Genomic DNA, 144,179 nt, shown 5'->3' with positions numbered 1-144,179 from the left:
ACGCCAAGTGACAATCAGGTTCACACAGCAAGTCAGTGTCAGAGCTGGGGACAGAACAAGGAGTGAGGGCCAAGATTTAGCAGGATTTTAGATACCTGTCTCAAGACGCAGTAAAAGGGCCTGATTTTCAGAAGTGGGCTGTAGCCCACGAAACCTTATGCTCTAATAAATTTGTTAGTCTCTAAGGGTATGTCTACACTACGAGAGTAGTTCGATTTTACTTAAATCGAATATGTGGAATCGATATTGCAAAGTCGAACGTGTGTGTCCACACTAAGGACAGTAATTCGACTTTGTGAGTCCACACTAACGGGGAAAGCGTCGACATTGGAAGCGGTGCACTGTGGGCAGCTATCCCACAGTTCCCGCAGTCCCCGCTGCCCATTGGAATTCTGGGTCCAGCCCCCAATGCCTTCTGGGGAAAAAAATGTGTCGAGGGTGGTTTTGGGTAACTGTCGTCATCCATCCGTCACTCCCGCCCTCCCTCCCTGAAAGCGCCGGCGGGAAATCAGTTCGCGCACTTTTCTGGTCAGTGACAGCGCGGACGCCACAGCACTGCGAGCATGGAGCCCGCTGCGACCATCGCTGCGACCATCGCTGCAGTTGTGGCCGTTGTCAACGCCTCGCAGCTTATCATCCACCTTTCCCAGAGGCAGATGCAGATAAATCAGGCGAGGAGGCTACGGCACCGCGGTGAGGGCCTGAAGTCTGAGAGTAGAACAGACCTGTCAGAAAGCACGGAACCCAGCGCCGAGGACATCACGGTGGCAATGGGTCATGTGGATGTTGTGGAACGGCGATTCTGGGCACGGGAAACAAGCACGGACTGGTGGGACCGCATAGTGCTGCAGGTCTGGGATGAATCCCAGTGGCTGCGAAACTTTCGCATGCGGAAGGGGACTTTCCTTGAACTTTGTGAGTTGCTGTCCCCTGCCCTGAAGCGTAATGACACCCGGATGCGAGCAGCCCTGACTGTCCAGAAGCGAGTGGCCATAGCCCTCTGGAAGCTTGCAACGCCAGACAGCTACCGGTCAGTCGCGAACCACTTTGGCGTGGGCAAATCTACCGTGGGGGTTGTTGTGATGCAAGTAGCCAACGCAATCGTTGAGGTACTGCTCTCAAAGGTAGTGACCCTGGGAAATGCGCAGGCCATCATAGATGGCTTCGCCGCGATGGGATTCCCAAACTGCGGTGGGGCTATAGATGGAACTCACATCCCTATCCTGGGACCGGACCACCAGGCCAGCCAGTACATCAACCGAAAGGGCTACTTTTCAATGGTGCTGCAAGCACTGGTGGACCATAGGGGACGTTTTACAAACATCAACGTCGGATGGCCGGGCAAGGTTCATGACGCTCGTGTTTTCAGGAACTCAGGTCTGTTTAGTTGGCTGCAGGAAGGTATTTACTTCCCGGACCACAAAATAACTCTTGGGGATGTGGAGATGCCTATAGTCATCCTCGGGGACCCAGCCTACCCGCTAATGCCCTGGCTCATGAAGCCCTATACAGGCGCCCTGGACACTGAAAAAGAACTCTTCAACTACCGGCTGAGCAAGTGCAGAATGGTGGTGGAGTGTGCTTTTGGCCGTCTCAAGGGGAGATGGAGAAGCTTACTGACTCGCTGTGATCTCAGTGAAACCAATATCCCCATTGTTATTGCAGCTTGCTGTGTGCTCCACAATCTCTGTGAGAGCAAGGGGGAGACCTTTATGGCAGGGTGGGAGGTTGAGGCAAGTAGCCTGGCTTCTGATTATGCCCAGCCAGACAGCCGGGCGATTAGAAGAGCCCAGCGGGACGCGCTGTGCATCCGGGAGGCTTTGAAAGCTAGGTTCCTGAGTGAGCAGGGTAACCAGTGACTTTTCAGTTTGTGTACAGAGAAGCTGAACCTGCCCCCATTTCTTTACCCACTAAATGTTCAGTATCCTCTCCAGTTACATACCCCGTTCCCCCCCTTCCAACACACGTTCAAAAATAAAATCACTTGAATTTTGTTAATGAACACCGTTTTCTTTATTACTGTTTTCGTGGGAAAGTGTTGAACCTGGGACGCAGACTGTGGTGGGGAGCGGGTGTAGTGTAGTGATGCAAATGACGCTTCCAAACTCCAGGAATGACAGGCTCCTCAGTGGTGGACTGGTGGTTTCAAGGGACCCTGCCACCCCTCCTGTTCGGGACTCTGTGTGTGGGGGGGCTATGTGACTTTGTGGCAGGGGGAGGACGGTTACAGATCCCCTGCTGCGTGGCTCTGTGATCCAGGATAAGGACCGCCGCATAAGATCTGTAACTGCCCTCCCCCGCCACAAAGTCACAGAGCACCCCCCACCCCCCACAGAACACTAAAACCACCTCCCAGACTGACCAGGGTAACTAGTGACTGCAATGTGTGTGTGCCCTGCTGCTGAACCTGCCCCCGCCTCTGTACTCTGGTAAAGGTGACTGTCCTGTCCAATTACCAACCCCCTTCCCCCCCTTCAGACAGACTCTCCTCTAAAGAACATGATGGAAACAGTAATTAACAGAAACGTATTTTTTATTAGCAACTACACATGAAACTGGGGGGTGAAACTTGGACGGGGGCTTGGGTGAGGCGGAAAGGAAAGGACTTGTCAAATTTTGGGGAATGAGAGCCTTCTAGTAGTAGAGCAGTCTGCAGGGGTGGAGTGAGAGTTTTCACGGACTCTGCCGCCCCTCCTTCTTTGGACTTTGGGTGAGGGGGGTATGGGACTTGGTGGCGGGGGAGGGCGGTTACAGATAGACTGCAGCGGGGCTCTGTCCTCCTGCCTCCGGTCCTGCAGAACATCCACAAGGCGCCGGAGCATGTCCGTTTGCTCCCTCATTAGTCCAAGCAGCGTTTGAGTCGCCTGTTGGTCTTCCTGCCGCCACCTCTCCTCCCGTTCCATGTGTGAACGGTGCATTTGGGACAAGTTCTCCCTCCACTGGGTCTGCTGTGCTGCCTGGGCTCGGGAGCAGCCCATAAGTTCCGAGAACATGTCCTCCCGTGTCCTCTTCTTCCTATGCCTAATCTGCGCTAGCCTCTGGGAGTGTGATGCCAGGCTACGTTGGGAGACAGTCGCAGCTGTGGGAATGGGAAAAAGGGAGTGAATTCCTCAGAAAGATAAATTTAGTTGTGAACAAAGAACATAGTCTTTCTCTGTAAAGAAGACCATGCACAGCACCTATCACATGCGCACTCAGGACAAGGTCGAATTTTCGGCCTTCGCATTCAGTGCCTGGGGTCTTGCAGTGCAGATCAGAGAAGCGGGACAGGACACCGGAATTTGTGTAGCAGGCCGACATGGTAAGCCGTAGACTTGTGGCTGCTTAAAACTTTAATAGTTGCACTGGCCTCCTTTCACATTGAAAGCAATGCCAGTCCCTGCTGCCAGCAATCCGGCAAGCATGAACTCTGCCCCTGTCCCACCCCCTCGCGGCTGTCCCAGGGAAAGATCCCTGTATGCTGCCCCTCTCCCGCCTCCACCGCGTGGCTGTAAACCGCCGGTTACAGTTCTGTAAAGGAACGTGCAAGCAGTCCCAATAGTAACATTCCCCTACCTAATTCAAAGCAGGTCACCATGAGCGACATCACTCTGATGAGGATTTCAGAGACGGAAAAAGAAAGAATGCTTCGGGAAAGCCTGCAAAGACCAGGGCCGTATGCCGCCATGCTCTGCAGGGCAATGATCCCGGAGTACTTGCTTGTCTCCTGGCGCAGAAATGTCTGCTATTACGGAGGACCCAATAAGGCCGCTCTCCCCAGGAACCTGATGCAAAGGCTTTCCAATTACCTCCAGGAGAGCTTCGTGGAGATGTCCATTGAGGATTTCAGCTCTATCCCCGGACATATAGACCGCATTTTACTGTAGCTGCACTGGCAGGGACTAAACAGTAGAGCGGCTTGGGCAGAACAATCATGCAAAACCGGACATTGTTAGATTTTTTTTCAATAGTTGCACTGCCCAGGACTGAAACGTTAAGCGCCTAGGGCACACTAATCATGAGAAACCCATTGTTGTTATTGTTAATATTCCTGTTCTGTTAAAAATAAATGTTTAGATGTTTAAAACACTTACTGGCTGATCCTTCCCCTGATTCTGTGTCCGGGTTAACGGCTGGGGACGGTTGGTAGGGGATCTCTGTAAGGGTGATGAAGAGATCCTGGCTGTCGGGGAAATCAGCGTTGTAAGCGCTGTCGACTGCCTCGTCCTCCTCATCTCCTTCCTCATCTTCCCCGTCCGCTAACATGTCCGAGGAACCAGCCGTTGACAATATTCCATCCTCAGAGTCCACGGTCAGTGGTGGGGTAGTGGTGGCAGCCGCACCTAGGATGGAATGCAGTGCCTCATAGAAACGGGATGTCTGTGGCTGGGATCCGGAGCGTCCGTTTGCCACTTTGGTCTTCTGGTAGCCTTGTCTCAGCTCCTTGATTTTCACGCGGCACTGCGTTGCATCCCGGCTGTATCCTCTCTCTGCCATGGCTTTAGAGATCTTCTCGTAGATCTTTGCATTCTGTCTTTTGGAGCGCAGCTCGGAAAGCACGGACTCATCGCCCCACACAGCGATCAGATCCAAGACTTCCCGATCAGTCCATGCTGGGGCCCTCTTTCTATTCTGAGATTGCATGGCCATCTCTGCTGGAGAGCTCTGCATCGTTGCCAGTGCTGCTGAGCTCGCCACGATGTCCAAACAGGAAATGAGATTCAAACTGCCCAGACAGGAAAAGGAATTCAAATTTTCCCGGGGCTTTTCCTGTGTGGCTGGTCAGAGCATCCGAGCTCGGACTGCTGTCCAGAGCGTCAACAGAGTGGTGCACTGTGGGATAGCTCCCGGAGCTATTAGCGTCGATTTCCATCCACACCTAGCCTAATTCGACATGGCCATGTCGAATTTAGCGCTACTCCCCTCGTTGGGGAGGAGTACAGAAGTCGAATTTAAGAGACCTCTATGTCGAACTAAATAGCTTCGTGGTGTGGACGGGTGCAGGGTTAATTCGATGTAACGGCGCTAAATTCGACATAAACGCCTAGTGTAGACCAGGCCTAAGGTGCCACAAGTACTCCTGTTCTTTTTAGAGGGAAAATACTCACTCTGTCTGAAAATCAAGCCCTTTTGCAGTGTCTCAAATAGTACACCCAAATCACTAGTTACTTTGGATATTCTTGACCAATGACTCTGATTCTGCTCTATCCGGTAACAATGCTGCCTCCCAGTTGCTGATGTAACAGCTGAGAATTATGTATGGAATATATAGCAGCACATAATGTAGAAAGTCTATTAGTGCTTGTTTAAAACCAGAGCCATTTTAATGTGCTATCCCAATGATAGCACTAACATGTTACTCATCTGGAAGATAAACAGAAATCTTCTCCAACAGAAACATCCTAACCTCATATTATTAAAAAAACAAACCATCAGTATGCAAGAATATAATACCATCTAACATCTGGTAAAAATAACCACTTGAGCTCTTCTATTGCAGTGTCCGATGTTCCCACAACCCAGCAGTCTCCCACCACACCAGGCACAAGGATCCAATCCTGAAACCTTTAGTCACATGAGTAACCCAGGGAAGCACACAGGGCTGCTCATGTGAGCCAGGGTGGCAGGATCAGGCCCCAAAATAGCAGACACGGACAAAGTTCAAACGGTCCTTTTGAAGCAATTTTCTGCCTGAGCACTACTGCTAACAGCTGTAGATCATCCCCCACCAACCTATCCTGTGTCCTTTTAGGACTATATAATATCTCAGCAGCCAGGCAAATGATCAGCTAGAAAAAATATCACAGGAGTGGTTTTTTTTCAAAAGTTTAGTGATGTACAATGGCAAAACACACTTAAGCAACTGAGAGGACATTGCCTATGTATAGAAGGAGCATGTACTGTAGCATCATATAGTAATCTTCTTTTTAGTTTTGGCTTTGCAACCAGCCATGAATAAGCAAGGAGGAGTGATCACTTAGGGAAATGATTTAGTGTTCCTGGTGTGCTGTATAATTTCAGTTCCTCTATAGTAATAGCAGCATGACATCCTCAGCTCCCGTCCTGCATATCTGACTGATGCAAGTGAAAGAAGTCTGTAATGGAACTGCCATTAGAGGGCTATAAATCAAAGAAAAGATATACTCATGCATACATATATATGTGGCAGATGATTAAAACATATATTTCACACATATATATTCTTTTCAACCACTTCTCCAGTGTGATACTATCTTCACTAGAATCACAGTTTTATGTTATGAATACTAATGTTATTTCAAAGTAGGGGGGTGGATTTTACCTCTCCACATTTTATAAATTTACATTTTTCCATTTTCTGGAAAGGCAGAAAATCTTAGACAGTTACTAATTGATAATCCCTGGCACTGTAATGGTTTTAACAGCCAAGGTTCAGCCTCTAATTCCATGTTGCCCCTGACAGTGTGTATATGGGCAATGGCCATTAACTTGGTCATCAGAGATTGAATGTCAGACCTCTAGGCCTAGACCCTGTAGTGCAGGTATTGCACTGTGCCTATATAGAGCCCCACTGAAGTCAATGGAGCATTGTGCAGATGCAAAGATTCACCTGCATATATCTCATTGCAAAATCAGGGCCTAAATCACAGGTGCAAGAGCTGCAGCAGACATATCCTCTTTGGATTACATGCAGAGCAGGGGAAGGGCCACAACACTGAATAAAACAACAAGGAGTCCTTGTGGCACCTTAGAGACTAACAAATTTATTTGGGCATAAGCTTTCATGGGCTATAACCCACTTCATCAGATGCACGGAGTGGAAAATACAGTAAGCAGGTATAAATATATAGCACATGAAAAGATGGGAGTTGCCTTACCAAGTGGGGGGTCAGTGCTAACGAGGCCAATTCAATTAGGGTGGATGTGGTCCATTCTCAACGTTGACAAGAAGGTGTTCCTTCAACAGAAAGAAAATATTTTTTTGTAGTGACCCAGCCACTCCCAGTCTTTATTCAGGCCTAATTTGATGGTGTCAAGTTTGCAAATTAATTCCAGTTCTGCAGTTTCTCGTTGACGTCTGTTTCTGAAGTTAGGCCTGAATAAAGTCTGGGAGTGGCTGGGTCACTACAAAAAATAATTTCCCCATCTTTTCATGTGCTGTATATTTATATCTGCTTACTGTATTTTCAAACACTTTGAACTGAGAATTTTGCCATTTTCCTGAAAAAAATATTTTTGCTTTTCAACCTGCTCTACTTAGTGGTGTGTGTGTATGTAATCTAATCTATCTATCTATCTATCTATCAAATCACCAATAAAGTTTATAAAGTGTCACATTAAAAGGAACAGCTTTTCATAAGGTGTGCCAGTATTCAATGAAGCATATGCAACACAATATGCATGACACATAGGGCCTGTTTCTCTATTCTGTTACTTCATGTTTACAGTGTTGGAACCATTGATTTCAATTGCGTTAGCTGTGTAAAACTGGGGAGAGGGTGGAGAATTAGAGTGTCAACAGATCCCACTAATGCACTAATTGATCGGATGCTTTTTTCGAAACTTACTGCATTACATACAGAGATGCAGAAAAATGCCATCGAGCTGAGGTTTGCTTCGCTCAGCCAATAATGAGCAGGGCCTGAAGAAGAATGTGGTCATGCTCTAGTCACAATCTTCACTGCCCACACTTACAGCTTCCCACCCTTCCATGACCACCACATCCAGTACCCCAGTCACCATGTCCACATTCCCAGGATTCCAGGATGAGCCTGTAACTAATCTAATGTGTTTATCCACTGATGAAGAAAAGCCCCTACAATATAGGCCAGGCTATGGGCCAGATTGAAAGCCCAATGAGGTCAATTAGGATGAGGCCCAGTGAGAGAAGTGCCTCAGACTTCCATTGAAAGCTTTTTTATTTTAAGAAATAAAACTGTTCTCAGACTACTACTGCTGAGGCTGATTGGAGTCCAATTGGATTTACATTCCCCCTCAGTGTAAATCCAGAGTCATTCTATTAACACAAATGGATTTGCTCTCCATTTACACTTGTGTAATTTGGCCTCATTTGAATTTGCATCTGTGTCTGTGATGCATTGCCTCCCCACACTGCCATCCTTTGGAGCAGGTAGGGGATTAAAATCTCGCTTTTTTCTGTATGCTCCAAACATCCTGCCTGCTCAGAAGAACAGAGCAGACAGGCAGAACAAAACCCAAGCAGAAATTGCACATCTGCAGACTCATGGGGAAACTCCGTTCCCTGGCTTTGTTATTCTTGTGGTTGTGGTTGCCCGGCCAAGTAATTTCTATATTAATATCTGGCTGCAGTGAAGTTACAGCATATTTTCAGAGCTCAGGAAAACAATGGGAATAAATGTTCTCTGTTTAATAAAATGTTCAAGGTCCAAGTTCAACGGAGGCAGTGCAGCCTAGTAGATAGAACTGGAGTCTCTAGTCTAGTGCACTATTCCTGATTCTGCCACTGACCTACCATATGACCTTGGGCTTCCCTACTCTATGCTTCTGTTTTCCTTCACCCACCCTTAGTCTGTCTTGTCTGTTTAGATTGTAAACTCTTCACGGCAGGGACTGGTGAGTTTGTAGGATGCCTAGCACAACGAGACCCAATCTCTGTTGGGGCTTTTGGGCTTTCCAGAAATACAAACAATTAACTCACAAAATTAGAGAAATTAAAAATTGAGGTTTCCACTGTCAACACACCCAATTGTGTTGGTGCGTATAATACAGCTCACACCGATCACAGACTCCTGTAAAGCTAGCCCCTGATTCTTGGCTGGTGTAAGTCAGTGCAGATTCAGTGAATGCAGAGCTATGTCAATTTGCACCAAAGGTACAAAAAAGGGTGTGCGAAGAATGCAACCACAGCCTCGACTCTGAGTGTCTTTACTCTTTTGGATTTAAGTCCGTTACATGAACATTGCTTTACACTGATAAGGGTCCCGTGGGCCTGATCCTCCTCAGGCTGTAAACAGTGGATTAACTCTAGTGTAGACACAGTGTAAATGAGGGTAGAATCTGGCCCACTCTGTTCATTTTACAGTAACATTTTTCTTTGTATAAGTCCATGAAGGAAAAGAAGCTCTGTTTCTCCTTTCAGGTCAAATTGGTTAAATAGGAGATAAATGGGATCAGTTTAGTTGATAGTCTTCTGGTGTCATCTGGTGGTTAAATGTAAGTACTACATACAAATAAGAGAAATGTCTTATTTACAAATCTTTTGATCGTGAATAGTGAATTTCATGTTTTCTCATTTTATGCCTTCAGTTGCTCCCAGAAAACATTATCACTTCTCCAGTTGTTCTCACTCCACCAGTGAACCCTTTTTTGCTACAACACCCATCCTGCAATCCACATACCACCAGCCACTGTACTATGGGCCGCGAGTACAGGTCTGTCGCATCGTATGCGCATTTAACATGCGCGAATTCAGCTTTACGCGGTCAGCAAAAACAAACAACAACAACAAAAGAGAAAAAAACCAATTTAAATACTGTTCTTGTAGTGCGGGCGATTCCGCCCGCCATTACACTCAATGTAATTTTGACTATATGCGGTTTTCGATTTACGCGCTGACTGCGGAACGTAACCCCAGCATAAGATGAGACAGACCTGTACCTAATGACTGTGGGTAGAGAGGCCTGGCCTTAGGGCACTAGGTAGTGCTGGGTTGGCAAATACTGGTTGACAGTGGGGCTTACGAAGTAAGTGGGCATTTAGGTTGCTGTGTGCTGGTATTATGAGCAGGGATGGTTGTAGTAGGTATGTTGGGGTTTACTGCTGTTGCACTGAATTCTATAACAAAGATATAATCCTGTGGTGAATTCTATGGGATGGTTCAAAAAGCTATAATTTGCTATTAAATTCTATGGGTTTTTTAGAGGGGTAGTTATAAATGTTTCATTTACAGTCATTTCAAGTCTCAATATACAAGTTTTTCATTTTCTCCCTAATTGGTATGTGGGCCTATCAAAGACTATTGGTCTTTCCCAACATACTTCTTTACCCTGGCTAGATGGAGCCCTTTAAGAAGTTTTCATAACTTCATGCATAAAAAGCAGTTACTACTTTACTAGGCATTATTAATCCTTATAGATTTTAATCCCAGAAGGGACAATTATGCTTATCTAATCTAACCCCCTCCACCTGCATAGTAGAAGCGAAAGAACCTAATCCAGTGTTTTCTGTATCCAGCTCATAACTTCTGTTTGAGCTAGAGCATCTTTGTGAAACACATATCCAGTCCTGACTTGGACTGCCAGCAATGGAGCATTGAACACACCTCTAGGCAAATTGTTCTAATGGACCCTTCAAAAGGCATCTGGGTGGTGTCTCAGCACACGCACTACTTGGAGTAGATTCTAGTATGTTAAATGACTTCTCTTCATGGCTGAACGGTAAGATCCTTGGGGCAGGGATGCTTAGTATATGTTTTTACAGCACCAAGCACAACAGGGTCTTAATCTCAGTTGGGGCCTCTAGGGTGTCATTGTAATACAAATTAATAATAGGCAAGAGGATGTAGATGGTATAGACAATATGAACTTCTCTATAAATTTTAAAACAAGTATAATCCTTGATAAAATGTGGACGGCCACCTTTAAACAATAGCAACAAAGAAAACTCTAATACCTTAAAATGGTTTGTCTTGGAACTGCCACAAGGAGGAATTCCATCAAGCTGCAGACCAGATTTACTTTTGCCTTCAGAGATGTTGAGAAATGCTTCATTGGGTTTTTTGGGGATATGTAGTAAGGCCAACACTGGGGTACTCTTCCAAGCATCAAACCAGCCACTGAAGTTTGTTTCAGTTGGTATATTAGTCAGACTCTTCTGCACCTCTCCAGCTAGGACATGGCTGTTTCAGAGGAGCCTGCATGGTCTTTTTCGTCTAGATGCCATGTCCGTTTCTCAGGCTTCCAACAGTCATTTTGTTTCTCTAAAGAGCTTCCTAATTGTTTCATTGTAATGATCCCTAAATGTGTCCATTCCCACTGACTCCCCTTCTGCTGTCCATGTATGCTTGTCACCTGGGCTCAATCACTGAACATAGTATCGGTTCAGCCGTCGACTTCAATGGGAGCTGGATCAAGCCTTATGTCTCTTGCATAGCAACAGCACCACCTGGAAAGGACTCCTTTGGCAGTGATTTCCTACTTGAAAGTGAAATAGGATAGTAGCTCTGAGCCATTGTGCCTGCCTTGCATATCAAGGAAACCATCTGCCAAGTGACTGGTGGTATGTAGGTGAATGCCGACAGAGACAGTCTTCGCCCTATGCTGCTATGTTCGCAGCCCAGGATGTTGCCCAGAGGTGCAAGGAGCTGGGCATCACTGCCCTTCACATCAAGCTGCAAGCTACAGGTGGAAATAGGACCAAAACTCCTGGACCTGGTGCCCAGTCAGCCCTCAGAGCTCTAGCTCATTCTGGAATGAAGATTGGGTGCATTGAGGATGTCACCCCCATCCCCTCTGACAGCACTCACAGAAAGGGTGGTCACCGGGGTCATCATCTGTAAATAGTGGCTGGCTTTTGTTTCATCATCAAACCTCTCAAAGAAACAAAAATCACAGAAGGAAAGCAGGAAAGTTTGACTCTGCATAGTCACTAGTTTGCACTGACCTTCATTTGGAGGCAGAGAGATGGATAGCAGTAACTTCAGCAGTCTTACTGAACCACAGAAGAGCTGAAAACATAACCACCACCACCACCACCCGCCTTCTGTGAACAGTCTCCTCTCTAGCAGGAAGAGGGAGGGAACTATCTACATCTGAAGTGATTAATCTGGCAATGATTAAGGGAAGAAGTGGACCCAGAAGGAGGACTGATTTCCAGTCACCCTGCAAACTCCCAGAGCCTCATTTCAATTAATCTGTTTTATTGCTCGATTCACCTCTGCTGTAGGTTTAGCGATGTGCCTTTCAAGGATCAGTAGAGAGTATTTCCTTCCACTCCTGGACAGAGCAGCCTGTGTGATTGTGCAGCTGAGGATTTCTGTTCCCTCTTGTCTAATACACTGATTCTACCCGTGTAGCAGCAGCATTATTGTCAGATATTTACAGAGCTCGCCTTTCAGATACTGGCTCCAACTCCTAGCCTTCCCCAAAGGCAGGAGGAGCAAGTTGTTTTGCTTCTACCACATAAGTTTTGTGACAGTTATTTTAAAAGGATTAAAATTTAATCCTTTCCTTCACTTTGTTTTCCTTCTTAACCTGCGCTCGATCCTCTTTTATTCTGCTCTACCTTTACATTTTCTTTGATCAGTTTCTCAGTTGCATTTTTTTTTTAACCCAGGAGGCTGCAAGTTTATCTGTTTGTACCTAGCACACTTATTACATAAAGCCACAAAGTCCAAGAGCCTGATTCGCCATTGCATTGCTCCAGTTTCATACCACTGCAACTCCCTTGATTTGAGTGGAGTTACACCAGGATAAAATTGGAGTAGTGCAGCAGTGGATCAGGCCCCAATGTACAGATCTGGATCTGGAAATGAATTTCCTTAAAGCATTCGGATTCCTGCTGAAGGTTCAGTCCATTCTAGATTGGTTTCTGAATCATGAAGTTTGGATCCAGACTGGAACTTCTCTGAATCTGGGAGAATGATTTGGATCTCCCATTCTGGACCAATCCTTAACAAACATATGGAACCAATATTATTTGGTCTTAAGTCCATGTAAATTTGTCACCTGTTTCAATGGGTGTGGGATCAGGCCGCTAGTTAGGTACCATTATGTGCCTATATCATTTGAAGTTTGTGGTGGTCTGAGACCTAACTATACAGTAACATCAGGGGGCTCTATATGCTTGTTCTTCCTCAAATGTGTTCAGTTTTCAGAGAAAAGAATGTTTTCTTCTTGTAACTCCTACTACTGCAAACTCATCCTAAGATCTGAAAGTTGAGCTTTCTCCCTGTTGCCTCTCTCTTCCAGAATCGAAGATCCAGCAGTTGGAACTTTGCTGGCAATATTGTTGTCAGTGCATGAGGACAAGCAGAACTCAACTCACTTTTCCAGAGCTGTCCTGTCTCTACGACAACAGTCATAAAAACTAGTTTCTCAGGGTATGTCTACACTATGAAATTAGGTCGAATTTATGGAAGTCGTTTTTTTAGAAATCATTTTTATACAGTCGATTGTGTGTGTCCCCACACAAAATGCTCTAAGTGCGTTAACTCGGCGGACTGCGTCCACAGTACCGAGGCTAGCGTCGACTTCCAGAGCGTTGCACTGTGGGTAGCTGTGGGTAGCTATCCCACAGTTCCCGCAGTCTCCGCCGCCCATTGGAATTCTGGGTTGAGATCCCAATGCCTGATGGGGCAAAAACAGTGTTGCGGGGGGTTCTGGGTACATGTCATCAGGCCTCCCTCTCCCTCCCTCCCTCCGTGAAAGCAACGGCAGACAATCGTTTTGCGCCTTTTTTCCTGGGTTACCCGTGCAGACGCCATACCACGGCAAGCATGGAGCTGGCTCAGCTCACCGTCACCGTACGTCTCCTGGGTGCTGGCAGACGTGGGACTGCATTGCTACACAGCAGCAGCTCATTGCCTTTTGGCAGCAGACGGTGCATTACGACTGGTAGCCATTGTCATCATACTCCTGGGTGCTCTTTTAGCCGACCTCGGTGAGGTCGGTCAGGGGCGCCTGGGCAGACATGGGAGTGACTCAGCCAGGTCATTCCCATCTTCTGCCGAGCAGCCAGGAGATGACAATGGCTAGCAGTTGTAATGCAGCGTCTTCTGCCGAGCACCCAGGAGATGCCGATGGCTAGCAGTCGTACTGCACCATCTGCTGCCAGCCTGAGATGTAAAAGATAGATGGAGGAGAGACTTGAAACGAGGTCTTCCCATCCCTTCCTCCCTCCATGAAATCAACGGCCAGCTAAACCCAGGGTTTTGAGTTCAATCCTTGAGGGGGCCATTCTGTGTGACAGTTGTTTGTGTTTCTCCTTGATGCAAAGCCACCCCCTTTGCTGATTTTAATTCCCTGTAAACCATGTCGTCAGTCACCCCTCCCTCCGTCAGAGCAATGGCAGACAATCGTCTCGTGCCTTTTTTCAGCGCAGACGCCATAGCACTGGGAACATGGAGCCCGCTCAGATCACTGCAGCAATTATGAGCACTGTAAACACCACGCACATTATCCTGGAGTATATGCAGAACCAGAACCTGCAAAAGCAAAACCAGGTGAGGAGGCGACGGCAGTGCGGTGACGAGAGTGATGAGGACATAGACATGAACATAGACTTCTCACAAAGTATGGGCCCTGGCAATGTGCACATCATGGTGTTAATGGGGCAGACTCACGCCGTGGAACACCGATTCTGGGTCCGGGAAACAAGCACAGACTGGTGGGACCGCATAATGTTGCAGGTCTGGGACAATTCCCAGTGGCTGCGAAACTTTTGCATGTGTAAGGGCCCTTTCATGGAACTTTGTTACTTGCTTTCCCCTGCCCTGAAGCGCCAGAATACCAAGATGAGAGCAGCCCTCACAGTTGAGACGCGAGTGGTGATAGCCCTGTGGAAGCTTGCAATGCCAGACAGCTACCAGTCAGTCGGGCATGAATTTGGAGTGGGCAAATCTACTGTGGGGGCTGCTGTGATCCAAGTAGCCAATGCAATCAAAGAGCTGCTGAAAATGTGGGAAATGTGCAGGTCATAGTGGATGGCTTTGCTGCAATGGGATTCCCTAACTGTGGTGGGGTGATAGACGGAACCCATATCCCTATCTTGGCACTGGAGCACCAAGCCAGCAAGTACATAAACCGAAAGGGGTACTTTTCAATGGTGCTGCAAGCACTGGTGATCACAAGGGACGTTTCACCAACATCAACGTGGAATGGCCGGGAAAGGTACATGATGCTCGCGTCTTCAGGAACTCTGGTCTGTTTCAAAAGCTGCAGGAAGGGACTTTCTTCCCAGACCAGAAAATAACTGTTGGGAATGTTGAAATGCCTATAGTTATCCTTGGGGACCCAGCCTACCCCTTAATGCCATGGCTCATGAAGCCATACACAGGCAGCCTGGACAGTAGTAAGGAGCTGTTCAACTATAGGCTGAGCAAGTGCAGAATGGTGGTAGAATGTGCATTTGGATGTTTAAAAGTGCGCTGGCGCAGTTTACTGACTCGGATAGTCCTCAGTGAAACCAACAGTCCCATTGTTATTACTGCTTGCTGTGCACTCCACAATATCTGTGAGAGTAAGGGGGAGACGTTTATGGCAGTGTGGGAGGTTGAGGCAAATCACCTGGCCGCCGATTATGCGCAGCTAGACACCAGGGCAGTTAGAAGAGTACAGGAGGGCACGGTGCGCATCAGAGAAGCTTTAAACACCAGTTTCATGACTGGACAGGCTACGGTGTGAAAGTTCTGTTTGTTTCTCCTTGATGACACCCCCCACCCCTTGGTTCACTCTACTTCCCTGTAAGCTGACCACCCTCCCCTCCCACCTTCGATCACCACTTGCAGAGGCAATAAAGTCATTGTTGCTTCACATTCATGCATTCTTTATTAATTCATCACACAACTAGAGGGATAACTGCCAAGGTAGGCTGGGAGGGGTGGGGGAGGAGGGAAGCACCGGGTGGGATGGGGGAGGAGGGAAGGACAAAGCCACACTGCACTTTAAAACTTTAAAACTTAAAAACTTTAAAACTTATTGAATGACAGCCTTCTGTTGCTTGGGCAATCCTCTGGGGTGGAGTGGCTGGGTGGCCGGAGGCCCCCCCACCACATTCTTGGGCGTCTGGGTGAGGAGGCTATGGAACTTGGGGAGGAGGGCGGTTGGTTACACAGGGGATGTAGCGGCGGTCTGTGCTCCTGCTGCCTTTCCTGCAGCTCAACCATACGCTGGAGCATATGAGTTTGATGATCCAGCAGCCTAAGCATTGACTCCTGCCTTCTATCAGCAAGCTGACGCCACCTATCATCTTCAGCCCGCCACTTACTCTCTTCAGCCCACCACCTCTCCTTGCATTCATATTGTGCTTTCCTGCACTCTGACATTGTCTGCCTCCATGCATTTTGCTGTGCTCTGTCAGTGTGGGAGGACAGCATGAGCTCAGAGAACATTTCATCCTGAGTGCGTTTTTTTCGCCTTCTAATCTTCGCTAGCCTCTAGGAAGGAGAAACATATGCAGATGGTGGAGGGAAAAAAAGGGAGAGTGGTAGTTAAAAAGACACATTTTATAGAACAACGGGTACACTCTTTCACGGTAAACCTTGCTGTTAACATTACATAGCACATGTGCTTTCGTTACAAGGTCGCATTTTGATGGCTTCCGTGGAGGACGGAATAAGGCTGCCCTCCCCAGAAACCTTTTGCAAAGGCTTTGGGAGTACATCCAGGAGAGCTTTATGGAGATGTCCCTGGAGGATTTCCATTCCATCCCCAGACATGTTAACAGACTTTTCCAGTAGCTGTACTGGCCGCGAATGCCAGGGCAAATTAATCATTAAACATGCTTGCTTTTAAACCATGTCTAATATTTACAAAGGTACACTCACCAGAGGTCCCTTCTCTGCCTGGCGGGTCCAGGAGGCAGCCTTGGGTCGGTTTGGGGGTTACTGGCTCCAGGTCCAGGGTGAGAAACAGATCCTGGCTGTTGGGGAAACCGGTTTCTCCGCTTCCTTGTTGTGAGCTATCTTCAACCTCCTCCTCATCGTCTTCCTCGTCCCCAAAACCCGCTTCCATGTTGCATCCTACTCCATTGACGGAGTCAAAGCACAGGGTTGGGGTACTGGTGGCTGCACCCCCTAGAATGGCATGCAGCTCATCATAGAAGCGGCATGTTTGGGGCTGTCACCCGGAGCGGCCATTTGCCTCTTTGGTTTTTTGGTAGGCTTGCCTGAGCTCCTTAATTTTCACGCAGCACTGCCACGAGTTCCTGTTATAGCCTCTGTCCTTCATGCCCTTGGAGACTTTTTCAAATGTTTTGGCATTTTGTTTACTGGAACAGAATTCAGCTAGCATGGATTCATCTCCCCATACAGCGATGAGATCCCGTACCTCCCGTTCAGTCTATGCTGCAGCTCTTTTGTGATTCTGGGACTCCATCATGGTCACCTCTGCTGATGAGCTCTGCATGGTCACCTGTGCTTATCAGCTCGCCACCCTGGCCAAACAGGAAATGAAATTCAAAAGTTCGCGGGCCTTTTCCTGTCTACTTGGCCAGTGCATCTGAGTTGAGAGCGCTGTCCAGAGCAGTCACAATGGAGCACTCTGGGATAGCTCCCGGAGGCCAATACCGTCGAATTGCGTCCACACTACCTCAAATTCGACCCAGCAAGGCCAATTTCAGCGCTAATCCCCTTGTGGGAGGTGGAGTAAATAAATCGATTTAAAGAGTCCTTTAAGTCGAAAAAAAGGGCTTCGTTGTGTGGACGGGTCCAGGGTTAAATCGAGGTAATGCTGCTAAATTCGACCTAAAATCGTAGTGTAGACCAGGCTTCAGTCAATTCAGCAAATATGGGGAGCAGACAGCTAGAACAAGGAAGGAGTCACTGTGATCCTGTGGACCAGACACAGGCCTGGAAATCAGAAACCTGGGTTCTAGTCCTATCTCTGCCAATAGCTTTCTCTGAGACCTTTGACAATTCACTGTAACTCTGTGCCTCAGACTCAATAAAAAATAAGAGAGTTGCCCTCCTTGATATACTGTTTCAAGATAGAGGGCTGAAGAGTGCTACAGTAAGAGCTGAATATAATTACTTATAGTCACTTTTCAGACTACAGCCACACTAAGAGTCTCAATCTATAATCTGTTCCTGAATTCAGGAAAGAGTGAGACCGAAGGAACAAATATTCATTCTGAACATGTTTACCATGCTGACCATATATAATTCCACGGAGATGTGTCATCTTTGCTTTGAAATATTGAAGAGGGTGTGATAAAAAAATTTCTATTTCACATTGGATTGCGATCACACAGCAAAATAAAATGAAAATTTAAAGTTTCATACATTTTTAACTTGTTTTCAATGTTAAGGTCATGATGCCTTGTTCTCCCATACAACAGAAATGGATCTGTGCTTCTGAGTTAATGCACCAAAGCTGCTCGAGATGTGGATACTCTGAGTGGAAGATTTAAGTGGGTAAATGTTTGCTATCAGATGAACTTGTTCAAACACATATGAAGGTACTAATCATGCAGGTAGCATCCTAGCTAATAGATATGTAAGCAGAGTCTGAATGAGCTCTCCCCTGACATCTAGTGATGAACTGGGGGAAAAGACCTCAGGAGTTGACTGTATTTTCATAGACACACTTACTCTGCTTGGGGATCAGTCGATAGACCTGCATTGCCAAAGTGATCAGTTTTGGCTGTTTTAGATTAAGACTCATTTTAATATGAGAAGCGCAGTCAGGAATGTAACTGAAATACTTTCCTCATGGATCGTATTTTCTAAATGGTGAACCTACCCTAAATTCTCAATTACTGAGGGACAATCTTCACTCATTGATATATTTTGCTTTCCACAATCAAATCTCTGTACAACTTTTCATGAGTGATGTACCGGAATACTTGGATGCTAATATATAAACTATATTCTTAAATGTATTCACCTAAATATGGGTTATTACTGATTATATACTATATGTATCATATAACTTTTAAAAACAAACTCTGTATTTGTGGATAATCTAAGCACTATACCCAGATGTACAGACACTGTTGTCTCAATCTATGTATTATATAATTTTTTAAACATTCGTTTTAATAACGGTTTTAAATGTATTGAATGCAAGGGTAATGAAGTGTTGTTATCCTTATTGTATGAGTAAAGGGCAGCACAACTGTACTGACCCAACCCTAATTCAGGGGGTCACCCTAACTTGAACATCACTCGCTAAACAGGGGGTAGTGATACCAAATGCAAATAAGAGTTAAAAAGGAGAGGAGCTGGGGGTCTGAAGCTGTTGAATGGGTCTTTGAAGCTATTTGCAAGAACACATCTATGGGGCCAGTTCATTGTGGCTATCATTGTTGTCAACTGCAAGCCTCCCATTGACTTCACTGAGAGAAGTATTGGGCCTAGTACCTGTGTTGTTTAAAAAGTGATAGAGAATGAAATGAATGAATCTGCTAAGGGGAAAATAGTCCAAAGGAGAAAAGCAATTGGAAGGAAGATGAGTGAGTAGTAGCTACTGTAAAACTGATCAGCAGAAGCTAGCATATCTTCTTTATTTTATATAAGTAAAATCTCTGCGGCTGAGACTTTATCCTTGCAATGCAAGTATTCACACGCTCCCAAGCACAAACTCTGGAGGGTAGAGGAAGGCTAATAAATATAACTAATGAAAAACCTAGGAGTGAAATTAAAATCAGAAAGTCATTGGCCAGGTTGATTTTTATCATTACACAAAGTTCCTCTTATAGCACCACAGGCCAAATCAGCAGCATTCCTGCTTCTGCAGGTTGTGAGAGGCTCTGTTGGAAGAAATGTACTAATACAATTTAACGTTTGCTTGTAGTGCCAGAGGTGTGCATGGCACTTTACAGATAGAATACAGAAATGGGGCAACATTTTCAGACGTGCTAAAGCGACTTGGGCACCTAAGTCTCATTGGCAGCTGTGATAAATGAAAGCAGGGGGTAGCTCCCTTCTATGGACACCCAACCAGCCAGTTAGCTATAAAGTCCCTCTTGGTAGTTGTTCTCTGCTTGCTTTACTTGTAAAGAGTTAAAAAGTCTCCCTGGCTAAGTAAAAGAAAGGGAGCGGGCACCTGACCAAAAGAGCCAATGGGATGGCTAAAACTTTTTAAAATTGAAACAAGACTCCCCCTTTGTCTGTTGTTGTTCTCCAGGGAAGAGGGGAACAGGGCAGCAGTTTGAGAAGCTTTAAGCCAGGTATGAAAAATCATCAGATCATACCTAGAGCTACTTATTTGAAACCCCCAGATGTGTAAGTAGATCAGGAATGTTTAGAAAGATGCGATTAGGTTTATTTCTGTTTATTTCTTATGGCTACTGGACTCCTCTGTGCTAACTCAAATGCTTTTGTTTTACTTGTAACCTTTAAGCTGGACCTCAAGAAGGTTATTCTTTATGTTTAATTTTTGTAAGTGGTATTTTTAAATCTAGCAAAAGCCTAAGATCCAGATGTATTTTCTTTCTTTTTGTTTTTAATAAAATTTACCTTTTTTAAGAACAGGATTGGATTTTTGGTTTCCTAAGAGGTTTGTGCACATGTTGTTTAAGTAGCTGGTGGCAACAGCTGATTTCCTTTGTTTTCTTTCTCAGCTCTTCCCAGGGTGTGTGTGTGAGAAAGGGCTTGAGGGTACCCCACAGGAAGGAATTCCCAAGTGTGCCTTCCTGGGTCCAAGGGGGGTTTTTTTGCACTTGAGTGGTGGCAGCATCTACCCATCCAAGGTCAGAGAAAAGCTGTAACCTTGGGAGTTTAATACAAGCCTGGAGTGGCCAGTATTAATTTTTAGAATCCTTGCAGGCCCCCACCTTCTGCACTCGAAGTGCCAGAGTGGGGAATCAGCGTTGACAGCAACCAATGGGAACTATGTTCCTAAATCACTAAGTGCTAATCCACAAAGGGTCTTAGGCACTAAAGTGGCCGTTAGGCACTTAAGTCCAACAATTAGGAGCCAATGAGATTCCCCCAAACCCATACTCAGCTGCCGCTTATCCCCATAGGTACCTAAATTCCGTAGGCACTTGTTTCCACCAGTAAAGTCCTGTAGGTGCCAATGTTTCTGCCATTAGGCATGTGCAAAACTGCCAAGCTGTTTGGCACCCTAGCTCATGCCTAGATTCACAAACGAGGCGATTCGCCACCTATTTCACCTGCATGACCTAAGCCACACAAAAGATGTATGTGTATTTACATCCAATAGCCAGGGCACTCCTCTGAGAGACCCAGGATCAAGCCCCTGCTCCAAATCAGACTCAGCAAGGATTCAGACCTGGGTCTCCTACCGTCCAGGCAAGCGCCTTGGGTATTCTGGCCTGGGTCTCTCTCACTCTTTCCTGTTGAAGCTGTTCCACTCTGTATAAATAATTCACTAATCATTAGGGCAGAGAGAGAATGTCTGTACAGCCCCTGGGATGGGAAGACCTCGTTTCAAGTCCCTCCTCCAAATCAGGCAGAGCTTGGATTTGAAAACAGGTCTTCTCCATCCCAGTTGAGTGTCCTCACTCTAAGGTTGTGGGGCCTCTCTCTTTTTTTGAGGGGGTGGGAAGAAAGGACTGACCTGACTTAGTCTCCTAATTCCAGGAGAGGGTTTATAGCTGTGAACCCCAAGTGGAAGGACGTGCCTCCCTTCACCCCAGAGTTAGGCACCAACTACCTTTGAGGAGCGGGCCTTAGCCCTGCTCCTTTCCTTGGTATTTCCTATTGGCTAACTCAGCTTGCGGTCTTCAGAGAATCCGAATCTTAGGCACCTAATTCTCCTATGGGAGCCTGGGCATCTTCCTTGGGACTGTGGATTCCACTAGGCAGCAGGGCACCTAAGCACTAGGTGTTGCAATAAGTCTACATCCTGTGTGCAGATCGAGCCCTGCCCCAAGGAGCTTATAACCTAGGTTGTAAATACATCAGGAAAGGGATATGGAGTGAAAAAATCTGCATGTAATAAAAAAAGTCACAAGTTGCTTCAGTGCCTTCTGTTGGACAGGTACAAAATGGGAGGTGGGTGGCTCAAATTTGGTTGAGGGAGGGTAGGAGTATGCGTCCCCTATGTTTCATTTCCTGCTGTCCTATTGATACAATCTCTATACATCTCCTTTAATTCATCCATAAAGCATGTAACAATAACCTATCTCCCAGAGGACGTGTCGGGTTTAATTAATGGGCTCTTTAGGATAATACTTGGCACTTACATTGCTTTACATTTTCAAAGTAAATTTAATCTTCACAACACTCCTGGGAGATGGATAGTGCAAATACTTGCCTTTTTATACACAGGGATACAGGGCTAGCTGCTGATCCTGACTGCAGGTGAATGGTAGTACATTACTCCGTAAGTTGCCCCCAGAAGTAAATGGAACTACTTCAGAAACTACAATTCAGACATAGACAACAAAAACAAACTCACAGTCTCTTCAGCTGACTTGTTTGCTACGGTAGAATTAACCTTCCAGGCTCCCAAAACAACCTCTTGTCTCCACACCCAGCAGCTGATAGAGGGTATGTCTACAATGCAATTAGACACCCAGGACTGGCCTGTGCCAGCTGACTCAGGCTTGCAGGGCTCAGTTTAGGGGCTGTTTAAATGCAGTGTAGACATACCTTTACTCTTCTCTTACTTAATTGGCCTCTCAGAGTTGGTAAGACAACTCCCACCTGTTCATGCTCTCTGTATGTGTGTATATATATCTCCTCAATATATGTTCCGCTCTATATGCATCCGAAGAAGTGGGCTGTAGCCCACGAAAGCTTATGCTCTAATAAATTTGTTAGTCTCTAAGGTGCCACAAGTACTCCTGTTCTTTCTTCCTTAATAGGTTGCAGGCAGGCTAGCCAGCTTCAGCGGTTTCCCAGGCTTTTCTATTAACCTTGGCCTTTCTGTGGACGAATGCATCTTGCTTTAGTCACCATCACCATCACCAGTTTAGCTCTGGAACTCTAATGGGTGGTCTCACACTCCATCAGAAAGCCCCCAGAGAGCAAAGATTCCTGAACTTTATTCAGAGTAAATTAATACAATAACATGCTCACAGCCACAACCTCTACCAGAGATTAAACTAGAAACTCTGCAGCCACTGCAAAGGAAAATTGCAGACTTATAATTAATTAATTGTCTATGACTAGGCTCTTAGGTGCTACTGCAATACAAATAAACAAATAATAGAATTAACCAGAAGTGGTTTTATTTGTACCAGGGACAACTGTACCATGCCAATGTCACCAGACTGAATGATCCCAGCTAAGAGATTATCTGTGTCCTGCATTTTAACAGACAGCAGGTTTTTTGGCCTTCAAACTACTCAAGTTGGAAAAAAATAAAGGAAAAAAAAGTCATTCTGCCTCCACCCCCATGCTTCACTAACAAATTAGAATAGCTGGTAGAGTTTGGTAACAGGTTCTCTGCTAGATCACAGGTGGAGAAGAAATATTAACTTCCCTCATTCTTGTGCCAGTTCCACCTATCCAAATTATCTGTTTGGTTTCACATATGAACTCTATAATCCTGAGTGTAATATATCACACTTTTGCACTTACATAACACCTTCTGCTTACCAACCTCAAAGTGCAAGACAAATATTATTGAATTAAACTCATAATGCCCCTGTGGTCTACTTATTTTGTTTATTCAGACTTGGTCACTGCACCTGTCTATGGCTCTAGGCGCATTACAAAATTTGATATAAAACAGCTTCAATGCAATATTAGCACAGGGCCCCCAAACAGGCCTGTAGATCATTTGAGAAAACACACAGACCTAACAACCCCCAGCAACATCCACAATCCGGCTTCTCCTCTATCAAATTACCCCACTTTACATGATCTGGAATTGTTTGGCTAGACCAGGGGTGGGCAAACTTTTTGGCCAGAGGGCCACATCTGGGTGGGGAAATTGCATGCAGGGCCATGAATGTAGGGCTGGGGCAGGGGGTTGGGGTGTGGGAGGGAGTGCAGGGTGTGGGAGGGGGTGCGGTGTGCAGGAAGGGGCTCAGGGCAAGGGGGTGGGGTGCAGGAGGGGTACGGGGTGTGGGAGGAGGCTCAGGGCAGTGGGTTGGGGTGCAAGAGGGAGTGCAGAATGTGGGATTGGAGGCTTTCCACGCGGCTCCCGGAAGCAGCGGCCTGTCCCCGCTCTGGCTCCTATGCGTAGGGGCAGCCAGAGGGCTCCACACACTGCCCCTGCACCAAGTGCCGCCCCCCAGAGCTCCCATTGGCTGAGGTTCCTGGCCAATGGGAGCTGCAGGGGGCGGCGCTTGGGGTGTGGGCAGTGTGCGAAGCCCTCTGGCCGCCAGTACGCATCCGCTTAAGAGCTGGAGGGGGGGCGCCTGTGGACAGGATAGCATGTAGAGCCGCCTTGCCACGCCTCCATGTAGGAGCTGGAGGGGGGAACATGCCGCTGCTTCCAGGAGCAGCTTGAGGTAAGCATCGCTCAGAGCCTGCACCCGACTCCCCCCCTGCGCTCCAACCCCCTGCCCCAGCCCTGACCCCCCTCCCGCCCTCTGAACCCCTCGGTCTCAGCCCAGAGCACCCTCCTCCACTCCAAACCCCTCATCCCCAGCCCCACCCCAGAGCCCTCAACCCCAGCCTGAGCTCCCAACCCCCAATTTCGTGAGCATTCGTGGCCTGCCATACACTTTCTATACCCAGATGTGGCCCTCAGGCCAAAAAGTTTGCCCACCCCTGGGCTAGGGACACCATCCCTGCCCATCCTGGCTAATAGCCATTGATGGACCTATCCTCCAGGAATTTATCTAGAGGCAGAAATGAAGCCTGTCAGAGTGGATGGACAGACATAAACAAGTGGGATGTGAGCGAACAGGTAGAAGGAGGGGCAGTGGGGTATGTAAAAAGAGGGAACTGGAGAAAGAGCCCCTCGGCCACGCTAGCATCCCCAAACCCCATTCAGATCATCTTCTCCCTCTCCCGCATGTCTGTCTCCCGGCTTCTTTTCAATTCGCAAGAGGCAGAAGCTGCAAAGTCTGGCTCAGGATCCGGATCTTCCCAGGGCCTTTGACTCGGGGAGGGGCTGATCTGAGCCCGTCTCTAACCGAAACACGTTGCAAATTCCTGCTCCCTTAAGAGGTCGGAGACGTGGGGAGCTGCCTCCCAGGGCAGGCGCCTCTGCCACGCAGCGAGAGTTGGCGGGGCCCGGGCTGGGTTCAGGGAGGCGCCGTAGTCCGGAATCTCCCGTCCCTGCCTGCGGGAGCGAACCGGACTTCGCCCCGGCGCGGAGCGGGCTGGGGACAAGCGGCAGCGCCCAGTTTAGGGCCGGATCGCCGGGCAGCGCAGAGCAGCCCGACCGGGCCAGCATGTGGACCGCGCTCCGGAGCGGCGCCGAGCGGACCTCGCCGCGGGGCAGCAGGGGTCGCGTTTGTGCCCTGAGCCTGGGGGTAGCCTCGCTGCTCCTGCTCGGCTTCCTCATCGGTACTGTGCAGCGAGCTTGGGGCCAGGCTTTGGGGCGGGGAGGCGAGGAGGGCTCTGGCTGGGATAAAGGGGGTGGGGGCTTCCTTACAGGCCCACATAGGGAGTGAGCCCCTTTAGGTCAGGCGAGGTTTGTTCGCCCTTCTCCAGGTCAGTGGGTTTTCAAACTTATTTTTCTGGCGACCCAGTTGAAGAAAATTTTTGATGCCCGCTGGGGATGAGAGGTCTGGGGTGTGGAAGGGGCTGGAGGGGGGGGGGAGGGGTTGGGGTGAGGGCTGGGGGGGGGGCGGGAATGAGGGATTCAGGGTGTGGGAGAGGGCTTGGCTGGGCAGAGTGTTGGGGTGCGGGAGGGGGTCAGGGCTCTGGGCTGGGGGTGCAGGCTCTGGGGTGGAGCCAGGGATTTGGGGTGCAGGAGGGAGCTCTGGGTTTAGGGGGACTCTGGGCTGGGGATTGGAGCGTGGGAGGGGTCAGGGCTCTGGGCTGGGGGTGCAGGTTTTGGGGTGAGGCTGGGGATGAGGGGTTTGGGATGCAGGAGGGGGCCCTGGGTTTGAGGGGGGCTCATGGCTGGGACAGGGGATTGGGGCACAGGGTTGGGGTGCGGGCTTATCTCCGGTGGCTCCCAGTCAGTGGCGCAGCCTGGGAGCAGAGGCAGGCTTCCCGCCTGTCCTGGCGCTGCGGACCGTGCTGCGCCCCGGAAGCAGCCAGCAGCAGGTCCGGCTCCTAGGTGGAGGCGTATATGCGGCTCTGCACAGCTCTCGCCCACAGGCACTGCCCCCACAGCTGCCATTGACCGATTCCTGGCCAGTGGGAGTGCGGAGCCGGTGCTCAGGGCGGGGGCAGCGCGCAGAGCCCCGTGGCCCTCCTGCCTAGGAGCCGTACCTGCTGCTGGCCGTTTCTGGGGCGCAGCGCGGTGTCAGAACTGGTAGGGACTAGCCTGCCTTAGCCGGGCAGCACCGCCATCGGGACTTTTAACGGCCCAGTTGGCAGTGCTGACTAGAGCCGCCGCGACCCAGTGCCTTACATTCCGCGACCCAGTACTGGGTCTCGACCCGCAGTTTGAAAACCACTGCTCCAGGAGATCAAGCCCGCTCCACTTTGCAGTCACTCACTGCAGGGTAAAGCGCCCCATGCAACACCTCGGACTATGGCAGCCAGATCAGCCCCTGATTTGCAGCAACTGAGCTCACAAGCAAGCGCGCGGCCGTGGGGGAGAGGGGGAATTGGTGTTTTAGGTGTGATTGTTTCACACAGTTTGTTAGGGAGAGGAATAGCAGAGACAGGGCCAGAACAAAAGGCAGAAGAGAGACGCACACTGAAAGAATGAAACAAACACACTGAAACAAAGAGCCCCAGATGAATAGCCACAGACTGGCTGGTAGAGAGCATACACTTTTTCCTTTGGAGGGAGGTTTTTCTTTTAACTCCTCATCTTCCCCACCACTGAACTGAGCATTTTCCATAGGAGACTTCCATTTTCCCCCAATTCCACAGGTTAAAAGGGAGCAGTAATGGAAAAAGGTATAAGAAAAGGACCAAAAAGTCCTATCTTTAATCTTGGGGGTTTCTTTGCCATTTATTCATGGTTTGTATCGCTAGAAAGCCTTAACTGAATTATTTTCTGTTCAGAGAGATGGTCATATGTATTAGGTTGTGCTAGTCACCCTCTCTATCACTGCAGGGTTTTTCCCTGTTGTATATTCCCCTTTCTACATTTTGAAGTTACCGATGTAATCTCTGCCGTATTCACACAGAAAACTGTGTGTGTGGGGGGGAGCTCTTTTAAAAAATGGAACTCAGAACTACTGGAATTCTAGTTTCTATAACCAGATGTCCCTGGTGGAGCACATCCTTTGTCTTTACTGTTCTAACTGATTTTTTTTAAAATAATTATTTAGGACGTTTGAATAAGTTTACAAATCCTTGCCCTTTAAATATCAGAAACAAAACAATCATTACAACAGTTAACTTTTGTTTAAGGAGACGTTATAATAACCAATGTTTCATAGGAGAAAAGTCCGGAGTATGCAGAGCCCAAAGTCACAGAGATTTACATGTCACTCCATGAACTTGCAACCCACGTCCTTCTTTGTTTCTGTGCATCTTTCTAAAGATGCTGTCTTTCTGCTGAGATGAATTGAACCAAGGTGATTAGTCATTTGGTGGCCTGGTGCTTATGGGACAGTAGATGGAACTCTTCAAAATCCACAGTCAAGTAGGGTTGCACTGATGAATAGGGATAATATTTCCTTTTTTCCCATTCCATCTGTCTTATCTATCCAGGCTATAAGCTCTCTTACTTTGTGTTGGTTCAATGTCTCGCACATCAGACTTTGATCTTGGTTGGGTCCTCTAAACACTAGTGTAATAAATCCAATAATAAAAGGCATGATAAAATCTTGAACTGATACTGAAGGATATTGTCATGGGCCATAGAAATAATGTTTTCCTAGTGCGCTTATCGTTGTATTTTGCAGGCTGGTTTACAAAACCAACTGATGAGGTAACAGCCACTATTTCTCATGAGAAGGTGAAGAAGGCATTTATGGCTGAAATGAAAGCTGAAAACATTAAGCAGTTTCTATAGTAAGTGAAGTCTGTACTTATCTATCCACAACATTCATCTGTGATCAACTAGTACAATGACTAGGTTTGTGAACAGACTTTGGGTTATAGCCTCTGTCTAAAATACCCATGTGAGTCATGTTTGACAGTGGAGCCCATCACAGCTCCTCCTGTTGCTTCGTAACTTTTGTGGGAAACAGTGGTCCCTCTATAGGTCCAATGATTTCAGTGTGGTCAGACCCCACTCTGTGCTTCTCTGGGGTGGTGAACAGTATCAGAGGACTCAGAGGTCAAGGCTGCCACCCCATCACATCCCCACTGCAGCCAGGTTCCATTTGCAGGGGAGTGTTTACCCTGCATCAATTTTCAGGCAATACTCTGACTTCAAAGGGAGATATAAGTGGATCGGGGACCTAAATCAGGAGTGACTCCACTGAAGTTAGCGGAGTTACACCAGTGTAAATGGGAGGAGAACCAGGCAGCAGGTCCTTGCCTTCCAGACTATTTGCAGGTTAGCCCCTCCTACCTGTCTGCTCTTGTCTTCTACTCACATTTGCTATGTCCAAGTCACATGTCCTTTTCATTTTCGTCTGCCACTCTTACTCTGGCAATTCCTTCCATGTGGACCCTATGTCTGGAATCTCCTCTCTGACATGCCTCTAAGCTCTACTCCTTTGTGATGAGAATAATTGATGTGGGCATCTGGAGATGGGGTAGATACCAGCTGGTCAATTTAAAATCTGACCAATTACCACAAAATAAATCTGTGGTTCTCACACCTTCAAGTTCCTTCTTAAGGATACATTTAATCCAAAAGGCTTATTCCACTCACCCATCCCAAGGCATGTTAACTAGGAGGGTAGGCCCAGATTGTGGTATTTAGTCACCTCGCTCTCACTGATTTTGGATTTGAGGATCTGGTCCATAATGTTTTAAATAATCTTGTCCTTGTGTTAAAGCCTGGCTGGAAGGCTGTTAGCATCTCCTGAAAATTCAGACAATGGTACAAGGGATGGGGGGGAGCATAGATTAAAAACAACAACACCCGATAATAGTCCTTAATTTCCATAATTTATTCTAGAAACTTTAATTAGGGAAAAGTTGAGACACATTTAGTAACTTATATGACATGGTTGGGTAAATTTATTAGTAGTCTCTTAATGGAGTCCAGCATTTGTTAGAAGTTATTATTAATTCCAGTCAGGTACAGACCAGAGACCTCTGTTTATTGCTAGTACTTAACTTTCAGTGTAAGAAGTATCAGTGATTTAGGGATTCTGCCTTACATATAACTCCCAACCTTTTAAAAAACACATGGTTGGGCCTAGGTTTAAATGTTCTTAGAAAACCAATCTCACTTGATGAGATCATGGCAATTCCACTGATTTAATGTTAAATGCATTTGCCTCAAACCATTGCAATTATTAAATTACCCTGGACTAAATAAGCTCAGGCTAAATGCCCAGGATTGTATAGGAAATAAAATTTTAAACCAGGATTTGGTTATTACCGAAGTAAGATGGTTGCTAAACATTCTTGCGGTAGGATTGCTTTATGCCATCAGAACTCCCTCTCTCTATGCCCACAGCAAACATTGCTGCCTCAGCTTTCAAAACGCAGGCAGCTCTGAGGTAGAATGTGGCAGTTACACAACAGTAATACTGAACAGCAGATTGGTGCAGGAAATGAACACCACATCCAATTAAAACAGCAAAGGGAATATAAGGATGGAGAATTCAATTACTTGAAATGGACCTTAGCCAAGATCCTGGGAGTTAAATGAAAACTCTAATGAAAAATGTGACTGGCTCTTTAATGACCACAAATGGTCAGGGCCTCAGTTCTACATATCACCCAGGAGTTGACACCTCTACTAGAACAGTTGCCACAACACCATGTTAGAACATGGGCTTAATATTAACTCAGGGAATGTTGGGTTATCCACAAACATTCTTTGTAAAAGTAGAGGAACACGGGTCTTCCAGAGTGCTCAGTTTGCCAACTCTGTTCTCATTGATCTAGGGAGCAAGGGTCAAAGTTGTTCTCAATCATATCTCTGCAGTTCACATAATATTGCATTACTGACTAATATAGTGACTCTAGGGCTTGGCTAGTAACTGCTCTCTGTAAAAGTTGCATTGCCTGAGCTTCACCAGAGTACTAGAGTATCAGGAATTCTCCCCCGGTTAGGGCTCAGATGTCACTGTACACAAGGGTACCCTAAATGTGGCAGATGGCATGTATTTAAAAGTACATAATTAGTATTTTCAAAAAGCAATATCAGTGTAATTAAAAAAGTAAGTATTTAAGTAAGTAATGTAAAACAAAGGAAGCACTAGATCAGGAATCGGCAACCTTTAGCACGCGTCCCACCAGGTTTGTTTGTTTACCTGCCATGTCCGCAGGTTCGGCCAATTGCGGCTCCCACTGGCCGCAGTTCGCCGTTCCAGGCCAATGGGAGCTGTGAGAAGCCACGGCCAGCACATCCCTCAGCCCGCGCTGCTTCCTGCAGTCCCCATTGGTTTGGAACGGCGAACCGCAGCCAGTGGGAGCTGCGATCGGCCGAACCTATGGATGCAGCAGGTAAACAAACTGGCCCGGCCCGCCAGGGGGCTTACGCTGGCGGGCCGCGGGCCGAAGGTTGCCGATCCCTGCACTAGATACTGTGACAGGGTCAGGCCAGATGGCTACAGGAGAGCGATCCTATTGGGATCCAGGAAGTGGGCGGGCAAAGCCCGCCCACTGCTAAAGGATCCCCCCACCCCCCAGCCTAAGGACCTGGAAACCAAAAAATTACAGGGGACAACTAATAAAAGAACAGGGACAGGAGTGAGGTCAAAGGGTCAAACGAAGTGAACCAGACGGGGACACCGAGCAGAGAACCCCGTGATCCTATTGGGATCCAGGAAGTGGGCGGGTGAAGCCCGCCCACTGCTAAAGGATCCCCCCCCCCCAGCCTAAGGGGGGGTCCACAGGACCTGGAAACCAAAAAATTACAGGGGATAACTAATAAAAGAACAGGGACAGGAGTGAGGTCAAAGGGTCAAACGAAGTGAACCAGACGGGGACACCGAGCAGAGAACCCCGTGATAGAAGGCAGATATATTAGCCCCAGATTAAGCAAGTCCCTTTTCCCTTAGTAAGATAATGGGCTGTTCCAGAACAATCAGGAAGTTGCTGGAACCAATTAAGGCAGGCTAATTAGGACATCTGGAGCCAATTAAGAAGCTACCAGAATCAGTTAGGACAGGCAGGCTAATCGGGGCACCTGGTTTTAAAAAGGACCTCACTTCAGTTAGCAAGGCGCGTGTGAGGAGCTGGGAGCAAGAGGCGCAAGGGATCTGAGAGGGAGTAGGCGTACTGCTGGAGGACTGCGAAGTACAAGCGTTGCCAGACATCAAGAGGGAAGGTCCTGTGGTGACGATAAAGAAGGTGTTGGGAGGAGGCCATGGGGAAGTAGCCCAGAGAGTTGTAGCTGTCACACAGCTGTTACAAGAGACACTGTAGACAATTGCAATCCACAGGGCCCTATTTGAGACAAGAGGAGGTGACCTGGACTGTGGGTCCCACCAGAGGGGAAGATTTTTTGGACAAATAATCATTTGTGCCAAAATTCATGAAGACTTGGGAAGACCATCATGAATATTGCATATCATATGGCCCCATGAACAGTAGCAAATCAAATTTAGAGATCAGATTTTGAGTAAATTTGTAAATCAGGTTCTTCAGTGTTTGTTCGGCTGTAGTACAGGGGAATAATAATATCTAGTTCTTATCAGTAGATCTCAAAGTGCTTTACAAAGGAGGTCAGTATCATTATCCCTGTTTTAGAGATGGAGAAACTGAGTCACAGAGCGGTGAAGGCCTCATCCAACAGTAGAGGTGGGAATAGAACCCAGGTCTCCTGATTTTCAATGCAGTGATCTATGCACAAGGCAACACTGCTTTCTAGAAGGGGAAAGTAGTGATAGTTGGGGGGAAACTGAAGTCTTTGATTTCTACGTTTATAAAACTGACTTAAAACCATAAGTACAGGGATGACAGGGTAGCTGGTTTATTCTGGGCAGTTCTGATGGCTTTTTATATGTTTTAAAATGTACTTGTTTCCAGTTAAATCAAGAAGCTCACTTCTAATTACAAAGTCCAGTTCCTAGTATTGACTGCTAATAAATGCCCATTCCTTTCCCTAGTAATTTTACACAGCGTCCTCACCTCGCAGGCACAGCTGAGAACCTGCGCCTTGCACAGCAAATCCAAGCCCAGTGGAAGGAATTTGGATTGGATTCGGTTGAGCTGGTTCACTATGACGTCCTGTTGTCCTACCCTAATGAAACGAATCCCAACTACATCTCAATTATTGATGAGCATGGAAATGAGGTAAAGAAGACATCAGGTTTTGCATCTCAGGGTTTGTCTACACAGGGAAGTTAATTTGGATTAGAGTAGGATGTGAATTTAAAGTGGAATAGTTAATCCTTATTAACTCACTCTGTGGATGCTCTTATTCTGGATTAGGAATGCCTTAATTTGAATTATTGTAGTCCACTGAAGGATTAAGATAATTCAGAATAAGCGTGTCCACATAGATAATTTAATCAGGATTAGCTCCCCACGTAGACAAGCCCTAAGAGGGAAAAACTCACTTTCATGTACCTTGGGATAAGAAACTGTGGGTGCAGGGAGGGGAAATCTATCCTCCACTCTGCTAATATTTTACTGTATGAAAATCACGTTAGGCCCAATCCAAAGATCATTGAAGTCAGTGGTAAGAGACTGTCACTGACAGGCTTTGGACCAAAACTGAGACCTTAATCTTTTTGTACCTTAATTTTCCCTACTGTATATAGCTCAGTGGTTTGAGCATTGGCCTGCTAAACCCAGGGTTGTGGGTTCAATCCTTGAAGGAGCCACTTAGGGATGTGGGGCAAAAATCAGTACTTGGTCCTGCTAGTGAAGGCAGGGGGCTAGACTCAATGACTTTTCAAGGTCCCTTCCAGCTCTATGAGATAGGTATATCTCCATTTATTATTAATACTTGCCCATATTTGTAGAATGTATTGAGGTCTATGGATGGAAGAAGCACTACATGAATGCTGCTTATTACTGTGTTATTTTTAAACTGCCACTCCAAATATAAGGAGAAAAGCTGTGTTCAGCTTCATTAGTCACATACTTACAGTGGAGGTAATTGTGCTGTGTTCAAACTTAGCAGTTGTAAGGGTGGCCGTGTGTGTCTAGGGCTAGAGCGTGGGACTAAGGCTGTATATACACAAGCAAAAACTGGATGTGTAGTTCATCACCAGGGCAGCTCCTTTGCTGGTAGAAGCTGTGGTGTATACAAAACTTCGATCTTTTTACCACTGTGTCTAACCTTGGGTTGCATATTGTGCAGAGAGCGCCATATGGGTGGGCCACTGTGCCCATGCATATTTTATTGGGGCTCCATGCTGGTGCGGGGTCTCCCTACTTAGTTCTCTTTGCAAGATCAGGGCTTAAGCCTGCAACCTGAAGCGCATGCCCAATAGCTGGGCAGGAGGAACCCTGGGTTAGACAGCAGAACTAAATTGATCTAAACCACAACCATCTGAGAAATATGCCCATTTGGACTGTGCCTCTTTCTAATATTATGTCTTTTTCTTCTTTCAAACTAGATCTTCAATACATCATTATTTGAGCCTCCCCCTCCAGGATATGAGACTGTTACAGATGTTGTGCCACCATACAGTGCCTTCTCAGCCCAAGGGGTACCAGAGGTAAAGAGGTTAGAATTCTCAAATTCCAGGCTCCCCGCCCTATGTTAGGGCTGCCAGTTTTGGCTGGACGTATTCCTGGAGGTTTCATGACATGACATAATCTTAAAAGATTAATCTTTAATTCTTGAAGACTCCTGGACAATTCTGGAGGGTTGGCAACCCTACCCTACACTCATACCATGAGACCACATCATCCCTAGAAAGTGTTAGCCCTTGTGTAGTGGGAAAATTTTGAATTAGGCAATTATATTTGCCTGCTTAAATTTCGCCCTCTAGCTTCAGTTGAAGATGTTCCTTTTTTGACTCTCTTCCTAAAAAAAAGATGTTTAGTGTTGTTGGCTGCTATATTCTACCCCAGTGATCACTGTAAACTTAATTTAATATTTTCAATCTTGGGTAAAAAGTCAGGATCCTAAATCCATATTTAGGTATCTAAATAAATAACATTGTTTTCAAAGGTGTTGTGCACCCACAGCTTCCATTGACATCAATAGAAATTCTGAGCTTCAATATCTCAGAAGATGGCCATATAAATGTGCCATATGAAACATAAGGGATCCTGGCCCCATTGAAGTCAATGGGAATTTACCATTGACTTCAGTGGGGACAGGATTTTGTCCAAGGAGAAACTTTGTAACTTATGGGCTTATCTATTTTGGGAAAATACGTCATGTTAGAAATTGTTAACTGACATGTTTTAATTAGCACAGTGTTAAACGCGACTTTGTCCTTAGTGTAGACAAGGACAGCCATATTTCAAAACAAGCTAGCTTAACCAGCAAACACAGCTGACTAATACTTATTAAAATACCATGTGCTAGCTCGCACTGTTAAAATACATATTTCTCCTAAGGTAGACATGGAGGTAGATATTCAGAAGGTCAAAGGGCACATAAGCACTTTATTGAATTTCAATGGGAATTAAGCACCTAAGTGTCCTTTATGCCTCTAAAAATCTACCCCACGGCCTCTCAGGGCAAATTTTTTTTTTTTACCATCATGTTAGCTAAACAATATGAGTTTAATAACTTTTCTAACATGATGCATTTTACCAGTATAGACAAGCCCTATTATGAGCAACGAATATTTAACCCGTACCCCAGCTCCTTCAAAAGACACTTGTATGAAACATTAGCTGGTGATGAAATGCTCGGAGCTCATGGGTATCTGCATGGTTATACTTTAATCAGCCACACAATCTATGGAGTAATGGTGGGTGCCTTATTGCTGTGTTGCTTCTGAAAGTACCAGTGTTTCTGTGAATGCTGCCACAGTGCCAACCTGGCAATATCTTGTGCCAATGTCACTGCCGTGTCTTTCTTAGAAAGCACCACATTTCCAGGAATGATGAGAAATCATATGGCCCTCATCATGGGCTGGATCCTTCATTTCCTATGCACCCAGAACTTCCATTGACGGTGGCTGGAGTATAAGGAATGCAGGATCAGACCCCCATGTGGTGTGGAAAGTTTTGGTTACAAAAAATTCTAGGCAAGCTACCCTTGTCTTAGGGTGAGTGGTTCCTTGAGGGCACTGACTATACCAAATGGATCTGGAAATAATTTTGTATGAGGGGGAATGTGCATACAGCACCACCTCTTAGGATAGTGTCCTGCTGCCCTCTGCATCCAGTCAGTTGTGCTGCCCACTGCAGAAGAGGAGTTAGGGAAAGCTTTTTGTGTCTTTCCCCCGCCCGGCACATATGGGCAAGAATCAGGTACAATCTGGCTCTTGTTAAATCCCAATGCTCTTATGTTAACAGACATTTGCACTTTAGAACATTCCGTGGAGTATTATTTTTGGTACCTCCTGTTTTGCAGAGGGTTCCAAAGGACAGAGGCTTCCTTGTAAAACTAGTCTGTAGAGCAGGAGCTTTCCTGTGTTATGTCCTTGCTGCTCATTAGTGGATTTAGTCAGCGATTTGTAAGATTAGAAAAGATTTATTTGTGCACAATACCTTTCTTGACTATTTAATTCAGGCTGTTAATTACTATTTTTTTTGGAGTTTAGTAATAGGCTGCTCAAGTCCAGAAAATTAAAGGTATCCTGCTCACAGTTTGGTTTAATATTCAGAGGTAGCTGGAAAATCAGACCAGATAAACTCTATTCACCAGGGAATTTTCAGTTAATGAGATTTTGTAGAACTGCAGCAGGACATTTGGAGCATGGTGTATAGGAACACTCATGGATTATGACCGCCTGTCATAAAATAGTATCCTGAGAAAAACGCTATGACTGTGTCATTTTATTTGGTCTCTAGTGAGCCACAATAAGTGATAGAAAGTAGGGGAACAATACCAATAGATCTGAGAGGCTGAAGCTGCCTTTTCGAAAAACTAATTAAAATTAAATACATGAATGTTATCTGAGAAAAAAATGATGCCTGAGATACACCAGACTTTCTCTTCAAAGAATTGGATGCTAATTGTTCCTTCCTTGTGGTCACAGAGTTGGCAAAATCTTCATACATCGAGCTAGTGCTATCAACAATAAAGTATTCCAATGGGCTGCTCCATTACATATCAGAAAATTCTAGATGATGGGTTTTCTTTTTATACTAACTATATGCTTTTACCCCTACCCCCCATACAATTAGTTTTAGTGCTTGTGAGAAGTTCCAAGTCAGCAGACCTGGCAGCTTCAAGTCTTTAGTTTCTCCATACAACAGATACAGTACGGTCTACATCAGTGCCAACTGCCTCCCCTGTTATTTATTATTTGTATAATTGTAGGACGTAGGGGCCCCAAACACTATCAGGGCTCTCTTGTGCCAGGCACATAGTAAGAGACAGTCCCTGTCCCAACAACCTTACAATCTAAGCAAACAAGGCAAACAGAGGGTGGGAGAAAGTATTATCCCCATTCATAGGTGGGGAACTGATACACAGAGGGGACTGACTTGCCTGAGGGCCCACAGGAAGTGTCGCTGTCAAGAATTAAAATCCAGGTTTGGTGAGTCCCAGTCCAGTGCCCAAGCCACAAGACCATCCTTGCCTAGGCACAGTGGCCTTCCCATTAGTCTGAATACTATCGCTAATAGTTTCTGTATCAATCATGGAACATTACATGGGCTCCTTTAGGAGAGGCAACATAAGATATGATTGGTTCAACTGCACAAGATGCGGAGCCCCTTTTCACTTGTGAGTTATGTTTTAGCCAGGGATGCCCACTCCATTATCAGCTCATTGTATTTATGGGCCAAATCCTGCTTGCTGTGCTTCCCTGGCATGCTCTTGGGAGCGTGTTCAAATAATGTTACTGAACTGAAGGCAGACTTGGGGTGACTGCCTTGTTTCTGATAGAATTCTCCCTTCTTTGGATACAGTACGGCCACCCCATCAGGGTTGCTGCATACCTACGGTACATAAAAATATTTTTGATGAGCACATTTATGCTACCTATGAATTTGGTCCCATGCACACAGCTGAAGAAGAAGATGGCAACTTGCTCTTTGCAGCTATAAATGGGACCTCCACCAGGAAGCAAAAGCTCATGCAGCTTGGAGCAGCACTCCCCCAGCCAACAAACAGAGACAAGAACACATCATAGCTAGGGCCCTACCAAATTCATGGTCCATGTTGGTCAATTTCACAGTCATAGGGTTTTAAAAATCGTAAATTTCATGATTTCAGCTATTTAAATCTGAAATTTCAAGGTGTTGTAACTGTAGGGGTCCTGATCCAAAAAGGAGTTTTTTGGGGGGTCGCAAGGTTATTGTAGGGGAGGTTGTGGTTCTACTACCCTTACTTCTGCACTGCTGCTGGTGGCGACGCTGCCTTCAGAGCTGGGCAGCGTGAGAGCGGCGGCTGTTGGCTGGGAGCCCAGCCGTGAAGGCAGCGCCACCGCCAGCAGCAGCGCAGAAGTAAGGGTGGCATGGTATGGTATTGCCACCCTTCCTTCTCTGCTGCTGCTGGCGGGGTGCTGCCTTCAGAGCTGGGTGCCTGGCCAAGAGTTGCCAATCTCCTGCCACCCAGCTCTGAAGGCAGCACGGCTGAAGGCTGCCTTACAACGACCGCCCTAAAATAACCTTGTGGCCCCACCCCGCATCTCCCTATTGGGTCAGGACCCCCAATTTGAGAGAGGCTGATCTCCCCCTTGAAATCTGTATAGTATAGGGTAAATGCACACAAAAGACCAGATTTCACAGGGGGACACCAGATTTCTCAGTCCGTGACACGTTTTTCATGCCCGTGAATTTGGTAGGGCCCTAATCCTAGCACTGTGCTGAGAGCTCCACTGCCAGCCTATCTGTTACGGGAGTGACTAAGATCCTGGTCCACAAGGCACATAACAGGATGAGTGCAAGCTGCCTCAAAGACCACCATTCATGACCTTTAAGACAGCTGTGCTTTACAGGGACACTACAACTAGATGGGCACAGAATAAGGCTCTTGTGTACAGACAAAGCGGAGTTCAGTATCAAGACTGCAGCTGTGGAACAGAGGAGACCATAGGAATTGCCATATGCGATCAGACCTATGTATCCTGTCTCTGACAGTAGCCAGTGCTAGATCCTTCTGAGGAAGGTGCAAGAACCCTTCAGTAAGCAGATGTGGGGTAATCTGCCCCCATGTAAATCTCATCCTGCTTTTGAATAGTTAGAGATTGGCTTAAACTCCAAAGCATGAGGTTTAATAGCCTTTCCAAAATGTTTGTTATTAATCATAACTCTGGGTATATTTGTTATCCATATAAATATCCAATTCCCTTTTAAAATCTTCTTAAATGCTTTATCTCAGTGACTTCCTGTGGCAATGCGTTCCACAGTTTAATCACACATTTTGTGTAAAATTATTTCTTGAGTTTCCCACCTTTTAATTTAATTAAATGTCCCCTTGTTCTTCTGTTCCAAGACAAGGGCAGAAGTTCCCGATCTCTCTTCTCCAGGCCATTCATTATTTTATTTACTTTTATCATGGTTCCCTCTTATTTGTCTCCTTTCTAAGGTAAATAATTGCAATCTGTTAGCTGTCTTCACAAGAGTTTTTCCAGACCTTTGATCATTCTTATCACTCATCTCTGAACCCCCTCCAGTTCTTCAATACCCTTTTTCCATGTGGATGATCAGTACTGTATACAGTATTCCAGATGAGGTCACACCATTGATTTATATAAAGTCATTATAATATTCTCCATATTATTCATCATTCTATTCTTTATGCAGCCTAACATCATCTTAGTTTTTCTGACCATGTTCAGGTCTAGATGCAAGAACGACCTCTTAGAAAAGGCCTTCTCTGAGGCTTGGTCTACACTACAGAGTTAAGTCGATATAAGGCATCTTACATCAATCTAACTCTGTAAGTGTCTACACCGGGGTCGGCAACCTTCGGCACGCGGCCCACCAGGCTAAGGCCCCCGGCGGGCCGGACCGGTTTGTTTACCTGCCACGTCCACTGGTTTGGCCAATCGTGGCTCCCACTGGCCACGGTTTGCCGTTCCAGGCCAATGGGGGTTGCGAGAAGCCACGGTCAGCACATCCCTTGGCCCGCGCCGCTTCCCACAGCCCCCATTGGCCTGGAACAGCAAACCGTGGCCAGTGGGAGCCACAATCGACCAGACTTGTGGACGCGGCAGGTAAACAAACTGGCCCAGCCCGCCATGGGGCTTACCCTGGCGGGCCGCATGCTGAAGGTTGCCGATCCCTGGTCTACACTAAAATGTAGCTCCTACCAATGTAACTCGCCCACTACACCGACTTAATAATGCCACCTCTGCAAGAGGTGTAGCGGTTAAGTTGATGTAGTTAGGTCAAGACAGTGTCAGTGTAGGCACTGCATTGCTTACATTGACTTTCAGAAACCGTCTCGCAGTGCTCAACACTGGCAGTTAAATCGGTGCAAGCGCTCCTGGTGAGGAGGTTCACCACCCACACAAGGAGTGTAGTGTGGACATATAATTGAATCGGTTTTACTGCAGTGTCTGCACATCAACATAAATTAGGTCGACTTAATTTTGTAGTGTAGACTTGCCTTCAGTAACAGCATCCTCCATCTTATGAAATCTGAAGAGAGGAAGTACTATAGAAGACAAGAAAACAAAAAGAAAAGAAAATACTGAAGTATATAGAATGGGCCTAAGGAAAGGGTGAGAATTGCCGTTATCTGTTCTGGGAAAATGAGTAGTGTTTTTAAATGTGTTACATTTCTAAGCATCACTTAGCGCCATGACCAGCCACATTTTTAAACATGGCTGTCTTTCTCTGCACTAGGTTCTGAGTGGTGTTAACAGGGTGGCCAATCAAGCTGGGTGAAGATTTTGGAGGAATAGAAATTCTGCTGAAAAATCCATTTTGGAGTCTGAAATTCTTAGTGAGTTTGGGTCAAATTCAACAAATAGCTTCTGGGGGGGAAAATCTAAAAAGTAGAAATGAAATATTTTGAATATTTTAAAACATTTCATTTTGGTTTTTTTATTTCAAAATGTTTCAATTCTATGAAAATTTAAAAAAAAATCATTTTGGTTCAAATCAAACCAGATCAATTATTCACTCAGCTCTAATTACCAACAGCAAAGGAGTCAGGTGGCAAAAGAAAATATGAGATTGGTTTAAAAAGCGTAAGATTTTTTTTTAAATTGGGATTATTTTTATTTGGATTCTGGTTTTCAGCCTTTTGAATGCACTCAGGTCACATTCTCCAGCTTTTCTCCATAATCATGAGGGCCAAAAACTTATTTTTTTAAAAAAAATGAAAGCTGTTTTTGTGTGTGTTTTTTTTCATAATCACTTATCTCTGGGAGGTGGTGCATTAAGTAACACACCAACTATCCCAAGAACCAAGATAAAATTACAAGAGCTGGCAACATTAGTTAAATATATGGGTTTGATGCTGGAACCACTTGGTGAAGTCCTATGGCTGTATTGTGCAGGAGTTCAGACGAGATGATGCAGTGGCCCTCTTCTGGCCTTGAAATGAATAACTCCATAAATATATTAGTTAGCACATTTTAAAATACCACTTACTTTTCCAGCATAGACAAACCTTTTGTTTGCAAACACATCATGCTGTCTCTAATTGCTAGGGCTTAGATTCCACAGTGACAGACACCATAGAAAAACCTATAAAGATCTGATAGGTGATAATTGTCTACAAACATTTGAAAGGGTGTAAAACTGATCACTTGGGAGAGGTTATGCAGGGTGCTACAAAGGGGTACAACTAATGTTGTCAGATGCTACCGGTGTGGTGCTCTGCTCTGTTCATTGTTGATAACAGTTGGCTGCATGCGTGTTCCCTCTGTGTGCTGCCCCGGCTCTGCAGATCGCTGACACAGCAGACCCCGAGAGAACCCCCAATGACCACAGACTCCGAGAAGGTACGAAGGCACCCGGCCAGGTTTATTGTCAAAGGAAGCACAGTAATAGTTTCCTGCAGACTCTACAGGACATACTACGAATATATGCCCCCTGACAATGGACCGGCTCAGTGAGTGGCGGGACTCTCCACTGCCCCCTAGGCCAGACAAAGACATCCACTCAGGGGTGCACTCTTATACACAGGTACAAACAAGTTACACATTACTCCTGACGTACTGAGGTGCAACCCCCCCTACGTAGTAAGGTACAGCCCTTCTACGCAGTAAGGTGTCACCTCTCACCTTGTACATGTTGGTTTGAACAAAACAACTCTATCCATCATATTACCCTTTTGACCCTGTCCTTGTTATCTGTGTGGAATGTGCAAGTATCCGAGTGTTCTGGTACCATCAGGGCATATGTTTATATCTCTAGTGTCCAGTATTTTTTAGGTATGTATATTTGTGCAACATCAGCCCTTTCCTTGCCAGCTTCTGTGAGCAGGGCCTGCCTCTGGCTCACAGCTTAACTTTGCTTTATATTAGCAAAGTCTTGACCAATAGCTTAGTTCAGGCCTTAGGCCTCATACCGGACCTCTGGGCCAGGGCTTCATCTTACTACAACTAAGAGTAATTTAATCAATTAAGAAAAAATAACTTGAGGCTGAACATCAGGAAAAAAATTCCTAACAGCATGATCTAGTTAGGATTGTGGAACAATTCCCCATGGGATATTTAAAACTGAACTGGACAAAAGATTGAAAAATATGCTGTGAAGTATACTAGTCATATGAGGGTTAGATGACCTGGTAGGCCATTTTCATCTCTGGGCCATTAGAGACTATTAATAATTAATCTTTAATCAGTAGGACTATTCATGAGAGAGGCCATGTCCTACCTCAGTAGGCTAGCAGAATTGGGCCTACCTGAGTATTCACTGCTAGGCCTGGTGTATGCTTAAAAGTTTTTCCAGCATAGCTATGTCAGTGGGGAGGGGGGTGGAAAGGAATTGCACCTCTTAGAGAAATAGCTATGCTGACAAAAGCCCTAATGTAGATGTAATTATTTAGACAAAAAATCCAGTCAGGAAAGGCTGGCAGAATCCAACACTGAATTTGCAAACAGGTAGGGTAGAGGGTACCTGCCAAACCCATGAGCTCTGCCATTAAATTTAATGAATCTTGCAAGACTTTAGAACAGAGTCCACAATGAGTTCCCACCATTTGCATAATTTTGCACGTTTTTGAAGTGCTATTTCTATAATTTACACTGGAACTTGCTTGTAATATTATGAAATCATCACAGTGTTCTGAAGGGATCTACACTCACTGCGCGATTCCCAGTGGTATTACTGAAAGCCCTAGTTTTGTTATATATGGAGGTTCATTTTATAGAAAAGATGACAATCTTTTGAAGGAGCCAGGAGTCCAAGTAGACACGGGTCTTACTAAGGTAAAATTGCATATGGATTTTTTTCTTTGCACCCTGCATGCTCCCAAACATCCAACATGAGAACTGTATTTAACAAGACTCCTGTTGGACAAAAGCAATGGGATGTTTTTAAAAAGCACAAACCATTTGAAAAATATGCTGCACCCATAACAATTTGAGCCCCCCACCCACATGACCAGGAAGCAACATAGCACAGTTAGACTAGACTCGACTCCTGGTTATCACAAGGAAACTGTTTGATTGTATAATGTTCCAAAGTAATTTTCTTTGTTTCTGTTAAAAGTGCTTGCTTCAAATCCACAGTTAACATCATTAGGAATGTGGGGGAATGCTCATTACAGCATGTGGCATCATAAATTTAACAGAGACCATTACAAACCTCCCCCTCCAAAGAAACCCTAAGGCACTTCACAGCAGAAATTAAAAAAAAAGAAGTGGGGAAGAGAGAAATCAGCCATCTAAATGAATTCAAGGCTATAGGTCCAAAATATGTTTATTTACACCAGTGTACGTCCATTGATTTAAATTAAGTAGCTCCAGATTTACATCAGAAAGCAGAGTTTGTCCCTGAAATTTGCATAATCCCAGATGTAAATAGTACATCTTGTTTATAAAGTGGATTTTTTTTATTGGAACCAATGAGTTTTGCACCGTCATGCTGTAATTAATTGTTGTTTGAGTGCTTGTTTTTTTAAATTGTTCTTTTTATTTTTTTATTAAGTTTTTTAGGGAGTTACCCCATGCTGGTTTTGATTACAGCTATTTTGTCCCCATTGATAGGTGCCTGTTTTATTTTAGAGTTGTTAATTTGCCCTTTTTTGACATTTTAATAGGGGCGTGTTGTAATTTTCTGGTGCTCTTGCGTCTGTTCTTAGTTCCTTTCTAGAACATTTGGTTTGGTGATGGCTTTTACATTTATTTTTTTAAACATACACATTTCTCATTCACACACAAAACAGAATTGATTTACACAGAACATTTGAACAGGAACCTCAAATTGCAATGCAAGAGAAAAACAATTATTGCATTCTTTTATGTATTCTAAAATGCTAAACCTACAACGAAGTGGTGACCCTAAAGGGTCTGTTACTGCTTTGAAATAAGCCCAGACACAGATTCTGGCTGAGGCGTCTCTACCAATTCCTTTCTGCTATTTAAAAAGGGTGGTGTCCGGATATGGTCAAATCATATACCAATACATTTAATACATGCTACATTATTATTTTTTTATTATAAAAATACAAACAAAATCCTACTACTACATATCCCCCTTTTGACCCTTCAAGAACAATTCTTGAGTGGGTCATATTTTATACGACTGTGTTATAGAAATATATGCTTCTCGAGGCCAGCAGCCCACAGTGAAGAGATTCACTGTAGTACCTTTTTGGAATTAAAGGAGAAAATAACTGTTCATGTGCACAGTAATGCATACAGATAATTCATTATATATGTTCTTCCAGTAACTAAATAGCTCCATTAAAACCCAAGCTCCAAGGCTATTTTTGAATGTGAAAGATTGGAAAAATCTGCCATTCTGTGTACAGGTGTATTTATTTATGCTGCTAGGATGGCAACTGCTTCAAAATAGATACCATTGTTCCATACTTCACAAACACCTGTATATAGAGTAGCAAATAGGAGACCATCTTCCCAAACTTTCAGGTTCAACCAGGCCACCACTTGATTCTGATTCAATGGAAGTGATTTAACTATTGGAAGAAATGTAAATACAAAGGACTATTTTTATGCAAAAGTGTAGGAAACCAGCCTGTGAGTGGCTGAATTGGCAGGATGCAGCTATAAATGTTGCTTGAAAAGATGGTAAAAATATTCATGAATATTTTGTTAAAATAGTATTAAAATTTGTAGACAAATCAAAGAATTCCAACTAGTTCTCTTGCTAGTTCAGCATCCTCCCAATTTTTTTTGTCAAGATGTAGGGTTGTTTAGTGTTTTCATCTCAAACTCTGGTAACATTTCAGCCAACTCTGCTTGCAACTGCTACGGTTGCTGCATTCAGAGTTTCTCTTCTCCTGTCTAATGGCCCTTTCATGGGTGAAAAAGGGGCTGGGGAAAGAGTGCAAAATCCTCCAAATCCACCTGTTCCTCTCCATTCCCATCAACAAAACTCTTGTGCCGATAGACCTTGGCTATACCTCAACTCAGTTACTGTAACCTTCTCCTCTTTGGGCTTCCTGACAGTCCCCTTCGTCCCATTCAATCTACCCAAAAAGTTGTCACCCAAATCCTCTTCTTTGTTCACTTCTCTGACCACATCCAGACCCTTGATTGGCTTCCCCTCACCCTCCACCTAGAACTCAAGCACCATGTCCTTGCCTTCAAGGCTCTGCATAACCAGGTTCCCATTCCCTCTCCACTCTGTCCTTCTCTGATTCCCCTACTCATCCATTTCATTCCAACCAAGATGCCCAACTTGGCATCCCCTTCATGTTCTTCTCCCACTCTTGCCTCCAAGTTGCCTCTTATGCAAGGAACCTCCTCGAGGGGTCCTCAGTGCCTCCCAATGTATGCACTTCTTCCAATAGGCTTGCAAACCCTGGTCCTCTCCTCAGTGAAGTATTCATAAACCCAAAATTTTAAAAAAGCCCATTGTTTAACCTAGCAAAACAAAAAATTAGTGGGTATATAATTGTTTGCTATAGGTAGATTGTGGAGGGTAAACACGAGGGAGGGAAGGACACTGTTGGCACAAGAACATATGAATATAAACTCACCAGGAGTAAATTTAGTCTGTAAATTAGGAGGTTTCTAATCAGAAGTAAGGTTCTGGAATAGCCTCCCAAAAGGAGTAGTGGGGGCAAGAAACTTACCTGGCTTTAAAGATGGAACTAGATAAATTTCTGAATGGGATTATATGATGGGGTTGCCTGTAACAGCAGGGGATTGGACTCGATGACCCAGGAGGTCCCATCCAGTCCGGTGTTCCATCATTGTGGTATCTTCCTTCCTCTGTTGCTACATTTGTGTGACATCTACCTGGACACTGATTTTTCAGGCAGTAACCAAGGACCAGGTCCTCAGTGGGTGAGAGTTATAGCTCCATTGACTTCATTGGAGTTATGCCCAAGTACACCAGCCAAAGTTCTGGCCTCGTGTTTTTATACTTGTCTGAAATATGCCTGTCACACTGCTAAAATTACAAAAATAATATAGAATGGTCACCTGTGTCCTCTCTAATCCATTCCGTCCTGTTGTTTGTCACACCTACTTTGGTGTCTCATTGGATTGTAAGCAGTTTGGGGCAGACATTGTGACTACTCAAGTATTTGTACAGCACCTAGTACCCTGTGCCCGACTGGGGCGTTGGAGCATAGTAGTAGTAAACTAACATGCAATTCTTTTTCAAAATAGATGTAAGAGAACTCATATTGACTCAGTCTGTGTCTACACTATGGAGTCTGTACCGGCACAGCCTCCTAGCGTCAATGCAGCCTACGCCAACAGAAGGAGTTTTTCAATAGGAACACCACCTCCCCCAATCATATTAGCTATGTAGACAGAAGCACTCTTCCACTAACATAGCTGCTTCTACACTGTGGGTTTTGTTGGCATAATTATGTCAGTTAGAGGGGTAGGTTTTTTTCACACCCCTGACCAATGCAGTTATGCCTATATAACTTTTCAGTGTAAACCAAGCCCAAATGACAACATAAAGATTTACAGCACACCCAGAATAAATATACAGTATCCATTTTGCCATAAACCCACTTACAAATGGCCTCAAAGCTACTGGAGAATTGCACCAACTCCTCATTTTCTGTAAGCGCAAGAATACAATGGATCTGCTATTAACAGAGTCGTAGCAGATCCATGTTATTCTTGAGTTCATTGAAAAGAAGGAGTTGGGGTGCAATGTTCCAATAGGTTTGGGACAAAGATTTCAAGCATTTTATCAACCCACCCACAGAACTAATGTCTTCTAACGTCTTTGTTACTAAAGCAAAGCCAAAAGCATTACCTTCGTAAAAATAATACCTAGAAACCCTTATGCTGTACTTTTAATCTTCAAATATTAATTAATTAAGACTCCCAACATCCCTGTGAAGTAGCTAGGTATTACTGTCCCCGCTTTACAGATGGGGAAACCGATGGGGTTTCAACCCTGTACCACTGCAGTTAATGGAAGCTTTGCTATTGACTTCAGTGGGCACAGGATCAGGAAGATAAAGAGCCTGCTTGAGCACTTTTATCTCCCATTGTGAGGTTCTGAGCACCCTCAACTCCCATTTTAGCCAATGGGAGATAAAGGTGCTCAAGCAGCTTGCAGACTCAGGTTCTTTAATCCCACATCAGACCCAGGGTTATAATTTGAGTTCCTTGCTCCCCGATTGCCCCCTTATTAGAGCACATCTCCTTTCTTGTGCTCACTGATATCCCCATTCTCACTGTGCCTCTCATCTACTAGGGTGAGTTGGTGTACGTCAACTATGGCCGTACTGAAGACTTTTTCAAACTGGAGAGAGAGATGGGAATTAACTGTACTGGAAAGATTGTCATTGCCAGATATGGGAAAAGCTTCAGAGGAAATAAGGTAATGTATCTACTCTATCATTGATCTCTAGTCTCAGGTTATGCTTAAGATATGCCTTCTCCGTAACTGATGGCCATATTTAGAATCTTTTGGCGATCTTAGCATAATTGAGGTGTTTATCAAACTATGCTCAAAAGATGCTTCCTGAGTAGGAGATGTATACAAGCACATCTGACAGTATAAATAAATACATTTGTTTAAAATTACCCATTTTTACAGATTCAGCTGTTATTTAAAATGTATCTAGCATGTTTTGGTATAAAGATTTCCCCAAATTGGGCAGGGATTAGCCCAACAGAGGGTTTTTTAGTTTAAAAAAACCCACCTATAGATTTCCTCAAATTCTTTAGGCCCTGATCCAGCACATGTTTAAGAGCTTTCTTGAAAGGGATGCTTTCCTCAATCAGGCCCATAGTCAATAGAAAGCCTGTATATGTCTGATCATATTTCTCTTAAAAATCCAATTGACTTCAATTTGAATAGGATTAGACATTACATGTAATTTTACACAGTTTTCAGTTAACCCAGCAATCCAAATACTGAATCTTTTAATAGGGATACCTAGATTTGTGATATTCTCTTGAGGAATATTTTCTGCCCATTGAAGGGACAACTGACTTGTGTCATTTTCATAAGTGAAAGATAATATAAATAATAGTCTATATTGCTGAATTGTTTCTAGAACACCAAGTGGTCAAGAATCCAGCTGAATGGGAAAGGCTCATGAAAAGTGAGCATGTCCTGGGCATGGTTATGATAAGTTTTGACTAAAATATCTGGACCTTACAACCTCAGTTGAAGATTATTTGCCACTCCGTTACTATGTTGATCTGTGTTACCTGCAGCAAAATAGATTAAGAAGCCAAAATGAGATCTGTAGCATCTCAAAGCATCTGTGGGCCAGAGTTAAACACTGATTTTGTTTGCCAGAAACACAGATATGAAAACCCTTCCCTTCCCTTTGTCAAAACAGCACAGAGCTGATCTAATGCCCCTGTAAGCCTAAAGATAAACAGTTACTCTTTGGCTTTATGTACATGTTCAAACAAATGGCAGATTCAAATACTGGAGTAATACATTTTTCTGTCTCGTATGGTTTACGATTCTGAAACCCACCCCGGAGATATTCAGTGTAAAGCGTTCACTTAGCAACTAAGATTTCAGGTTGTATTAACACTTGTCAGATTTTTATATTGTGCACTGAATATTTCAGTAATCAGCTGCTTGTTTTTGTCTGGGTGACAGGAAACAAACTAGAATTACGCTTGGTACAGTAGTATGCTGGGAGTGGTGTTTCCATGTTATTGCACATATCTCCTGCCGAGGATTCTAAGTAGCACCAAGTCCCTTATGCACATGCTGTATCAGGTTTCTCAGCAGGATACCAAACCTACTGGCTGCCAGGAAATTGCATGACATGAGAATAATTATGGGCCAGTTACTTATTTACACTAAAATCCCTTTAAGCCACTCGGGTAGTGTCAAGGGGCCTTAAAGTGAGTGTTAATATAATTTATAGCCCTTTACAATGCCAGAATGGTAATAAATGAGATTCCTGTCCTAGGACTTGTCATCATTTTCATCCCTCCTTTGAGGAATCTAAAAGGGGATGCTGCTTTAATCAGTTCCCTCAAAGCAAAGAATCAAAGAGTCTATTCTGTGAAATGCCACGTACCCTCCTCTCGCTTTGGGACCATGGCCTGGAGAATTCATGCATTGGTGTCAAGCTGTCAAGGACTGAATAAGGAAACGGGATATGCTTTTTAGGTGAAGAATGCTGAGCTGGTTGGTGCCAAGGGAGTTATTCTGTATTCAGACCCTGCTGACTACTGTGCCCCTGGAGTAGATTCCTTTCCAAATGGCTGGAACCTTCCTGGAGGTGGAGCCCAGCGCGGGAATGTGTTAAATCTGAATGGGGCAGGGGATCCTCTCACGCCAGGTTATCCAGCAAAAGGTGAGTGGCGTCGAGAAGAAGCCATTGCCATGGCCCAAGCTCTGATGAGAGCCAGGTGGTCCCAAAGGGGTCTGGTCTCAGGAAGAGTGGGAGAGGGTGACAGGACATTCCTCATTCCTTTGGAGCAGATGTATATAAACCCATCTGTAATTGCCATTGCATGGAGGGGGCAGCTTTGGGCTCCTCCTTCACAGAGTGCTGCTGCATGGGACCCACAAGAGGGAGCAGGATGCTGTCAGAGGATTCAGAGTGGGCAGCATTGGAGAGAACAGTCTGCATGGGGGAATAACACTGAGGTTATGACTAACGTTTAACAGCCCAAATACTGGACTGGGAGGGGACACCCTCTGTGCTGGTACAACTCATAGCTCACTGGGGCCAGCCGTCACAGGGCAACATACACATGTTTTGTTAGGGTAATATATATACCTGTAGAGGAGAGGGGCTCACCCCTGCGGCACCTCCTGCTGGTCATTTCGGGAATTAGCTCTTCTCCAGCCTCCGGAGCGCCCTCTGCAGGCCAGTGTCCTGCTGCTGCTTGGCCCCCATGTCCCTCTCTGGACACTGGTGCCCTGTTCTCTGGGGTGCTGCCCCCTAGCAGTAACCCCTCTTTCTCTCAGGGTCTCCCTACCCAGGGGAACCCCCAGCCCTCTATCCCCACCTTGCCTCAGTCGTGGGCTACTGCCAGTCACCAACTAGCCCCCGTGCCCTGGGGCAGACTGCAGCGTCAGCCACTCATCATAGGCCAGGTTGGGTTTGGACCTGCTGCCTTTGCCTGCCCCTGTGCTGCCCTCTGCAACCCCTAGTACCCATGGGCCCTCTGCTAGGCCGCAGCCTGGGGCTTTCCAGCTGCTCCCCAGCTCCTCTGCCTTTCCCCAGCCCTGCTCCACTCAGGTACTCTGCTCAGGTCCCTGCAGCCAGGTCCCTCCCTCTCAGAAGCTAGAGGGAATCTGTTAGCTCCTGGCTCCCAGCCTCTTATATAGGGCCAGCTGAGGCCTGATTGGGGCGTGGTCCAGCTGCTGCTGCTTCCCCAATCAGCCATCCCCAGGCACAGCCCTCTCCAGGGCTCCTTTTAAGCCCTTCCAGGCAGGCGCGGGTGTTCACCCCGCTACAATACCCTATGCAGGGACGGGTGGCAGGCAAGCTCCCTCCCACCCGTGCTTCAGGCCATCCGGTGGAGCGCGGGTCCACTGCTCTATCTCGGCGTTTACCTTTCTGCCACGCATCCGTCTCCGCCGGAGAACTGGCACGGTTTACAGGGCAGGGTGACGGAGCGGCTCCGGAAATGGACAGGACTACTCGGGAGCCTCTCCCTTCGAGGGAGGGCACTGGTATTCAATCAACTAGTCCTGTCCATGCTCTGGTACTGGCTCAACACCCTGGTCCTGGCCCCGGGCTTCCTGGCCGACCTCCGGAGGGCGATTCTGGAGGTCTTCTGGCCAGGACTGCACTGGGTCTCTGCAGGGGTCCTCCACCTGCCCCTAGAGGAGGGAGGGCAGGGCCTGAAGTGCCTATGCACTCAGGTCCATGTCTTCCACCTCCAGGCCCTGCAGAGGCTCCTTTATGGTGCAGGTAGTCCGGCGTGGAGAGTACTGGAACACACCTTCCTGCGCTGCTTCCGAGGGCTCTGATACGACCGGCAGCTCCTTTATATCGATCCGAGAGGTCTTCCGCGCGACCTCTCCAGGCTGCCGGTCTTTTACCAGGACCTCCTCCGGACCTGGAAACGGTTCTCAGCGACCAGGTCCGTGGCGGCCACCGGGGGGGCAGATCTCCTCGCGGAGCCCCTGCTACACAACCCCCTGTTCCGTGTGCAGGTGGCGGAGTCCCCCTCGGTGCGCCAGAGGTTGGTCCTGGCAGAAGTCACCAGAGTCGGAGACTCCCTGGATTATGACCGGGGAGACTGGCTGGATCCCCTGACGCTCGCTTGGCGCATGGGGCTCTCCAGGCTTTGTACTCCCCGGCGCGTACTTCAGGAGGTGAGGGCCGCTTTGCCGCCCACTGCTCGGGCCTACCTCGACCGGGTCCTGCACGAGGGCACGCCCCGCCCACCCTCCACCCCAGGCCCTCCGGACCTTTTAATCGGGCCCCTTCCCCGTGGACCCAACCGGCCCCCCCGCCCCTTCTCCGTGAGCCGGCTGCACAATCTGCAGCCGGTCCGCTTCCAGAGCGCACCAAGGAAACACCTATACACGCTCGTGCTCCACACCCTTCACTTCCTCACCCTCGTGTCCCGCCCCGACACAAAGTGGCAGGACCTCTTGCCACCTGTGGAGGGTGAGAAGCCCCGGTGGGCCAGCTTATACTCCACCCTGGTCCCGAGGCCCGCTGGGGATATCAGCTGGCAGCTCCTTCATGGGGCCGTGAGCACGAGCGTGTATTTGGCGCGGTTTACCCCTGTCCCGGATACCTGCCCCTTCTGCGGCGTGAGGGAGACCCTGGCACACGTTTACTTGGAGTGCGCCAGGTTGCAGCCCCTATACCGGGCTCCTCACGAATATTCTGTTACGTTTTTGGCTGCACTTTTCCCCTCACCTTCTTATTTACGCACTCCCTATCCGTGGCCCCACAAAGTCGCGGGACCTCCTGGTCAACCTCCTCCTGGCCCTGGCTAAAACGGCCATCTATAAAACCAGGGAGAGGAGGTTGGCCGATGGAGACTCCTGTGACTGTGGGGCCTGTTTCCGATCCTCTGTCCGGTCACGTATCCGGGCAGAGTTCCTCTGGGCGGCGTCCACTGGCTCCCTTGATGCCTTTGAGGAGCAGTGGGCGCTGTCCGCCATTCTCTGCTCGGTGTCCCCATCAGGTTCCCTTCTTTTGACCCTTTGACCTCACTCCTGTGCCTGTTATTTTATTAGTTGTCCCCCAAAATCAGTTGGGTTTCAGGTCCTGTAGATCCTCCCCTTAGGCTGGGGGGGATCCTTTAGCACCTGCCCACTTCCCAGAACCCAATATGTACAATACCCTATGCGTGTGTGTGTGTGTGTTTAAACAGATATATGTACTAAACCTTCTGTCTCTTCCCCTTCATTTCCGCACACTACGGGTGGCCGAAGCCCAAATGCATAATCCCCATGGAGCGGAGGTATCGTTAGATCCGCAGCTCTACAAGACTGGGTCTGTTTCCCTTTCAGCCACTTGGCCCTTTGATGGGGCCGCACTTCCCTGTAGAGCTGTTTGTGGCCATCTCTCCTCCCATCCCTACTGTTGTGCCTCTCAGTGCAGCAGGAAAAGATAGTGGGGAGAAAGTAGGAGATCAGCTGCCATCCCTGCACTAGATCCAATGATATTCTCTGCAAGAAAGCCCCGTATGCCCTTTACCCCCCCAGCCAGGGTTCCTCCCACTCCCATGTTAAGGAAATCCTTCTCTCAGCCCTCCTACCAAGGAACTGTATTCAGAAATGGCTTCCAAATGTGGGAATTTTGCACACACAACAGACTGGGGAATGGGATGCAGGGTTGTGGACACCCAAGGAGAATGCGTTGAGGTCTCTATGAAACTGTATTTATGTCATGGAGAGAACAGCGTTCTTGTAGAAATCTTGGCCTCATTTTTAGCACAGCAGGGTCATTATTCCTGATTTCTATGTAGTGCTGTGCTACATGTTGTATGACTCCCCCTTAAAAGTCAGATAAAATAAACAGCAGCCTTATACCTCCAGAGTACACCTATCGATATGAAGAAGCCAGGGCTGTAGGTCTTCCGAAACTTCCAGTCCATCCCATTGGTTACAATGATGCTGAAAAGTTATTACGGTAAGTAAATGGAAGACAAGGGGAAGCTTCATAAGAATGTCTGGTGAAATTCATGTAGGTATTTGAAAGAAGGAGAGAAAATAATTCATACTGTTCCTCTGGCACATTTACTAAAGTAGTTTGTTTGCTATTATGGGGACCTCCAGGGAAAAAACGTAAGGAAGCATTTTATTAGATTGTTAGTGTATGTTGGGTATGTGCCCAGAGCATTTTAAATAAATCAGAATAAATAAATGTTTTACTGAAGCTATAAAATGTACCTTAATTTGAATAAGTAATCAAAGTGTAATAATTAGCAGGGCTGTCAAGTCACCTACTTTTGGGAGGTGACACCCCCAAATGAATCAACCATTCACCCTGTGAAACATTTCTTTCTCATGTCTGGAGGATGGGTAAGGACCTGTGTGCCATCCCCACATTGCTAGATACAGGCACTCTCTTACAGTGTATTAAATCAGCTGAATGTGAAACGATGCCAACCAGCCAAAACTTGGACCCAGTGTTCATCTAGCATTTCTCATTCATTCAGCAAAATTCTTACCTTCTTGTAAGGCAAAACTCATTTGTTGTTAGCTTCCAGACTAAACCTATCATGTTAGTTGTACTCTAGGTGCAATTACATAAAGCTAGTGACCATCAGATTCCTTGTTTAGTCAAATAATTCTCTAGGACATTCATTTATTTGCCCTGAGGCCAGGTGCTGGGGTGAGTTTAACGATCAGCTTTTGCTTTTAGATTTTGGTAGGATGTGCGGTATTATTATTACTATTTAATATTACATTATTTATAGGGCTGTCGATTAATCACAGTTAACTCATGCGATTAACTAAAAAATAATTAACTGCGATTTAAAAAATTAATCGCGATTAATTGCACTGTTAAACAATAGAATACCAATTGAAACGTATTAAATATTTTCGGATTTTTTTCTACATTTTCAAATATATTGATTTCTATTACAACACAGAATACAAAGTGTAGAGTGCTCACTTTATATTTTTTATTACAAATATTTGCACTGTAAAAATGATAAACAAAAGAAATAGTATTTTTCAATTCACCTCAGACAAGTACTGTAGTGCAATCTCTTTATTGTGAAAGTGTAACTTACAAATGTAGGGGGTTTTTTGTTACATAACTGCACTCAAAAACAAAACAGTGTAAAAATTTAGAGCCCACTCAGTCCTACTTCTTATTCAGCCAATTGCTAAGACAAACAAGTTTGTTTACATTTACAGGAGATACTGATGACTGCTTCTTATTTACAATGTCACCTGAAAGGGAGAACAGGCCTTCGCATGGCACGTTGTATTAACGTGCCAATTATGCTAAACATTCATATGTCCCTTCATGCTTCGGCCACGATTCCAGAGGACGTGCTTCCATGCTGATGATGCTCGTTAAAAAAATAATGCGTTAATTAAATTTGTGACTGAACTCCTTGGGGGAGAATTGTATGTCTCCTGTTCTGTTTTACCCGCATTCTGACATATATTTCATGTTATAGTAGTCTCGGAGGATGACCCAGCACATGTTCATTTTAAGAACACTTTCACAGTAGATTTGACAAAATGCAAAGAAGATACCAATGAGATTTCTAAGGATAGATACAGCAGTCAACCCAAGGTTTAAGAATCTGAAGTGCCTTCCAAAACCTGAGAGGGACTAGGTGTGGAGCATGCTTTCAGATGTCTTAAAAGAGCAACACTCCGATGTGGAAACTACAGAACCCGAGTCATCAAAAAAGAAAATCAACCTTCTGCTGGTTGATCATCATCAAAATCAATCATCTGACTCAGATGATGAAAATGAACATACGCCGGTCTGCACTGCTTTGGATCGTTATCAAGCAGAACCCGTCATCAGCATGGACGCATGTCCTCTGGAATGGTGGTTGAAGCATGAAGGGACATATGAATCTTTAGCGCATAAATATCTTGCGATGCTGGCTACAACAGTGCCATGCGAATGCCTGTTCTCACTTTCAGGTGACATTGTAAACAAGACGTGGGCAGCATTATCTCCTGCAAATTGTAACCAAACTTGTTTGTTTGAGTGACTGGCTGCAGTAGGACTGAGTGGACTTGTAGGTTCTAAAGTTTTACATTGTTTTATTTTTGAATGCACTTATTTTTTGTACATAACTCAACATTTGTAAGTTCAACTTTCATTATAAACAGATTGCACTACAGTACTTGTATTAGGTGAATTGAAATATACTATTTCTTTTGTTTTTTACAGTGCAAATATTTGTAATAAAAAATAAATATAAAGTGAGCACTGTACACTGTATTCTGTGTTTAACTGAAATCAATATATTTGAAAATGTAGAAAATGTCCAAAAATATTTAAATAAATGGTATTCTATTATTGTTTAACAGTGCGATTAATCACAATTAATTTTTTTAATCGCTTGACAGCCCTAATTATTTAATATTGATGATAGTGCTCAGAGTCCGATGGTGCTGTGTATTGTGTTAACAAGCCCCAATCCTGCAAACACACACAGTAACTTTATGTCCATAAATAACCCTGTTGAACTCAATGGATCTATTCACATAAAGTGACTCTTGTGCATAAGCACATTTAGGATCAGGGCAATAAAGGTGAACAATGTCCATGCCCCAAAGAGCTTACAGTGTATGTATAAAAATTCTGTGGACCTGTCTGTCTTACAAGCTTTATGAAAATTAATCTGTGAAATTTTAAGCCTAAGTAATCTTAAAACAATAGCTTCCAACTTGGTTGTGCATCAGAGATCATTCTAGTGAGCAGTGACGAAGGGGACACTGTGTGCTGGTACAAGTTCTTCAGTCTTTTTCTTTCTTCTGTTTCCTTGCTCTACAAAAGTTATTTCTCTCCCCCTCTTGCAGAAATCTTTATTTGAGCCAGAAATAAGCTAGTGTTCAGTGTTGAGAACAAAAAGGTCAGAGATCACATTCACAAATACCTTGGCAAGAGTATTTGGAAAAATTAGAACATTAGGGTCATTATGGGCAAGGCGGACATGAAAATCCTGGCGCCCTGGAGGTACTGTAAAGTTGTGTACTCCCTTCCCCCTCCTTCTTCCCCCCGCATCCAGTTGTAACTCTTGGGTATTTGGTGTATCATCATGGAAGCATGAAAAGACATTTTTTTTTAAAAAAAACTAAACGTTTTGAATCAGCAACATAAACTTCTTTTTTTACTTCCTTCTCTTTTGAAAAAAATGTCAGAGTGACTTAGTGTCCATTGACTTTCAATGGGACATAGGCTCCCACACATTTATCTTTTTGCTTTTCTACTTTGTACATCAGTTGGGCGTTAATCTGTTGATATAATAGTTTCTTTTCTCTAGTAACACATAATACAATTCCTAGCTTCTGACAGGAAAAGTCCAACATATTTGATTTTACATCTGTTTAAGCCATCTGAGATACAATGTTAAAAGCGACACAAATCCAAAACTTTTGGCAATTCCAGACAATGTGCATGATATTGTCAATCTCGGGTTTACATATAACTTGCTTATAACTGGTCTTTGCATTTATGTTAGGCATTCTTCCTGCGCTGAATTATTCCCCTAGCTGTATGTGCATGACCTTTCCTGAAGCAAATATGAGCTGTCTACCTGCATAAGAGAGCACAATTAGGCCCTGTTTGGATGAAGTTTAAAAATCAGTCTATGCCTAGCTTTCACTGATATGGTCCTAGTGTAAGCACATATTTCAGGCCCACCTGCTAAGGAATACTGTATTCCCAAATCACTTTCCCACAAAACGTTATGCTTAGTTCATAAAAAAGTGATGTGAGTTTGAAACTGTCTTTTTATGATCAGATGAGCCAGTCAGTAGTTGGCAATGTAGCACAACTAGTAATTTGCCTTTAATTGAGTTGTAAATATCTAGAGAGTTAGTTTTAAAAACATATATGAAACATACACCCTCAATAGACATTTGGTTCTTATTTATTATATAAAGATCAGAATGCCTAGTTCTTCCTATTTATAAAACAAATGCATTTTCCATAGATTCCATCCTAGAGGCTCCTGGGCATAAAGTATATTCTTAATAGCTTTGCTGAATGTGGATGAATTTATACAGATGCTTAAAATAAAGTACACACTTAAGTGTTATGCTGATTTGGGGCCAGAATGCCAGAATCAGGGCTACCTTCTGACATTCATAGACCCTGAAGATTACCCCATTTCTTATATGCACTTAGCAAAATATATAAATATTAAAAAAGGCATCTATTCACACAGACAGCTAAGCAGGCACTGATTTTTATTGACTTAGTTTGGGGCTTTGGATTGTTCACTATTTAGAATAAGGACTGGTCTTAGTCTACGTTTTTTCAAGACCCTAGCACGTTTTGAAGCTAAATAAACTACATTCGTCACAAGTCCATGTGTATCACTGAAATGTAATTTAAATTGAATAGCCAAAACATCAGCTTAGTGTATCCAATTCTGTCATTCCACTGATGCAAATACATGGAGTTACTCTGGATTTACAAGGGTGTAACTGAGACCAGAATCTAGCCCATAGTCAGTGGTGCAAGAAAAGATCACTTGAATCATCCAATCCAATTCCCCTCCATTTTAGAAGCCTATTCAATACATTTTTTGTTATAAAGCTTAGATGGTAATCTTTTTGAGGTAAGGTCTGGGGGGGTTTGTTCAGTGTTTGTACAGCGCTTAGCACAGTAGAGGCTTGGTCCATGCCTGGCATTCCTAGGCACTACACTTATACAAATAATAAATAATAAAAAACAGATTTTTTTTATAACAGTAACATGGGAGGACCTGCCCCACCAGACAGCAGCTGGAAAGGAAGCCTGAATGTGTCTTACAACATTGGTCCTGGTTTCATGAGCCGTTACTCTACAAGGTCAGTTTTGCATTACATAAAGCATTGACATTTTAATAGATAGGGAAATATAACAACAGTTAGTGAAATCTCTGAACTAGAGCTCTGCAAGTTTTGACATTTGGGGGTCATTGCAAGTTTTTCCTTGGTGTCAGGGCATATGGCGTTGTTTCTGGGCTAAAGTGAACTCAAAGCAAAACATCGGCTGAGTGTCTCCTGGTTTTGATGCAAATTCATACAATGTTCAAGGTTCAAGCAATCCGTGGCCCAAATTCATTTGAAAGGTTTCCAGATCTTAGCAAACTCTCTGATCAATCAGGGCTGAGTTGAAGGCCTCACAATAAAAGTTCCACTCACGTCTGTTTTGAACTAATCTGTCTTCAGCTTTGGGACTATTTGTTGCATCATATAAAATAAGGATGTTATTAATCTCAAATGTACATTGTTCTGAAAATTCTAATGTAATGTGTCATTCCTTAAATTGCAAGGCCTCATTTTTGCTTCAGGTGGCTATGACTGAGGCCACATGATCTACTGAATTACAGCCAACGGCTAGAAGCCACATGAATCCTGGAGTTCTCGTTCAGGCTGAACTATTGTAATGACCTCAGATGAACCACTTGGCCTCCTCCTCCTACTATAGTCAAATCATCAGGAAAATGAGATTAAAGACATACAGGACTGCACTGAGAGTCAGATGCTGCCCCTTAGGTTGGCTGGTACATAATGGAACAAAAGACATTTTTGTGATACAACTTAGAATGTCTCCTGATGTTCTGGGGCCTGATGTCTCACTGACTCCAACCCCTGTGATTCCATTCTCTGCAGTGGAGTTACTCTGGCTACGTGACAGAGGAACCAACCTCTAGATTTTTAATAAAATATTTATAAAATATGTTATTTTTCCTTTCTCCCTCCCAACTTTAAAAACAGCTGCTAACAGAACATTATTTTAAGTTCAGAGCTTTTAGTCTGTTGCCAGTATAAATCATAGCACCAACCAGTATAAAGAGCATGTTACCAGTATAAATCATAGCACCAACCAGTATAAAGAGCATGTTGCCAGCATAAATCATAGCACCAACAATGTGATTAGGTAACTTTCCAATGCCAAATTGTGTCCTCAATTTCAGTAATATAAAGCTGGAGCAACTTCAGTGGACTTTTTCCAGATTTACATTTGTTTAACTGAGAGCAAAATTCTGCCCTTAATCTCTCACTATGAACAATATATATCATACATTTTAAAGCATATAATGTTTTATTAAGTAATCTGATGAGTTCTCTCTTTAAATTTGCTTTCCAATGCATTAGAAAGGTCAAAATGCACATTCACAGTAGCAATAAAGTGACAAGAATTTACAACGTGATCGGTACCATCAGAGGAGCAACAGAACCAGGTAAAGCCATTTGTCTTATAAATTATCTGTGGGTGCAGTGAACTGCAGATACACCTAATTAAACATAAGTAATTAAAAAGAGAGGACATGGAAGAGGGTTTTCTCTATATTCTACTTGGTGAACACGTCTGTTTGTACACATTGGGGATTTCCTGCAGCAGCACTCATACAGTTTAGGTTATGTCAGCACTTTCACTATAAAAACTGGTTTTCCAAGGGGAACATAACCTAGATATAAACATTTGCGGCAAGCAATATTGCAAGTACATTCTCTAATGGATTTTTTTAATGAGAGAGTTGTGGGAATTTAATAATAAATGGAAGTTTAGATCTTTACGAGTTTGAAAAGACATTCATGTTCTTGCCAATGAAATGGCTTCACCCCTTAATGGCTTATGTGTACTATATTATGGCATCTTTTATCCAATGTGATCTGAAAGCCCTGGAACTCATTTTCAGATATTTATAGGGTGGTAAGATCACGTCATCCGCAACCACAATACAGCCATTTCTGGGCTGAATCACAATTGTAACAACATCAAGCAAGACAGTAGAATTTATTCTTTCTTTGATACTATATCATGTCAACTACATCTTCCATTGTGACTTGGTTAACCCTCATTGTAATGTACCTCTCACCTAGGGCAAGAAAATACTACTTCAGTGTCTTTAAAACTTGTTGAGTTAAGAACACTCATGATGTAAAAATGTAAATACTGGGCCAATTTTGATCATCAAATGCACAACAATAAGGTGTATGATGGAGTGTCTGTCATAGCAAAGGAAAGTTTTAAGGAGGGATTTGAAACAGAATAATGAAGATAAATAGAAACCCAGAAGGTTATTGGTTTTGATACAGTTTTTAAATGTGTGCAGTTTTATTTTAGATTTGGTGGTTCGTACAGTTTTTGTTTGCTTGTTCATGTGACTTGATTAAACTTCAGGCAAAGAGACAGCATAGAAAATGAAAAGCCCAAATGATGAATATTTTGGAAAATGATGCATGTCAGAAATTGCAACAACTTTAAAAACTTAGACTGCAGTTGGAACTAGTTATTGTTATGGTGTCTGTTATAAACATCTTTTGGGGTTAAAGTGCTACTAAGTTTAGAACTTCTACAGATGCTGATATAAATAAGCCACAAACCAGCTGCAGTTCAGCAATAAACTTTCCTGTAATTTTTTTTCCAAAGAGATTTACAGTGGCTCCTGCCATTCTGCCACATGTGAAGTAAACTGTTAAAGTGATGTATTTGTTGCCTGCAAACCTACATAGAATACATAGTGACTCTCTATTGACACTATTACTGCAGGAAAGAGATCCTCCAAATAAACCCCCATCATTAATTTCTCCAGACAGATACGTCATCCTGGGAGGCCACCGTGACTCCTGGGTCTTTGGTGGAATTGATCCTCAGAGCGGGGCAGCTGTGGTTCATGAGATTGTGAGAAGTTATGGGAAATTGAAGAAGGAAGGTATGTGACTAAAGAATAAAGCAAACAAAACCATTTACAGATTTTTCTTAAACTAAGGGTCAAATTTCTGCTCTCAGTTGATTTAAGTTAAGTACGGGCTTAAGTGCTCTGCTAAATCAAGGCCTTAGACCTTCATATTTGGAATTTGCTGTCAACTCTTCAGTTATCTATTGTAGATATTTCAAAATCCCTATAATTATGGTATCCAAAGATGCGATCCATGAAGATATATAGGCATCTAAGTCCCATTTTTAGGCACCATTGTAATCCACAAAACTGCTGGTCAGCTTCCGCCTAACCCTGTAGGTGCCTAAATTCGCTCAGGGCCTACGTTTTTGTTTATGAGCATGCACATTGCAGCCACGCTTTAGGTGCCCAGATCTGTTTCTCATGCCTAAGCCCCAGAACAATTCACAAACCAGGGATGTTAGGCATTCAGCAGCCTAAGTTGTGTGCAGGAGTCTGAGCCGGTAGACATGCTCTACATTGCAATGCCTAAGTCCCTTCGTGGATCTTGGCCTACGTGCCTCTCTCATTCATAGTGTGGTAAATTTGCTTTGGCAAGGAATTAAAGTATCTAAATGATAGAAATTACTGAACTCTTGTATAGCAGTTTTCATCTTTACAGTGCTTTGAAGCTGCTAATCACTGTTATCTTAACTATAATTAGTTAATCAAATTATTGATGTTATGACACCCTTGGGTTCCAAAATGGTGATGGGTATAGGAAGTTTCATCTAGGGAAGAAAATCAGGTAGTGTGTAGAAGATGGGGAAGTAAATATGACATACGGGGTAACTGGTTAAAATTCTACGGTCTGTGATACACAAGAGGTCAGACTAGATCATGTAGTAGTACCATCTGGCCTTAAAAATCTATGGAACTATGCCATAAGAGAGTAAGCAAGAATCTGAGGCTAGGTCCACACTACCCGCCTGATTCGGCGGGTAGAGATCGATCTTCTGGGATCGATTTATCGCGTCTCATCTGGACGTGATAAATCGATCCGAGAAGTGCTCCCCCGTCGACTGCGGAACTCCTGCTCGCCGAGAGGAGGAAGCGCTGTCGACGGGGGAGCTTGCCTGCGCCGCGTGGACCCGCAGTAAGTAAACTTAATTCGATCTAGGAAACGTCGACTTCAGCTACGCTATTCTCGTAGCTGAAGTTGCGTTTCCTAGATCGATCCCCCGCCCCAGTGTGGACCAAGTCTGAGAAGACAACATTTATAGCTTCCAAATCAGTTAAGTGTACATTAGTGTTAAACCAGTGTGAATGGGACCCGGAATACGTACAGGATACACAGTGGAAAATTAATGGGAGAACAAGTTTAAAAATACAAGGTTCCTAGTTATACTCCAGGGTGGTGAGGAACATCAACACCATTAAAAGTCAGCTGCCAGAACAAATGGAGTCTCCTTTTATTGAGTCTGAAATCCTGGAGACAGAAGTCCTGACATAACCGGAACATTGTGCTACAGTAGCTTTCTTTGCCCAACCACAGCATTTAAAACCAGTTAGAGGTTAATTTGTTTCCTTCACTGCCTAGTTACCGAACATAATAGGAAACAATGTTTAGTGAAACCAACCAGGAAGGGGAGTAATAGCAGTGGCATGAAGGAGAGCTTGGATAAAGTAGATACAGATAAAAACACATTGCAATATACCCCGCTCCAGATTACCATGGCTTCAAGTCACATGCAAAGATCATTGTTTAGAGGTGGATCTATCAAAGCCACAACGGGGAATCCTCGGTATTTGAGAGTTGGTGTTTGGGAAGAGGGTCAGGGGAAGCCTTTATGGCACTAGACATGGAACAAGTACTAAGATGTATATTGAAAAGAAAGAGGACAGTAAATTAATATCTGTATTGAGTAGAGCTGGTTGTAAAAAATCAAAACACTTTTGCAAAAAGTCTTCCCCAGTTATTTGCCAAAATGTTGAATTTAGGAAAATGTCAATCACCTCAGGTACTGAGCAAAGACAAATGTCTGTACTGCAAACTATGAGTAAAATTACAAAAGATTTTGGGGATAGATTCCCCAAGTGTGCCTTTTGCGCCACACATCATTCTTGCAGCTGAGACCCAAACTGTTGTTACTCATGGTATGATTTAGTTTCCGTTTGATATACACTCACAGTGTATTTCTCTGGAGTAATTCTCCTGGTGCTTTAAATCTTGTATTATTGTAGGATGGAGGCCCAGAAGAACAATGATATTTGCAAGCTGGGATGCGGAGGAATTTGGCTTGCTAGGATCTACAGAGTGGGCTGAGGTAAATCAAGAATAAGTGATCTAAGAGAGTTCTGTACAATGGTAGATCTTTCCCCCACTTTTTGGAACCTCCTCCAATGAAGCATGTTCATATACACTCAACACGTGAGAGAGTGTCCAAGGTTGTATTGCTAAATACCAAAAAAACAGTCCCGCAACATTCAAGTAATAACTAGGGCCCTACCAAATTCACGGTCGATTTTGGTCAATTTCACAATCATAGGATTTTAAAAATTGTAAATTTCATGATTTCAGCTATTTAAATCTGAAATTTCACGGTGTTGTAATTGTAGGGGTCCTGACCCAAAAAGGAGCTGTGGGGTAGTTACAAGGTTATTATCCGCGGGGTTGTGGTACTGCTACCCTTCTGCGCGGCTGTTGGCAGTGACGCTGCCTTCAGAGTTAAGCAGCTGGAGAGCGGCGGCTGCTGGCCTGGAGCCCAGCTCTGAAGGCAGAGCTGCTACCAGCAGCAGTGCAGAAGTAAGGATGGCATTGTATGATATTGCCACCCTTACTTCTGTGTTGCTGCTGGTGGGGCGCTGCTTTCAGAGCTGGGCTCCCGGCCAGCAGCCGCTGCTCTCCAGTCACCCAGCTCTGAAGGTAGTGCAGAAGTAAGGGTGGCAATACCGTGATCCCCCTAAAATAACCTTGTGACCCCCCTGCAACTCCCTTTTGGGTCAGGACCCCCAATTTGAGAAATGCTAGTCTCCCCGGTGAAATCTGGTCTTTTATGTGCTTTTACCCTATACTATACAGATTTCATAGGGGGGGAGGAAATCAGATTTCACGGTCCGTGACACTTTTTTCATGGCCGTGAATTTGGTAGGGCCCTAGTAATAACCCTTCCCCAGAAATAAAGTAAATTATTCTCAGCTTTAGCAATGAGCAACCTCAGTGTGAATTTCATCTGAAGAGGCCACATGTGCTACCTACAATATGACCAAAGTAACAATGCTACATCCCAAAACAAAGTGTGTCTGAGAATATACCAACCTATACGTGCAGGTAGTGACCCTGCCAATTGGAGATATTGGGCTTGATTCTCCTCTCAAACCAATTTTAAATAGGTGTCATTCCATTAACTCCCGTGGAGCTGCTTGAGATTTACACTGAAGTAAGCGAGATCAGAATCAGGTCTGTTGTTTTGGTTGCTGCCCTATTAAGAGTGACTTCTGCCCTAGAACTTTCTGATTCATACTGAGATTGTGAATACCCAGTGTCATAAATCCATCTGTATTAATAATATTCAGAATCAAGGGTACCATGTCTCTGTACAACCACTTAGAGGAAGACACTGGTTCATTGACTTTAAAAGCACCCACAAGGTCAAGCTAAAGACTGTTCTAACTCAAATCATTCCAAAGAAGGCCCATAAATCTTGCATTGAGGCTCCTTTTCAGCATGTGAAGTATGACTGGCTTGCTGTTTTATCATCCACAGTTTTCCTTACAGCAAAATCTTCTTGTTTTCTCTTGAATGACATGGTAATTATAAATCACAAAAGTTCACAAAATAATGAACAATCTAGAAAAGGGAGATTGGGAACTTCTGTTCTTCCTGTCTCATAACACAAGAACAAGGGGACATTAAATGAAATTGAAAGGTGGGAAATTCAGAACCGATAGAATGACTTGTTTTCATATAGCACACAGTTAGCCTATGGAACTCATTGCAACATGAAGCTGTTGAGGCCAGAAGTTTAGCAGATTCAGATGCAGAGGTGTAATAGTAAATATTAAAGCAGCAAGAATTTTGGAAGGCATATAAATACCTGCAAGATTTATGGCATAAGCAAACCTCTGACTAATGGGATTAGGAGGATATTTCCCTTGGTGACAGGTTATCCCGTAACTGTCTGTTGCAGTGTTTCTTGCACTTGCCCCTGAAGCAGCTGTTCCTGGCCAGTGCAGATGATGAGATATTGAACTAGGTGGTTTGATCCAGTATGGCCATTCGTATGTTCCTAACAGTGAAGAAGGCATGAGGTGCCACCTATAGTAGTTCAGAGAATCTGCTCCATTTAACTAAACAAAACCTTGAGTTTGGGTCGAATGGGCCCCAAATCTCACCTTTAAATACTTATCCAAAAACTCTTGTATGCAGTTCACCTTGCTCTGAAAGAAACTGATTCGTGTGTCAGTCAGTCCACTTGCTTTGGGAGTCAAGACGGACGTGTGGGCCCAAAAGTATCATATGGGCTGGATTGTGGTAGTTTGGAAAGCTGCAAGATTCTAGTTAAAATTTACAGTGTTACTTTGAGGAGAAAAGTTAACTAACTTATTTTTTTCCCCCACCACAGGAAAATGCCAAACTATTACAAGCACGTGGGGTGGCCTATATCAATGCCGATTCCTCAGTTGAAGGTGTATACTTGTGTTTCTATAGCAGTGGCAGGTGGGAGGTAGATGAAATTGAGACAACTTCACTTGAGGCTCCGTGCTGGCTTTGCCGTGAGCCCTAAGAAAAGCGCATTGTTGTGTTGGCCCAGGAGCAGCTTGGGAGGGAGATGGTGACCCAGAGTTACAATTACCCTCCTGCTTCAGGGAGGGAGTATACTATGCTGGGCATATAACTACACTATCTGACACATGGTGTTGTGGGGAGGAAAGGGAGACTATCCACCCCTCCCAGTAGCTTTGTAGAGTCAGCTTCCCCTCCCATTCGGCTATCCGTGATATGGGTAGCCAGCACAGGGGTGTAAGGCAGGACCCCTGAGCTGCTGTGCTAGCTGAAGCATAATTCAGCCCAAATCCTAAGCCAGTGTGAATGCACTGAGCACCCTACAGCTGGCAGCCCTATCTACTTTGGAGATCCTGCTTTTTTCTCCTGGTGTCTCCTCTTATTACAGACATGCCTACTCCCTCCACAAAGACACAGAGCAGACTTGGTTTTCTATTGTAAACGCTGCCCTTGTCTTTCAGGAAACTACACTCTGAGAATTGATTGTACTCCGCTGATGTACAGCCTGGTGTACAGCTTGACCAAAGAGGTAAAGATACACTAAAATATCAACGAAGGTAGCAACAGTAACTACCCATAGGAGCTGGTTATTGTACTGGATGTGAAACTGTTCTTATTACAAAGAGACTTAGGCCAAAATTCTGCACGGTTGTCAGGGCTTCTGCTGATTGTAGTGAAATCTGTCATGGGCATCATCAGATAGTTAGGCCTCAATGGTCAAATTCCACTCTCATTTACCTCAGTGCCACCACAGACACCAGTGTGGTTGACCAGATGTAATGAGAGTAGAATTTGGCCATCAAGAGTTCAGTTTAATAATGTCACCCATTCACATTTCTTATATACTGGTACTCTGGAGGGGTCAGTAGTGACTCCATAGTTAAGGTTATGTTGAGTTTTTCCCTTAAAACATGTGTGAGGGGGCAGAGAAACTGGTGTTTGGCACAGCAGGGGTTAAATAAAACCTTTGGGTTCAGCTAGCCCCACCCCACTAGACCTACAGCCAATGCATGCCTGGAGTGGGGAGAAAAGAGGGGAGCCTGGCTCAACTGGGGGATGACTGGCTAGGAGTCAGGAGCGCTCTGTCTGCCCGCCCGAAGGGATGGATCAGTGACCTGCCAGCCAGCGCAGCCACTTGCGCCAAGTAAGAGTTCCCCTGCCAAGGAGAGGCTACAAAAAAGCCCCAGCACTCGGGGCAATTGGACTAGCAGGGCCACGCTCCAAATTGAAGAGACTTGTAGGAAGTAGCCCAGGGAAGTGGGTCTTGACTCCCCGCTGGGAGGGAGACCCCATCTCACCTGTTTAGGGGTTGATCTGCACAGGGCTAGGGGCTGGGACCCGGTAGAGAGGGTGTGTCTAGGTCCCCTTACCCCCCCCCCCGCCCGCCTTACAAACTGAAAGGCCAGTAGTCTAGCCACTAGGCCGCCTGGAAGACACTATCACAATGTGATTCAAATCCCACGGTTTACTGGTTGAATGCAGCTGGAATGTGATTGGTGAGGAACTGGGTGTGTATTACGGCGAGTCTCATCTTACGCGGGGGTTCCGTTCCGCGGTTAGTGTGTAAAGCGAAAACCGCGTATAGTCAAAATTACATTGAGTTCAATGGCGGCGGAATCGCCCGCACTGCAGGTACAGTATTAAAATTGTTATTTTTCTTTCTTTTTTTGTTTTTTTTTAATGTTTGCCGACCGCGTAAAGCTGAAATCGCACATGTTAAATGCGCGTAAGATGCGACAGACCTGTATTTGGGTGGTCATTTGTTGAAAGTGAAAGGGAGTTTGTTGCGGAGGTGGGTATGTTTGACTGTTACGATGTTTGGCAGGTAAAGCCTTTGAACTGAGCTTTGTGTGGATGTTAGAGTTGGCTGAACTGGAGATTTCCTTTATTTTTAGTGACTGTATTAAACAAAAATGCACTTGTGCAACCTTAATTCCAAGTTAACAGTATTTTGTGTGAAATTTTATTAGGTAGGTCCTCTTCTGCAAAACTGCTGCCTACCCACTCGGTCCCTAATCTGTAACAGTGCATGGGATTCTTCCTTCCTAAGTGCAGGACTCTGCACTTGTCCTTGTTGAACCTCATCAGGTTTCTTTTGGCCCAATCCTCTAATTTGTCTAGGTCCCTCTGTATCCTATCCCTACCCGCCAGCGCATCTACCACTCCTCCCAGTCCCTGGCCCCAGCCATGCCTCTCTCACAGAGTGGGAGCAGGAAGTCTGCTCTCCCTTCCATCCAGTTCCCAACTAGGTTGGGTTCTCCCCTTTTAGCCTTTCCCTCCAAGGTGTAGCGGGGCAGGGCTGACTGAGCCCACAGCAGTTCATTAACCCTTTCCAGGCCAGTGTGGGGTTTGTATATGTCATCACACAAATCAACATAGTCACTGCTGACAACTGAAAGCCAGTGGACCAAATTTTCAAAAGAGCCTGCTTACACTGGGTGCCACAGTTTTCGGGTGCTCAACTTGAGATAGTTCTGGTCTAAATTTCATTGATGTGGATCATCCACAGCTTCCACTAAAGCCAGTGGAAACTGTATGTGTTCAGCGCCTCTACAAATCAAACCAAAGGCATCTCAGATTGAGCACCCACACTTTTGAAACTGTTGGCCCAATTACCTAACAATGAACCTGATTCCACAACCCATACTCAAACTGAGTACCATTAGCAAAGTACACAGAATTAGGCCTAGTGATATCACAACCTATTGGTTGCTAATGTCTGAGCAATACTAGACTTACACCATCCCTATCCTGGGCCAATACATGACAAAATGCTTTCACATTACTTCTTTAAGAATCTTGATCTTGACCTAAAGAGGTAAATGCAAATACCTTTTCTGTGCTGTGTTATTATTGTTGAGTAATTCCTTAAACAAAGAAATAAAAACGTAGCAATCTTTCTGAAAAAAATATACCTAAAGTTGTTGAAACTGCCGAGTAAATCAGAGGACACACTAAAAATAGAGGCATGACATGAGCTTAATTATTATTAATATTTGTGTGTGTCTGTAGCACCTTTCATCTGAGCACCACAAACCACAGCACAAACAATAATTAAGACTCACTGCACTGTTGTGAGATAGGTAACTATTATTACACCCTTTTTTCAAATAAGTAGAATGTAGCACAGAAAGGCTGAGTGATTTGCCCATGGTACCTGAGTCAGTGGCTTAGTCATTGTTCTAACTAGTCGACTTTATGTCGTGTCTGATTGTGAATTTGTTGCTTAATAACACTTAAAATTGTATCTCTCTTTCTTTTTTTTTAAAATGTATTTCTGTAGATACCAAGCCCAGATGAGGGGTTTAAAGGCAAATCACTTTATGAGAGCTGGTATGAAAAAAACCCATCTACAGAATATAAAGATGTCCCCAGGTAAGTGACAAAGGATATGTGCAGAAGTTACTGCGGATTGCAAAATAGGTTTTCTTTGTATTTCTAGCCACATGGAAAGCTGAACTCTTAAAAGAAATAGTGGGGCAGACCCTCAGAACTGGTGTAATTGTCAAAGATCCATGGACTTGCGACAATTTACACCAGCTGTGGATCTGTCCCCGTACTCAGAATTGGAGGAATTACATATGAGAGAGTAAATTGTCAGTATAGCAGGGCTTTAGCCACATGATTCCTTATAGGTTCCAGGATGTGTCTAACTCCCTAGGAAACCACAGCTAAAATGGGATTATCTGCTTCCAGAACATTTGTGGGTGTGGTGTCAATTACAACACAGCCCATCTGGGGTTGAAGTCAGACCTAAGTGTAATTGTTCTATGGTTAGAAGTAGGAAGCAGCGTTTTATTGTCATTTTAGCCTTGTTTCCGAGAAAGCATAACTAGTGTGTGAAAAGAAACAGTGACCCTTAATGCTATAGGTTTAGCAGCCCTTGGAGTCTGCATTTTATTCAGTGCCTGGAGGAAGTAAAACTAGCCAGAATTTTTTGGAGCTGGTGTTTTGTTTTGTACGGTTTTCTTCAGTCTGGTCACATCAACAATTTTCCATCTTTCTTACTTCATCATTTGTTGTGCTTCTCTGAAAGGCAAGGCTCAAGCCCTATAGCCCCCCATAATCTTCTCAGTAAAGGTCTCTGCAGCTAGCTAGGTAGGGATAGAAATATTTTCTCAAATGGAAAAAGCAGAAGTTAGAGGGAGGTGGATTGGGCCAATATAGCATCATCCCCTAACCCTTACTGCCAACCACATGGAAAGCCTTAGATTCTGTAGCCTAAAGAAGACACTTTGTCTGGGTGAGAAAGGGTCAGGGCTGCTTTTTGTAGCACTAGCCCCCTTCAGCTCTACTGGGATTGCCCCTCATAACATATAATGTTGATCCTGTTAAGTCGTGACTAGGAGGTGCTGGGCGATGGGTCTATTCCCCTAGGCCTGTCCGCATCTCTTGTGTAGATTCCTGCTCTGTGCTGTTGTATTTCCCTCAGATGAGAGGCAGGGATTGACCAGGGTTCAGTAGAGACTCCATGTCAGAGAGGCCCCTAAGTGAGCAAGAATAAGGAAGTGGATTTGGAGCCAAATTCTTCCCTGCACTAACTCCACTGAGTTCCATGTGATGAGTCTGGCCCACTGTGAACAGCAGAGTTGCTAGGAGATGCACATGGTGGGTGATAGACGACTCAGGAATGACAGAGATTATGTTAAGGAGATGTTTAGAGGAAGAGTGTGGTGGGGAATGCCCTGGAATGGGGTGGAAGGGATGAAATAGGCGAGAGACAGGAATGGGGAGTTTATTAATACAATGTTTTGAAACATACTAAACATTGTACTTAGATACTTTACTCAAGATCTGTTCCCTTTTCTTGTCAAAAGAATAAATAAGCTGGGTTCTGGCAATGACTTTGAAGTCTTTTTTCAGCGGCTTGGCATTGCTTCAGGCAGAGCACGTTACAGCAAAAACTGGGTAAGTCTGTCATCACACCATCTCATGTGCCACAAGTACTCCTCGTCTCATCACTGTCCCTCATAACCCACTGAACACCATCAGCTGCGATTCAACGATTGTAAGCTCTTTGGGGCTGGGATTGCCTTTTTGTTCTCTATTTGTACAGAGCCTAGCACAATGGGGTCCTGCTCCAGGACTGGGGTGCCTGGCTGTTACCGCAATAATTCATACATAGTGATAATAATAACTGTGAATTTGGCATGAACCAACCAAATCATAAAGGCATTTAGTTCAAAGTAAATGACAGGGTAGTGACACAGAATTGCTTATGGCCAGTTGCTCTAAGAAAGCTTTGAATGCTGAAGTGATTTTTTTTACAACCATGACTGCTTTGATTCTTTCTGTGTCCCCATTGAGAGACATGCGCAATTACAATAGGATAACAAGTCACAGTCTATTAAGCAAGGTCTTCCCCTATGAAGAGGAGTATTGAAAATATGAACAAAGAGGATTGCTGTGACACAGGCACACAAGAGGGAATGTTTTGCAGGATAGTCGAGCTGTCCAAACCGGCATTATAAATAACACATTTTTAAATTCATTTTTTTTTTCAGAGAGTGGAAAAATACAGTAGCTACCCAGTTTACCACAGTGTCTATGACACCTATGAGATCGTGGAGAGATTTTATGATCCGACTTTTAAGAATCACCTGACAGTGGCACAGGTACGAGGAGGGCTGGTATTTGAACTGGCCAACTCTGTGGTCCTTCCCTTTGACTGCAGAGATTACGCAGAGGCTTTAAGGAACTATGCTCAAGTCATCTATAATTTGTCAAAGAATCATCAAATGGAACTGACAACGTACAGCGTGTCGTTTGGTATGTACCACCCTCCACCAGACCCTTCCTCTTATTATTGTTCATTATTTGTATTGTGATAGCATGTAGGATCCCCAGTTATGAACCGAGGCCCCATTGTGCTGGGTGCTGCACAAACAGAACAAAACTAGTCCCTGCCCCCAAGAAGATTACAATCTAATTAAAATAATGATTTTATTTTTATTTTTTTTAAAAGAAACCACGTACCTAATTGCACAAGACCCTTTTGAATATCAGTTAAAATAAACCTCTTATAATACAAAAGGCCCAGCCCTCATTGCAAAATGCAATCATACAATCAGAGCAAATGAATAAACAAACCCCCATTTTCTCCAGGTCACCACCTGTAGCCAGATGTCCAGAGAAATAAATGGGCTTTGCATTGTGGCCCTGATGGTCAACAATTGTGCGCTAATCTCAACAAATCAGGGGGAAGGAATTACAAAGTTGAGTTGCCAACTCTTGTGATTTTTATCACGGGTCTCATGATATTTGGTGTTTTTCTCAAAGCGCCATTTGCTGTAGTCACATGACAATGGGGGAAATCTCAACTTTCATTTAAAACAAAAAGTAAGTCTCTAGCCCTGATGGTTGCTGAGAAAAGCTTGAAAAAGCTACTCCTAAAAGCTCGAACACCAGAAGACAAAGTGACTACAAAATTGATTGCTCAAAAAACCCCTTGTGATTGGTTTTAAAATCTCATGATTTTGGAGGCTGTCTCAAGATTTTTGAACTCTTGGGGTTGGAAATACTGAGGGTCCCTCACAGGGGGGGGGAAAAAAAACACTGCCAGCAACCCTCTCCTGCTTAAACTGAGCACCATGCCCAAGGAATCTTAAATCCTGCCCTGCATGGCCCTTTGCCTATCTTCAGTGGAGCCAGGATTTCACCCTGCAGACTCCTAGATTGGCATTTCTGTGGGTTGGAAAAGGAGTCACCACCTGGGCAGGCAGTTTCCATACCCCAATGCCCCTCCTGGCTGCAATGTTTGGAGATACAAATATACACTACCCAAGCTACAGTGTGGCCCATAATGCCTAAAGCCAAGTGAGTGCAGGTAATAGGAGCTAGTGCAGTGCTTTGCACCAATTAAACTCTTGCTGATAAAAATACAAGGAATACCATTGACATTTAGAGTGCTAAAATGACTTACCTGTACAAGAAGGGAAATACGCTATACTGGCATAAGGCACCTTTATACTGGTATAACTGTGTCCACACTCGGACTGGTTCTGGTATAGTTATACCAGTAAAATCCGTGTGTGGACCAGGCCTTATTTATTTTTTTAAATAATTCTTCAAATGACCCAACACTTAAAAACAAAACCACACTAACCAACTCCCACACCTTCATGCGAGCTCTGTCAGCTCTCAGCGTGCATGTGCAGTCATGTGATAGTGAGGGCATTTCTGCTGTTTGAGTGTCCGAACTGTACACACACACTTCATTTTGCTCTTTGTGCTATGAGAATTAATATGATCATGTTGGTTCATTGGCAAAAGCTAAACAGACCTCAAAGTTAAGCTCTTCCTTTCCCATCTCTGCAGACTCTCTCTTTTCTGCTGCAAAGAATTTTACAGAAGCTGCCACTGACTTTCACAGGAGACTGCAGCAAGTAGACATCAATAAGTAAGTTCTACAGGTTCCTTAGCCATCAAACCAAATAATTAAATTTTTCAGGCCTAATGGGGCAGCCTTCACTCATGCTGTGAACACTTATATAAATTATCTCATTAACAAGTGTCCAATAATGGGAGTGAGGGTTGTACCAATTGGGTCCCTTTAAGGGTTATAAGAATCGGGACGCCATTAAAGCACAAATGTTTATCCAGTCTTCTGTTATACTTAGAGTACCAGATTCTCATTTACACTAATGTCCCTTTCTGCCACTCATGGTCTCATTTTCTGACCAACAGCCAGAGTGGTGAAACAGGGCCTTACTGCAAATGAGAAGCAGATCCAGGATAGATAGTTATTGGCTTTTTGATGGTGGCCATTCTGAATTTAAATAAATTAACAGCATTTGACTTATTTATAGGCATTTGTGTGATGATCATCTCTTTAGTACCAGGACTGCTCACAGTGCTAAAGATGCAACATATTAACTCTAAAAGGCTGCTGATTTCAATGCAGCATGCGGATGTATGCCCGCTGAGGAGCTGGTCCTCACATTAAAGCTGTGTGTAATTGGTCAGCTGTTTCTTTTACATCCCATTTACACATAAAAATGTTGCTGCTTTCTTAGTTCTCTCCTTTCTTACTTATTTTGATTTTTGCAGCACCTCTCCCTAACTCTAGGAACATGAATTTCTGTTAATCATCAATTATAAGGCTTACACTTTAAGATTCACCATTTGTAAATGGACGGATTGTTTTTGTTTAGCTGGTTGGTTGGTTTTTGTTTTTTTCTGAACCACTGAAATATATCAGTAGAAACAAATGGACTCTAACTAAACTTTGTTTCATCATTTTTAAAAAAACGCTTGATGTCTTTTTTTTAAGATCAGAACACTAATTATTAACCTTAATCATTCCATATGGCAAAGATGGAATTTTTGCTATGTGTTGTGTTGTTGAATGTCGCTACACCATATCAAATGGGATACCTCAGTCCAAGAGCAATTACATTAACATAATTTGAGTTGAACTTAAGCAGTGACCAAATTCTGCTTTTGTTTATACTGGTGTAAATTTGGAACTGACTACAGTTGAGTTACTCCAGATTTATACTAATGTAGCTGAGATTTTGCCCTAGTGATTCCACTGCAAAGCTCAGCAGTATGTCACGTTGCACACAGGTTTCCAGTCCCATTGGTAAATACATTATTTATTATTTGTTAAGCATCAGTAGAGTGCTTGATGCTGCACAAAACACACAGATACACACAATCTCTGCTCCAAGAAACTTATATTTAAACAAACATACCGAACAATTCAGGCAACACAATTCACAGACCAGCCCCAAAATTATTCTAACAAAGTTCCTTTTTTGTTTAAATTGAAAGGTTTTTTTATATAAAAAATACATGCATTTATACTGAAGTTGCTTGACTTTGATAGGCTTCATGGAAGAAATGAGTGTTAAAAAAGAATTGTATGGAGAGGGAGTGGTTGTCTTGAACATGACAGTGGGAGAGAGTTTCAAATATAAGGGACAGCTTGGGAGAAAGTATTTAATTATCTTTTCCTTCTTACAGCACATTCCTTAGCACCTAAGAACAGCCTTACAGAACCTCCACATCATGTGCCAGATCCTCAGGGTAGATCGACATTGATCTGTTGACCTAACTGTGATTGGCTTCACAGGTGTTACACTCATTAAATTCTACAAGCTGTGTTTAGATATGTATTGAAGCTGTGAAAGTTTTAGTACAGGATGCACATGTTCAAAGTACTCTGAGGCTAAGACAGTCTGTTGCTTTCTTTTCAGCCCAATCGCTGTAAGATCATTGAATGATCAGCTCATGTTTTTAGAAAGGGCTTTTATTGATCCTCTTGGTTTACCTGGCAGGCCATTCTACAGGTAGGAAAACATTATCTACAACAAACTTTACTTGTTTTTTGCCTAAGAACTCTAAGAAATGTCAACCATTTGTGATTTACAGGTATCTGCAGAGTGTGAACAAGAATGGAAAAGTATTATTTTGCATGGGAAAAGGGGGCATAAATAAGTATAATAAGATAAGAAAAAGAAAGGGAAAAATTAGTCTGAATATTAGGATAAAATTCAGTGATATTGTATAAGGGCCTGATCCAAAGGCCGTTAAAGTTAACAGGAGTATTTTCACTGATTTCAGGGGGCTTTGGATCAGGTCATGAGCATTTGATCCTGTTCCCATTAAAGTCCAATCCAAAACTTCAAAGCAGTGTAGAATCAATCCCTAACATGCTCCTAAAAAAAAGGGGAGGGGGGTGCCCTAACACGTGGAACAGTTAACCGTAGACTGACCATAGTGGTACGAAATATAGTGAAAGAGCAGCGCTGCAGTAGTAGAAAAATAGATTTGCTGGTCTCTAACATTTTAACCGAACCATTGAATCTTGTTTTGTGGGCAGCCTAGTTGAACCTTCTACATCCTTCTCCCACTCCAGCATAATGCAGAACATTCACCTTTCCTGAAAAAAGCAGTCTAGCAAGAGAAAACAGACATTAAGATTTACAATCCTTGTACTTTTAACAACTCCTGAATAAATATCTGTCAAGGCCAGTTTACTGATGCTTTAAGCGTCAGCCTTCCTAACTCAAAGTATTCTTCAGCTGCCAGAAACTGCGGTTGTTCGTTTTTTTCCTTTAATCAAAAACATTGGGGAAGAAAAAAAACATTTATAATCCGTGTCTCCACTCCTCCAGGACACTGGCATTCACATGGACTAATTTAGTGTGTTCGTAGGTGTGCTTAGAAGATATCTGGGAGAGAAATGGGAATTTTAGATTTTTGGTTTTTTGCTTTATATAGTGTAGGCGTCATTGCTAAAAGAATCCTATTTATTTGCATTCCCGATACCTAGGATTTGCTTTGACAGCTGATATATTCATTGGATGAGGATTTATTCAGAAAATAAACATTTGTTCTATTTTCATAATGTGCAGTAATTTTTTCTCTTTCCCCACAGGCACATTATTTTTGCTCCGAGCAGCCACAACAAGTACGCTGGAGAGTCATTCCCAGGGATCTACGATGCCATGTTCGATATAGAAAACAAAGCGGATCAGCGCAAAGCCTGGGAAGAAGTAAAGAGGCAGATCTCCATTGCAGTCTTCACCGTGCAGGCTGCAGCAGGGACTCTGAAGGACCTCGCATAAGGGCATATCAGCAACATACTCAAAAGTGAAAGACTGGAGTTGACAGCTGTGGAGCCCTCAAAAAGAAGAGCATTTACAGACACGAGTGGGATTATTTTAAAAACCTTGTTCTTTGCAAACAGTACAGTTATTTGCAGTCAGTCTCCCTCACTCACTTCCATTACATTTAATAACATTAATAGGGTATGATACCTCTGAAACTCTATTAGGAGAGAGTGGAGTTGAGATCATTGTTCAAGTGAGATACTAAATTAAACGATGTTCATTTCAAATTGCCACCTCATGTTTAAAAACAACACCCTCCCCCCCCCGATTTCCTTTTCACTTAACATGTTAAATTGCAGAAATCACAATTTTTGTAGTCTCACAGTTGTGCAATGTAATTAATCTATTGGCCTGATTGTTTTGATGATTACCTTGTAGTACTTTTATCAGTAAAACAGAACAGTCATCCTTATTTCCAACTCTTTCTAACATATTGGTTAACTTTCTAGTATTCTCTACAGCGTTGCATAAATACACTCTAGGTGATGCCCCTACAGCTCCCCTATTGCACAAAGAGTCATACAATGAGATGGGAATATCTCCTTAAAATGGTGTCACAGATGGCATGGGGGAAAGGTAGTGATCATGGAGAGTTCTGGGCTGAACGCTCAGGTGACTCATCTATGTTACTTTTCTCTTAGCATCTTGAAGCCATTTAAAAACAAGATGAAACAAGAAACCTCCCAGTCACTATTAATAAAAAGGTGGATGGGAACAATAAATGTCAGCCATGAAATGACCTAGCACAAATAAGCTTTCAGTTTGAGGATGATGATCCTGTGCAAAAGGTATTCCTAACTAAATCTATTTGTCTGTCTGTTTTCAAGGTATTTCTAACGTGCAAGCAATGAGAAGCAAAGGAGACACTGATGACTTTGAAAGGGCCAAACTATTACTGTCTTCCTTAGACTCTCCTTTCAAGTTTTGCTATAAGTACAGTACACCTGCCAGCCGTAAAATTTGTAGAGAAAGAAAAATGTGGGACAAAGTAAAAATTTAAACATGCATGAGTCTGGCACGCAGTTTACTCATATGATCAGCAGTGGCTGCTCCAGTGAGCACACAAGCCAACTCAAATAAGAGAGAGAAAAGACTTTCAAAGTTAGGTCACCTCTCCAATCCCCTGCCTCTTGAATTTCTCCCTATGGTGTAGTTCCTTGTGCTTTGACCTGCCAATTTTAAATGACCCAAGAAATGAGGCTTCCAGCAGTTTTCTTGGAAGATTCTTCCGTGTTCTAGTGGTTCTCACTGTCATGATGACATTCCCCCTGACCTCAAGCTTTTTGTTGCACCATAAACTATTCCTCTCCCTCCTTTATGTTTGCACCCTTCAGTTACATGGTTATTATCCCCTATAGCAGTGATGGGCAACCTGTGGCCTGTCAGGGTAAGCCCCTGGCGGGCCGCGAGACAGTTTGTTAACATTGACCTTCCGCAGGTATGGCCACCCACAGCTCCCAGTGGCCGCAGTTTGCCATTCCTGGCCAATGGGAGCTGCGGGAAGCGGTGTAGGCCACGGGGACGTGCACGTTTGGTAACATTTCCGATCCCTTGATTATAAAAATTGAAAGCCAAACAAAGAGATTTATTACCCAGGTGGGGATCCTCCCAGGTGGGGATCCTGGCAGTTTACTAAGGGATGCTTCCTGAATATGGATCTGTGTGGACACAGGATTGCACCCACATGGATCCATTTGCAGAATGTAGGCTCAAGGGTGAAATTCACCCTGGTACAGGGGTCCAGTGCAAGTCTTATGTACTAATTACTTTTCACCCAAACAACCTAAAGGCCTTTTGTTGGGCTTCTGCACTGAGGCAAATTTCACTCTCAGACATTGTCAGGTTCGTAAATAGAGTACAGTTTTGGTTGTCAAAGTGCAGAAGTTCATCATCTCAGATTGATTAACAAAGATGGACAGCTGAGTTAAATCATGAATTAAACCAATTTCTTAATCATTAAAAGGGCTGCAAAACTCTAAATATAAAAGTTGCCTATGGCCAGGATCCACAAAGGAATTTAGGTGTTGTGATGCTAAGTATTGCACATTTGCTCTTTTCAAAATTCCCAAAGACAAACTCACCAAACTTGTTAATCAAGGCCTTGATTTGTACACCCACAATTGCCAGCAGATGATTTTAATTGTAGTTAGTGTTTAAAAGCACCTGCCAAAAGGCAGAAGGAAGCCAAGTATAAATTTAACCAGTTATGCAGAAACTTTAACTAACATTGTTCAGTGCTTCCTTTGTTTTGAGCAATAGTATTAAAGAATGTGGTGGTAACTTAGAAAAACAACAGTGTTTACTGAATGGATTAATTTACAAAATATGATCAAGAGATGGGATGCTATCAAGTGTTACCAAGAACTCCTGTCTCCCCATGCATCATGCATATGCACCATCTTAAAGCAGACAGGAAACACAACCATGCATGAGATCAATAAAATGACACAGCCCTGCAACATACAGCAGAAGAGAAACTCTTTCTGTTTCTGAGAGCAGAGCAGCATATTTGTAGGGGAGAAAATAAGAGAGGGAGAGAAAGGAGGGGAAAGAATGAGAGAGAGAGAAGAGAAGTGTGATAGGGAGGGACAGAACAAGGGAGGAGCACCTTCTCCCCAGTTTACAAGCAGGGAAAGCTATACCCATTCCCCCCATCCTTGGGAAAAAATGCTGCAGCTCCAACTGCTCTGCTCCCCCTCCGGTTAAAGAAATGATGTTTTTTCGGTGGCTGTTCTCCCTCCTCCCTTCCAGAGAAATAGAAGCATCTCCAGCCCCTCTCACCAAGCTAAAATTTCTCTTTGCCCCTGGGAGAATGGATTTTCCTGAGGCCTGTATATGTTGATTCTGTTGTTTTCCCACGAGGCAGATAAGTGGGATAATGACTTAATGGCGTTTCAACACAAGGTTCCTTAATGGCATTCATAAACTGTGTGTGTGTGTGTGTGTGTGTGTGTGTGTGTGTGTGTGTGTGTGTGTGTGAGAGAGAGAGAGAGAGAGAGAGAGAGAGAAGGTGTTCTAGAATGATCCACTGGGAAGAACAAAGATATGTGCTTGGTGTGTGACTCTCCTTACACAGACCTCCACCTCGCCCTTTTATTCTAGACACAGGACAATATTTTAACATATTACACTAATAAATGGCTAAAGTGCATGTGGCCTTCAAGTGGCTGGTCCACAGATAAGATACTATAGGTCTCAGCTAGAGGAATTAAGGATGGCATGTAGCTGAAGTGGTAGAGCTACTTTTACACTTGGAGGTCCTAGGTTTAGTCCCCACTGTTGACCCTAGTACTGGTTGTGACACTGAACAGACCCATACATACCAATAAAATCATACCATACTTTCTAACTGTTGCTACTCTCATTCTCATCCTCCTCTCCCACTCCCCTGTTCATCATCACATGCAGTAATATGTCTAACTTCATCTGTTAATGCCTAAAAGCAGAAATCTGTCAGTTTGCTGTCTGTTAAATGCCACACATGCACCTGTGGTGCTACATCAATGCTAATAATACACCATGTGCTCCCAGCTATCATTTCTGTAGGTGGAATTCCATCTGGCATCTCAAATGAGCTATTGGAGTGGAAGGTTTCTCTGTTCTGAATTCCGGTGAGAGCTTTGCAAGCTGTCATCAAGTGGTTAAAAACAATAATAGTAATCACAAAACTGGACAGGCTTCTCACTTGTCCAAGAAAACCAGGCAGAATCTGACTAAGGGGCTAAAGATGTGAGTGAGAGCAGAATCCCCAAGTGATATAATTGTATTGTAATCAGTGTCTGTTCTGAAAAGCCACTGCCGAGTCCTTGGGAAGTGATCTAAACATTAACCAGATCGTCCACTTGTTTTTGAATGTCTTCAGCTCAGCTGCCTGTGTTTGAGGAAGGAGTGCTACGTGGAGCACAGCCATTTATTTTAGCGTTCCTTACTGGGATCATCCTTTCTGTGGGGTGGTTAAAGGAGAGCTGAGGTCGTGTCCAGGGGCCCCCAGGAAGCTTTCACACCTTCAACCTTAACCTATAACCTAATCCTATAATTGGATCCAATGTGGACAGGTCTTTGTGCCCCTTGGTTTCAGTGAGGCTCTAGGAGTCCACCTTCAGGATCAGGGTCCTAATAAGCTTTAAAGGGAAAATGTGCGATTGATTAGCAACTTGTCCACTTACCTTAGGTAAGATGTCTGAATCCCTGGGCCTGTCTGACAGCATGTTGTACTTAGGAGTACTTACTTGGCTAAGTAAGAACTGCAAGATTTGGCTGTAAGAGCCTTTAGAATCAATCAGGTAAGGCATACAAGGCTGCTGATTATGAGCAACAATTTTGCAACTTTTGGTTTCACAATCAGCTTAATTGGATGAGTTTTGTAAAAATTCCCAGGGACAGTGGAACTCAGTTGTATTTAGAGCTGGTCCAACTATTCATCACTGCGCCTGTTATTAACCTGACAATAAATAACAATACAGAATCAGCAACAGTCCTTCATGCTTTTCCAGCCTTTTCTTCCCTTCCCACATATACTTCATCAACCTAATCTCCTATTGCAGCCCATTCTACCATAGCAAATGGCAAATGAATATAGAAAGAGTAACTTTTAAATAAAAGCAGGAGAGAGAGTTTTCACAAATTGTCCTTCAGAACAACTGATATCCTTTGTGTCACTCTGGATACATTTTAAATAGATATTTTCTTGCTATTATTTTCTGGTCTGTGGGTGTAAAAGAAAAACACTTGTTTTATCTTAAATGTCCTTACAGGGATAAAATTTGCCTCAAAGTCTTACAAGGAACCAGGGGCAGAGATTTAGGAGACCCAAGTTGCATCGCCACTGACAACAGTCTAACCTTGGGCATGATTTCATCTCGCCGTGCCTCAGTTTCCCCACCTGTAAAATGGGGGCGATTACTTCCCCGCTGGTGGGGAGCAGATTGAGGGTCTGGGATAAAAGGCGCTGCTAAGCCTTATAACAGAAACAGCCCCCAAAGCAAACACAAGATTTTCCTCCTAGTGCCTCCTCTGGTGGAGCAACTGCTCCCCGCCGCTCGGCCTCGCTTGGCACGCTCCGCTCAGGCCCGCGGGAACAAGGAGGGACCCGCGGCGCTGCTCCCTGCCAAAGGGGAAGGGCCCAGCGGGCATCGGCCCGCTGCGTGACACATCACACATGGGCTCGTGCTGCGCTCCGCCAGGGCGCCACTCGCGGGGAGAAGGGAGACCCGGCGGAGGCGGAGAGGGGTCCTGGCCCCGCGCTGTGCCTGGGCTGGAGCCATGGGCGGGAGGCAGGGCGCGCTGCGCACGGGGCTGGGCTGCGCCCTGCTGCTGGCCCTCTTCCTGCTGGGCTTCCTGGGAGGTGAGTACGGATCCTCCCGGCCGGGGGGCGAGGAGACAGAGAGTAGGTGGGACCCCAGAGCTCAGGCAAGGATTGAACCGGGGATTTACACACACACACACCCCTACCTATCTCCCCCACCCCAGTACATGGTCTCCTTCACCTCTCCCTCTTCAAATACTTGCATGCACCCCTTTCTCCCCCACAGGCACACAACCCCCTAGGCACCCAGCCCTCCACACCCAACTCCCCAGGTACTATTCTATAGACATACCACCACTCCGCACACCATCCTCCACCAGACACAGTCCCCTTTATTATTTCCATCTCCCAAATATTGACCAGGTCTGCACTTTAAACCTCCCTACCCTGTGTGTGTGTGAAGGTTAAGAATAGCACCCAACCAGGGGGATTTTACTGCTTGTTAGAGGCTTCCTAAATAATCACCTTCCTTAGAGGGTTTCAAAAAAGGTTGTCTTTTCCTTCCATTCCCAGCCACCTGCATGATTTGTGTGTGTGTGTGTGTATCACCAAATTGGCTGAGTGAACTGGCAGCTTCTTAGCAAGGATGATTCAAGAAAAATAGTTTGGAAATTAGAGGGTTGTGCTTTTCCTCATTGTTTTATTGTAAAAGGTGGGGATGTGGCTTCCATTAGCTGCCATCATAGAGTTTAAGGGCAGAGTAACTCAGGACCTTTGGGTTTTGAAATAAGGGACTGTCAATTGGCAGCTCACAGGTGGGTTGCTGCACTCCTATGGGAGCCCCATTTACTCCAATGGGGCTTTGCGTGGATGTAGAGGTCTGACTGTACAGTCACTTGCAAAATAGGGCCTAAAAATGCTTAAAACTAATCAGGCTAAACATTAAAAGAATGTAGTCAATCTCAAACAAACAAACAAACCCAACACTTCTGCCCTTTTTCAAAAGAAACTTTTTTACGGAACACACTTAAGACTACTATTACTGAAAGATGCTAGAGAGAAAGAGTCTCTTTCAGTTTTCCATTGTGCACTTGACATCACTGCTGTGGATTGCCATTTTCATTGAAGTCATTTCCCCTGTTTATGTGGGTTTTCTGCTACAGAGGAGCAACACCACAAAAATTTGCAAGGAATGACAGTATTTGACAATGCAGTATTTGAAGTATCAGAGGGGTAGCCGTGTTAGTCTGGATCTGTCAAAAGCAACAGAGAGTCCTGTGGCACCTTTAAGACTAACAGATGTATTGGAGCATAAGCTTTCGTGGGTGAATACCAACTTGCATCTGACGAAGTGGGTATTCACCCACGAAAGCTTATACTCCAATACATCTGTTAGTCTTAAAGGTGTCACAGGACTCTCTGTTGCAGTACTTGGAAACACTTTTAACTTTCCCCCTCTCCTTCCTCCTCCCCTGAACACCTAATAACTATTATGGGGCTGGCAGGAGGTCATGGAATCCTAGGCTTTCATCCTGAAAATGCTCATGCACATGCTTCACGTTAAATACCTGAGCAGATTCATTCAGGTAGGGGTCAGTCCCTCTCACTGTTCAGTGAATGTGATGGGTCTGATTCTCCTCTCATTGTGAACTGCATTCAAGTTACAGGTCTAAAAATGCTAACAGAAGAATTTGGTTAAATGGTATTCTATATTTATCAATGTGTGCTCATATAAATACAGAAGTGACCTGTCACTTCATCATGATCCAGTAACAATAAACATTTTACTTTGTAGTTCCTTTTATATTTTGGGCCACTGTCCAGCAAACACTTAGGAATCTGCTAAAATGTAAGCATGTGAATAGTTCCATTGACTTTAATGGGATTACTTGTGTTTAAAGTTAACCATATGCACAAATACTTGAGCATTGTAGGGGTTGGTAAGTATCAGGCTTTAATGATATTTTTCAGGCTGGTTAATGAAACCTACTAAAAAAACAACTAGCTCAGCAGATGCCTATCAAAATGTGAGACAGAAACTTGTGGCTGAAATGAAAGCAGAAAACATCAAGCAGTTTCTACGGTAAGCTTTATCCTTTTTGGTTTTCAAATAATTATATCAGCCACAAAAGCCATAAGTTGTAACATTAGCCCCATGGAAGAGCATTTGTTGGCTGTGTTTTTATGATATCTTTTATATTTTGGGATTACATGGGTTTGTGCACAATGTTGAGAAAAGTAATAAAACACATGTTCTCATTTTAATGTTTTTTTCCAAGTTGACTTTTTAGAAATTATTGTACTCCAAAGTGTCCTTTCCCCAAAATAGACTGATAAAGCTTGAGAAGTAGAGGATGTGAGATATATATAAAATATTTCTATTTACACAAGTTAGTTTTTTGTAATATATTTGTTATATAAATGTAGATGTTAAAGGTATACATAGAGTTGCAAGACTGTGTAGACAAAACGTATCTACATCCAGACCATTGAAAAATCTATGGTTTGAACAATATGATTTTCTCATTAAAAAATTCATGCTGTTAGTTATGTTGCTTTTATTAAGGTTATCTATGCAGTTCTGTAAGCTCTCTGTTTTTTATACAAAAGCCTTTCCATTATCCGAACTCCAGCTAGTATAACATTTCCCCCCTGAATCTTACATTATTTAAGTCCTAACATCAATAAAGAACTTTGCTTTAGTCTCAGATACCTTGGAAAAGGAAAATGTTTTATGTGTTGCAGATGGACAGCTATTACATGATAAATACTATAGCTAGTGATTCATTAATCTCTGTATCTCAGCACCCAGTGACCCAATTAGCTGGGGTAAAGTAGAAAGCAATTCATCCTGTAGGAATATATTAACCATGGGAGGGGAAAAGAATGCAGTTGAACTGCCTATACAAGTACTCTCTAGTGTACAGGAATTGGATAGTATCCCTTTAAATGGTGTGTGAGCCCTCTAGTGGCCCTCAGTGTCTTCCATGTTTCAGAAGCGAACCAGGACACAACACCCTTGCTGGGGCATGTGTAACTAGATCTTGCATGTTGTGCATAGTTAGTAAACTGGATTATTTGAACCCCACTGTGCTATGTGGTTCCTTCATACTAAGTTTGTTGTATGAAAAGTAAAAAACACATCAGGAGCCTTTACTTCTGTCATGTATTTCACTGGAAATGAAAACAATGACTCTTGCACATGTTTACTTTTGGATAATGTAATCAAAAATATCCCCAAAAGATAACATAAATCAACGTTAGTTACTAACGTATGTTAATATTCAGCATTTGAGAGTGTGAGGATGCATCTAGGACACCAAACAACTCATGACTAATTTGATTTCTATTTTATTTTATTTTATTTATTTTAAACCTAAGTGCTTTCACTTCTAACATGAATTAGAGCCAATAAAGTACATAGACCTTGTTTTGTTTTTTGGTGCTCATAATAAATTAGAGAGTTGAGAAAGAGAGAGAGAGAGAACATACAAAAGTCTAGGACATGTACACACTGAAAACAGTGTGAAATTTCTCAGTAATTATGCTGAAATCTCTGGGCCACAGGGAATTATCAGTATCTAGTCTGCTTGTTTTCATGATGCCAGAACATCTTCTGTACATTTTTGCTAAATCAAACTATAAAGCAGGAACTGCAGAAATTTTTACATTAATTCACTATCCAAAGACTATGTTAATGGTGTTGTAAAAGAAATACAAGATTAAGGCTTCCACATCACACTCTCGTTCCCTCAAGCTATTAAATCTGTCCCCACAGGGTGGAAAAAGCAAAACTTCAACATCAAAAAGCCAGGAAATACAGAGGTACAAGTAATACCTCCCACATCACATAACCTTAACTGTGCACCCATTTGATCACTGCTCTAAGGAGGAGAGTGAGACCACAAGAAAAAACATATGAAGTGAACCCTAATGTATCTTTAAAAATCATTTTAGTATGGGACCAAAATAATTAATATGCAGCATCCATAATTGTACGGTTATTGCATGGAGCCATTAGGGGGCTAAGTTAAGGCTGTTTAGGTGCATTTCTATACCTTAACATTTTTGGATTTCTTTTACGTTTAATTTTGACGTCGAAGTTTCTGGCTTTATTTGGGGGGGGGAGGGGTGGAGTATTGGCAGGGGTCCAGCTCCCTCCTCCCTCTCAGTTCCCAAACACAGTTTGCCGGAAAATAACAGTTCAGAGTCCAGTTTGCAGACAATTTGGTGGGTTTATTGGGGCTAAACAAGCAAACATATTCCGAAACCCTTCACATCAGTCGGGCTATCTTTCTATGCCAATAGAGTTTTCGTTTTTCCCTCCCACAACTACAGTTCTATACACTGATAGAACCCTGTTCTTCTCCTAACCCCTAGCTTTGCACGCCAACGGCGCTTCCTCTCCTCCCCCCTTTTCTTGGCAAACTTAATTATACTTGTAGTGCCCCTCCCCTGGTACCACCCCTACAAATATATGGTCATGTTCCGTTCTGGGGGGTCCTGAGTCTGAGGTCGATAAGACCACCTCTTTTGTACCTGATGGGAGGGGTAAGGAGCGGTGTTTCTTTTGGTCATGGTTACTCTCTTGCAGACTCTGCATGCCCTCCTTACACCCTTCCCTTCCCTCCCCTCCCCTCCAGCTACTTGGTAACCATTGCAACCCCTTGCTTGATTAGCCCCTTATCTTCAAGGCTACCAGCTGCAGGGGGTCGGGGGTGGTGGGAGGGAAGGTAAGGTGAGGGTGGTGCAGCCTTGTGCTTTCACTTATATTCCCTTACTTGCTTATTGAGCCTGTTTAAACTAAAAGCAAGACCAAATTATTATTATTTAGTCTCTACCCTATTTACTTTACATTCTCCTAACTGGGAGGATAACCCTAAATTACCGATATGTAACTTATTTTATTTGTGTTTTTTGTTTGGGAATTATAACCCCAGATCCATAAAGGTATTTAGGCACCCAAACCCCAGATTTAGGCACCTATATGTTGGATTTAGGTGCCTAAATCCCAGTTTTGTCTCCACAATGATCCACAAACCTGCTACCTAAACCTGTAGGCATCTAAATTCACTCTGTGCCTAAGTTTCTGCCTCTAGGCATGCACGCTGTTGCCTCCCTCTAGGCATTCGGCCAACTGTCTCCCACCTAAGCCTTAGAGCAATTCACAAATGGGGGAACACATGCATTCGTCCACCTAATTTGCATGCAGAGCCTAATCTGGTTGGTGTGATTAGTGGCTGCCTCCCCATTCAAAATCTGGCAGGTGGCGGAGTGACCCACCTTATAACTTTTATCCCAGTGATTAGAGCACTTGCCTGGGATATGGGAGACCCAGGTTCAATTCCCTCCTCTGTGCCAGAAGGGGAGAACGGATTTGAGCAGGCTGTCTCTCCCTTCTCAGGAGAGTGCTCTAACCCCTGTGGCAGTTACTCAGAGTGAAAAGCTAAGCTGATTTATTTTAGGGCCTCAGGAAGGATCTCTTTGCACATTATCCTGCCTCAGGCTCTGGTAACTATGTTGTTGTACCATTCAATGTTTCATCTAAGGGACTTAACCATAACAATTTACTTCTTGCATGTGTTATGAAGATTAGGCTACTTGGACTCATCTGTCAAATGCTTTTCTGAACTCTCTCCTTACCCATGACTTTGTTTTATTTTAGTTCGTTTACAAAGTTTCCTCACCTGGCAGGATCAGAACAGAACCTTCACCTTGCTAAGCAAATTCAAGCCCAGTGGAAGGAATTTGGATTGGATTCAGCAGAGCTGGTTCATTATGATGTCCTCCTTTCCTACCCAAATGAAACTCAGCCCAACTATGTCTCAATTATTGATGATCAAGGGAATGAGGTGATTTTATTTTAGTCAACTGTATGTAGAAGAGCTCTTTAAAGAAACGGGGTCAGGTTCTGCCCCCACTCACACCTGTGCATCTTCATTGTGTTTTATAATCTGATGAAAAGCCTCTATCTTAAAAAGGAAAAGCCACTGCTGCTGGGTTATGTCACCCAATCTCTTGGACTAATATTTAGAAATAATTTCTGCCAGGACAGAGCAGTGGGGATTGCTTACATCTTACAAACACACAACGGGAATCTACTGGTTTATTGCACCCTCCTTGTTTCGCTGTGCAGCAAACCAAGCACAAGGCAAGTTTTGTGTATGGCGAAGCCATCCCCACCCCAAGATCGAATACCAATATTTCACTGCTTTTCAGGTACAGTTTTTGACAACTCCATATGTTTGTTTGGTTTTTTTTTCCTTCTGGATCCCCCCCTCAAAGTGCCTAGTGCACTGAAGTAGACGTAATGATGCATGAATGCATTACATGCCTACCTTCTCTGCAGAATGCAGTAGTACAATGCAGGGGCAACATCAGTCATCTAGAATTAAGATTTTGGAAAGAATATGAAATATCAAGTAACCGTGCAAATTAAGTGAAAACTTAGTTTATCCAATTTATTTGTTATAGGAGGGGCACGTAGTACTGCCATTATTAAGGTTGCCCAACACTTCCCATTCTAGGATCCTCTTTTCAGTCACTTACGCCATTACCAAACTGTAACCATTTGAAATTTACCATGCCGGGTGTCTGCCTCATGCTGAAATTTTTTTATTTTTTTTTAATTTCAGCCAAACAAGTACAGCTGTTTCTGAGAATGAGGTTAGAGGAAAATATATTGTTTTGCCCATGTTAAATTCTGATGACCTTTTATCTAAGAAGCTCTGTAGCCCCTGTGCTTTGGAGCAGAGACTTGGAATTTGGCAGGGAGGTTACCTTTGTGTCAGGGATGTGCCTTTTGTTATCCCTGTGAAAAATCTATCCAAATTTGGTCAAGTTGTAAACCTCTGAAGAATTGGGGTTTGCACATGATCAGTAGCTACTTGGTAGAGCTAATTCCCTGAAGATTCTGTATGCACTGAGCATGCTCCAGTCTAGGGCTGAGTAGGAGTTTCCAGGACTTTGGGCTGCTGCAGTCTGGGCACCGGGACTGAGAATAGGGCAGCTGTCTCCCCTGTGCTCACAGGGGTCCCTCTGCTGATATCCCAACAGTGGAAAAAAGAAAGCCACTTGAATGGAATGCAGAGAAGACAAGAGCCAGACTAGGGTAGGGAGAAGAGATTGGGAAAAGGAGCCTGTGGGGGTGGAGAAAATTGGAACTGTGAGCTAAGGTGGGGGGTGACTGAGATGGGGAGCTGCTGGTGAGGAAGACTGGGAGTGGTAACAAGTGAGGTGGGATAGGTCAGTGGTTTGAGCATTGGCCTACTAAGCCCAGGGTTCTGAGTTCAATCCTGGAGGGGGCCATTTAGGGATCTGGGGCAAAAATCTGTCTGCTTTGAGCAGGGGGTTGGACTAGATGACCTCCTGAGGTCCCTTCCAACTCAGATATTCTAAGACAGCATAAACAAGGAACCAGCGTGTGGGAGAAGCACTGGGCAAGGAGACTGGGATAATAAGGGAAGACTGGGAGTGTAGGGAGACTGGGATGGAAAGTCCAAAGGGGGGAGACTAGAAGTGGCTGGCATGGAAATGGGGATTGAAATGAGAAACCTCCAGAGTGGAAACTGGGACGGGCTAGGTGAGGAGAATGGGACTGGGATGAGGTGCCTGGATGGGGAAGAGGCAGGACTAGGACAGGTATAGGGTGAGGGGCCGAAGGGGTGAAGTTTGGGGTGAATGGGCAGGACAGTGTATGCCCATTGGAGCACTATCACCTCCAAGCTATGAAATTACACACACAAAAAATACATTAAAAGAACATTATTATGGTTGGAGAGTCAAGCACTGAAAAATTAGGAAATACCAGAATTAAGATTGCCTGTGTATCCTTAATTCAGCCCCCTAATGCATATGTATTATGATACAGACTTTAATTACATGATCACATGTTATCTAGCATTTCCTAACTTTTCAGTGCTTGACTCTGCAACCTTAGTATGTGCACATGCAAACCCCACTGTTCTGTCAAGTGGACAACCAGTCCCCCAAAAATTCATCCTGATAAATTCCTGTACTTTTTTGTTTGTTTGTTTGTTTTATTTAAATAAAATCTTCACAGAACCCCTTGTAATATTAGTTACTATTTGTAAGTGTTTATTGATTTTCTTTTACATAATAATGATCAGATCCAAAGTAAAAGCTCATCCTGCCACCCTTATTCACATTGAGTAGTATCTTACTGTGTGAGTAAGAGTGGCATGAGCACTAAAGATATGGGACTATTTTGGGTCGTAACAAAAGGTGCTGTACCTAATCAGAGAGTAGATCATCTACTGAAGTAGTAGGAAAGGAGCAATAGTCTTAAGTAGGAGTAACCACTAAATTACAAAAAGTCTCTATAATAATAGGGACAAACTAGGTGTCTATAATTATCACCCCTTTTCAGCACTCTTCAGTTATTCCTCTGTTTTGATTCAGGTAGTGATTCATAAAACCTTACACCCACACAAATATCTATCTATCTGTCTGCCTGTCTTCCTCCTCTTGTTCAGTTATGAAGTTCTAACTATGTATCCTTCTCTCACTTTAAGTTATACATGATTTCTTTTTTTGATAATTTTTTTATATAAAATGGCACACTGTTCTTAATAACTAAATTTAGTGCACAAAATTGTGCCAAGACTTCACTGAGCTTACCCAGAGGAAGAATCTGACCCAAAGCTTTTACTAAAGTAACTGTTTGTTCTTCTTGGGTCTTTCGGTAGATTTTCAATACATCGTTGTTTGAGACGCCCCCTCAGGGATATGAAAACATTACTGGTGTGCTGCCACCATATAATGCTTTTTCAGCTCAAGGAGTGCCAGAGGTATGAAAACAATTCTTATGGGTCCTGATGGTTGAAATCATATTTTGGGAAAGAGTTACCTTTCCTGTATTGTTCTGACTTCTTAAAATATTTTTGCAGTGATCTCAGGTGATAATACTGAAGTTCATTATGCTATAGCCTAAGGGATGGCGACAGTATGTACTGGACAGAGTAAAGTCTAGAAGTTACCCATTTAACAAAAATGCTCTAAAATTGTTCAAATCAGATATTACTATTTCTAGTTAGAAAGATTCTTCAGGGAGAGGTTAAGGCTTATATGGTTCCTTCTAATGGGGAAACCTAAGAGATGGGGTGGGGGGAAGTAGTCTGAAGTTTATCTGCTTTAGTCATTAAGAGTAAACCTTCTTGTTTGTTATAAATCTGAAGTTCTGAAAGATCACACTCTCTAAAGTTAATCTGATTGATTCTTCTATGATGGATAATTCCAGACAACATTCACCACACATGTCACATCACATGAGTGGGCAAAAATAAGTAAAATAGGAAGTCTACCTATTGTGCAGCCGCATGTTAGGAATAGCGCTCTTTTCTTTACTCATGCCATAAACAGCTCGCACATGCTTTGCCAGAAAAACAATCCAGTGTTGTAGTTTTCAACATCAGATAATGAGGATGCTTCTAAACATGGGATTATATAGCGAGTTCATCAATAAAACAAGCCTTTCTAAAAAAATAATTTAGGAGAGTTTTGCCATTAATTTCACTGGGAGCCGGATCAAGCCTGTAGAACTGCAAATATTGGGTACTATATAACAGATGTTCAATAAATAAAGTTGCATGATTCTAAAAACAGATATTTTATAACAGTTATGACAGTATAATTTTTAGTTTCTAGCCTTCTTTCTTCCTTGGATAGGCAGATCTGGTGTACGTGAACTATGGCCGCACAGAAGATTTTTTCAAACTAGAGCGAGAGATGGGAATTAATTGTACTGGAAAGATTGTCATTGCCAGATATGGGAAAATCTTCAGAGGAAACAAAGTGAGTGTTGTGGGGTTGTTTTGTTGTTGTTGTTCATTTGTTTGTTTCTCTCTCTCTCAAATCATAATTAGATTAGTAAATTAAAGGTCTGAGGCTCCTTACATTGGCATCAATAGGAGTGTTGCTATTGATGTCAGTGCGGGCCAGATTAAGCATTAAACCCTTGCTTCAGAAGCCAGAAGTTCCTTCCAAAGAGAAATTTTGTTCTTTATTTTACTGTAAACCAGAACATGTGAGTGCCGGAAGCCAGTTCTGATCCAAAAATCATGTATGCTTATCATGTGTATTAACAGGGACTTGCAAAACAGTAAAGTGAGATGGCTGTATTGGAGTACTGAAACTTTGACTGAGATGAATGCAAACTTCTCAGAAGGGGCTTGCAAGAGTTTAGTTTAGGGGATTTAATAGCCCATACAACCAGTAAACACTACTGCCTTTTTCAGCCATAGATCTCAAAGCATTTTCAAGAGGTAGGTGTCATTATCCCATTTTGACAGCTGGAGAAACTGAGTCACAGAGGTTAAATAACTTGTCTAAGGTCATACAGCAAATCTGGCTATGCTGGGAACAGAACCTGGTTCTCCTGATTCAGTCTTATGTCCAATGCTTGAGGTCATGCTGCACTTTGACATACACTTCCCTTGGGTCAGTGATTCCAGCTCTGCCACATGAGAGTTCTGAAGTGTCTCCCAATTGGTGGCGTGTTGCAGAGCCCTTAGCCAAATACAAACATTTTGACATTTCTTAAAACAAATAATTTTGCAGGTTAAAAATGCCATATTAGCTGGAGCCAAAGGCATTATACTGTATTCAGACCCTGCTGACTATTGCGCCCCTGGAGTAGATCCTTATCCAAATGGCTGGAACCTTCCTGGAGGTGGAGTCCAGCGCGGGAATGTGTTAAATCTGAATGGGGCAGGGGATCCTCTCACGCCAGGTTATCCAGCAAAAGGTGAGTGACAGATTTGTAGCTCTAAACATCTGACACTTGCTGGTATCGAAAAGGGTCTTGTCACTAGCAATTAAACTGTTTTTCGTACCCATGCAAAAAGACTTGCTGTTTAAGAGAATTTCCAGCAAGAGTTTATTTTTCTAGTGTGGAGCAGGTTCTATCTGCACATCATTCCAACTGGCCTTTCTCAAGCAAAAACGGTTGCCAGCCAATATCTCTCTGCATATGATCCAAGCTTTATAGCACTTGTAAATCAAGATGTGGATAGGCCATGCAGTAGATATGAGTTAGGATTTATTGAGATTTGCAAGGAACTATGTTTCTCAAGAGGACTAGTTGAAACTGGATTATAGCCTACCATCATAGAGGAGTAATAACCTTGTTTGGATGTGTATTTCTTTGCTGATCATAAATGCCAGGTAGAAAAACACTGCAAACTTCTGTTTATATGGAGTGAAAGTTCTGCATTAAAACTAGCAGTAGCCACTGGAGTCAGTGGGACTAATCTCTGATGTGTGACAAGATGCTCGATGACTGGAGGGATCAGTATATATCGATCCTAGATGTGACTGTGGGACTCTTCATTGTTACAAAAACAACTCAACTTAAAAGGCAAGCTGATGAAGACAGCAAAATTTGATATTCCAATATATTCTTGGTTTCTCAGAATATACCTTCAGGTCTGAAGTTGATGAGGGAGTGGGAATTCCCAAAATCCCAGTTCATCCCATTGGATATCATGATGCAGAAATATTATTACGGTAGGTAAACTTCAATCCTTTGTACTTGGCTTCGGTATTCGTGTGCACACTGCAAAAAGCCTTTTTTACATTAAAAGATAGTAAAACTGATGCCCTTTTTTATTGCTTTTGTGTGTTACACGCAGACACATATAATAGTAGCAACATATGCTACAGAAATACAAACCACTGTTGGCTCTGAAAACAACGAGGAGTCCTTGTGGCACCTTAGAGACTAACACATTTATTTGGGCATAAGCTTTCGTGGGCTAGAACCCACTTCATAGTCTTTTACTGAAAAACAAAGTGGAGCACAAGTTTATTCTCTAGATGTGCCACAGAAGAGAGATAAGACCAGGAGTTTATTTTATTAGTTTTGCTGCTTTAACTCAACGCTCATTTTAGCTTACGAAATTTCTAAGCACTTTAATAGAGTTTATGCTAATTTACGGGCCCTCTTAACAAACAGTAAATGGTTGCACATACAGTTTGTGCAACACAATCTCTTAGAGCTTTGTAATCCTTCCTCACACTCATTTTCAGGTGTGCTGTTCCACTGGGGAGACTTCTACTGTTAGCAAATTGACCAACTGTGTTTGTCTTGGTTTTCACTTAACAGCATCCTGGGAGGACCTGCAGCACCAGACAATAGCTGGAGGGGAAACCTCAATGTGTCTTACAACATTGGGCCTGGATTTGCAGGCAGCTATTCTATAAGGTCTGTTTGAGCACTTTTGCCTATTTATTGAACACTGCAAAACCAAACACAACCTTTCAGAGTAGGATTCTGAGGAATATTACATCTTGGAGCTTAGAGGAGAAACTAACTTCCTTCTGAAATAGGCAGTATGATTGGATGAGGATCTTTAGGGTTTAAAGATAAAATGTTAAAACAATGGGCCTGCTCAGTGACAATGGGAACACTGCCATTGACTTCAACAGGCATTGAACGAGGCCATGTATATCTCCCTTCTCAGCTCTTGTATTACATTTTCTTGAGAATTTCAAAATTTAGCATTGGTCAACAGTAACTAGCCTTTTTATTAACTTTTTTTTCCACTGTCAAGTGAAAAGCAAACGTTTTAAAACCTTTCTCTTTCTGGGCTCTTTTCTTCCCTTCTGTTTCTGAAGACCAAGGTGACAAGAAATTGGTAATCTATGGTGGTGGAAGAGCAGAGCACAACTTCTGCAGTGGGTCTCTTGCCTTCACCTTTTCCCTAGTCCCATGGAAGCCTTCTATGAGAATTCCTTGGAGTTAGAGCTATGGAGTATGGGCGTGGCTGGGGCCCAGAGATCAGCTGCTCTCCAAAGTTTCTAGCTTTTCTGGTTGCAAAGAAAATCTTGGAAATGTGAACCCAAGAAGGGAAATAAAAAGAACCCAAAACATATTACTTTTAAAAATCTGCTCATATTTTTGGGGCTGTGACTCATATTTTTGAATGCTCGGGGTTTGCAATATTGTGTTTGCTCTTTATGCTTCACTCAGCTTGTATAGTGAAACAAAACTGGTCAATTTCATTTTTTGGCTCTCTGGCACTGGCAGAGAGGGTCACAAACTATGGGCCAAGGAGCTGATAGTCTGCAGAGAGCTGCTCTGGTCACATGGTGATGCTTCCTCCTCCTAGCTTCCAGCCACTAAACTGCATTAAATGAAGCTAAAAAATGCATTACTATGGTAATGTGCCATGTAAGCAGTGGCTGTCATTGACTGACAAAGGGACAGTACTCCATTGCCAGTGGGACAGGACGTGGTTTGAAAGATCATGAACAGGAGGGCATAATGATGTGTTTTTTCCAACACTGCAAGGACATGTTCAAATTTAAAAAATTGAAGTCTTAATTGGATTTTTTTCATGCGTGTGTTAAAACTTACTGAAGATTTAGAAAACATGCAAACAAAAATGTCGACAGAACAAATTTGACACTTGAGATAAAGGGGACTGTAAAGGATCCAAGCAAGGGGAAGCCAAAACAAAGTAATAAAACAAATGTCCCCTTTAAGAAGGTCTCAGAGAAGGATCAGTCTTAACAAAGTTCATAAGGGCCCTTACTGCGGGGCCCTGGTTCAGAGCTCCTGAACTGAGTCAGCAAATAAAGTCTCGGGGCCTGGTCATGCTAGTCCCCAAGATCCTGAGAGAAAGACCAACAACCATTGTAATCTGCATGCCTCCTCCTCCTCCTTCCCCTTACGTTTTATGACAAAGCAGACTCACTTGTTGAGTCTATGACTGCCAAGCACTGGACATCACAGCTAATTCAAGAATCAGACTTTCACCTTTTCCAGAATTCTTTAAAGAGTTGCAATATTGCTTTATTTTTTAATAGGGCCTTATTTTCCTGATGCTCTTACTAGGCATTGCAGTGAGAATTTTGACTTTAAGGCCTCTAAGTTTTTCATATAAATACCCCCTTTTGATGATACACTCTTCACACTCCCAAAGGAGATAATCAGTTGTTTTCTGGATCTTGCATATCCCACATAATCCATCTTTATGTTTGTTAGAAACCAATTACTATCTAAGCCACAATGGCCAATTAAAGTTCTAAATAGAGCCACTTTGCTCTTTCTCTCAGGGCCGTGGAGTATATCAGCATTTTCAACTCTTGGGAATATTTCATGGAATCTTTTCCCCTCCATTTCTTTTCCCGTATTTCCTGCCATTCCTCTCTTAAATTCATTTTTAATTAGATTTTTAAATTCCAGTTTTCTTAAAGGGATTGCCAAATCAACTTACTGGTGTTTGACAGCATTTTTTGCCACTTTGTCTGCCAGCTCAGTGCCTAATATCCCTACATGCACTGGGTCCATGCTATTACTGTGCTTACACCCAAGTGTGTCAAATCAGTTAAAAGTAATATTTCATTAGCTATATCATTTCTGCTCTCTGAAGCTGCATGCCTTCTAGTTTCCTCCTCCTGTTTAAATAGCCCAGGTTAGGGCAGAGGGAGCCTTGAATGTACCCAGACTTGCTTCAGCTGTAAGCGCCAGACTGTTCCTTAAGGGAGTAGTACCCCTGCTAGAGGGACAAAGGCCTAGATCCATAAGATATTTAGGCACTTACCTCCCATTGAAATCAGTGGGAGTTAGGCACCTAAATACCTTTGAGGATCTGATCCAAAATGTTTTGAGCACACTGGAGAGCAATAAACTGTATAATGAGAGGAAAAACAATATTAAAATGAACAGAACATGTATTAGGTTGCTAATCACATTTCTTGAGGACTTACTTATTCATAGGATTTTTGACATCCTAACCTACTTGACAGTGTCCTTTTTAGTCAGTTCTTGGAGAAGCTCCCATGGTTTCACTATACTACAAGCTCAGGGCACTGATCCTGCAAGCACTTGTGCACCAGAGTAAACTTTATGGATGGGAGTAGTCCTCTTTAGTCCAGTGGGATTATTACATGTTTAACTCTTTGCAGGCTCAAGGCCTTGGGCTTAGCTTCCCTTCTGGGCAAAAATCCATTAGTTGTGCTGAAGAAGGTATTGGTTTTGACAGCTAGAGAGCTTTACCATTGAGAAAATAACTTCAAATGAGACCCTGTTGGATTTTTGCCCAGGGCAGACAAATGTGTGTTTTGTTTCACAAAGAGAGAGAGGACTGAACATTCCCTGTCTTTTACAGAGTTCCTAATAGATGAATGATTTTTTTAATGGTCTGGCAAAGCTTGATCACTTTGATCTGCTGTCTTAATGTTCTTGGAGAAATACTCAGTTTATTCAAAGGTTTTCACCGTTCAGTTGTTTCATGCAATTTTAATGACTGTTTCTCCAGTTACCATTTAATCAGACTTACGCATCATATTTCTACAAAGGAAAGAAGCAAGTTCTTATGAGATTTTTAAAAACATATTCCCTTATTAAATATTGTCCAATCATTTGGGTCAAAATTTAATATACGTTCAGTTATTACTTTTTGTTTTTAGTGTGATCTGTTGGCCTGCTGTTAATCTACCCCATCTTAAAAGTATTGCAAGGAGATATTATTGGCATGACTCCCTTTGAAACCATTGTAACAAATTTCATAAAGAACTTTGAAAGTCTAGGAATTCATGTGATTGGTGGAATTTTTCTTGTCATCCTTCAGTTTCAAATAAAAATAAGGAACTAGCACAGCCCTGGTATAGATCCTGTAAAATGATAATCATTTGCCATGTATAAGTAATTTCATTCATAGATTGTAAAACAGTTTATTATAGAGATAAGGTTTCATTATTCCTATTATACAGATGGGGAAGTTGAGATGTTAGCCAAGGTCAAATAGCAAGTCGCTGGGAATTGGTTGACCAGTGTTGCTGGATTATAATCTTAAAGCTTTAAAGATAAAATTGTACACATGGACTGTATTCTCAACTTTTATAGTTTAAGTTTCAATCAGTGTTTTCTTGATAGTTTGACCATGGTAACTAGTCCTTTAATTAACTTTCTTAAATTTCGCCATCAAGAGAATCGTAAATATCTAAACACATTTTTTCTTACCTTGGCCTTATTCATTCCTCTCTGCAAAAACTCCATTTATTTTGGGGAACTAAAATACAATTCATCCCCTCTACAACCCAACCCTTTTGTGGGTGCTAATCCAACCTCATTCCACTATGGTGTTTAAATGGCTATTGCAGAAGTACACGGGCTTGTTGTAACTGTGTTTGTAAAACATGTTTAAAATTGGTTCATCTATCACTGTTCCAACCCTAGTAAATGCCTCCTCAAGTCATGGATAACTACTTCATTTTGCTTGTGTTTCAGAAAGGTCAGAATGCATGTCCACACTCACAACAAAATAACACGAATTTACAATGTTATTGGCACTATCAGTGGAGCGGAGGAACCAGGTGACCTTTTTGCATTTGGTGAAGATGTTCTTAGGTGGCATGAGGTTTAACTTTTCAGAGATAATCAGATAAAATTTGGAACTGGAAAAGACTTACTAGGTCATCTTGTCCCTCCCATCACAATGTTCCCCCAAGAGATCTGTAAGTGGTACACAGATGAGAATGCTACAATAAACAGCTCACTGGGACAGGCTTGCGCGAGACATCTCATTTTCTATAGGGTCTCTAGCACATCATTCATACAGTCTTACACCAACATATTCTAGTGCAACACAAAGTATAATGGACTAGTCATGAGCTGAACAAAGTACTGGATCCCACAACATCCTGAACTTTGGAGATTCAAGATATGAACCAAGGTCTAGATCCACATTTCTCAGCTGCTTGTATCTTTATAGTGGCTTAAATTGAAACCCTGGACACAAACTTTGGGGTGGTTGGTATTTGATTTTGTGTTCTGATTTGAATTCTGTATCTGGGTTCCATCTCAAGATCACAGAGTCTAAAATTGCTCAAATCATCATTGAGCAGACAGATCCAGGTAATTTTATTCTAACAGTGGTTCCAAGAGAAGGGATGAAAAGATTCTTAAAACAAGTCTATGTAGGTACAAAGGTTGTAAACTGGGAGGAAAAATTAAAAAAGCATTTTTGTGTCAGATTGTAAACTGCAACAAGATCAGTAGGGCTGATAGGCTGGGCTTTTTAAAAACAATGAAATTAGTTTTCATTGTGGTTTGGGAAGGTGGGGAATGAGGTTAAAGGGAAAGACTGAATTATAGGTACCCCAAGTGTATTCTGAATTAAAGACTGATTCTGTATCTTTGTTTCCAGACAGATATATTATTCTGGGAGGACATAGAGACTCCTGGGTATTTGGTGGGATTGATCCAACCACTGGCGCAGCTGTTCTTCAAGAAGTTGCTCGGAGTTTCGGCAAAATGATGATGGAAGGTAACTTATTCATTGTAAATGGAGAAGGTGAAACACAAGGTCTATGAAAAACACTATTTTGAGAAATTAAGTGGAATTTACCAATAAGCAAATGCATAGACTTTGTTTGCCCTCTGCATAGGGTTGAATTTCACATAATAGGTATTGCAACTTCTTATATGTGTGTGCACATGCATGTGAGTGAGGAACTGGGGGAGCTCCTAAACATACATATCTGCAATGAGCTTAACATCACATATGATGTGAGTTGGTTGAATTTCTGCTCTCCTTGCCTGTGTAACGTTATGTGCTCTGAGAGTTTTGCCTTTACAATAAAAATATTGCAGTGGATGTGCTGATCTGCAGAATTTGGGGTGACAAATTTTCACTGATACATATTATACATCATTTTCCATGATGTACTAATTTTTATTTAAGTGACTCAGTCAACTGTGGCAGTCTTTCTCTAATAGAATTTTTCTCTTTAAGTCAAATTTAATTGTGTGATTACAGGTTGGAGACCTAAAAGAACTATTATTTTTGCTAGCTGGGATGCAGAAGAATTTGGACTATTAGGTTCCACAGAATGGGCTGAGGTAAATAAAGAATAGTACAAAAGCATGACTGATGAAGATGTGTGGGCCTATGTCTGCCTATATGGCCCTCATCCTGCTAGGGAGTCTATGTGGACAGACCCCATTTAAATTAATGGAGCTCCATGCATATTCAGGGGGATCTGTCTATACAGAGCCCTTTGTAGGGTCAGGGTGCAGTTGTTTGTAGCACAGCAGGATCCTAATGGGAGCTCCTGGACACTACCCTAATATAAATGCTAACTAACTAATAATGATGGTCTGCGTGCACTGGCTCCTCATAAGATTTAAAAACTACAGGACTGTTGGCTTTGAATCAAATACACTAAGGAAGAGTATGGTAAGTTGCTGTCCTGCTTGAAAATCTGTTTCTTCAACAAACAAAATGGCCTCCACAAATTGAGAGTCAGAGGGGCCAGACATCTTTTTGTGGATGGCTTTTGCCTCCTGTGGGTCCCAGAGGTTTGGGTGCTGGACCCATGGCTAATTCAGTTGTGGGAGCCCTGACCGCCTGACTCTGAGTTTCCCCATATCTCTCCATCAGAGAGGGGAATCTATGGAGTTTTCCTCCCACTTCTCTCTTCATGGGGGTTCACGATGAGTGAGGTAATCTGGGCCTCAGTTCTTATGCTGCAAGTGGATTGGTCACCCCTACTAAGAAATGTAGGACTTAATCAAAATTTATCTTAACTCACTGACAAACCGAGGTTAAAATTAGAATGGAAAATTTTCTCCATTGGAAAATGTTGGTTTGTTGAAATCAAAAACGGTGGCCAGGGAAAATTTTGATTTTGATGAAATTTCATTTTGAAACAATTTGTTTAGAGACATTTTGAATTTTTTTTTTGTTTCAAAATAACTTTTCATTAAAAAAACTATATTATATTTTATGCTGCTGTATAGCATTTAAATTCATGTGCCTACATTCATAGAAATGTACGGCTGGCAGGGACCTCCAGGGGTTATCTTCTAAGTCCCTCCCCCTGCGCTGACATTGGAACAAAACCAAAAACTACAAAATACTGTGACAAATGAAAATGGAAAATGTTTATTCCTAATGTCCAAAGGAATCCTGTTTTCCTGCTTGATGGCAAATTTGAGGTTCCCACTGCCCTTGAACTTCTTTCACAAGTACATTCTCCAATATACAACTGAAATAGACTTGCCTGCCCATTCTGCTTAATGCAGAGGAAGTTTGGTCACTAACAAGAAAACCAAAATTAAAGTGTAACACCGGTTGACTTGAGGAAAACTAAACTTTGTGGAGTAAATATTCATCCCAACTAAACTCCAGTAGTAAGAAGCATAAAAACTCATAGCTAACAGGACTGAGCTCCAGTGAATGTAAAACGTTTAAAAAACACCAATTCTCATCAGGCATGTCTGTTTCTACAGGAGTATAATGGAATTTCTTTTTGTGAATCATTGTCCTAAGGTACTTTTGGTTTGATAATTTAATACCCAGTTATCCATTGTTCACCCAATGGCAGAATCATACTGAATCTCTGGACCCTAACAACCTCTCAGACTTTAGCCCCAGTGTCTCTAGTTTATTGCCTTTTAGCTTCATTTTGGTGCCATCTATTCCCTCCCTCTGAATCCTGGATTAGACTCTGACTCTAGAGATGCTAGTCAATGCTCACATTAAAGGTCCTCTGCAGTTATTTACCTGGACAATCTTTCATCCACTAAATCTTGAGGAAAATTAACCCTTTGCTCATTAGGTGAGGGTTGTGAACACAATATCTGAAAATGTATCAGTACCACCTAGTTATGGAAACATCTGCCTCTTGATATATATATACTAGCCTCTTGATTTGAATGAATCACTTCATTTATTTATATATATATAATATATATACATGCTCAGTCCTTCCCTTTATTTTTCTTTTTACACAGACACTCTGTCTCTCCCTCCCTCCCTCTCTCTCTTTCTCACATGCACACACAACATTGGGGAAATCCTCCATCAGATCATTTATTTTATCATATATTTATTTTTACATTTGATTCTTTATATCATTTGTACATTATACTACTTTACAATAGAAAATTACCAAATAGAATGATTACCAAAAGAAACCAGTTAGACTATCAATTGACAAAGCCAAGTACCGATTTTAAAACCGATTAGAATATTGAGTACCAAATCACCGCTTACAATCAGAATACCAATTTCAAAATTAATTACCAATTTGTAAAATAAAAATAGTGACATGTAAATAGTCAAAATCAGAATGAAACATTTTGATTTACTTGAAACACATTTATTTTTGTGAAACTTCAACATTTTGTCTTTTCATTCCAATTCAGATCTTTTTTTTTTTTTTTTAAATGTAAGAGTTTCCTGTGGAACAGAAATTCCAAATTTCAACAGCTCTAGTTAAAATGGAGTTAAGCCTGAGAGCCCATATCAGTAATTCAGGGTAAGACACAGAAGAGGGATATTGTAATTATCCCAAAACCAAGTGTTGCAAACCCACAAAATTCAGAATTAATCTTAATCTTGAAAGAAATCCAGACAAGTCAAGCCATGGAAATGCACAATAAAGGCACCCATACAGGCTTAATTCTGGCCTGTAGTGACACCATGCAACTATAATAATACCACCAATAGCCTCCCCATCCCATCTTCCTTCTGATGGAGCTGCAGCTGGCACCTCTAATATTTCATGAATGGCTTGAAGATCAACTTTTAAAAACACCACAGCTAGCACAGGTGAATGTCATGCTCCCTGACCACTGGCCAATCTTATTCATTAATATAGTTAGGCATTTATATAGTACCTCTCACCTTGACTGGTCCAGAACCTCTTTGTTTTTTATAGTATTAATGGTGCAACATTACATGATCACATATTATCAGTAAAGTAAACATGTTTCCCTTTTCACAACTACAGGAGAATGTTAAAGTTCTTCAGGAACGGGCCGTTGCTTACATCAACACAGATTCTTCTATAGAAGGTGTGTCTAAAAATTTTTTTTAAATCTATTGGCTTCCTAGATGTAGGTTAACATTTTGCTGCATATTTGTTACTGCCTCAAGGATTTGTGATGCAAGGTACATAACAGGATATTGAGAATGCACAGGGCAGAGGCAAGTTTAGAGTAGAGTGGAGAGAGAATCCAACTCGGTTCTCATACTATTTCCCCCCGGCAAATAGCACCATCATGAGCTATGTACTTGGGGAGAGATCTTTACGCCAAAGGCAGGTGATTATATAAATATACCTTAAATATGTCTCCTGAAAAGGTCAGGGTTTAATATTGATAGTTTAATGAGTTCAGCAGTTTAACTCGGATTTTAATCTATTTCATCGCTACATTTGCTTTGGTATCTAGTTTGCTATGTAGTTTATGGAAGGCAATGTTCACTGTACCGGACTGACTCCTTTTACTCAATGGAGTTATGGTGTAACGTCTCACGGTACAGTGTATTGTAGTATCACAAGACAACTCACATTATCGCTTTAAGCTTTGAGTTCACTGGGGATGGAGTTCACCCTGCTGCCACAGACCCCTGCCATGAGCTAAGCTCAGTGTTCTGTCTGTGCAAAGATGTGCCAGTGGAGCCATTGCATAGGCAGCCTCTGCGCTGTGTGCGCTGGGGTGGGGGCCCCACGCCAGCAACAAGGGGAGGTTGAGAGTGGCCGAGAGGGGAAGTGATCCACAGCTGCATGGTTCAGCTGGCCCGACCACACCACTCAGGTCCTGCAGAGGGCGTATTCAGGTTCTGACACACAGGAATGCTGCTAAGAAACTGGACTTTATTTGCAGGCCCCCAGCCACGTGATCTAAGTCAGGGTGATGACATCAATACCCCATCACATCCCAGTGTTCAGTGACACCAGTGATTATTGTTGGGGCTGCAGCTACCATTCCATCCCCGGGGTAGCAGCCAGGGGAGAGTGGGTGCTGTGCTGCACCGCGACCTCAGTTTGTTAGAGGGTGCCACATTCTATCTACACTTTGTCCATTAAAACCCAATTACTCTGGTTTCTTTGCATGAGTGAAGTAGGTTTCACCATGAATGTTTAATAGTTCAGTTTTGTTTTGGTCAGCAGAGAATTCTCTTCATCACACAATCATTGGAAACAAAAAAACAAAAACAAAACCTGCTTTCTAAATGTTCAGTAAGAATTGGGGACAGGGGCGGAAATCAGAGCTGTTCCTTCAATTACACAGCCTACATGCTGTGTAAAAAGTAGATCAGACTTTTAGCCTATATTTCATGCCTACAGAAGATCTTGCTGCTGAAATAATAGCTTTCTCCCTACTTCATATTCTCAGTGTGTATTGTAACACATCTATTGGAGATTATTTGAAGCCAGCATGCTGTTGCAGTGCCAATTTGCTTCCAAATCTTGATTATGCAGTGATGCCTTTGTTTATGTATCAAAGCAAAATATGAAAGTAAAGCATTGTGAAACCTATAATAAACAAAACTGGTGCCACGCTTCAGTGCACTGTTTTAAGTACATTAGTCCTCTTTCCCCTGACTCCAGGCATTTGAATCCCTAATGGTGTGATAGCATCTATATTCCTTGGAGGAATCAGTTAGTACATCACAGTACATTCTGCACTATGCCAAGTACAGTACAGCACATTTATCTTATTCATTGTCCTTTCGCACAGAAAATGGTTGGTGTCCTTTGAGAACGTTGCCTGCCTTGCATCTAATTTCCAATTGCTAAATATACAAACTCCTTGGCTATGCTAGCTAATGTAACCCAGTGTTCTTTTCCATTATTACATTACTGTAGTTGTCTGACTAGTTTTAATGTGAATGTCATTTGTCTGTTCAGCCAGAAACAATACACTGCTCTAAAATATTATCAAAATCTGCTAACTGTTCTAACAAAACATAAACTATCAGATATGGCAGAGTTCTTATATATCCCTATGTACCCACCATTTGTTGCTAGAGTTTACAGTCTGTGGGTATTATTGGATTCTCTATCAGCTGATGTTAGATGATCATCTAACATTTTCTAGGAAGGCCGTTTTGCACTTTTGTCTGGTTAAAAGATAGTGTCAGTTTCTTTTGACTGTGGACCTTGCTGCAATAATCTATGCCTTTGTCACCCGAACACTGGCTCACTGTAGTGTGTTCTACCTTGACTTAAATCAACTTGCAAACTAACAGTGGTGCAGAATGCAGGAGCAGACACCTGCTTGTTAACTAGTGCATTTTGTGGAGAGCAAACGACAGGCAGCCAATGCAGATTGCAGAGCACTGCTGTTTTCTGGGTGAAGTTTAGGGTCTTAATTTTTACATATAAAGTTCTAAATGGCCTGGGGATCGCTTACTTGAGAGCTGGTCTCTCTCCTAGTGTCTCATTGCTGTAGTTGCGGCCAGCACAGGCATTCATTATAAGACAGAAGCTAAATCCTTCATTATAGGAGAAAAGTAGCTGCTGGCAGGATTTCTTCTGTGAGGGGACTTCCACCCTGGAACTTGCTTTCCCTCCTCCCAATCCAAAATAGCACAGATTTGCTGATTTTTAGGGCACATTGTAGGGTGCATCTATTCACACAGGAAAGAACCAAATGGGGTTGGTATGTGTGGTGAGGGTGTGTATAATTTGGAGGGGGGGCGGGGGAGGGGGGTTGAGCTTGAGGATCAACGGCAGGTGTAATTTTTATGGTTGTATTTGGAATCTGTGGCAAAGACGAGTTTAGGAGAAGTGCTTTATGTATTGTAAATCTAACTAGACAATCTGTATTTGTAAGTGCTTTGCGCCAAGACCTGCAGTCCTTACTTAGCTAAAACTCCTCTTGGAGTCAATGAAAGCTTTTCCCAGGTGAGAACAGCAGGGTTTGGTCCATTAGCAGTGAGTCAAAGCCACTTAAAAAAGATTTCACTGTCTGTGTTTGGTTTTCAGGCAACTACACTTTAAGAGTTGACTGCAGCCCCCTTCTCTACAAATTGGTGTATAATCTGACAGAAGAGGTACAAAAGCGAAGTGTTTGCTGCACATGACTTTCTGATAACTGAAGTCACAAACTTACTGCAGATTAGTTTGTAGCCTACAGAGGCACTGATCCTGCTCCCATTGAAGTCAATGGCAAAACTTCCATTCATTAGGACATGATCCAGGCCCACAGTTGCTCTTCAGTGGTCTATGGAGGATGAAGAGTATTACTAAAGCAAACAAAACTATACTACAGTGTATATTTTTAAACACCAAGAAGAAGATAATCAACCCACTAAAAGCTAAGTTATTGGACAAGTGGACAGGAAGCTGGAAGGAATTAAAAATGGGATTTAAAAAGAAATCCTGAAAATGGAAGAGATTTAAGACAAATTGGCTTGGTGCCCTCCTTACTCTTCATCTTATCCCCCTAAAGCTCTTCTCACACCCCCTCCAAAATGCCTCAGTATTTATCAAAGGATTAAATTATTCTTCCAATGGGTCAGATATACCCAATTTGTACAAATGGTGTCCCAGATAGCTATCCTTTTCTCTTTCTTTCTTAGTAATGCTCATTAGATCTTCTGTTACTGTAGGTGGCAGGCACATTAAAGGATGCTGCTTCTCCTTGAATGCATATAAAATGTGGCTCTTCAGGTGAATTCATTCTACTCATTTAAGAATGAGAACTGACAGTTTTCAAATATATAGAGCAAGCTTCATCTTGCCATACAAGTGTCTTTTGTATGAATTCTGGGCTTGTGAATAGTGGAGTTTAGTCACCAAAGTGCCTCATCTTGAGCCACCTCCAGAGGCAGATAGCTTAATTCACTTTCCATCTCCAGTCTTTGACATTTCTGGTGGACATCTGTTCACTTGGAACTGGACTGAGATCACCCACTCATTGGTCCCTGCAGTGGATGTCAATTATTGGCACAGACACAAAAAGTTGACCCCCACTGAGATATCTAGTGTCCCCGGCTATGAAAGACTCTTCCTAGTCTGGGTTGTTCTCAAGTGTAAATCATACTTCTTTATGCACAAAGTAATGCACAAGGTTTCCAGGCTGTGTGCTTCTTCGTCTTCAACTGTTTCAACTTTGTGTTTCCTTCTTGTGCATTCCCCTCCCTTTTCAACTTTTCCTGGGTTTTTTTCTCTCTCTCTTTTGAGGAGGAAAGGGAAGTGTTTGTGGGATCATCAGCACAGCAGTAACACTTCTCACAATGAAGGAAAGGCTGTTTTACTTGCAAACACTCCTACTGCTGAAAGAAACAGATTAGGATTGCTCCCTTTCCTCATTCACCAGGGAGCCATCTGCAAAGAGAAACAGACTAAAAATGCTTTGGGTGAAAAATATTGTTAGTGGTGCCTGCCTCCACCGTTTTACATCACACCTTAAATTAGGCATCTGTGTTTAGCCAGATAACTTCCATCTAAATACCATCAGATGCTTGAGAGACATGAGCATGTCTTCTTTTGGAAAAAGCTCCCATGCCTCTGTTAAGAGCTTGAATAATACATAAGTGTAGAATAGAACAACGAAGGGCCTCAGGGGCGCTCAGTAATTGAATGCTTTCTCGGTATCAGGGAATTCCCAGTACTACGTTATATTCATTCATGTTTTCCACTACTTCGTTTATCATAGGGATGCACTTATTGTCATTGAAAAGCCCTGTCTATTCTCTAAGCTGTTTGAAGTCAGTCTTGGAATGATCTGGGTTGTTGTTTTTTTTATTAGTTTGTAGATGAAAGACACAACATTATTCTGATTCTTTTCCTTTCTCTGCTTTTTGTCTTCATTCAAAGAGCAGTTTCCCCAGTTTTTGTTCTGTTCTGCTGTCCCCATCCCTGAGGTAATCTAATGGCTCATTTCCTATTTCTCTCTGTTTCTTCTTGCTTTGTCTAAGTCAACTGGAGAACATCCTCATCCTTCTCGAGGATACAGAAGATTATGATGCATTTATTCCTCCGGTACAGCTAAAGCTGCTCATCGGACCCTAAGGAGAGCAGTTACCTTTTTATGTCCTGGAAGTGACTGTTTATTTTCTAATGCAGTTATTCACCTCCCTAAATTCCTTAGGGAAGGACTGGCCAAAAACTTGTGTAGCTTGTGGAGTGGAGAGCCACATTTTCACTTCTTCATCCTTCTAAGTGCAGGGCTGGTGAAAATCAACAAAGAACGGGGCTTGAGCCCATTACAGCTATACAGGTCAAAGAGCCATACACAGTCCTATACCCAAACCTAACCAGATGCACAGAGGCACTTTCCCCTACATGCTCATTTAGGACTTCTCCTCTTTCTCCAGATGTATTTTAAGCTCTTCATTTAAAGTGGTAGAGGCTCATTAATGTCCAGCAATGGCCAGGAGCAGAGCTGTGTGAACAATGGATTTTTCAGTTCACTGGCAATTTTGGGCTCTGCGTTCCTTTGCTAGCATTAAAGGATAAAGGTCACAGTGAGGGCTCAGCATCTCTGTCCTGAAGAGCTCTGAAGGCAGGAAGGCATGGAGGCAGCAAGAATGGGGTGGAATAACTGGCTAGGCAGTAGTACTGCTGAAAAATATCTGAGGGGGAGGGGGTCATAATGAATCACAAATTGAATATAAGCCAACAGTGTGATGCAGTTGTGAAAAAGGTTAATATTACTCTGGGAAGTTTTAACAGGTGTGTCGTATGTATGACATGGGATGTAATTGTTCCACTCTACTCAGCACTGGTGAGGCCTCAGCTGGAGTATTGTGTCCAATTCTAGGCATCACACCCGGGGCACCGGAATAGGGGTGACCAGAGGGCCATAGCCCTCCCACTTTTCACAAGGGGCCCCGCCCCTCCCAGCCAGACTGGCAGCTGGAGCCCGGCTGTGGAGCCTGGACAGCTGTGGGGCACCGCGCTACAGACCCTCCACCTGCCTGGGGTGGGAGGGTCGAGAGCAGTGCCCAGCCCATGTCCCCGCCCCGCACTGTCCCCCCGCCCCCCCCCAGGGCAGGAGGATCCACAGATTCCCACAGCAGCCCAGCCATGGTAAGAGCCTCATGAGTAGCTGTGGGGAGCTGCACCGTAGACCCTTCTGCCCCGGGGGAGGGGGCACGGGGCAGGGACACGGGCCAGGGGCTGCTCTTGACCCGCTTACCCCGGGCAGGTGGAGGGTCCACAGCGTGGCTCCCCACAGCTGCCCATGCGACTCTTACCATGGCTCGGCTGCGGTCCCCCAGACAGAGCTGGGTCCGGGTAAGAGTCATGCATGGCGTGCAGGCAGCTGTGGGATCCGTGGACCCTCCTGCCCTTGGTCCGCAGCTCCTGGCCTGCTCTGGCTTCCAGTTTGGCTGGGGGTGGGGCCTCGGGCGAAAGAGGAGGGGCGGGGTGGGGGGGCTCTGCCCTCCCCCACTTCTGGGCAGGCTCTGCAGCCCTTGCGTCACACTTTAGGGAAGATGTGGACAAACTGGAGACAGTCCAGAGGAGAACAACAAAAGTGATGAAATTTAGAAAGCCTGACCGGTCAGAAAAGATTAAAAATACTGGGCATGCTTAGTCTTGAGAAAAGAAGACTGAGTGGGGGGGATCTGATAACAGTCTTCAGATATGTTCTTCAGTTGTTCTCCATGTCCAGTGAAAGTAGGACACGAAGTAATGGGCTTAGTCTTCAGCAAGGGAGATTTAGGTTACATATTAGGAATGACTTTCTATCTATCAGGTTAATTAAATTTTGGAATAGGCTTCCAAGGGAGAATATGGAATGCTCTTCATTGGAGGTTTTTATGAACAGGTTGGACAAGGACCTGTCAGGGAGGGGCTAGGTTTACTTGGCCCTGCATCGGCTCAGAGGGTTGGATTTGCTGATTTCTCGAGGTCCCTTCCAGCCCTACATTTTTATGATTCTGTGAAATTCAGAGAACAAGCACAGACAACCTACCTCTAGTTATCCTTAGAAATTAAGAATTGCAAAAAGCTGCTCAATTTATACTTTTTTTTAAATACCAAGCTTTTATTTTTATCTTAATTTATCTAAAATAGTGACCTCATTTATTTCAATGAGAGATTAAGGGATCTTCTGTGCCTTTGATAATAGTGCATGTAGCTCCCTTTGAGCTGTAAAGGAGCAACTTCGGTAGTGATTGGAAAATTGGACTCAATGGAAGCCTTCCACAAAAGCATAGGCCACTGGGATGCAGAGGGACTAGGTTCGTTAGTGTTGAAATGCTAATTAAAATGTCATTGCTTTGGGGAAATAATTGAAAAGCAAGAACATGTACCACAAGGCCCTGATGCAACAAGTCCGTGCCTGGATTGTCCTATGCAGGGGGACAGCACAGAACCTTTGCACCTCTGCAATCCCCACTTAATCCTTCAAAACAAGGGTTGAAGTGGAACCTGCGCCAGGTGCTGGCCCTCTGTGTAGGGTTGAATTTCCTTCCCTCCTTCTCTACCCCCCCTCCCCCCCAACACAGCAGGTGTGGTAGGTTGTTGCATGTCAGTGCAGATGTGAGTGGAGGCTATGGGTAAAAGCAAGGTTATGCACTCGGCATAATCCTTTACGCTGGGCTGAAATCAGTCTTAAGGCCCCTTTACCCCCCTCTCCCTTACAAGTTATAAGGAGGAGTGTGGTGCATGAGGTAGAGATTTCTGAGGAGGGATGGGCTTAAGCATGATCCTCAGCATGGAATTGAGATCCCGCCTCTCTCTTTGGCCCTACACCTACTGCAAGGCAGGAATCATTTAATAGCCACATGGCAACACTTGCATTAATACAGGATTGGGTTCTCTTGTCCTGTTCGTCACATTTTAGCCTGGGCCTATACCTGCCAAACTCTGCATCGGCACTATAAAAGATCAACCCTGAAGCTATGTGAGAGCCTAGGATTGGATGTAAGCCACTGCAAACATGAGGTTCTATTCAGCTATTCCTGTGCTGTGGAAAAGACAAAAAATGGTTTTTACATTACCTGATAATGGTTTGGCCGATAATGTCAGGATAAAGTCTGTACTGGAGCACGGAGCCCTTCACTGTAGAGTTCAGCTTGCTCCTGCGGAGGTCTCGTTTTGAGTTTAGCCCCCAAACCTGAGCAAAGTGCGTGGGAAATGATAGCAGCCAGGCAGTTATTTCACAAGCTTGTTTTTCTGCTAGCTGCAGGCATAATCTCAGAGGTCGGAACCCTAAAGATTTTCAGTTTGGCGTGTATCTCTATAGCTATATATGTCTATAGATAGTCAATGCAGAAAGTGACCCCCTCCAGTATTCTGAAACGGTTCACTCCCAGCTTTGTAGTGCTTGTGTTTGTGAAATCTCCAGCTTTCCAGGTAAACGAGCTCGGGCTGGTTTTGCAAGCTCTGCTTGTCAAATTACTTCGGTTTGAGACCGGTATTGAAAGGACAAGATTATCTTCAGTCCTCGCTCTTGAAGGACAGTCTGGTGGTTGGGGACCTGGGTTCAATTCGCAGCTCTGCCACAGATACCCTGTTTGACCTTGGGCAAGTCATCGAATAAAACCTCTCCGTTTCCCCTCTGTATAATGGGGATAATAACGCTGACTTTGTCAGTCTTGTCTATTTAGATTCCAAATACTTTGAGGTAGGGACTGTCTCTTACTATGCACAATGGAGCCCTGATCTCAGTCAGGACTTCAAGGCACTCCCCTTATATAAATAATTATTATTATGGTCCAGATCCTGCCATCCAGTGCATCTGCTTTTCACTCCTCCAGTAGCACAAAGCAGCCATAATGTAGGCTCAACCTGTGTGTGGAGAATATCGCCCCTGGCTAGGGAGAACCTTGAGTGGGCTAGGGCTGTTGTCTCCCAGCTCCTACCATAGGGGGCATTCCCAAGGGGAAAGGAGTGTGGTTGGGGCATCCCAGGCTGCCACTCAGAGCATCCCTAAGGGCCGTAGTCCAATGGGCATAAGTCAGAGCAACCCTCAGCACTGCTCTAATTTACACCAGTGCTCTGGCCAGCCCCAGCATGGGGCTGGTGTCAAGAAGCCCCGCTCCTTCAAGTTGTTCCAAGTGCATGATGTACGTGGCTCAGGATCGGGACCCATAGATTATAAATAACATGCGTAAAGCCACATATGTGTTAACATTTGAGATCAAGAATAATGCAGATTAACGATATGCATCTCCTCTTGATAAAGTTCAACTGGAAGCGGAGACACTTTCATTTCGAGCATGTGCTTTGCCTCCCCAGATTGCAAGCCCTGATGAGGGTTATGAAGGCAAGTCTCTCTATGAGAGCTGGCTTGAAAAGGACCCCTCAACAGAAAGTAAAAGTCATCCCAGGCAAGTTCATGAAACTGTATGGGTTTTTTTTCCCCTTCCCCCTCGTCAGTGTTTCAAATGGATCACTGTGTGTTGTCTTTAAAAGCATCGTTGCCATTGATAGTGATGATACAAAACTATCTGGTAGCAGGTGAGTAGCTAGCAGTATCGATGACTTTAGGAAATGTTTTTGCAAAGCCACATTGGCGGTACCTGTGCCAATTACTAACCAAAAGTTTAAATGCCCTGTTAATAACACTTTGGAAGACAATCTAGTGCTGCATTCTTGTTAGGATAAACAAATGTTTCGTTAAAAGAAACTACAACAGTAAAGAAGGAGAGTTGTTCTTGTACTTCTCATTCTTTTTTGATGCAGTTGACTATAAAAGGCCATGACCTACTATATATACAAATGTGTACTTAAATTCCTTTAAATATGCAAGGTGATCTACAGTAAATGTTGCTATCTAAATTAAAACATCCCCATGGAAACTATACAGTTGTTTACGTGCTCCTGCCTGCTAAGGCTAAATCCTTACTCACAAGATGGGACTAATCATGTCAGTAAGGTAAATGGAATTTAGCCCCTAATGTTACTTGATTCAAGTGTCCCAAGTCCGTTGCCCCAATCTTGTAGCCCCTGCTCACATGAATTCAATGAGGTTTCTCACCTAAGTAAGCGCTAGGATCAGACTCCCTGAGCCGATCCTCGGCTGATACACATAGTTTTATTGACTTCAGTGGAGCTACAACAATTTGAGGAGCTGGCCTTTATTAGATTTAATTTCGTAGAAGCATGTATATGTACAAATAAACAAATCCGATCTAGAATGACATGCTTTTCCCCTCCTCCATATACTTGTGTGTGTTGTTCTCGGTTTCCTTTCCTCTGTGTTGCCGCCTCTGCCCAGCAGATGGCATTATCCACTTGAAATTAACACCAGCAACAGCCTCTTCCGCAATGGAAACTATTTGCAAGGCTTTGATTGTACAGTGGTCTGCCACATATAAACACATCTTTATATAGTCTCCCAACTGATTTCAGTCGACAGTAGATTATTAATGTTTGAGATCACCAAGATGCCCCAGGTCCCATTCTACAGCACTCTCACATCAGGCTCAATGTGTATCCTTTTCCAATGCATTCTTCATCTTAATAGCCTTACCTCACCGTTATGACCTTGCTTGTCAGAAGCCTTGTCCACAATACTTTGGAAACTCGGCTAGCAACACCTTGCATAATCATTCATACTAGATCTAACTGTAGCCTCATTTTGATACCTTTTCTTTTCTGCATGTAGAATAAACAAACTGGGATCAGGCAGTGATTTTGAAGCTTATTTTCAGCGTCTGGGAATTACATCAGGCAGAGCCCGTTATACAAAGAACAGGGTAAGGCATCCAGATTTCCTGAAAACAACTGATACCGAGGTTTGGCTTTATTTTGAGAACAGTGACTCTACCGTGGGATATTCAACAATTAAAAAACAAACAAAAAACTTTCAAAGTGTTGGTCCTGTGCTCACAGAAATGCAATTTTGGAATTTGTGAAGAAACAAACACTGGAAGGACAATTCACCCATGATGGTGATGTGTGCATTCTAAACCTCTAGTTACACAAAGAGGGCCCTTGATGAAGAAGTGTAGATGGAGTCAGCTCCTGGTCGCCGCTGTCATTCCCACACACATCACATTGTCCCCTTGCATGTATTTTCTTTCATTCTAGTGACACATTGCCTCATAAGTGAAAAACCACACTTGTAACCCACCACAGTAAGGGAAAGGTTTGTCCAATTTTTCCTTTAAACTACAGTTTTACGTTTAAACCAGTTTACAAGTGTTTCATTAGCACTAACGGTCAAGGTCCTACAATGTCAGGGCCAACTGGAATTTAAGACTGAGGCCTTGTCTAAAAGTTTTGTCGTTTTAACCATACAGGCATACTGAAAGCTGCAACTCTCTCTTGCTCTCTCCCCCAGATATAGGCACAATTACACTGACATAAAAGGGCTTATATCTGTATAGCTTATTCTGATTCAGTAAAGCAAAATGATCCAAACAGATACTGGTATGTAGTAGCATAACTGCATCAGCAAAAAAATCACACTCCTTACAGACATAGATAAGTCAGTAAAAATGTTTAAGTTTAGGTCAGGCTGTAGACATTTGGTAAAACTGAACCTTTTTGGAGGAAAAAAAAAATCAAGCTGAGATGCAGAAGATATATATCTAACAATCCTAATGAAGTTCTTTTAAAGATTCTAGGATCATTATTTGTCAAGCTCCATATGTTTGCATGATGCTTTACAGAAAACTCGGGGCCTGATTCTTTACCATTCAGTATCCATAGCCATTTTAAAATGTGTAAGATGGGTATGAAGTGCTTCCAAATCAGAGCTGTAGCTTTTTTTTACTACCCACTTAGCACAAGTGTAAGTGGTTACACAGGATGGAGTGGACAATCAGGCCTTAGCTCTCTGCCCTGAGGAGCTAACCTATGGTTTTAAAATATTCTGTTAGTTCAAGAGCAGTTGGAAAGAGACACTGTCCATAAAGAGATCAATGTTTGAAAGAGGTCAGCATTGGAGGCTGTTTTTTCAGGGGGGAGGAAGCATGCATTTCATGGAGGAAGGCAGCTCAGCACGTAAGAAGTGGAAGATAATTCTAAGGATAGAATGCTGGATGAAAGAGTGGAGCGTACAAGGAAAGAAGACAAGAATAGAGAATGGAAAGATTATAGTCCTGGGGCAAGATGATGAGGAGGAAATGAGGGAAGAGATGTAGGTGGTGGCTGAATTGCACAAGATCCAACGGGACTACTGTTTTGCACTTGTGCTACTCAAACAACCACATTGTTTTGCTTGTTGGCAATGAGTCAGTGGGTATTGGAGCTCAGGATGGGGCCAGAAAGAGGCCACCATAGACAGACAGTAAGGATTGCTGCACACTTTTGTTCTGCCATAGTACCCCATGAATTTGGATTGCTTTTTTCCTCATAGGAGCCTCACAGCAGTAAGGACAGTAATTCATCTGTGTCTGGAAAAGAGCTATCATGATACGGAAGTTGTGGTGATCTATTGTTGGCCATTTCTGACCAATTTCATCCCTCAAACTGGCTTCAGTTACAACATCTGAGACTTTGTTCATTCTTTTTCAGAGAGCAGACAAGTTCAGCAATTACCCAGTTTACCACACCGTCTATGAGACTTTTGAGTTAGTAGAACGATTTTATGACCCCACATTCACGAAACAGCTTACTGTTGCCCAGTTACGAGGAGGACTGGTGTATGAACTGGCAGACTCCCAGGTCATTCCTTTCAACTGCCAAGATTATGGAGAAGCCTTAAGAAAATACACAAATAGAATCTATAATTTGACCAAGAAACATGAAGAACAGGTAGAGACTTACGGAGTGTCATTTGGTGAGTAATGACCGTGCAGACATTAAACGTTTATATGTCCTGAGTGCATCAATTAGAAGTACACAAAGGGAAGAAATATGGTTGTTTGTATCTATGAAGCTGGACTTTGAGTTTCAGTGTGCCTTGTAGCAGAATAAAACAACTCATTTTAAGATCTCCCTAAGTTTCTCAATATAATGAAGGTTTAAAAAGTTACTGTCAAAATGTCTCTTATAACACGGTCACGCTGTATATTACCTCATTCTTTACTTAGGGCAGAATCTCTTGAGTAGAGAAAGGGTGGTCTAGAGGTTAGCCTGCTAGCCTGGCACTTGAAACATATGGGTTCAAATCCCTGCTCAACTGTGGACTCTGCTGTGTTTGACCTTGGACAGATCACTTAGGGTCAGCTTTTTAAAGGTATTTTGGTGCTTAACTTCTATTGAAATTAATGGAATTTAGACATCTGAGGATCTGTGCCAAGGTACCTAAATACCTTTAAATATCTGGGCCTTGGCCTCTCTGTCCATCAGTAAAATGGGGATAATAGTACTTCCCTACCTGATGAGGATAAATACATGAAGGAGTGTGAGATGCTCAGATACTATGGTAATACCTTAGGTAAAAAAATTAAAGCGCAAGCTTGGGCAGGAGTTCTCTGCAGGATTAGAGAAGAAGGAATCCTCCTCACAGGCCAAAAAGCCCCAGTGGCCTTTTACTCTGTAACTACTGGTCCTATGCCTTTGAGACCCTAGGTGTCCAAAGATGAGGGGCAGGAACTGGGTTTTATCTAGTGAATGAGTGCATATGGAAATAGCTTCAGGTAGCTGAAAAATAAAAAAATGGAGCCAGTTTGCTTATTTGAATTTTTATTTCAAAAGTTAATCTAAAACATTTATTTTAAAGAATAAAGTTTCCAAAATATATTGTAAAAGGCACTTTCCTGAATTAATTCCTGTTCGAACTAGAGCATATCTTTTAGAAAAACATCCAGTCTCGATTTAAAAGTTTCCAGTGATGGAAAATCCACCACAGCCCTGTTCCAATGGTTAATTACTCTCATTATTGAAAATGTGTTCCTTCTTTTGAGTGTAAACCTGTCCAGCTTTAGCTTCCAGTCATTGCATCTTGTTTTACTTTTGTTTGCTAGACTGAAGAGCCTTCTACTACCAAATTTCTGTTCCCAGTGTAGACACATACAGATCAAGTCACCCCTTACCCTTCTTTTTGATAAGCTAAACAGATGGAGTTCTTTGAGTCTGATACTGTGAGGCAGGTTTTCCAGTCCTTTAATCATGCTTGTGATTCTTCTCTGAACCTGCAGCAAAAAAAATAGTGATCAGCTTTAGCAATCTACTGAAAGTTATTTACTGTTCCTTTTGTTTTGCTCTATCATACTAGAGTATCTAACAGTGCTAATTTATAGATCGTTTTCACAATATTATGCAATAAAATTCATTCACAGTTGTGACCATGGTTGCTGAAGGGGCCACGCTGAGATGGCTCAATCAGGGCAAACTGCAAAAAATAGGAGACGATCCCCAAAGCTGGTGGTTTATTTTCACCAAACCAGTAACCAAACAGCTTCTGTAATACCTTACTCGTTACCAAGAAACCAAAATACAGTTCCCTTTAAGCAGTCCAGCCTTTGGCTCCCACCCAGACAGCCAAGTCTAATATAGTGAGGGTTACTAAAGACCTTATTCACCATATATAAAGTTCTACCCATCCCAAGAGACTGGACACATTGCCCAGCAGGTCAATGAATATTTCAGATCTTACCTAAATACACGCTTACAGCCAGTTCTTATTAACTATACATCTAAGATTTATTAATAAAAAGAAAAGAAAGAGAGTTGCTATGGTTAAAGATCATTATACATACAGATATGAACAAAGTCAGTGGTTTGAGCATTGGCCTGCTAAACCCAGGGTTGTGAGTTCAATCCTTGATGGGGCCATTTAGGGAACTGGGGTAAAAATCTGTCTGGGGATTGGTCCTGCTTTGAGCAAGCGGTTGGACTAGATGACCTCCTGAGGTGCTTCCAACCCTGATATTCTATGATTCTAAGTTCTCAGGTCAGTTTCATGGCAGAGATGGTGAGGCTGCTGATTTGTAAAAATCCTTCTGGAGTCAATTTAAAAGGCCGTCCATGTGCAGTGTTTGTTCAAATTCTTCCATAAGAATTGTAGGGTTAATTCAGAGTAGACCGGGAGGCCTCAGTCTTGCGGGCTTAGACTTTTCCTGTCAAAGTTTAAGCAGATCTGAGATATCAAGGATCAGGCCCCAGGCTTTCTTTATAGCTTGAAGCCAGTTGTGGTCACAGCAGGCCTTCCTTGGCTGAACAATAAGTAATGCATACTGTTGCTTTGAAGCTAATCTGTTTCCTAGGCATATACCCATAACTAGTTACATTCATTAGCATGAGGCAATTAATCATTCCAACAGTTCACAGGTAGTTTACTATGTGGAATTTACAAGTTTCAAAGAGAAATGAGAACAATAATATTATTACACCACAAGTCCCATCTAAATGATAATATTCCCTTTTGATCTCTGAATCAATAGACTACATTGATGATATCATTAGAAACAGGAACAAAATTTTAGCATCTACAAGCTAATTAGATCACGTTAAACTTCTAACAAGATAAAGATAAACACAGACAAATATGACAATAGAACCTCAGAGTTACGAACACCAGAGTTATGAACTGACTGATCAACCACACACCTGATTTGGAACCAGAAGTATGCAATTATGCAGCAGCAGAGACAAAAAAAAAAAAGAAGCAAATACAGTACAGTACTGCGTTACTGCATTAAATGTAAACTACTAAAAAATAAAGGGAAAGTTTAAAAAAGGATTTACAAGGTAAGAAAACTGTTTCAGTGTTTGTTTCATTTAAATTAAGATTGTTAAAAGCAGCATTTTTCTTCTGCATAGTAAAGTTTCAAAGTGTATTAATTAAGTCAAAGCTGTAAACTTTTGAAAAAACAACCATAATGTTTTGTTCAGCCTTACGAACATCCTCCATTCCTGAGTGTTCATAACTCTGAGGTTCTACTGTAGTATCTATTCTTGATTCTCTAACAATACCAGCCCACATATCAAGGGTCTATCTACAAGGAATGGCCCTGTTTACCATTTCAATACTGTTCTAATATGTCCTTAAGGGTTGCTTTTAAGTCACTCAGCCTTCTGTGTTGCTTAACCCTCACTGATTCAGCATCACAATAGTATTCTGGGATGATGCATTTACATGACTTTGTTAGCCTTTGTCATAGCATTGTGATATTGCCAACGCCAGACATTCAAAAATCATAACTCAGGCCCAGTGAACTCATGGGATTGGCTTAAAATCATTATTTAAAAAATAATACACCTCTACCTCGATATAACGCTGTCCTCGGGAGCCAAAAAATCTTACCGCGTTATAGGTGAAACCGCGTTATATTGAACTTGCTTTGATCCACCAGAGTGCGCAGCCCCGCCCCCCCGGAGCACTGCTTTACCGCGTTATATCCAAATTCGTGTTATATCGGGTTGCGTTATATCAAGGTAGCGGTGTAATAAATTGAGCTTATTTGCCTTTCGGGTTCAGGTTTTCAAGTTTTCCTCTGCAACAATGAGGGCTAGAAACTTTTTTTTTTTTTTAATACAAATTTCTCTCATAATCACGTGATTCCAGAAAGTGGAGCTTAAAGAAACATACATTTTGTAAGTATTGTGATTTTTAAAAAAGAAGTAGAGTGAGCAACACTGGCATTGTTTGTGATAAATAAACTTGTATGTTTTCAGGAGACCTTTTCCCTAGTCAGCCCTCTCCTTCTGCTTGTGAAACATGAGCTGTTGTGAAACGGTGGCTAGAATGTCAACAATGGCTAAACGCTGTCCTTGCACGTACACACAGCTCTCATTCAGTGTACAGAGGCAGCCAAGCACAGAAACATGACATTGGGGGGTGATTCAACTCTCTTGATATAAACAATCAGAGGGGAGGTGGCTTTATATGGAGGGAGCTACTTTAGATTAGCCAGGGCTTTCTGAAACTCGTGGTTAAATTTGAAATAGTCTGAAGCTTCCCTTTTGCCTACAGAACTTGTATGTTTGGCAAGGTTCTAAAATTTCCCCTTTTTGCAAGTTTGCCCCTGTTGCTCAATGAACCAGAACCAATTTTTTTGGGGGGGGGAGAGGGAGGTAGGAGAATTAGCTGTAGAAATGAAATAGACGCCGTTATCCAAGTCCTGTCCACCCTGGCTGCGGTGGAACCAGTACAGCTCTGTGTCTGCGTAGGGAGAGCCTTCCCCAAGGGCTGTGGCTGCCCTGTATGCCACAGAACTCAGTCCCACAGGGACTTTTGCCAGTAGCCGTTAAGAGGGCTTGGGCATGTTGCCAGGGAAAGAGTGGGGACGAGCTTGGGGAGGGAGAGGGGGGGATGTTCTGCAACTACAATGATCCAACGGGCCTGCACTCCCACATAATGGGAGACAATCCAGGTGTTGAGTAGCAGCTGTAGAATGGCTCTACCACCATCCTATGCCTTGGCCAGGAGGGTTCCTCCCCAACGGGATCTCATTACACCAAGTCTGTCTTGGTATGGACAGGGAAAGAGCTCACATAAAACAAGCAAAGGGTGGGGTGGAAATCTCCTAAGGTGAAAATGGTGCAATCCTTGTACAGGCAGGCACAAGTGCTGGAAATGTTGATACATGTCAAGTTTCTTCTTGTAAAGTCTGCAGTAAAATTAAAATTGCAGATCCAGGGTTTTCCTCCTCCCCATCCACCCCAATCTCAGAACTTTTGCTTTACCAGAGGTTCCCCAAGAATCGTTCTCAGCATATTTAAATTAAATATTATTTTAATGCCTCTTTGTAGAAGTTTTATTAGACATTCTTCCTCAGCACTGCTGCCATGGTTAAAATAGGTTTTCCATGTTATGAGAGGGCACTGCAGCCCTTTAAAAGTCAGATCCAGAAGAAATGGGGAAGCCAAGGATTCCTTGTCAAGTCAGTAAATAAAATAAATACAAAGTTTTCCTCAGTAAGTGAAATGTTTATTGTTCAAGGCTCTTCGTGTGATGCTGAAGTAAAAAAGGATTTTCTATGTATAGGTCCCCTTTTTTCTGCTGTGACGAATTTCACAGAAGCTGCTGCTGATTTTCACAGAAGACTTAAAGAGGTTGATGTGAATAAGTAAGTTAAAATAAACCAGTCTTGACAAATTCGCCTCCAGGCTCCTCAACTTTGTTTGCTGAGGGCCAAGTCCTGCAATCCTGAATCAGGCCTTGGTCAGCAAAAACTGACTTTGAAATCAATATGAGTTTTGCCTGAGTGAGGATTTGGATCTCAACACATTCTGTTTCCTGGGCGCACTCACCAATGAACAGTATGAGCTTTGTGATAATTTTAGTGAAAATCTTATATAATGTAATGAACATATTTTTCACGTAAAGCAGCAGCTAGTGAAAAGTTAGTATCTTCTTTCTTTGGTGGGTTCTTTCTAGTACTTTAATAAAACACAAGTTTCCGTTGCTCTTAAAAGGGCAGCCTCCCATTTTGTTGCTTATATTAATGGGAAGTTCCCCCAGTCTAACATGCAGTTTTTTCCTTCAAGTTTGTGTGAAATCAGTCTGAAACAGCATCTTCTGGAATCAACAGTCCTAGTTTGAAAGACCATGTGATTCTAATCACAGTTTAGAGCCCATCTTCTTCTGTAGCACTGGGCAACGCATGTAACACCTGTGTTTCATTTTCCTCATTTATATCATGATACTTGTCAGCCTAATCAGGTGCATAGGAAGGAGTAACTAGCTAATATTTGTTTAGTGCTTTGTAAACTAGAACAGGGCTGGCAATGGTTTTCCTATCCCAGAAATATTTTTGAGAGTTTGGAAATTTTTATTGTTCTGCCTCAGAATGAAACTGAGACTTTTGAAGTTTTTCAGTGAAAAGCCTATAGTGTGGTAGTTAGGGCACTCACCTGGGAGATGAGAGAACTGGGTTCAGGTCCCTGCTTTGCCTAATTTGGAGCAGGAACTTGAATCCAGGTCTCCCACATCCTAGGTGAGTGCCCTAACCACAAGGCCATTGCCTATTCTGGGGTTTGAAGGTGTCTTCCTCTCTCTCTGGTTTTGACCAAAACTTCGCCTGAGAAACCTTTCTTCGTGAAAGTTTCATCAAAGCCAGTATGTTCCCAGGAGCAGTTTTGGTTTCACCTAATCAGCTTTTCTGACTAAAAAATAATGTTGAAAAATTCTCAGCCAGCTCTAGAAAACCATGTAGTTCATACATTTTCATGCATTGTTGTCTTCATCCCCCGCAGTCCAATTGCTGTGCGAATCATGAATGATCAGCTGATGTTTGTGGAAAGAGCTTTCATCGATCCTCTTGGTTTACCAGGCAGGAAATTTTACAGGTAAGGCAACAAGTTATGCAGACTACTAAAAAGCATTGATTGTGCTATGACTCTTCAACTTTTTCATATTATGAACAGCTTCCTAAAATAGAAATTCTCATGTAAACACCTCCTGCACCTTCGCCGTGGCATCGAGAGGGCTTGGTTACAAGGAACAGTAACTAGGACAGTGCTAAAGAAATAAGATGAAAATAACTGTGCTGGTTACAGCAGTGTGAGGACATCCCTCTGCTGATTCCATCCCTCCTGACGGTGGAGCAGATTTGGGAGAAGGAGAGGGTGCCGAAAGACATGAGGTTGTGATCTACATCCTTTATGTAGCTCAACAACACATTTGGGCTATTGAGCTTCTCCTGTTGGGTGTAGGACTGTATTTTTAGTAATATTAAATGTCTCTGAATTTTGCTCTTAAATTTCAAAGCATTTCACAATCTTTAACACATTTATCCTCACACATCCCTGTGAGGTAGGGAAGGGCTGTTATTGCCCAGTTTTTACAGCTGTGAAACTGAGACACAGAGAAGCTAAATGACTTGTCAAAGGTCACAGGGTGAAGCAGGGATTGAACCCATGTCTTCCCAACTCCTGTGCTAACCATTGGACCATCCTTCTTGTCAGCTAGTAAGGTTTGCTTATATCCTAGAAGGATTTTCATTTGAATGCCGTAATGCTATTCTATCTTACAAGGAAAGTACATTGTAAGATGTATAGTCATAAAGCTATGGTGATAGAACAGTTTCCCCCTTTGGTGTCTATACCAAAATGAGGCTATACCTCATTTTGCCCCAATGCCTCAGTTTCATTGAAGTACCCAGTTATCTGAGAGAAGGGATGCCAGTGTTGTGGCCCTCTGGCCAAATCAGAAGTCCTTCAATCCCAGGGCACACAAAAAATTTGATCATTACCTGTTAGGCTCACTCCCTCTGGGGCACCTGGCATTGGCCACTGTCGGTAGACAGGATACTGGGCTAGATGGACCTTTGGTCTGACCCAGTACGGCCGTTCTTATGTTATGTTCTTAAAATCCAAAGCCAATCTTTATCTCTTTCTAAGCTAAATAGTGTTCAGGCGTCCTCAAATGCCAACAGCCTTCCAGGAAGCAACCGCTCACCCTCCCACTACTAAATCCTTCCCCGTGCTTGCAAGGGTTTCAGCTGGAGCTGCTCACATTTTTTTTCCCCACATAGTGTGACTTTTTGGACAGCTCAGGTTTTTGCATCATTTAGAGTGTACTGCTATTTCAGCTAAGCAGAGAAATTCAACTTGGGGGCAAACATTTTTCATTTTCCCATGAAAGGGGGGAGCCAGTAATTTTTCATTTTGGCCAAAAAATGAAACCAAAATCCACTGAAACTTCAAATGATGTTAAATTCACTGAAAATTTACTTAAAACAAAAAAACAGCTCTAGTTCTAGCACAATTTTTGCTCTTTCTCTCAGGGATTCCCCCCAGCCGTGTCTCAGTAGCTCCCCTTGTTCTCCCTAATATCCCTCCTTCCCGCCTAAGGCTTTTTTCTCTTTCCCCACAGGCACATTGTTTTTGCTCCGAGCAGCCACAACAAGTACGCTGGAGAGTCATTCCCAGGGATCTACGATGCCGTGTTCGATATAGAAAACAAAGCGGATCAGCGCAAAGCCTGGGAAGAAGTAAAGAGGCAGATCTCCATTGCAGTCTTCACCGTGCAGGCTGCAGCAGGGACTCTGAAGGACGTAGCATAGGGACAAGGCACCAGCAGGCTTGAACACATAGCCTAACTCTTAAAAAATGGCAGTCAGTGTACTAGACTTCCACTTTGTGCATAGTATTTACTCGGGTTGCAATATAACCAGCCTTTTGCATACAGAAGTCCCCTGGGAGTTAGTGAGAGCTGTTGGTGTTATGGGACTGTTGGTTAAGGAACCAGTGTTGGTTCTCTGAGACTGGCAAAAGATCCACTAATTTTGGGACCTCAGTTTTTGGGTTCTGAGCACTTCTGAAAATCAAGCTCCCAAGCTGCATCTGCACTAGAGAAACTAGAACCTGCCACTGGTGCAGTTTTGTTAGTGGTAGCAGGTGGAAGTCATAATGCAGACAGAGCTCAGGGGTTTAACACCATGTGTCTTAATGGTGTTCTGAGCAGGATTAAACAACATGGTAAGAATGCCTGAACTCTGTCCACACTAGAGCTTCCATCACTGAGGCAGCTTTTGCACTGGGTCTGATCCACTATGGCTACGCCTATGACCTAATTTTCCTAGTGTGGACAATGATTTAGGGCATAGGAATTGCAGTACTGGATCAGACCCATGGTTCATCTAGTCCAGTATCATGTCTCTGACAGTGGTCAGCACCACATGCTTCAGAGAAAGGTACAAGAAACTCACAGCCATCCCCTCATAGAGATTGATATACTGTGCATCATCAGGCTTTATCTCCCTACCCATAGTCTTTGATTGTGGGTGTGATTATAAAAGATGGTGAGCACCCACAATCCCAACTTACTTCAATGGTATTAGGTGTTCTCCTCCTCTGAAAACTCCAGTTCTAGGTGTCCCATGCTGCACATCCATAATCAGTGAACAGTGGACAATGTAGGTCCAGATGCTTTTTATGCCATTTTTAATAATCAAATGAAGTACTAAAAAAATCTATTTCTATGCAGAAGTTTTGAAAACCCGTAGGCTGAGATTTACAAAGGGGATCGGGGGGGAGTTAGGCATCAAAATCCCTTTTTGAAATTTTCCTTCTGAAAATCCCAGACTTATGCAATATCACTACCCAGGTGCTTTTAAGAGGGAAAAGAGCCAGTAGAGAATCACCATCCCTCCTGTGATGAGCTATCTGCTCCATTTGTAACATGCCATCACTTTCCTCTCATCAGCTGTTATTCATCGTGCCCTCTTTAATTGGGAAAGCTATTTTATACCATGCTCTCACCCACCAGCTGATGTCTGATGACAGAGGCGGAAAGTGTTTTCCCAGAATGCTATTAATTACTGTTCTGAGCAGAAGGGATGGAACGCTCGGCATTTCTCCTTCAACTTCTACAGGACTAAACGACACACAATTTTTTTCTTCTGATGTTCCCAGTTAAAACTTTAATGTGAAACTTATAGTTATTTTAAATTCCAGGGATGAAGGAAGAAAGTAAAATGACCAGACAAAAAGGGAACTGAAACGCTTTTCAGAAACCATACGCCGGATATAAAAAGAAGAAAATATTCTAAGAGTGGGGATTTTCCTCAGTGACTTGGCCAACATTCCCTCTCTTCCCCAGGGTGTGCAATATGGTAGCTTACCTTCAGTTCCCACGGTGGCTGCATTTCTGTGGCTCTGGCTGCATATAAGGGTTATGAGGTCTTTCAGGCTGTCGATATAAATGGATAATATTAAAAATCACTTACACTACCCTCCACAACTCCATTTACACAGTGCCTATGTTTTGATTCATTTATTCAACCTGTCTGAAGCAATCTGTGGGTCATGTAACTGAAAAACATCCAATCCTCAGCGTTTAAAGCCTAATATGGGACAATAAAGCAGTTTGACAAAATTAAATTTGGATGAAACTTGATGTTTGGTTTGCTAGATGTCTCTCAGAAAAATAACTTCAGGGAAACCCTGCCAAATAGTTTAGCTCTGCTGTTTAAAATGGTCAGTCAGTTTTTAATTCATTTTCACTGGAAACCAGGAGGAAAAAAGCCTTACTATTAATGGGGTGGGTGGGGATGCTAAAAGGCAGGTTCAAATCCAGCCCAGGTTAACAGTGATCAACCATTTAGTGGCTATTTTAGTGGCTTTTGTCCAGATCCTAGGGGACAGGTGTCAACATAAGAAAAATTTCTAGCAAAACTAACTTTTAATTGCCATCTGTATTCTCAGCCTTACAAGAGAGACCATAGCTTGAACCAGGTTAGAGACTGACCTATCTTGAATGAGTGTGTTCACACAAGGGTTTAATGCAGTTAAGAACATAAGAACGGCTATAGCGGGTCAGACCAAAGGTCCATCTAGCCCAGTATCCTGTCATACAACAATGGCCAATGCCAGGTGCCACAGAGGGAATGAACAGAACAGGTAATCATCGAGTGACCGCTGTCGCCCATTCCCAGCTTCTGGCAAACAGAGGCTAGGGCACCATCCCTGACGGTCCTGGCTAATAGCCATTAATGGACCTATCCTCCATGAACTTTAGTTCTTTTTTTAACCCTGTTATAGTCTTGGCCTTCACAACATCCTCTGGCAAGGAGTTCCACAGGTTGACTGCATGTTGTGTGAAAAAATACTTCCTTTTTATGAGAAGGAGTAAATAACACTTCCTTATTTACTTTCTCTACACCAGTCATGATTTTATAGACCTCTATCATGTCCCTCCTTAGTCATCTCTTTTCCAAGCTGAAAAGCCCCAGTCTTATTAATCTCTCCTCATATGGCAGCCATTCCATACCCCTAATAATTTTTGTTGTCCTTTTCTGAACCTTTTCCAATTCCAATATATCTTTTTTGAGATGGGGTGACCACATCTGCAAGCAGTATTCAAGATGTGGGCGAACCATGGATTTATATAGAGGCAACATGATATTTTCTGTCTTCTTATCTATCCCTTTGTTAATGATTCCTTACATTCTGTGCGCTTTTTTTTTCACTGCCGCTGCACATTGAGTGGATGTTCTCAGAGAACTATCCACAATGACTCCAAGATCTCCTTCTTGAGTGGTAACAGCTAATTTAGACTACATCATTTTATATGTATAGTTGGGATTATGTTTTCCAATGTGAATTACTTTGCATTTATCAATGTTGAATTTCATCTGCCATTTTGTTGCCTAGTCACCCAGTTTTGTGCGATCCTTTTGTAGCTCTTTGCAGTTTGCTTGGGACTTAACTATCTTGAGTAGTTTTGTATCATCCACAAAATTTTGCCACCTCATGGTGTATCCCTTTTTCCAGATCATTTATGAATATGTTGAATAGGACTGATCCTAGTACAGACCCCTGGGGGACACCACTATTTACCTCTCTCCATTCTGAAAACTGACCATTTATTCCTACCCTTTGTTTCCTATCTTTTACCAATCCATTAGAGAACCTTCCCTCTTATCCCATGACAGCTTACTTTGCTTAAGAGCCTTTGGTGAGGGACCTTGTCAAAGGCTTTCTGAAAATCTAAGTACACTATATCCACTGGATCCCCCTTGTCCACATGCTTGTTGACCCCCTCAAAGAATTCTAGTAGATTGGTGAGGCATGATTTCCCTTTACAAAAAAACATGTTGACTCTTCCCCAACAAATTATGATCATCTTATATGTCTGACAATTTCATTCTTTCCTACAGTTTCAATCAGTTTGCCCAGTACTGAAGTCAGGCTTACCAGCCTGTAATTGCTGGGATCACTCATGGAGCCCTTTTAAAAAAATTGACATCACATTAGCTATCCTCCAGTCATTTGGTACAGAAGTTGATTTAAATGATAGTTCTTCAGAACTCTTGGGTGAATACCATCTGGTCCTGGTGACTTATTACTGTATAGTTTATCAATTTGTTCCAAAACCTCCTTTAATGACACCTCAATCTCGGACAGTTCCTCAGATTTGTCATCTAAAAAGAATGGCTCAGGTTTGGGAATCTCCCTCACATCCTCAGCCATGGGGACCGATGCAAAGAATTCATTTAGTTTCTCTGCAATGGCCTTATCATCCCTGAGTGCTCCTTTAGCATTTCGATCATCCAGTGGCCCCACTGGTTGTTTTGCAGGCTTCCTGCTTCTGATGTACTTAAAAAAAAAAATTGATATTACTTTTTGAGTCTTTGGCTAGCTGTTCTTCAAATTCTTTTTTGGCCTTCCTAATTATATTTTTACACTTTGCCAGGGTTTATGCTCCTTTCTATTTTCCTCACTCGGATTTAATTTCCACTTTTTAAAAGATGCCTTTTTTGTCTCTCACTGCTTCTTTTACTTTGTTGTTTAGCCACGGTGCCACTTTTTTGGTTCTCTTACTACGTTTTTTAATTTGTGGTATACATTTAAGTTGAGCCTCTATTATGGTGTCTTTAAGAAGTTTCCACGCAGCTTGCAGAGATTTCACTAAATCACTTCAAATTTACATCTTTAGTTTATTCAGATCAATTTTTCTGGCTGATCCCCTTAACTATGAGACACAATACTTAAATTAAGTGGGAGCATTTCATTATTGAACTCTTTGCTGCTAATACTTCTGCATCTTTTGAGCCTTATCAAAGCGATATCGGTCTCCCACAGAGCAATAGCTAGTAAGTGGTAACACATTCAGCCATTGGGCAATAATTTATTCTTGGATCAACTTCACAGAAGCCTCTAGGAATTTCACCAATGATTAATCCACTGCATCTTAACCCTAAAACCATTCCTATCTCACACAGGTGAGAATCAAAAGTAGCTCCATCAAAGTAGTGGAGCGACAGAACAGTAAATCTAGTAAGAAATCAGGTTTGAAGCCACATACAGAGGCAGTGTGAGTTACATCAGTAAGTCAGTTTAAACAGGTGCAACTTACATGTCCTAAATGGTTTTGTACCTATGTACCACACAGCCTGTGTCTGTACCTGCTACTGCCAGTGCTGATCCATGGAGGTAGGTTGCTAACCTATTAATCCTCTGGTTTAAAAAAGGGGGGGGGTTGTTGGCAGGGGATTTTCCTCAGGATGAATTCTCTACATTAAAATGTTTCCTGTGGGCTGTGAGAGACTGAATTCATTGACCATCAGGCCACAGTCTAAGGCTCATCTCTTTCCTGGGTGAGGGTTGAAAACTATAGGTTTTCTGGGCACCTTAACGAATAATCTAATTCATTATTAGATAGTTCATTATTTCTCTTGCAGGGTTTGGCTAATTATTTCTGAATCTATTGTGTGGTGTTTCAGAGAGGAGTTATATACTTCTAAATAAACACAGCTCAGAAAAAGAGAGAGTAGTGGGAAAAGCAGCTCACAGGAGGCTGTCAGCAAGAACAGGCTCCCTCTCTTTTATCTGATATCCTACTGAGAGATGCTTTTCTTGCTTGCACCGGCTCCTTCTGCCCTATAGGCGTATAAAGTCACACTTAGTTACAATGACCTACTGATGTGTTATTTATGCAGCCATTTTCATCATCTCTAAACTAGGCCATATTTTTAGAGTGAAACCTGAGCACAGCCCTTGAACTGTGGATCCGGATATAACCCCCCTTTCCTTAATCTGTAGGCAGCAGATTGTCAGGGTAGGAAAGAATTGCCACCAGCTACTAGTGCCCCAAGGAAAAAAGTCTGATGTTGAAGCCTGTGTGTTATCTGAGAGTTGGTGACAGTCAAAACTAGCATATTTCTAACACAAGGATGGATGGATGTCAGTCAACGATTTTGAATGGCTTTGGAAGAAACAATAATAGTTCAAATTGATCCTGGTGTAATTCCTGGTGCTTCAGTGGATTACAACACTGATGATTTTGTCTCATTCATTCTTGATGTTAAAACCCACTCTAATTAACTTGGTTTTCTAATATTTAAATCAGAATGCTTTTCACTGAGGGTATGTCTACATTACGAAATTAGGTCAATTTAATAGAAGTCAATGTTTTAGAAATCGATTTGATACAGTTGATTGTGTGTGTCCCCACGAAGCACATTAAGTCGGCGGTGTGCGTCCACAGTACCGAGGCTAGCGTTGCACTGTGGTAGCTATCCCACAGTTCCCGCAGTCTCCACCGCCCATTGGAATTCTGGGTTGAGCTCCCAATGCCTGATGGGGCAAAAACATTGTCACGGGTGGTTCTGGGTACATGTCATCAGGCCCCCCTCCCTCCCTCTGTGAAAGCAACGGCAAAAAATTGTTTCTTGCCTTTTTTCCTGGGTTACCCATGCAGACGACATACCACAGCAAGCATGGAGCCCGCTCAGCTCACTGTCACCGTATGTCTCCTGGGTGCTGCTGGCAGACGCGGTACTGCAGTGCTACACAGCAGCATCCCCTTGCCTTGCCTTGCCTTGCGGACGGCAGACAGTGCAATACAACTGCTAACCGTCGTCGTTGTCCCGTGGGTGCTCCTGGCCGAGCTCGGTTAGGTTGGTCGGGGGCGCCTGGGTAGACATGGGTGCTCCTGGCCGGCCTTGGTGAGGTCGGTCGGGGGCGCCTGGACAAAAATGGGAATGACTCCAGGTCATTCTCTTCTTTAAGTTTCGTCTAATGGAGATTCAGTCCTGCCTGGAATATCATGCCAGCTGGAGGCTTCTGCCTCAGGCTGCTCTCCCAGTCGGCAGCACCACATGGTCGCACCTACCCAAGCCTACCCCTTGCTCCCATTGCTCATGAAGCCTGGACAGTAGTAAGGAGCAGTTTAACTATAGGCTGAGCAAGTGCATAATGGTGGTAGAATGTGCCTTTGGACATTTAAAAGCTCGCTGGCGCAGTTTACTGACTCGGTTAGACCTCAGCGAAACCAATATTCCCATCGTTATTACTGCTTGCTGTGTGCTCCACAATATCTGTGAGAGTAAGGGGGAGATTTTTATGGCGGGGTGGGAGGTTGAGGCAAATCACCTGGCTGCTGATTACGTGCAGCCAGACACCAGGGCAGTTAGAAGAGCACAGCAGGGCGCGCTGTGCATCAGAGAAGCTTTGAAAAACAGTTTAATGACTGGCCAGGCTATGGTATGAAAGTTCTGTTTGTTTCTCCTTGATAAAAACCCGCCCCCTGGGTTCACTGTACTTCACTGTAAGCCAACCGCCCTCCCCTCCCCCCTTTGATCTCCGCTTGCAGAGGCAATAGTCATCATTGTTGTTTCAAATTCATGCATTCTTTATTCGTCACACAAATGGGGGGATAACTGCCAAGGTAGCCCGGGAGGGGTGGGGGAGGACGGAAGCACAGGGGTGGGGTAGTTGTAGGGGCATCCCCTAGAATGGCATGCAGCTCATCATAGAAGCGGCATGTCTGGGGCTCGGAGCAGCCGTTTGCCTCTCTGGTTCTTTGGTAGGCTTGCCTGAGCTCCTTAAGTTTCACGCGGCACTGTTGCGGGTCCCTGTTATAACCTCTGTCCTTCATGCCCTTGGAGCTTTTTTCAAATATTCCAGCATTTCGTCTTTTGGAACGGAGTTTGGATAGCACGGATTCATCTCCCCATAGCGATCAGATGCAGTACCTCCCGTTCGGTCCATGCTGGAGCTCTTTTGTGATTCTGGGACTCCATGGTCACCTGTGCTGATGAGTTCTGCATGGTCACCTGTGGTGATCAGCTCGCCATGCTGGCCAAACAGGAAATGAAATTCAAAAGTTCGCGGGGCTTTTCCTGTTTACCTAGCCAGTGCATCTGAGTTGTCCAGAGCGGTCACAATGGAGCACTCTGGGATAGCTCCCAGAGGCCAGTATAGTCGAATTGCATCCACACTACGCCAAATTCGACCCAGCAGGGTCGATTTCAGCGCTAATCCCCTCGTCGGGGAGGAGTACAGAAATCGATTTTAAGAGCCCTTTAAGTCGACAAAAATGGCTTTGTCGTGTGGACGGGTGCAGGGTTAAATCAATCTAATGCTGCTAAATTCGACCTAAACTCATAGTGTAGACCAGGGCTGAGTGGAGAAGAAGAAAGGAGAGAGTGAGTCTTATGATTATAAACAAGACACTGAGCATAGACATGGACCCTGCACTTTCCACTTTTAGGTCCTCAAAAATCCATTTCATGTGTGAATGGGTGGACTAGGCCCAAAGGCCCCCTGCTGGAGGCCTCAGGGTTATGCCACACCCATCCCAGGAGCAGTGGAGAGGTCCTCCAAGCAGGCTAGAGTGGCTGCAGGGGAAGCAGCCAATCAGGGCCCAGGAGGGCCATATAAAAGGAGCTGCAGAACAGTGTACTAGTTAGTTGCTGCATGGAGCAGGAGAAGAATGGACTGCAGGCCTGGCTGCCTGAAAGAGCAGCAGGGCTACGGACAGCTAAGTCTGCTGGCAGGGACTGGGGAAGCGAGAGGCTCCTGGCTGGCTGCTAGGGACTGAGTAAGGACTGAGCCTGGAGAGGGCTATGTAAAGATAGTGTTGCTAGGGAGGAAGCCCTGGGGATACAGCCCCATACTACGGCTAGACTACTTAAAGACTAAAGCTCAAGGGAGAGCTTAGAGAGAGACACTACCAGAGAGGTACTGAGATAGGCCTATGTGGCCTGTATATCCCGGAAGGGGTTTGTGCTGGCTAATGTGCAGACAGTGTGACTCGGCCGAGTCACTGAAAACCCGCCTGAGAACCACTGAAAGGGGTCTCCAGACCTAAAGAACAGAGGCAAGCCCAATCAGAAGGGGGCACTCATGAGAGGTGGGTGCAAACCCCATTACAGCTGCCTTATACAGTCTTGATTGTATAATAAGCCACTTTTGTTGCTCCCCTTCCTTGACTTCTGTCCACCTATTTGTCCATTGTTAGATTGTGAGCTCCTCAGGGCAGGAACATTCCTTCTGGTACAGATGAAGAGTACAGTAGTGTAGTGGTAAAAACAATTGGGTAAACCAACCTAAACTCAACTTCATATTCCCTCATATGAGAAGCAGATGAAAACTTAATTTGCCCACATTTACTGTCAATTATACTCATGGAATGTTTCTAGCACATCCTGGCCACTAGCACAAATAATAATGGTGTAGCAACTTGAGGGGGGAGCTTTTGGTTTGCTACGTTGCTCTATGCATATTTGTCGGTTTGCGGCTGTTAGCACTCTTCTTTTCAAAGACTGGAACAACATTCATGGATGCTCTGGTAGTTGTCCCAAACAGAAGCAGAGACATGTTCACCATAGATAAAACCATCAGACCCATTTCACTTGTACATAATCAAACTCTTAGGTGTAGTGCTCATCACAATTTGTACAATGTCAGCCTCCCGCCACTTACAAGGTTCAGAATGACCAATCCTGATGAGCAATATAACTCTACTGGGAAACTTTCAAATAATGTTGAAGATTGACATGGGAGCTGTCTGTGTGTGGCAAAAGAGTTCATGTCCAGATCTCAGTCCCTTGCTCCTCAGGCTAGTAGTAGGGGGTGTGGGAGCACCCAAAGTTACACTTCAGCAATACTCCACTTGCCAATTGATTGAGCAGCAGTGACACACTTTAAAGTGAAATGCCTATCCGTTCCACCCACCCAATCTATTGCAACTTTGAGAAGACCCACAAATGAGGACATTCAAATTACCCACTCAACCAGTTGTTATATATTCAACCTCCATTGCCTACTTCTCTGACAAGTGCTTTCTCCTATGCCACCCCTTATGAGTTGGAAACACTCCAGATCAAAATCTGTAAGCCACCAACCTTGTCTTCCAAGTTGCTGCCCACATCTCCACTCTTCCCTAACGCATCCAATAAAGCACATCCTGATAACGGCTAGGCAAATGGAGACCTGTGATAACTACGGCCTGGATAAAAATCTATCTTGTCTTTTAGACCATCAGCTCTTAGGAGCAGGGACTGTCCTTTATTATTGGGTAACATCACTGTAGTTAAATAGTCAACTAATTTCAATCTTAACAGCTGGTTTTTTATATTTGTTAATTGTTCTAAAATCCATATGCCAACTCAGATTGGCTTGGATATTGCTGTGCCTCATGGGGAGCTGGGTAGGGTTAGTAGTCTAAAATCTGAGGTTGTATGAGCAAGGGTTTTGGGTATACAGATCCCATTGAATTGACATAAAAAATTTGTGATTTTTATAATGTTAATGAACACATTAGTCCTAAACCTCAGCTTTAACTCCAGCTTCTTTGGGTATGTCTACACTGCAAACAAAAGGTGTGACTGTAGCATGTGTAGACTTACTTTTCTAGCTTGAATCTAGCTGGCATAGCTAACCATAGTAGTGAATACATGGCATGGGCTAGTAACCCACATACATATCCAGGCTCCTTGACATGATTGTACTCAGGTTGCTACCCTGTGCTGCCACATCTTCACTGCTGTCACACATGCGAGTTAGATCAAAGCTAGCACAGGTACGCCTATCCGTGCTACTATAATACCTTCACTTGCAGTGTAGACAGGCATGTTGAGTCACTCCCCAACCCACTCCAACAGACATCCCAGAACTCTGTCAGTGTACTGCGATGTCACACCAGATGGGTATGGTTGGAGAAACTGGCAGAAGTTGTCCTTGGAGCATGCTTAGTGAACAGCAGCTGGCTATGCCTGGTCTGTACTCAACCACTTGATGTACTTTACACAAACTGCCTGAGGCTTAGTCTTCACTACCATCTTATGTTGGTATAACTACGTTGCCCAGGGAATTTCCACACCCCTGCCTGGGCGACACAGTTATAACTGACATAAGCGCCGGCGTAGACAGCGCTCGGGGAGGTGGAGTATCTATGCTGACAGGCATAGGTAGCATCTTCACTAAGCAGTGCCGCTGCAGCACTGTAAGGGTAAACAGGCCCTTAGTGTTGCCAGATGTTATCGCTCCTTAACCCTTGTCCTAAAGATTCCCTCTGAAGTGTGACCTGCACTTCTATCTCACAGTGCACTATTGTACCAGAGTGTACAAATCCCCATGGCAAGAAAAGACTGTTTGCTCCTCAACTTGTGCAACTCGTGTAATTCAGCACAGAAACGACAGGTCCATGTACCTATGAGCTATGGCAACCTGCTCCAAACAATCCCTGCACCAGTCAATACATCTGGCCCTAGCATAGGGAAGGCATACAGATGAACGAGAGAATATAATTCTGTGGACAACATACCACACACAATGGCATATGTACTTCAGCATTCCTCATGTCTGTTTACTATAGCATAGTCCTGACCGAATAATCCTTTAGTACATTTTCAGTGGCTCTTGCCAACTCCAGATGGCAAAGTGAAAGTTGCTGTTGTGTACCTTTAGTCTGTGTTTTCCAATTAATACCCTTGCAGAACACTGAGGGTATGAGGTACTGGCTCCAACCTTCACTTTGTATTAATGAAGTTTTTGAGCAGTGAACTGTATGTTTGTACTCTACCTAGCACAATGGACCCTACCTGGGTGAGGCCTTCAGGCACGCTGTCAATATAAATGTTGAATAATAAAATCCGGATGACTGAAAAAAGGCTAATGTAGTGCCCATCTTTAAAAAAGGGAAGAAGGAGGATCTGGGGAACTACAGGCCAGTCAGCCTCACCTCAGTCCCTGGAAAAATCATGGAGCAGGTCCTCAAGGAATCAATTCTGAAGCACTTAGAGGAGAGGAAAGTGATCAGGACCAGTCAGCATGGATTCACCAAGGGCAAGTCATGCCTGACTAACCTAATTGCCTTCTATGATGAGATAACTGGCTCTGTGAATGAGGAGAAAGCAGTGAATGTGTTATTCCTTGACTTTAGCAAAGCTTTTGATACGGTCTCCCACAGTATTCTTGCCAGAAAGTTAAAGAAGTATGGGCTGGATGAATGGACTATAAGCTGGATAGAAAGCTGGCTAGATTGTTGGGCTCAACTGGTAGTGATCAATGGCTCCATGTCTAGTTGGCAGCCGGTCAAACGGAGTGCCCCAAGGGTCGGTCCTGGGGCCGGTTTTGTTTAATATCTTCATTAATGATCTGGAGGATGGCATGGACTGCACTCTCCGCAAGTTTGCAGATGACACTAAACTGGGAGGAGTGGTAGATACGCTGGAGGGTAGGGATAGGATACAGAAGGACGTAGACAAATTAGAGGATTGGGCCAAAAGAAACCTGATGAGGTTCAACAAGGACAAGTGCAGAGTCCTGCACTCAGGACGGAAGAATCCCATGCACTGCTACAGATTAGGGACTGAATGGCTAGGGAGTGGTACTGCAGAAAAGGACCTAGGGGTTACAATGGACGAGAAGCTGGATATGAGTCAACAGTGTGCCCTTGATGCCAAGAAGGCTAATGGCATTTTGGGCTGCTGGCAATGCCCCTACTTATACATATCAAGGGACGTGATCATTCCCCTCTATTCGACATTGGTGAGGCCTCATCTGGAGTGCTGTGTCCAGTTTTGGGCCTCACACTACAAGAAGGATGTGGAAAAATTGGAAAGAGTCCAGCGGAGGGTAACACAAATGATTAGGGGGCTGGAACACATGACTTATGAGGAGAGGCTGAGGGAACTGGGATTGTTTAGTCTGCAGAAGAGAAGAATGAGGGGGGATTTGATTGCTGCTTTCAACTACCTGAAAGGGGGTTCCAAAGAGGATGGATCTAGACTGTTCTCACTGGTAGTAGATGACAGAACAAGGAGTAATGGTCTCAAGTTGCAGTGGGGGAGGTTTAGGTTGGATATTAGGAAAAACTTTTTCACCAAGAGGTTGGTGAAGCATTGGAATGGGTTACCTAGGGAAGTGGTGGAATCTCCTTCCTTAGAGGTTTTTAAGGTCAGTCTTGACAAAGCCCTGGCTGGGATGATTTAGTTGGGGGTTGGTCCTGCTTTGAGCAGGGGGTTGGACTAGATGACCTCTTGAGGTCCCTTCCAACCCTGATATTCTATGATTCTATATAGCATTAGGTATGCCTGATACTTAAAATACACAATAGCTGGATTCCCTGCCCAAAGAGCTCACAATCTAAAATATAACAAGACTAAAAGAGGAGGAAATGATAACAAAGGAAAGGACATCAATTATATGGTCACTTTAATTCACTGTGTCTACATTTAAGGTAGGTCAGATTTTTTTTATTGTCTAGAGATATTTGCAATTCCTAAGCACAATGGAGCAGGCTTACATTTGGACAGGATTTCCTTTCTTCGAGTGGGATGTCAGACTCCTTCTCATCCCCACTTCAGTGCTCCTATGGTCATACATAAAAACGTAGCATCATTACATTAAAAGGTGCATGTGCAATGCATTTAAGTGTGGCAGTGCTATATAGCTACATAAAACAAGCTAGGGAAGAGTTTTAGTTTTATTAATAGTTTTGTAAACCTGACAATATATGATTGAAGTTTTTGTTTTTTTTAAACTTTAGACTATTCCTTCTGGAGCAGTTACATTCTACTGTATTAACCTTGAACGTTGGCACATTATCTCAGACTCCATTGTATCTTTCTGTAATTATGTTTGAAAATCCTTGCCACTTAAAGTTTGGAAATAGATTCATAGATTCCAAGGCCAGAAGGGACCATTGTGATCATCTAGTCCAACCTCCTAACACAGGCCATAGAACTTCCCCAGAATAATTCCTACAGCATAGCTGTTAGAAAGCCATTCAATCTTGATTTTAAAACTGTCAGTGATGGAGAATCCACCACAACTCCGGATAAATTATTCCACTGGTTATAGCTTTTTTGTTTGCACAGCATATTAATATCACTCCTCCCTAAATGGTTAATACTGCAGCTATCAGGCTGGAATGAGTGTTTCATTGCAATTTATAAACTCTTTGAAGCCAGCAGTTCATAATGCAAGTGCTGACATCCTATTAATTTGTGCCATTATCATTAAAGAATAATTCTGAACCAAGTGCTTTTACTATAGGTAATTTTCATTAGTGGGTGCCCTTAATGTTAATTACTGTCACAAAAGTGGGCATAAAGGAAATTTAATGAAGGACATGTAGAGTTTTGGTTAAAATGTTTTCTCCATTAAGCACAATATCATTTGATTAAAAAACATTCCATTTATTTAAAAAGCATTAGATGCTATAAAAAAGTCTCTACACAGGAAACTCCTGAAAGCAGAAAGGCTCATTTTGTTTTTGAACAAATACATGACTGCAGTTTCTCTAGAAAAAAAAATATAGGCTGTTAGGTTATGGAACATTTTATACCAAAATGATATTTGCAGTAAAGTCACCATAACTTTGATGCTTTACAATATGTTTATCAAAGCCAAAAGCTGTCCTAAAATAATTAAAATATTTTTAGCCTAAAGTTATGTAAGTAAAAGGTATGGCTATGCTGAGATTCACGTTTGAATAACAGTGGCTGTAATTTTGATATTTAAACATGGAATAATTTTTCAAATATAGATTTTTAAGTAGTTTGTGAGGAGGACATGGTACCTTCTGCCTGCAGCATATGGCTGGTTTAGCAACTTCTTCCTCTTCCTGGCCAACTCCCGACAACACCCCTGTAAACTGGCAGTATGTCTCCTGCCATCTTCCTGGTTCCATTGGTGTCTCTGCACGCAGTGGAGGGAATCATCATGCAGAATGGTCATTTATACTGAAGAGCCAAGTAGAAAATGTTAATTTTAAAATGTTTTATATACCCCTAAGTTAATGGGATGTCTTTACTTTTCTGGTCAAAAACTGTTACTAACCTGTTCAGTAACTGTTGTTCTTTGAGATATGCTGCACATTTCCTTTCTACTCTGGGCGTGTGCACGCCCTAAACACAGCTGTTGGAAATTTTTCCCTCTGGGTACCTGTTGATGAAGATCAAGCATCCTCTGCTGCCGGTATGAAGGGTGGAGCCCACCTGATCTCCCCCCAGTTCCTTTCTGCTGGAAAAACTCTGATACAGAGGGGACAGGTGGGCAGGTCATGGAATGGACATGTGCAACGTCTCAAACAACAGTACTAAACAGGTTAACAACTGTTGTTCTTTTGAGTGATTACACACGTGCATTCCACTCTTGGTGACTCACAAGCAGGGCTGACCTTACCATGAGGCGAACTGAGGCGGCCGCCTCAGGTGCTAGACTGTGGGGGGGTGCCACTAGGACCCAGAGTGGAGAAAATTGTGTCTGCTGCTGGTACATATGTATTCTCTCTGCTCTAGATGCACAGAGATGGTGGAGCGCTGTGCTGGAGGAAGGAAGGCACAAGAGACATGGCAGGCAGGTGAAAAGGTGAGAGGGAATAACAGAAAGCAGCAGGAGCTGCAGGGAGAGAGAGGAGGAGGAGCCTCTTATGTACCTCTCTAGCACCCTCAGGAACCTGGACTGATTAACACCAGCTTCTCATGGAGCTTCCTGTTTCCTGCCGCTTCCCTGAACCCTCTTGAGGAGAACAGGCAGTCAACTGAAGTAGTAGGAGCCAGTTAGGCCCTTAAGACGCTGATATCTTCCCTCACTCAGGCCCTGCTACCAGCCTGCTTATTTGTTCCCTTCAATTGAGTGTTGAGAGCCACTATAGCTGGCACAGAACAGCAGTCATGAGTGAAAGAAGAAAACGCCCCTCTGGGGCAGCATTCAGAAAAAAAAAGAAAACAAAGGAAGCTTTTCTATCTAAGCAGGAAGGAGGTCTCCTGAGATACATAGGCACAAATGTTCACGGTGAGCCTTCCGGCCCCAGTGAGGATGTGAGTGGTGAGGGGATGCCTGATCTTCAAGTTAGTCAGAGTGCAGGTGACCTGGCAGCTACTGCAGCATCCATATCTCCATCTCAAATGGATGTAACCATGCACATTCCTGAAGAAAAGTGTAGATCGGAGAAGTGTGTGGTGGAGGCGCAAGAAAGAGCTGCTGCTGAGTTTAGTTCCTTAAGTCTAGATGATCCAGGACTGTGGACCCACTTGAGCAGTAGCCTGAGGGACTTCCTTGTACTGCATGGGCCACAGCAAGTGAAAAACTTCATGTTCCCCAAAGACAATGAAAATAGAAGTTTCCATCCAACACATTACTGGCGTGAAATCCCCAATGGTGACAAAGTGGAGAGGCCATGGCTTATGTACTCAAAAACCCAGAATGCTGCATACTGTTTTTGTTGCAAACTCTTCCAGTCTAATGTTCCAGCCACATTGAGTTGGACAGGAACAAAGGACTGGAAAATCTGACTAGAAACCTGGCATGCCATGAGAAGGCAGCAAATCACCAGAGAGCATTCCATAGGTAGAAAGAACTTGAGATGAGACTAAGGTTAAAGGCCACCATAAATGATCAGCATCAAGAGAAGATTGCATCAGAGTCTCTTTACTGGCAAAAAGTTCTGAAAAGGCTCATTGCCATTGTGAGAATGCTTGCTACCCAAAACCTAGCACTGCGTGGCACTTCAGATGAGCTCTATGTGCCAAACAATGGAAACTTCCTTAAAATTGTGGAGCTAATGGCTGAGTTTGATGCTGGACTCCAGGAGCATCTAAGAAGAGTCACCACCCAAGAAATGTACACACACCACTACCGTGGAAAAACAATTCAAAATGTGATCATACAGTTACTGGCAACAAAAGTCAAACAGAAGATTGTGGCAGATCTGAAATCAGCAAGATATTACTCTGTTATTCTGGACTGCACACCTGACATCAGCCATATGGAACAAATTACTTTAATGTTGCGTTTTGTAACAACAACAGAACCTAGTGAAAATGTCCCTGCAATGGTGACTGTCGGAGAGCATTTTCTAGAATTTATTGACATTGATGATACTACAGGAGCTGGTATGACAAATGTGCTTCCTAAAAAGCTGGAAGATACGGGAATTGCGATAGCTGACATGAGAGGTCAGGGCTAAGATAATGGTGCCAACATGAGAGGAAAGAACAGAGGAGTGCAGACATAGATCTGAGAGTTAAACCCTCGAGCTTTTTTTGTTCCATGCAGTTCTCATTCATTGAACTTGGTGGTCAGTGATGCAGCATCAGCTTCTAGTGAGGCTGCTGAATTTTTTAATGTAATTTAAAGCATCTATGTATTTTTCTCTGCATCAACTCACCGATGGCAAATTTTGAAGCAACGTCTGGGAACATCCTCTCTGACACTGAAACCACTGAGTGCTACATGATGGGAAAGTCAAGTGGAGGCGATAAAGCCTATCAAACACCAAATTGGGAAGATAGATGATGCCATAGTTGCCATTTTGGAGGATAATGCTATTACAGGAACTGTTCGTGGGAGAACAGTGGCAGAGGAAAATGGAATCACCAGAAACATACATCACTTCAAATTTCGGTGTGGCTTAGTGTTGTAGCATGACATACTCTTTGAAATAAATGTTGTAAGCAAGAGACTCCAAGGTGTTGACCTTGATATATCTGGAGCAATGGAACAACTGGACAAAGCAAAGTCATACCTACAGTCTTACCGGTCAGATGAGGGATTTCAAAACGTTTTGAAGAGTGCACAGAAGTTGGCAGAGGAACTTCACACTGAAGCTATTTTCCCAGCCATTCAAGAATACAAGAGTCACCAAAGAAGAAGACATTTTGATTATGAGACACAGGATAATCCCATAAAAGACCCCAAACAACAATTCAAAGTTGAATTCTTTAACCAAGTGCTAGATTGTGCAATACAGTCAGTTGAAGAACGTTTCATGCAGCTCAAGGAACACAGCAGTATATTTGGGATGTTGTATGATATTCCAAAACTCCTCACTATACCTGAAGAAGACCTACACCAGCAATGCAGGGCACTAGAGACAGTGTTGACACATGATGACATGCGTGATATTGATGCGAGTGATTTAGGTGATGAACTGAAAGCCCCTTCAAGATACATTTCAGCAGGATCAACTCCAAAGGCTGTTCTGAAATATATGTGCACAAATAAGATGACCACCCTCTTTCCAAATGCTTTTGTTGCTCTGCGCATACTTCTAACACTTCCTGTAACAGTTGCCAGTGGAGAACGTAGCTTCTCCAAGCTGAAGTTAATAAAAACACAGCTACGCTCCACAATGACACAGGAGAGGCTGGTCGGTCTTGCAACCATCTCAATAGAGCATGAGCTGGCCCAGACTGTGGACCTTCAGGAAGCAGTTCAAATCTTTGCAACCAAGAAGGCATAGAAAGCATCACTTTGATGATTCAAACAGATAAAAATGCCAGTGTTTACTATGCAGACAAGACAAGTTACATTTGCTGTTCAGGCGTTTGAAAGTTAAGTGTTACTTAAAATTTTTGAACAAGGCATTTTAAGTTGTTAGTTCTCCTTTATTGGGGTAGATAGCAGAGCAGTACCATGAGAGGAGTAGAACAGGAAGAAGGCAGAACTGATACCTTTAAAAGTTTTGGCTCAAGCGAGGGTGCTCCCCGCCTCAGGTGCCAAAATGTTGTGGGCCGGCCCTGCTCACAAGCCATGAAAACAGGTGGTGGGATCGGAGTCTATCTAAACAAAAACTGATGGACAACTTGCCCAAATCTGGCATAATTTCTAGCTTGCCGACTGATGGCATAATGGGAGCACATGTGTGCACTGAAGACCAAGTTGCCACCTTACACGTGTCTAGGATAGGAGCCTTAGCCAGGAAGGCTGCAGAAGCCACTTGCAATCTTGCAGCATGTGCTATTGCTCTGTGTGGCAGGATAACATTAGCCAAATTGTAGCACAGGCGAATACATGAGGCTATCCAAGATGATATCCACTGTGCAGAAACTGGGAGCCTCTTCATCCTGTCTGTGATTGCTACAAAGAGCTGGGAAGGAACTGGTTGGACCTGTTAAGGTAGAACGCCAGCATTCTCTTGACAACCAGAGTATAGCCTTTCCTCATTTTTATTCAAGTGTGGTTTGGGAAAGAATGAAGTTAGGTAAACTGCTTGGTTAATATTGAATCTACACACCACTTTTGAGACAAAACTTCAGATGAGAATGCAGGTAAACTTTGTCTTTAAAAAAAACAGCATTAAAAGGGCCAGACATCGTGGCCTGCAGATCACCTAACCTTCTAGCACAAGTGATGGCCACCAAAAGTGCTACCTTCATTGAAAGGTACAGTAAAGAGCAAAAGACTCAAAACGAGGACTCTCATGCTTTGACAATACCAAATTTAGGATCTTATACCTAAGGATACAATTTTTCAAAGCTTTTCAAAAATCTTATTGACATTCTATTAGAAAAGACAGAGCAGTTATCCACCTGAGGGTGGAAGGCCGAGATAACTGCTAGGTGGACCTTGATGGAACTAACTGCCAAATCTTGCTGTTTTAGGTATAAAAGATAGTCCAAAATATGCTAGATTTGCCATTGCATTCTTCAAACTCCAGACTGAGACCAAATAGAGAAACACTTCCACTTAGAAAGGCAAGAAGATCTAGTAGATAGCTTTCTGCTATTCAACAGCAGATCTTGAACCTCTTTTGAACACGATTCCTCCACAGGATCTAACCCTGGAGCATCCATGTCATTAGATGGAGTGCTTGCAGGTTTGTACAGAGCAGGCGACCATGGTCTTGGGAAATTAGATCTCGATCCAATGGAAGCAGTTATCAGCTCTTTCACCAAAAGGGACAGAAGTGTGGAGAACCAGTGCTGTCTCAGCCATGCTGGGACAATTAGAATGACACAGGCATGATACAGTCTGATTTTTATTAGTGAAGGAGTCAAACTGGGGAAGCGTACAGGCAGTTGCTCTTCCAGGGTATCAGGAAAGCATCCATTAGGGAACGTAGACTGGAACCACATAGGGAACAGAACTGCTGGTATTTCCTGTTGTATCTCACTGAAAACAGATCTACCTGGGGAGTTTGCAGGACTGGAAAATGGACAGGCTACATTTGGATGAAAGGACCACTCATGGTTGACTCGTAAATAACTTTCTTAGGTGATTTTCCAGCTTGTTCTGCACTCCTGGAGGGTAAGAAGCTTTGAGATCAATCGACTTGGCAATGCAAAAATCCCCTAAATGAACTGATTCTTGGCAAAGCAGAAATGAGCAGGTGCCACCTTGTTTGCTGAGATAGAACATTGCCGCTGTGTTGTCTGTGAGAATAAGCAGGTCTTTCCCCCTTGATAAGGGGGAGGAAAACCTGCCATGTCAGCCAGACAGTTCTCAACTCCCTGACACTTATGCGAAGAGTCGGGTCCTTTGCGGACCAAAAACCCTGCGACTGAAGAGAACCCAGATGAGCCCCCAACCGAGGGCACACGCATCCATTACTAACATTAGCGATGACTGAGGACGGACAAATGGAACGCTTATGCAAATGTTGGCAGGGTTTTCCCACCAGTCTAGAGACTCTAAAATGTGAGGTGGCTCCCTGAGTCGTGTTCCAATGGTGATGGCTCAGCAAAAATACTGAGGTCAGCCAACCTTATTGAGGTTTGAGACCCCATCTAGCATACCGGGTTACGTATGTGCAAGAGGCCTCGTGCAATTCCATGCAGTTGTGACTGGAGAAGTCTTGAGATCTCAAATGATAGATCAAATGGTCTAAAACCCTGCCTTTGGAAGGAACGCTCTGGATTGGGTGCAGTCCAGTACTGCCCCTATAAACTCTACCTTCTGAACTGGTGAGAGAATAGACTTTGAGTTGATCACCAGTCTCAATACTTAACTTTAAAGTTGACTGGATGAGAATTACACTGGACAACCTGAACCCTGGAAGAGGAAGTTATTCACCTTGTGCAGTAATGATGGTTCTTCGAGATGTGTCCCCCTATGGGTGCTCTATTGTAGGTGTGTTTGCATTCCTGCGCTGCTGATCAGAGAACTTTGGTAGCAGTGTCCGTTCGGTCCACACATGTGCTGTCCCGCCCCCGTGCCCTGCCACGAGGCTAACCAGCGCACAGGTGAATCCCCGCAGTTCCTTCTTGTCAAAGACTCTGCAGTAGAGAACTCTGAAGTAGAGGAGGGTAGGGGCATGGAGCACCCATGGGGGACACATCTCGAAGATCCATCATTACTGCACAAGGTAAGAAACTTCCTCAAGTAGTGTCCCTATGGGTGCTCCACGGTAAGTGACTCCGAAGCAGCATCCCCAGTGGGAGCCTGGGGCTTTGGAGTCAAATCTGTTATGGATGACAATACTATGGAGCTGAAGATACTGGGGACTCCATTTCCAATGGTAATTGCATAATGTTCTGCGAAGGTACTTGCAGATGCCCAGCTTGCGGCTCTACAGATTTACGAGATAGGGACATTCTCGAGGAAAGCGACAGAGCAGGAAATCGACCTCATGGAGAGTGTGCGCATTCTGGATGGAGATGCTATGTTGCGAGCCTGATAGCAGAGTTTGATACAGTTTGAGACCCCTTTGGAGAGTCTCTGCGCCGATACGTTGCGCTCTTAGACCTCTCTGCAATGGAAAGGAAAAGCTTAGGAGACTTCCTTAAAGCCTTCATCCTATCCAGGTAAAAGGCCAGGGCTCTCCTAACATCTAGCCTGTGTAGTATTGCCTCCCTGTTATCACAATGAGGCTTGGAGTAAAAGGTTGGGAGATGAATCAGTTTGTTTATGTGAAAAGATGAGGTCACCTTGGGGATGAACTTTGGGTGCAGTCTGAGAGTAACCTTGTCCCGAAAGAATATTGTATAGTGGGGGTATGCCATCAGTGCCGCTATTTCCTCTATTCTCACTGAGCTGATCACCACCAGGAAGGCTGTCTTCATCGACAGCTATGTGAGCAAACAAGTAGCCATGGGTTCAAAGGTCGGTCTAGTCAGGCTTTTCAGTACTAGGTTTAGGTCCCATGTGGGATGGGATGTCTGGGTTGGGGGGGAAAGGTTTACTATACCCCCTGAAGAATCGCTATGTGGTTGGGTGTGAGACATTGTGTATCCCTCTATTTGTTGATGGAAGGCTGCTACAACTGCTAGGTGAACTCTGAGTGAACAGATAGTCCTGGTTTTTTGAGAGTAAGTATATAATCTAGGACTATTGGGAGAGTAGCAGATGTCAGGGAAATTTGTCTGGAATTACAACAAACCTGGTCCACTTTTGCAGATAAGTACGATGGGTAGTCTATTTTCTACGGTGTAGTAACACTTTTTGTTACCTCCTCAGAGCAGGATCTTTCTATGTGCTGGAATCATGAAGGAGCCAGGCCCTGAGTTGGAGTATCTGCAAATTGGAATGG

General features: G+C 43.4%; 2 protein-coding genes across 4 annotated transcripts; both read left to right on the top strand.

Moving 5' to 3' along the window:
- Nucleotides 1-24,921: 24,921 nt before the first annotated feature.
- LOC135880034 (putative N-acetylated-alpha-linked acidic dipeptidase) lies at nt 24,922-75,393 on the top strand. The gene is made up of 19 exons (XM_065406122.1): nt 24,922-25,036; nt 27,508-27,616; nt 31,786-31,972; nt 33,247-33,348; nt 46,526-46,651; nt 48,419-48,605; nt 52,268-52,361; nt 57,134-57,232; nt 58,526-58,611; nt 59,968-60,087; nt 62,278-62,360; nt 64,659-64,722; nt 65,281-65,348; nt 68,103-68,194; nt 69,637-69,727; nt 70,324-70,588; nt 72,137-72,218; nt 74,020-74,112; nt 75,204-75,393. The coding sequence occupies exons 1-19, from the start codon at nt 24,922-24,924 to the stop codon at nt 75,391-75,393; spliced, it is 2,253 nt and encodes a 750-aa protein (XP_065262194.1).
- A 5,307-nt stretch (nt 75,394-80,700) lies between these two features.
- LOC135880015 (N-acetylated-alpha-linked acidic dipeptidase 2-like) lies at nt 80,701-122,253 on the top strand. 3 transcript variants are annotated; one of them, XM_065406093.1, is made up of 21 exons: nt 80,701-80,782; nt 82,655-82,766; nt 86,349-86,535; nt 86,820-86,902; nt 87,319-87,349; nt 89,392-89,493; nt 90,371-90,496; nt 91,262-91,448; nt 92,116-92,209; nt 92,808-92,906; nt 96,939-97,024; nt 97,858-97,977; nt 98,470-98,552; nt 101,450-101,513; nt 104,435-104,502; nt 110,645-110,736; nt 112,017-112,107; nt 113,873-114,137; nt 119,232-119,313; nt 120,443-120,535; nt 122,064-122,253. In XM_065406093.1, the coding sequence occupies exons 1-21, from the start codon at nt 80,701-80,703 to the stop codon at nt 122,251-122,253; spliced, it is 2,337 nt and encodes a 778-aa protein (XP_065262165.1). The 3 variants fall into 3 exon arrangements, with proteins under 3 accessions (XP_065262165.1, XP_065262173.1, XP_065262182.1); XM_065406101.1 differs by lacking the exons at nt 86,820-86,902; nt 87,319-87,349; XM_065406110.1 differs by lacking the exons at nt 80,701-80,782; nt 86,820-86,902; nt 87,319-87,349; nt 120,443-120,535 and having other exon boundaries at nt 82,735-82,766.
- Nucleotides 122,254-144,179: the final 21,926 nt, after the last annotated feature.

Source organism: Emys orbicularis, chromosome 1 (genome assembly GCF_028017835.1).
Source record: "Emys orbicularis isolate rEmyOrb1 chromosome 1, rEmyOrb1.hap1, whole genome shotgun sequence".
NCBI lineage: Eukaryota > Metazoa > Chordata > Testudines > Emydidae > Emys > Emys orbicularis.
The sequence above is the reverse complement of the archived record's forward strand: the minus strand, read 5'-3'. Positions and strand labels throughout refer to the sequence as shown.

What these genes read in the sequence shown, in the direction of transcription:
- LOC135880034 (XM_065406122.1), top strand. Translation starts at nt 24,922, where the DNA reads ATGTGGACCGCGCTCCGGAGCGGCGCCGAGCGGACCTCGCCGCGGGGC. An exon ending in TGTACAGCTTGACCAAAGAG is followed by an intron (nt 65,349 to 68,102) that starts GTAAAGATACAC and finishes GTATTTCTGTAG; the next exon opens with ATACCAAGCCCAGATGAGGG. An exon ending in CAGCAAGTAGACATCAATAA is followed by an intron (nt 72,219 to 74,019) that starts GTAAGTTCTACA and finishes CTTTCTTTTCAG; the next exon opens with CCCAATCGCTGTAAGATCAT.
- LOC135880015 (XM_065406093.1), top strand. Translation starts at nt 80,701, where the DNA reads ATGGGCGGGAGGCAGGGCGCGCTGCGCACGGGGCTGGGCTGCGCCCTG. An exon ending in AACATCAAGCAGTTTCTACG is followed by an intron (nt 82,767 to 86,348) that starts GTAAGCTTTATC and finishes GTTTTATTTTAG; the next exon opens with TTCGTTTACAAAGTTTCCTC. An exon ending in CAGCTGTTTCTGAGAATGAG is followed by an intron (nt 87,350 to 89,391) that starts GTTAGAGGAAAA and finishes GTCTTTCGGTAG; the next exon opens with ATTTTCAATACATCGTTGTT.